The sequence below is a fragment of the Aythya marila genome (genome assembly GCF_965140915.1).
Source record: "Aythya marila genome assembly, chromosome: 5".
Taxonomy (NCBI): Eukaryota; Metazoa; Chordata; class Aves; order Anseriformes; family Anatidae; genus Aythya; species Aythya marila.
Window position 1 is genome coordinate 55,079,188 of NC_139046.1, and position 144,179 is coordinate 55,223,366.

Genomic DNA, 144,179 nt, shown 5'->3' on the forward strand with positions numbered 1-144,179 from the left:
ATGGAGGAAAATAGGCCATTGTAATCATCCTTGTTGACCTCGTGCTCCAGAATTTCATGTCTAGTTATCTAAATGTCAAGGTTTATAATGTGCAGCCAAGGTGGAGTAAAACTTCTGTAATTTTTGAATCCTGATTTGTGGTCCCAAAACATAATATAGTTTTTCACATCTTTGGATAGAATTTGCTGCATGTAAGCGGATTAGACACCTCTCTGTCTATCTCTACAGTCAAAATTATATCAGTGATGATGTGTGGAACCATTTTGTCCTAGTCATGGTAACGATTTTGCTCAGGTTTTCCCTGTGACTGTATGATTTCCAAACAAGCTCTACCTTCCTCAGTCTCTGTAAGTCTTCCTTCTCTTTCTTCTTTCCAAGTCTGTCTTCAAATCATTGTCTTCATGTGCACAGTCATCCTCATATCATATCAAAAGTATGGAGTGTCAGAAATATGATCAGAATGTATGGACGCTGGAAGTTGAAGGTGTGGGGAGAGAGGATTATTTATGTGGAAAAATAGTGAACGAAGTGCTAAGATTTCACAAGGAAACACTTGTGTATTTCCTCTACAAAGGTTAGCAAGAATGTTATTGAAATAACTTTATGTAAAAAATGTATTTCTGCTGCGGGGAGTTATGTCAAATTTGAAAGCCAAATTCAAATCTTAGAGCATGAAACAGAAAAGTTGTATTCCTGCTTCAAGTGTGAAGCTCAGTGCACTCGTAACTGTGGTGTCACTGGTGAAACGTCCGTAGCATTCATTTAATGTACATTGCAGATGCATACTTGGCACTGTGTTCCACTCAGTCTTGCGTGCATAAGATTTGATCTAAGTCACAGGTTTTTGTTCTTAACAGTTGTAATGGTGTTGCATTTGCTAGTCCGCTATTGATTCTTTGTGGAATGATAGTAAAAGAGAAATATGATCAAAATGATAATAAGGATAAAACGATTCACATAGATGATTCATTTGTCAATGTATGCTCTGCTACTATCAGCATCTGTTAGGTTATTCTTTGGGACAAGCTACCACATCAAGGAGTGCATAACCAATCTGGGCTTTGATATCTTACAACTGCCCTTTCAGTCCTTCTCACTGCTTCATGTGCAAATGTGTATACAAGGTTTATTGCTTGTGGTCCGGAAAAGCCTCATCTTAACTCCGTACGTGGAATTAACTTAATTCAGCTTAACTCCTTATATGAAATTCCTAAACTTGGTAGGAATCTTGTAACTTCCAGAGAACACATGAAGGCTTTCTTCTGAGGGCTTTCTTCTCTCGTTCTCTCCCTCTTTTTTTCTTTTTTTTTTTTCCTTGACTGAGGAATTGGACCAACCAAAGAAATCTGTCATGCTCAGGGCTGTCCACATTTTACTACCCAGAACAAAACTAGGATTCTGTGCAATTCTGTTACCCATCTACTACATGGCTAGAACTCTTGATAGTTAAATACATCAGCATGCTGATGAAATGCTCTCATTTAAGTAGCACTCATCGCAGCAGTTAATAGTCCATCAGACCAGCATAATACGAGTGTAGGAATACAACAAATAACGAAAGATGTGGCCATTCTGATTGGCCAGAATTGAACATCTGCTGCTCAGAGAAGAGGAATTTGCTTACAGTGCAATTATTGAGGAATAGCCCGGCATTAATTGTGCAAATCAAATTTTCCCAGCAGATCAGAGTACAAAAAAATGAATGCAAATGAAAAATAAGGGTCAGCTTGATGTGCTTTATAGCAATCGGGTTAAGACAATTCTTTCAGTATAATTATACGTAATGTGCTCTGGCTAGAACAATTTAATTAAGTGAATCTACGCTGTGAAAGAAAAAAAATAAGTGTGCTGGTTGACTAGAGCGCTCTTACGGAAAGCGATAACATGATACCATTAGGAAACTCAACAAGACAATCTACATCCATGCATTAAGAGAAACAGAAGTCTGAACATCTGTTTCCCGCTATTGAATTCACGAAAGGGGCTTCTCTGTGCAGGGAATAAGTGAATAAACAACAGTTGGAGAAGGTTATCTCTGACGTTTAACAAAATGTTGAAATGTCACAAAAATGAAATAAGGTGAGAAGGAAATAATGACTGCACTCAAGGTGTGCTAAGAGTTAGCTGGGGTTCAGCTGGGCAGACGAAGCCCAGACATACATGAACAAGCAAAACCTCTATCCATCACCCTTCTAGAAGTGTAATATAAGAATGATTAATTGAGGAACAGCATACAGTATTTGTTCAAAATGGACTGCAAGGTGGCACGGAATCGTTTGGGAGACATATGGAACAAAGCAGAGTTCCCAAGACACAAAGCTGAAATTCTGCTCCTTTAGCCAGAGGGGAAGAAGAAAAAAAAAGAAAAATTGAAACGTGACAATCAAAAGAGGTGCTCTTAAGTACTTAAAAGTTCCAGAAACAACTATCTGAATTAATGAAAAAGCGAGTTTTTACTTAGGTAGGATGACTTCCTTTCTCTCTCCCTCTCTCTCCTTTTTTCTTTTCCACAATCAAGAGTCTTGGAAACGGAGTAATAATAATAAAAGAGAAATGGACCCCGGCAGTGACTCGCTGCCAAGGGCTGTAATACAATATCTCAGCATTTCAAGGGTAAATCAGTGTCAACTGCCTTTGCCGTCCCTCTGAAAAAAAGTAAGTATTTAACTTCCGTTCAGGCTGCGCGGACTGCTGAAATATAGGAAATCGGGTTCTGAGGAGGGAAGAAAAAAAAAAAAAAAAAAGGAAAAAAAAAAATACGAAAAAGGCGGCTTTCCCCGAGAGAGGAAGGAGCCCGGGCGGAGCGGACAGGAGCATGAGGAGCGGCGGGCGGCTGCTGCCGGGCTGCGCAGGTCGGGGCACGGGGAGGGCTCCGGGGGGCTCCGGGGGCTGGGGGGAGCCGTGCCCGCCCCGCGGGGTCTCTGCCTCCACTCTGGTGCCCCGGGGGCGCTCCGGGAGCTTGGCCCCTGCCTCCGCGGTTAGAGAAAGGGGAGCGCCGCGGGAAGGTGAGCTGCGGGAGGGAGGGAAGGAAGGAGAGCGGCTGCTGCTGCTGCTGTTGCAGCCTCCTTCCCCGCGGCCAGCTGGGGGTTTAGGGGTCCTCCCCTCCCGCTCTCGGGGCTCCCGGGCTTGGCAAGCGGCTTGGGGGCGCGGCGGGGCTCGCCCGAAACCCCGCGGCCGGGGCTCGCTGCCGGGGCCGCCCCCGGGCACCCCGCGGCGGCCGCGCTTGGTCCTGCCCCCGAGGGGCAGAGCCGGGAGCGGCGCCGATGGCCAAGGCATTAGCTCAGCCGCGCCGCCGAGGGGCCCCGCCGAGGAACGATCGCAGCCCAGCGCCGAGCCGGGCTCCGCGGCGGGTGAGCGCGGGCGAGGGGTCGGGTCCCCCCCCCCGGGCTCTCGGGCTGCTGGGGAAGGGACGGGGACACGCGTCTGGCACGGTGGTGGAGCTGGGGGGAAGCGCATGGGAAGGGCTGCGGGAGCCGGCTGTGCCCGCCGCCTCCCTCGGGCTCCGGGGTCAGCTCTTAGGGCGACCCCAAAGCCTCGCCGGGAGGATGCTGCGGCAGCGGTGTGCCCCGCCGAGCCCCGTCTCTCCGGCGGGGGCACCAGGGCCGGCTCCCGGGGCACCGGGGAGGATGCGCCGCGGGCTCCCCGTGCAGCTCCTGCACGCCTGTGACGTGACTTGGAAATGAAAAGCAACCAACCCAGAGTCTGTCTGCGCTGCCGCGTGTGTTAAATCCCGACCGGTTGCTTCCCCGCGGGGTAGGTGCCGTGCCAGGTGTCGTGGGTTGGTGGCGGTTTTGTGGTGTGCGTTGCGATTTAATAGGAAAGGAGCCGGCGCTCCAGAATTGATATCGTGGGGTTCCATAGGCCACCTGATCGCCACTGGAGTGCGGTACCCTGGTTGGAACCACAGCCAACCCAAACCGTGAAGGAAGTGAGGTGAAGAAGACTCAGTGCTGTCCCCAAGCTCGCAGCTCTCACTGACTCACTTGGTTCCTTTATTTTTCTTTTTGCCCGTGGTCTTATTTCAAGCAGCATGCTTACTGCCTGAAGTACCTTTCTCGCTCCACTTGAAACCTCTCGGTGGAAGCCTGACACTAATTTCAGGACACAACGGGGAAATGGACCTTCATAATTAAATGCAATGTAGATGAGCGTTGGTTTGTAACTCCGTCTGCATAGTGTGCCTGTAGCAAGAGATGCGCTTCCACTCCCTGTGAGATGTGCTTATGCCAGGTGTGTGTGTATGTACCTGTCTGGAAATACTTCCTTTTCTAGTTGAGATCTCAGGTGGAGATGGAAACTTCTTTTGTACTAATTTTTAATGGCTATTTTGCTTAGATAAGCAGAAAAACATGTGGTAAGAGCCAGGCAAAGAGAAGTCAACTTGAAAGTTTTTGGACTGTGTTACAACCAGCTTGGTTTCCAGAAGTTGTAATTTTATGAGCAGGGAGATATTGAACATTCCTCAGGTTTTGTTTTGGTCTATGTGAGAAGGACTCGTTGCTTTCCTTTTGGAAGAGGAGACGTTATCAAGGCAACAAAATTGTTTCTACCAGGCATAGTCCTGGAAATGTCTAGGCTTTCAATGATTAGCTCAGATTTTTGTGTGGTTAACTTCATTTTGGTCTGGCCTCAGACCAAGGGCCTTACAGGTCTAAAGTATCAGCGCGCTGCTTCTGCCAGGTTCTGCATCCTCCGCGCCGAGCGCTGCGCGCGTTTGTAGCGAGTATATTCATAAAGGAAAGGACAAAGGCTTCTTGTGATTAAAGTTTACTTTATCAGTGTAGATCACATTTTGATGTAAGCCCTTAAAAATTCTAATTGATTAATGAGTTTCAGATGGTGGTTCCCCTCCGGTGCCCCTCCCCCCGAACACGTACAGTATGCTCCAAGTCAATCTGGGAAAGCTCCAGAAACTTTGGGCTAAATTGGTTGTGGTATAGTTTATAAGGATAATAAAATAACTAGAAAAATTGAATTTCCTTTTAAAAATACGCTTGCTGCATCTGTGAGCCTATGTTTTATCTTCTTGTTTATGGTACTGAGAAAACTAAGATTACATATATACACATTTAAGATGATGCAGATAAGAACGACCTGTCATGCCTTACAGAAGGGAAGGCTCTGTACTAGCTTTTGAAGAGGAGCTATGAGAGGTAGTGGCAGAATCATAACTTTAAAAGTGACTGTGTTTGTTTTTACACATGTAGAATGACAGAAGGAAAGAGATAACTGTTCTGCACTAAGCTGAAAACTGCAGGTGACAAAAATTGCCTGTTTCACATTGACCAGTGAGTGATGGGTCTCTGCTCATAGTCCTATGGCTTCGTTTAGTCTATTTGAAGTATTTCAAGTAGGGGAGCTTTCACAACTTGACTTCAAGTTATACCACTGTCTAGCAGATCTCACCATTAAGAAGTTTCCTGACACCAAAAACATAAATTACAGAAGTTGTTAGTTACCCTGTGGCTTTCTAAGGAAGGCATTCACATCTTCTCCCCCCACCCTCAGCTTCTGCATACACAAGTGTGTGCACACATATGTATATGGTTGAGGATGTGGAAAAAAACAAAAAGCAGTCTTTAGTTTGTGGATTTATATTATTCTGTCCAAATCTGAAAAATATGTCAACACCAAGGTAGGAAGATAAAAATCAGTGAGCGTGCTTATGCTTAGGCATGCTGTATGTGTGAGTGGCACTTGCTGCTGAGACAGGGGCGACTGCAAGTATGAATCCCACTTTGTGGGCAGCATCACTTCTGCTTACACAAAAGTGTGTTTTGTTGCTGCAACTTTATTTATGAATGTGGGATCTTTTATTTAAGCTTCTTTTGCACCCAGCTTACAGTAAGCGACTGCTTCACACAGTCCACTTAAACTCTAGTACAGTTTCAAAATTTCTGTTCTTTTCCATCTGCTTGAGGTGATTAGGACTAGCAGGGAGATCCAGCAGAGACCCTTGCCAGATACTCATGAGCTCTGTTCTGGCTTTTGATCCTCTGTCTCCTCTCTTTCCAGGATGGCTGCTTTCCAATAGCATTACCTTCTCTCTAAGACAGCAGGAGATTGTCTGCAGTTATAGCCGATACCCCTCTGTCAAAGCCAATGCGCAGTCTAGCGTTCAAGTTCCAGTTCCTTCAGAGAAAACTATTGCTGCTCTCGTCTAAGCTGCTGTCTGCTCTCTCTACCACTGACAGTGAAGCTATTGCACGGTTGAATGCATGGTATTTTCTCTTCTATGACTAGATAGCTAACACGCTTCCTCCTACCATAGTAGGGGAAACATCATTTCACAAGCTTAAAGCCTAAGTATTTACTTCTGTGAAAGCTTGAGGAAATTGCCTTGGACACTGGGTTCCAAGACTGAGTTATGCCATCTTCTGTTCCAGCTTTGTAGAGTGAGTAGGCCACTGAACTGGCATGTGCACAAATCTTCACTCCTGGCTAATTCTGTTCTGGCTGCCAACTGAAAGGAGCCAGTCCAATGTCCTGCCTGCTAGGCTAGAGAGCCCGAACACATCCCTGTTGTACACTCAAGCAACAGGTCTGTGATGCAGCTTAGATCAAGCTGGTGTAGTACAAAGGATACATCATACAGGACCTTTGCATAAGAGATGATCTGATAGATCTCAACACGTTTCTGTATTTGCTTTAGAATTTTTTCCTTCCTATCCAATTTTAACATCTTTTTATACTTTCCTAACTGAATACAAAGAAAAAGACTTGTTTTGCTAGATATTTCATTTCTATACTAGTTCTTAAAACAAAGTATAAAGAGGAAGTGACTCAGAAAGACTTTGTCCCTGACCCGGCAGGACAGTATCATGCAGCAAGTAAAAAGGAGTGGTTCAATCCTCCTTTTGTTTACTGAGACCTAAATGCACGTGTCGTAATTAGGGACAAGGCTGAAGCAACAGCGAAACTCATCTAACAGAGAGCACTGCAAAGCCAGCAGGTTCTCTGTATAAACCATTATGTATATGTGCTAGGTGGGTAGTTGGGAGTAACAAGTTACTGATTTGCCTGATGAATTCACAGGCTGGAGCATGTGTATTTTTTCATATGTGCATATATATGCATGCACCTACACTTGTACATGCTTCTTACAATGCAGAGTAAACAATCTTTTCATTCTTATAATGCTCCAATTTGTTAGAAGAGTAGTGTTATGAAAACTTGCTCGTAAAGGAAGGTGGTTGGAATCAGAAATGGAATTGAATCCAGGGATATGCAACTGTGGGCACTTAATTGTGTGGCCAGTCTTACTTTCTGGATTAAACAATTTTTGACTCCTGTGTGTTTTAAATACAGAGTGCATTATTCTTGAATCTTTTTATTCTACTGGTTAACCCCAACAAAAGCCAGTGGAATTACAGAAGATTACTTGTTTGATTCTCTTTGCTTTCATCTGATGATCACTAACAACAATCAGCAGATAGTGTAAGTTACACTGCTGGCAAAATACAAGCAGAGAGCTACAATACACAGAAAACTAAATGTACTACTGTAAAGCAAAATAAAAACTTCACTGTTTAGTAGAAGCAAGCAGAGAGAAATATAACCTTTCAGTGTGTTCAATCTGTTACAAGACACTGGGTGTACTGTAAACTATCCCACATAGAATTCTTCAGCTAGACAATAGGTCTGAGAATTTGAGATGTTTTCTTCTTATTGACAGAGGTTGGAAAAAAAAAAAAAAAAAAAGGAAAAAGAAAGAAAAAGGCTGTGCTGCATAAATATGACCTGTAACAAAACAGAATGAAAAGTAGTTTAAGACCTTTCCTACTTTGCCTTCAGAATAGGGGGAAGAAATTGCTTTTTGAGGAGCAAAGCATTTAGAGGTAAGTTTTAAAAATACTTAGGCATATCTCATGTCAGCTTCAACAGTTCATAGAAAAGTGTAACATACAAAATGAGATATTTGACATGTTTGTGTTGGCTAGTTTTAAAGAACTGTATATATGTTGATTTGATGTTGCTGTTAGGAAGTAGTGAGATAGGGAAAAACAATATTTTTTGGCTACTTTGTTCATACCTTGTGTCTGCCAAAAGGAAAGGATGAAATAGTTGTTGGAGCCAAAGCAGATTGCCTCCTCAGCTGTAGCCATGTATCCTTGAATGCTACTGTTTACCTCTGTGGCAAGTTAGGTAATCTCTCTTACTGATACTGTCAATGCTATATTGTCATGACAGTTTTCGCTGCCTCACCAAAAAGTAAATATCTTAATACGTCTTAAAGCAGTGAGATGATGGTGTAGAATCATAGAATTCTTTGGAAGAATTCTAGAAGCATTCTTTAGAATGCTTTGGGTTTCAAGGGATCAGAAAGACCACCTGGTTCCAACCCCCTTCCATGGGCAGGGACACCTCCCACCAGCTCAGGTTGCCCAAAGCCCTATCCAACCTGGCCTTGAACACCTCCAGGGATGGGGCAGCCACAGCTTCTCTGGGCAGCCTGTGCAAGTGCCTCACTGCTCTGAGAGTGAAGAATTTCTTTGTAACATCTAACCTAACATACCCTTAGTTTAAAGCCATTCTTCCTTCTCCTGTTGCTAAGCTTCCTGATAAAGAGTCTCTCCCCATCTTTCTTGTAGGCCCCTTTTAAGTACTGGTAGGTTACTGTAAGGTCTCCCCAGAATGTTTTCTTTTCTAGGCTGAAGTGTAGGTACTTCACTGATGGAGTGTAGGTGCTTCAGTACTGAAATATTGTGGAGGCTTGAGTTAAACTTAGAGGTTCAGTAGCAGTCAGTGTTCACATAAAGAATATTTAGGAGTTTATAGCTTCTGTCACAATTTGATAGCTGTACCACAGCTGTCTCTTGTAGAATTTGTGATAGGAGCTACAGGTGCTACAGGAGTAATTGTGCTCTGTTCCTTGAAGGCTGATTTTTATTTTAAACATCTGAGGTAGGACTTTCTTGCTTTGATTCTAGCAAGGAAATATTTTACTGAGGTGTAGTGCAGGCTTGCAGAGAAGTGGCAGTGGTGGGGAAGTAGTGGGGAAGAAGAAGAAATCTTCTCCGACATGAACTTAAACTTAGAGATAAAGTTGGATTCTACATGGTTCATCTGCGATTCTTCAGGGTTCTTTTCTGTGGAGAGTTTTCATAAGTACTGACTTTCTCTTTCTGCTGTCTGAACTTTATATGTCAGCTCTGCAAATTAACCCATATCCTTTCAGTAACTATGGTTAATTCAGGGCTACTATTTCAAGCAGACCTAATCCCAGTGTAGAGATGACCAAATCATTCAGTTTATAGCTCTTCTTGTCTTTCTTCATCTTTCCAACTTGTCCCATTCCGTGACCCTGTGTCCTGTTAAAACCACCTTAAACTCAGAGCACCATTCTTGTTCTGGATCTTGGCTCTTCTTACTAGTAAGGTTATTACCAGACTCAAATACCTATTTATCCTCCAAAGTCAGAGCTCTTTATTCTCCCATTTTCCTTCCTGCACTGAGGCCCAAGTTTCCTGAATTTCATTCAGCCTGGTTGCTGAGTTTTGTAAGACAAGAGAGGTCAGTATGAAGTGTATTTCGAGATTTTAGGCCTGAACTCAAATAACATCTCAGATCTGTCAATTCTGTGTTCTGCGTTTCCCCAGAGAACAAACTGAAGCATAAACAGACTGCAGCACTTGTTTCACAGACCGACAGGGAAACCCAAATTATCTCTGTGTAGCTGGTCCAGGAGACTTCACTCCCTTTTTTCTGTTCTTTAAACAAAGAAGCAGTAACAACAATTACAAAAAAAAAACAACAACTTTTCCACTTTAGAATTAGTCCTGCCTTGTTGGTGGAAGCCAACTACAGCATTCAGGCCATCTGTGAGGCATATTATAATGGTGGTTATCAATTAACTCCACATTTCACATACAAGGTCTTAGGAGTGAAAATGTAGGTGCAGCTTTCTTGAGGTGAAAGGACAGGGTTTTGTCTCCCTGGTTTTGCTGTTAGCACACCCCAGCTGTGTGCCATCTAATGGGTGCCCCATGAAATGTCTGTGTGCATCCTTGAAATATTAAAGAGCAGCGTACATGTAGTGTAGGTTGGAAGGGACATCCAAGGGTCATCGAGTCCAACCATCTCCTCAAAGCCTTTATGAAATTATTTCGAGTGACGAGGTGCAATGTGTAGTTTTTTCCTGTAGAACAATGGTACTTCTAAGTCCTGGATATGTGTTTTTCAGTATATTTATCAAAAGAAACAAATTGTAGGACTTTGTTTCCGAAATATTCAGCTACAGTGTATAACTGGGAAATAGATGAAAAAGATGCATTTTTCTTGTGTTTTATTTGTGTATTGTATATGAAACAAACTTTTTTTTTTTTTTTTTTTTTTTTTTTAATTATTTTAACTGGTGCAATTTCCAAGACAATTAAAGAGAGCAAACTAGTTTCTATTCTGCTTCTCACCTCATCAGTGGAGTTGATAGGCTCCAGAAATCATTCACAAATTATTTTAAAACTACTTTTTGTCTGCAAAGAAAGTAACAAGTACATGTATTTATCCCTGATTTTTCCCACATACTCTTTGAAGACAAGTGGTGTTAGTTTTCCGTCTTGCTTCCATTTCCATCTGTCCAAAGAGAAGCAGTGATTTGAAGCATCAATTGTGTGGTTCCAAGTCACTTCAAACAACTTTAAATACATTGTCATTACAAGTCCGAAGCTGTTCGCATCATTTAGTTAGAAGGAATCCATTTTGTGAGTGACATTCCTGATAACTTTTTGCACAGTCAACTGCCTAATTCTTTTTTTTTTTTTTTTTTTTTTTCCCCTTGAACAAAATGAACAGGTATAACTTGAATGTAATCAACCAGAAAAACACAAGTTCAGGCTGATGTTTGTAACAAGTCAGTTTACAGAACAGAGCTGTGCTTCGTTTACATTTTTAGTCTATCTTAAAATGCTTGGCTTCCAAAGGAATTTTGATACTTAAGGATTTTTCTTGTTAGAAAACTATCAAATATAATGATAATTCAGAAATAGGTATTTGTATGCAGGAATACAAGCTTTATTGCCATCTCTGTCTCCTTCTCCCTCCCCCCCCCCCCCAGGCCCTCCCACCTACCTCCCAGCTGAAAACCGGCTGATTTCAGTGAGAGGTAGAGTCATAGTCAAAGCTGTGTCCAACTACTTCAAGGGCAACTAAAGTTTCAGGGTTTAGAGTGGGAGGTTGGGTGCTCTCATCAAGAGCTACGCAGAAGCTTTTGTGAACAAGAAGTTTAGTTACCCAGGGTATGGTTTAAAAATGCTGGAGTATTTTAATGTAAATGTTAAAATATCCCAAATAGCTTTTCATGTATTTGGAAATGCAGGTTACAGCACAGTTTTATGGAAATGCAATTACTTTTTACATTCAGTAAACATTTTCCTTTTGGCAAAGAATTTATTTTAAGTATTCTTGCTATTCCAGACCACAGTGGAATAGTATAACAAATTGGACTTTTTTTTTTTAAGTCACTATTACCTCTTACCTGACTTGAAAGGTATGCAGTGCACAGAAAGAAACAGTGTTTGCAATGCTTCATAAGCTGAAGTCAGCTGCCACATATAACCACAGTTAGCACGGGTCACCTGGGACAACAGGCAAAGAACAATTTCTTAGGACTTTTACCCCCTAGCCCATTAATAATCTTTCAACCTCCATAAGGCCTTGTTGGTGCAACCAGGTTTTCAGTAGGCTACTGCCTGCCAGGCAAGAAAGCATCCCAGTCATTGCTGCAAGCATTAGGGTTCAGGTCTGATTTTCTTTTCAGGAAAAAAAAATAACCTTCTTTCTTAGCACACGAATGCCACAGATGGGAGAATTAGTCCTTCAGGAACAGGGATATAGGTCCTGTGGGCCTAACATCCCTGGCCACTGCAGGAGTCTGAACACTTGACTAATATTTAACACATGACGTATTGTCTTACCTGAAACGAAAGTTTCCAGAAGTTGTCACTGAAGCAGAGGAGTCTTTGTGCAAATGGTGGAAGTGGGAAGTGTGGGTGATCAGCACTGGCTGTCATGCTGCTTTCTGAAGAAACAATGTTATTCAGTAAATCCACGTGGTGTTTTTTCTTTGGTTATTCTAAAGCTGCGGAATACGTGGATCCCACCTGGTAACTGCATTTGTTAATTGTTAGTAAGTTTGCTGCGGTAGCGTAACTCAGTTGTTCACATGTTTTTTTTGGGTCTGGTCCAACAATCTTTGAAGCTTTCCATTTGTTTTGAATGGATATTGGATCAGGCACCGTAGTGAGTTGTGTGAAATGTTTATTTTCATTTGATTTTAATCATTCCTTGCAGAATATTTGGTTTTGTGATGGCAACGTGTAGCTTGGTGAGTACAAATGAAGTAGACGTTTATCTATGTGATTTAATCAGTGGCAACGCGAGCCATTAACAAAACAAGACTTCAGTTGAAGTGTTCATGTGTTAGATCCCCATCTGTTTGTCTGACATCTGATTTCTTACAATCATAGCTAACATTGTTGTCTACTACAATTCTAAAAAGAGAACCTGTCAAAGTTTATTTGGTATAATGGATTTTTTTTTTCTTCTTGACAATCCAACAGGTACAACAAGTGGATAAGCAATGTGCACTGCTCTGAGCCCGAAGGCACGTGGGCCTGGCCTCTCTGATATGCATCAGTACAGTCAGTGGCTTGCCAGTAGGCATGAGGCCAACTTGTTGCCGATGAAAGAGGATTTGGCCCTGTGGCTCACAAACCTACTGGGTAAGATACAATAAGAGTAATGTAATCACTGGGCAGTAAGAGAACTCTATGCGCTCTCAGCTGAAAATGCAGATCTTCAGACATCTTTGCATTTCAGAAATCAAGGTGGTTTTGATTAGCTAGCTATCTTCACCTTCTGCACTTGTTAGCATGGTCAGAAAAGCTAATAAGTAGTCGGAGAAACACTCCACAGTGTTTCTGACAGCAGCATGATTGAACTCTTACTCCCTCCATGTTTGTTCTTCCTCAAATTTCCCTTTCAATTTTCCTTTGCATGTGCTTTCTGCATCAATACTATTAAGCTGGACAGTGCTACTTACTACCATCAAGTGTATCTTATAATTTTATGGGGAGACCTTGTACAAACTATAGGTGTATTGGATGTCTTGAATGGAAGAACCTGTTAAATAGTTCTTTGCTGACCAAGTAGTCTAGTGATTGATAATTACTGCCCAGTGCAATGTGTGCAAAGTCTTCCAGAAGCTTCTGTGTAGAGGAGCTTGACCCCAGGTTATGGCTGGGACCTGGGGAGTTACTGGTTCTGGCTCTGCCTCCTGCTGTGTGAAGCAGAAGCATATTGCTCATGAATATACAGGGAATACATCAGGGAAATAGCTGATTTTTGTAATAAATTGCTTATCCTCAAGATGACAGTAAGAGAAACACAGCAACAGTTCCTCCCCTTGTTCAAAAATCAGGCAATACTGTTTTAGATGAGGTGTTTACCTGAAAACCTTGCTCATCTTATTTTGGAGGAAAATTTGGATGAGCTTTTTTAAATTGGGGATTTTCTGTGTGAGTCTCCTCTGGTGACAATATAGGCAATGTATTGTCTTGGCAGCTGCTGTAGCTGTACCCTTTCAGTGATATCCTACAATAACAAAGTGCCTTTCCTCTGCATGTTCTGCATTGCTGCAGTTTGTCTTTTTTGAGAGGAAGGGCAATACTGCTATGCTCTGAGAAGCATAGTAGAAAAATTAGGTGTCAGCAGAATGTACTCAGGACCACAATATTTTGTAGATAGTTGATAACTATTTTAGAGTTGGAATAGTTATGAACTCAAAACTGTAAAATTGGCACCTTAAATCACATCTTAGTGTGGTACTTCCATTTAAATTAATGAGTTTCAAATATTAAGTTGGTTAGGCAATGCCAGAGCAAAATCTAGAAATCCTGCCTTTTCGTTCCAATTACCACAAGACAGCAATCCAAAGGACTGCTTTTTGAATCAGTAGAAGCACGTTCTATCAAGGATTTAATGTATTGTTGAAATGTTTTAAACAATGAAGTTATAGTGAGCCACGCGAAAACAAATAGAAGTTTGTTAGCAGTTCCTAATAGAGCTTTTCCAGTGACAAGTTTAGGAATGAGGTCACTTTTTTTTAGTAGGAAAGTAGCAACCAGCAGGAGGCTCTGAAATGCCAACTGTAATTAAAAATCTGATTTTTCATATGGACACCAAACTCTGCACTGTATAACTAAATGGGCTCAGCCTTCTTTTAATTAAGCAGCATACACAGTTCATTTGCTTAATGCATTCCCCTACACCTTTTCACATCCAAGCTTTTTTTTTCTCAGAGATTGTTTTGAAGAACTAAGTTACAGTGATTTGTTCAAGTGCTTTGAATTCCTATGTAGACGTTGTTATTCAAATTAATAATTAAGTTAAAATTCACACTGAAAATAAATTAAGTGTAACTAAATTAAAGTAATTATATTCATGTAAAGATATTCACCCAGAATTCAAATTTGGTTTAATTACTATATAATTGTGGTTAACTTTCATGAGAGGAAGGACAAATGCACATATTGCTGTAGGATAAAATGTTCTGTATACTCATGCCCTAGTTTGGTATATGCTTTAACTTGTGTCATCTACATTTAAGTATCTTTATGTCACTTTATTATTAAAATGTCAGCACAATATGACTGCCCGGTTTATACTATAGTAAAAATTAGGATGTACTTAAATTAATTTTTGTCATGTTTGTTCACATTTTGTTTCATAATATTTTGTTCATTCATTTGTACTATGGATCAACAAGGACAAGTAATCTTTTCAAATAAATGTAGAATTTTTCAAAAATATTACAAAGTAATTTAGTAAAGAAGAGGGACGAACCTCTTAGATGTACTTTGATCAACTGACGGCATTTTTGGCATTCTGTGGAGCAGCAAATACGTCCTACACAGTGTACGTGGCAGTTAATTTTGCACCAGCGAAGCCTTGTGTGGGTTCAAAATTGCAAACTGGAAAAGATGAAAAGAATATTGACCTTTATAATACGAATTACATAAAAATTAGACATCACAGCTAGAATTTGACCTTATATGAGGGACAAACGGGAAGACTGGGATACATGATGAATCTGAAAAATAGCTTTCTAAGAATTTTAACCCTGAGACATTAGACATTTTACTGTAGTTTAGCATGGAGATTGTTTCTGGGTAGTATTTAGTACTTTTGCACACATTTCACTATTTATTTTTGGATTCGTGTTGGAGAAACTCAAAGCTTTTGAAAGAACAGTTTGTCGTTACAGCTACATTGCTGAATAGATGTTACCTGCCTGCATTCCAGGGACTAGGAGAGGGACATCTCAGATGAAATCCATGTTTCCAATGGGATTGATTTGTGATGTTTTACGTCATAGCCTTTGCAAAATGGGGTGCCTCAGGGTTGCAGCAGGAATGGGATTACATGCTGGATGTTCTATGGATGTTCTGTTTCATAGCCTCACTTTTCTCTGGTGGCTCAGCTGAGAGATTTTGCAGTGCCAAAGTTGAGGAGATGTATTGTCTTGCAAGGTGTGATCATCTCCTTAGCCATGTCCTTATTTTGTATAGAGCGAATGAAGCACAATAAGCACGATGCTTTCACTGCTGATGCACTTTGAATTGGATAGATAATACGTGTTTAGTTGAATCCTCTTGCTGACACTGAAATCTGTATCACCTTGAGCAAGCTTCACATGGGAATTACAGCCATTGGGCCACACTCATCTTCTAAGGGAGGCAAAATGACAATTTGAAGGCAACAGGGGTTTGCTGCCTTCTGTATTCTGCAATACTGTCTCATTTTATCTTAGGTATCTGGAGAGGGAAAAGGTTTCCATCAGAATGAGCAGGCCTCATGATGAGTTGATAGTGTAGGACAGATATAAAGTGCAAATTTCCCTGTTTCCCCTTTGGCTATTGTGTAAAGCCCTGATCTTTTTTTCCTGTTTCTGGGGCCAGGAGATTCCAATACCATTGTTTATTCCATCCTGCTTCATTTAGAACATGGAACTACAAAATAGGCCTTTAAGATATTCCCTGGTTATGGGAACATATCTGGGCTTCGGTGCTGAGACCCTAGCTATCAGAACTTCTGGGCTTCAGAAACTCATAGGTAAGGAGCTGGAGATTGTAAGATAATGAGGAACTGGACTTGTAGAAATTGCATGGTGTACGAGGCATGTAAAAGTTGCTTGCCTGGATAAGGAAATGGAGTAGACCTGGAGAAGAGCAATAGTAAGGTGAGGAAGGTCGGAGAGGCACTGAGTTGAGACCAGGTTTGGAATTTAAAGCTGTGTGGAAGGAGGCATAAAGTCTGGGGGATGAAGGCTTGTAAGTCTTCTGTAAGAAAATGGTATTTCTTAGATTCTGAGTTTTAAGCAAAACCTCTTTCAGCTCAGTTATCTTACAGTCTAAGAGGATTTTGTAACAGTACCTCTATTTTCAACATCTGTGTGTTCAGCTCAAGCCAGTGGGAAATACAGGGAAATAACGAATATCTCTGAACATCGAGATATTCATGGCACTGATACTTGTAGTGTTTTTGCTGGCACTGAGTAAATTATGTAGCTGAGAGACTTTATAATTTTCTTTAGTATCAGCATGCCACTGGGGTTGTTTATGTATCCCATTTCAAGTAAACAATAATGTCAAGGCTATCAACATTATTCCTCTTGCTCTCTGCTATTCTAGGATACACAACAGCCTTCTTGTCAGAAAAGAGGCAGTTTTTTTATGTGCATAAAATCATTGGCCATTGTTTTCCTCAATTTTTTGTTGTCTTGGGTATGAATGCCACACAAGTAGAGGGGTCAAGAGAAATACTTCCACTGTTACCTCAGTGCAGTACAAGAGCATCCTCCTACTGAGATGTTTCAGAGATGTTTCTGTTTCTAAACTATTACTTTTGACTTACCATTCCAATCTTCACTTCAAATAGTTTATCAGCTAGTTATTGGGCTGGAGCCAGTGTCTTGCATTGTGGGAATTAAACTGAGTGTGGAACAATTCAGGGATGGAATAGAGGAAGCAGCTAGACTTTGTTACCTCTGTTTTAATATTCGAGTCCCTCCACCTTTTTCTGAAGGTTCTGGTTGTCTGGGGAGGAAGGGGGGCAACAGGGAGTGCTTTACCCAGGGCATGTGCCCAAGAGGGTGAGGATACGGGCTCTTTGCAGTTCTTCTTTCACAGACCTCCCAGTCTGCTTGAATGAAGACCCCAGGGCTGGGTGGCCTTGCAGATAGCTGCCCGCAGATCCCAAGCAATAGGCATTCAGGAAAAAGAACAACTTTTTTAAGGGGTATCTGGTCAGTGTAGTGTAAGAGAGGGTAAGCAATGCTTGTAAGGTTTGAGAAAGACTTCATATTCCTGTTTTTTTTTTTTTCATACTTCTAGTGTTGTTTTTTATTATATTTAATGTTATTACCATTCTATAAAAACATTGCAACTGCTTTCTTGTAATTATAGGGGGAGTTATACATTTTTAATGGAGTTTAATGTTTTTTCCATACAAATACACAGAGCCGTTTTTTTCCTCAGGCTATGAACATTACTCTCATTTGAATCAATACATTTCAACTGTTAAATATGTCAGAGTGTCTGTTTTAGCAAAGAAATACCACCTCTTGGAGCCATAAAATACAGTGAATTGAAAGCTGACACCTAATATATTTTTCATTGGATACAGATGTTCAGTGCAAAACTCATTCTTTCAGCTTTCATAAAAGGGAACAGAACTAAAATACTCCAGCTTAGCATACAATATGCAGTGACCAAACTGCTAATACAATTCAGCATTAAAAATAGTGTAAACATATTGTTAAATATAAGCAGAAGATAGAAGATCTTTCCCGTGTCTGTTTAAAGAGAAAATAGCTTTAAATAGGTTTAAGTGTCATGGTTTTTGTTATGTTTTGTTTTGTTTTTTAAGGCTTGACCAGTAAAATCTATAAATTGCATCTATAAATTATAAAACAGAATAGATTGGTAGGATGTGATTTCTCTTTTACCCATGCAAGAGGTAATTGTGCATTTCAAAACAAAAGTAAAACCTTGCAGAGATTAAAAATGTTTGAAATAGATTTTTAAAAGAGAAAATGAGTCTATTAAAAAAAATCCAATACTTCATTAAAAATAAAGCAGTTCCTATAACATGGTAATATTTCAATTTCAGGTTTCTATTGGTTTATACCTTTTGCCGTAAATGTTGATGGCGCAAATGGGAATAAAACAGAAGCTAGAATGGCGGTGAAGTTTTTTGAGGTGCTGAAATGCTCAATTTTTGTATCTGTGGCCTGTTACAGTTTGAGACCCAGCTTCAGCTGAATTGGAGGCACTGCTAAAATCATGTCAGTTACGCATAAGCTACCACCATGATCAATATTTGCAGTGCTGCTACTGCTCTTCTGCCTGGAGAAGTAATTTCCGTGTATGGGAGCTATAAAGCAGGCTGTATGGCAGAGGGAATTAAGGGAGGGGAGAGGAAAAACAAACAAACAAATAGAACCAACTGACATTAAACAGATATTTCTGAGGAATGCATTTGAAAAAGCAGATTTAACTGTAACCAGAAATGTAAGTCTGTTGTATCTGAGAATGAATTGCTGCAAAGATCTTTGTCTTAATCTTTATTCTTTAACTGACCAAACTGAAAAGACTAGGCATTTTTTTGTCCAAAGGATGCTGAAGTATCTAACAGTTTTCAGGCAAGGGCCTAGACAAACAATCTTTCCTTTTTACTGATATTGCTTTATAATACTGCTCTCTTCAATGTTGTAAGTGAACACTGATTATCAGATTACAATGTACTCACAGTATGTTAGGGTATAACATTAGTTTTTAATTATCTATTTCATTTTTATTTTTGAGTATTTGGTTTCCCTTCTCAATGAAAAAGTATAGAAAAGCTTTATTTCTACTTAATCTTTTTCATAGCTTTCCTATTTTTTTCCTTTTTATTTATTTATATTTTTTTTTTTTGGCAAAAACATTGTGAACCAGCTCTAAGCAGACTAATGCTTTCAGTTTCCAGACATCTCATGGAAAATAATTTTTCCCACACTGACTGGAAAAGTATAAAACTGATTAACTGATTTGGTCAGGCAGCTGCTTCCTGGTCAAAAATCTGTGGCAAAAATAACCAGCAGTGGGCAGACTTCTACCTACTTTTTTTTTTTTTAAATCAGCTTTGAGTAGCAGAAGTGGATGTGAATGGGCTTGGGAACCAGTCTCACAACGTTATTTGGGATTGCTGTGTAATATCCTATGAAAAAAATGAGTTGATTGTGTTATTCCAGTTTCCAAATTACAGAGGAAGATATCACACACACACACAAAAAAAAAAAGTGCACCCAAACAAACAAACAAACAAACAAAAACTAAGTTCTGTCTTAATGGGAAAAGCAATAATTAGCAATAATTAGTCCTTGTTTCTCTCTTGGTATTGGTAGAAGTTAAGAATGCTGAACAAGACAGCTGCTGGTCAAAAGAGTCTCCAAAGAGAAGCCAATTTTTTCCAGTAAAAATATGAAAAGTTTCAACAAGAATTACAAATAATTTAATTTGAAAATGATGTCGTGATTCTGGGAGTTTAGTTTGAGGCAGCAAATAATTCCCTTTTCAACTGGCCTGTCCAGCCTCATCAGAAGGCAGGTCTCTCTGTGGGACACTCAGGATCTCCTCCTGCAGGAAGATGCAGTGGTAGAGTCATGGAAGGTAGTTGGCTTTGTTCCAGCCAGCATATTTTGATGTTATCAGCCAGAATGGCAATATCAAATCAGACTATTGGTTCTGTTCTTTTGGATGAAAGTTTTAATTTGTGTGGCAAGTAGATACATGACATGAAATTTTGTCATCTCTCTCTCTCTCTTTTTTTTTTTTTTTTAATGAATCTAACATTTCTTCTGAAAAATGTTTTTTCCAAGGGGCTTTGCAGTCACTAGTATTTGCTCACATTTTTGCAGGATCAAGTCTTGAAGGCTCGTTAAAGAAAACTGTCATTTCCTTCTTTGCACAGTTTGCTGCTTCTGTTGCAAAATAATCTGCAGTAATAGTGTTAGCAATTCTTATGCTATAGCTACCCACACATACTGGTGTAAATCATCTGCCTGCTGCACAGGTAAAAAAGACAGCTAAAAGCACTGGAATTTCTTATGTAAAATGCTGTATGTGATTTCTTATAGGCTGGAATTATTTTCTGGTAACATACCTTCCCCCCAAAAGCATGTTATTTTTGAATAATTTGCTGTATATGTACTGGTGAGGTAGTAGTGAGATTATTCACTAAGTATTGAATGTAATGCAAGTTATTCAGTTAAAGCATGTTTTTTCAAGTTGTTGTCTATGTATTTAGAATGTCCTTTTTTTTTTTTTTTTTTTTTTTTTTTTAAATAAGTGCAATTGATACTATTGCACACTTTTTGCCATGCTAACTTTCTGCTTGCTGTTCAGGTAGAGAAATAACAGCAGAAACCTTTATGGAGAAATTGGATAATGGTGCCTTACTTTGTCGGTTAGCTGAGACCCTGCAGGAGAAATTTAAAGAAAACAGCTTTGAGGCAAACAAGCCTGGTAAAGTAAGTGTCATTAAATGTTCTAGCATGTATTATCATTATCTGAGATATTTTGACTGTTTTGGTACTGAAATTTTCTGTGCAGTTAAGAATTTTTATTTATGGAGTTTCTGCAAATGGGCAGAGATATAATGGTTGGTAATGTAAAACTGGGGGAAACGAATGCTTCTTTGGTAATTAGTAAAGTAATTACAAGAGGAAGGTACTCAAAAATGACTTTTAACATGTGGAGAATAAGACATTGAATGGCATCTAGCAGTGTGATATGGTAGCTAATAGAGAAAACGTGATCCTTGTATGTATTTGCGAAGGGTATATTAAGTAGCCAAGGGAGGTGCTGTTTCCTCCATAAACAGCTCTAGGGAGGCCAATAATAAAATTCTATAGTTACTTTTGGTGTCTAGAATTTAAAGGTCCTGTGGCGTACTGGAAGGAGTTCAGTCAAGAGCTGCAGAGATAATGTGGAAAACATAAACCTTCAGAAGACACTGAAGAGCTGTGCAAAGATCAGGTTAAGATCTCGCTTGGTCCCAACCATAGGCTGACTATATTGGGAGAAATTAAAGAGTGCAGCAAGTGTCTTTTTGAAAGAAGTTAGATGAGATGGTTGACATATACATTAGTTCAGTTGCTCTGCAAGTGTTTTTATTTCTCTTTCTGGCAACAGATACATCTTTCTTTAAACCTAAAAAGGCAAATACACAGCAGGTTTAAAACAAACAAACAAACAAAAACAAAAAACACCCAAAAAGAGAAAGTAAAAAATGCATTTTCTCTTTTTGATGTTCTCATAACTTGTCTGGAGGAGAAATCCAGGCACACCGTAAGTTTTATCAGCAGTTTTGAGGACTGACAGTGTTGTCAACAGCAGCTGCTTAAGCTGTTTTTTTTGTTTGTTTGTTTGTTTGTTTGTTTTTGTTTTTTTTTGTTTGTTTTTTTTTTCTTTTTTTTTTTTTTTTCTAGTTTCCAAGCTTAGAATTGTTGTTGTAGAAAAAAAATGTCTACACTAAGGCAGGCTTCTTCTTTTTTTTTTTTTTTTTTTTTTTCCTCTAAAGAAAAAGGAGGAGATAGCTGTGAGGAGAAGTGATAAGAAGTAAATCAGAGAGGGAAGGAAAATTTCTCCCACAAGGACAAAAATACAGCTGGAACTCATATTTCATATTTGACCTGGCAGTCAAGATTTGGCTAGTAGAAATACTGGATGACTTCTGAATTGCTCTTTATAATACGGTCCAGCTTGTCTTCACCTAAGGAGTGGTCTATTAGTGTCACAATAATTCCCAAATTAAGGAAAAAAATAAGGCAGTATTTTTGGTTGAGTTTAGGAGCTATCTAGGCAGAAAGAGCTATTACTTTTTTAATTTATTTTTTTCTTAAAAATAAACAAATGAAAAGTTACTGTTGGTAACAAAAGCTACTAAAAGCTTCAGTGAATAACCCAAAGGTAAACTTGGCTACAAAGTTCTGAAATAATCCGTTTTCATATCTTGCCCAGCTGATATGCTAGAAAGTCAATTAAATCCTGAATGGCAAGCCATTTTATTTTCTTTTTTAAGACTGACATCTCTGAAAGCCATGTCCTTTTAATTTTAAATTGTCAGAAAAATAATAGGTGTAAATTAATCAACAACTACAACATTCCAGTGAATATTCAGAAACTCAAAATATTCATTTTAAAGATATATTATTTTTTGTTTGCTTTTCTGTCATCAGACCTTTATCTGATGCTGGGTCATTTTGATAGAGCAGCCATTTGGAAAGATAACCGAGAAATATATCAGTGTTACATCTGTGTTCTGCCACTGGAGTGGTAGTGCTCCACTCTTAGATTAACTTCTTCAGTGGACAATATGGCCTTCTTTATTTCAGATAGCTGATCCCCCTTTTTTTTTAACTGAATTACATTAGAAGCTGTTTAGACATTTGTAATTATGAAGACTTTTGGTCTTCATTATTTGTCACACTGGTATAATAGGCAATACAACAAAATGGAAAACATGCTCCACTGCTATTTTCTCAATGTATATTATTTCATATTTATTCTAGTAAGAATTGAAAGAAATGTCAGTGTAATAGCTTTGTGTCATTGTAGGTTATTAGGGAACTACTTATCATTTCAGATTGTAATTCCCTGTGAAGCAATCCCAGGCAATAGGACTTGTATACACGTTGGAAAATCTGACTTGTGGTGCCAAGGAAATTTATAAGAAGATTATACTGTATGATATTTAACATAGTAAGAATTCCACAGTCCTCCTCTGAATTATTATTATTATTATGCTCTCCAGTAACAATACATACGGAATTTTGAAACAATTTGGTCCTTTCTCTGTGCACAGGAAAACATAACCATTATGGTCTTTCAACCAGGTGCTTTGCAGCAGATGACTTCACTGGTAGCTGGAAGTTCTATAGAGACAACCTCTATCAAAACAGATACAATGTTTTTTTGCAACTGAGTGAGGGAGAGAGAGGATAAGGCTGAAGATAAAGATAATGGGGATGGAGGGAATCTTACCAACTCCCTCCACAAGCTTGAAGACTTGGTTTGTTTTCATAAGTCAAGTTTTTCCTCATTTATAAGCTACTTCCTAGATGGCAGAACTCCATAAAATACTTTGGTTTTAGTTTCATCTTAGAGGAAGATGACATATCCTGTCCTGTTTGATATATACTGCTGATCAGGAATTTGCTTTCACAGCTTTTTGGAGCTGTCTGGCTAGTTGAGCAGCTACAGCAACATGTGTAAGGATACAATAAAAAACTAATGCTGCATACACTGACTGGCCAGTTGTTTGCTATAATTTCTTAAGTTTGATCTACAGACTGACAGAGGTTAAATTGTATTGCCTCAGAATTTATTACTTGCACAGTAAGTTTCTATTCACTGTCAGTATTGCAGTTGGTTTCTTGATGTAACTGCATGACTTCCTCTCTCATGAGGGAGGACTGAATGCTCTTCATCTTTCAGGGCCCCCGTAGGTCAGCATCAGCCTTTTGAAGCGTAAAATAATTTGGGAAAGCATAAACCAAAAAGGCTGTGTCTCCCGTAATATCAGGTCTTCCAAATCTGGAAGGAAGAGGCTGGTATTGATATAAACCCTTCCTTGTTGTATCATGTGGAGAAGCTTTGGGATACTGGAAACATTTTCCAAAGAGTTAGGGAACTGCTGGTAAAGTCACTTGGGAATACAGCTTTAAGAAACTGAAAAGGAGATTAAGAAGTATAGAACAGATAAGTGAAGTCTTCCTTCCTTAAGAGTCATAGGAAGGCACCAAAGATCAAGAGAGTAGTTTTTTGTGAAAAGTGTTTATGTAGGTTAGGATTCTTCAATGTGGAAGGAAGCGGAATGGGTACAATGGATGGAACGTCTGAAATCGTGAAGGGTGTGGCAGATATTCCCAGTTTTTCCTATACAAAACTGACATCTAATGAAGCTGGTAGGAGCCAAACAAACAAAAGTGGATTCTTGTTGATGAAGTGGTTGGAAGTGTCTTGCCAATGAACGTTACCCACTCGTAATGTTGACCTGGGTTCAGGAAAACACCAAATAAGAAAGACCTTAAAAGTCCGAATATACAGAAAACCCACGAAACCCAGAAAGTCCCCATATCATCAAGTAGTTGGGGCCTGAGAAAATGTTGAGAGGTATAATGTGTTTGCTGTTGTCTTATTCTAGGTTGGAAGGTACCTACTTAAGGCTGGTCTAGTCTAGGTGGGCCTTTGGCTGATCCAGTAGGGTTGCTCTTATGTTTTGTGGGTTATCACTTTTGGAGGCTGAACGCCTTGCCGGTTGTGCAGGGTTGGGCACTGGCAAATCTGTCCTTACACAAGGATCACGCTTCTCAGAAATCAATTTAAATTAAATTGTACTTTTAGTTCTGCATACATATGGAATACCATTTTGCCTTTAGGACTGAAGTCTTACAGCTAAAAATAGCACCTGAGTCAGACTCTGCTTGGTATCTATTATCCAGAACAGTTATATGAGATTGAGAGCACTGGAGTTTGGCAGCCTCTGGTGCCTTTTATGCAGTTTCTGCTCAGCGCCCTCCTGAGCTTGATGTCTTAACAGGTGCTTGGGGATGTCAGAATAGATACTGAGTGTTTCTGTCACGAGTCAAACTCCCTGACCTCTGGCATTAGATTAGTTAATCATACAGTAACAGGCTATTAAAAACATTTCCATTGCTAATGATGAAAAAGGTAGCAATTGTTCATTTCAAAGGATGTTAGGTGCTAGATTCTTTTGCAAATCCCAGAAGACAGTGTTCTTCCTTGTTCAGCAGCTAAACCGTGCTTCAAAACCTAGTGTTTCAGAAAATGTTGATATTGTATCTGAACCTTTGCTTCAGACAACTTAGAGTTTTGAATAGGGAGTGTGGTGTTTGGGTAGTGTGACTATGTAATATCTGCTTAGAGAAATAATTTTTTTCAGTTCTTTGGAGATTTTATTGTCATAATAATGTCTTGTGTGCATTTACAAAATGACGTGGAGATAGATGACTGATATCCGTCTTAATAAATGCTGGACACTTAAATGGTAGTAAGTTGATGCAACTACGTGTATTGCTGCTAATGATCTGTGTCTAGAAACTACAGACTTATTATTATAGCAGAGGTTATTCTGTAAAAGTGATTCATGTCACAGGATGCCATTTTTTAATTTTCTCCCATTGGCTTGGATTTCATCTCCATGCTCTCCTGGCAGTCTTTTACTTTTCCTGACAGATAATTAATTTGAGAATCTCACAGCTGTACAAACAAATTTAAAGCATCAAGGCATGTGCACTATGCATAGAGCCTGCATTTGCTTGGGCTTAGTTTATTAAGCCCATTAATTAAGATTTTAAAATAAACATGGATAAACTGTGTTAATGGTTATCGCAGTTTTAATAGGCAGGGTGTAATAGTCTGCCCACCATCCTTGAAGCCATACATGTATTTATGAATATTCCATTGAAAACAATGGTTTCATGGAAAATGAATTAAAACAGTTCGAAGCTGAATCATTCCTTGTCTCAGAGTTCTCAGAGGTTAATCAGATAAATTTCAACTCAAATCTCCCCTAGAAATAATTTGGAAAAACAAATCAAAATCTAAAATTCAACCTCATTTTCAAGAAGCCATGATCTAGATGTGATTTGGCATATAAAAGAGGTAGAAGTATAAAATAAATCCAGATGCAAATATTTCTGAAGTCTTAAACTATTTAATTCAATTATGCATTAAATTTTATTCTTCCAGTGGGAGCTGAGATTATCCTGGTTTAATGTCATTAAACTGAATGTACGCTGAAAAAAAGCTGTTGTGTATAAAACACTAAATTTTGCCCTCATAGGTACATGTGTATTTCCATTGAAACTGTCTGGTAAAGCACCAATTTATTCACACACACGTTCCTGTATTTCCTAACATTAAGAAATAGTGCCCACCTCTTACCCATAGTCCTAGTAACCGAAGTGTATTCTGCAGTGGTTCCACATGCAAAGCTTTCCCTTGTGCCAGGAAATATACTTAGTGAATCTGAGACTTGGAGGGTGCAGATCACTGTTACAGCATTGGCTTCTCTGGAGTCATGCAGATTTGCCTACAGTGAAATTTTGACTGTATGTGTTTTGAGTTATAATTAAGAGATCTGTATTGAGATTTTGGGTGAAGATTTCTTGCCCTTAATATCTAATATTGAAGTTGGATCTCAGGTAAGAAACAGTTGTTCAGTTACACAAACAAAAACTTAAAGTTTGTTTGAAGTTTTCCAGATGCTTATGCTTCTAAAGAGAACTGTGCATCTGTGGAAGTAAAGACAGAATCCTGTAAAGCAAAGGACTCTAGAAGGCAGGGAAATGACTTGAATTCTGTCAATATTGAAAGAAGGGACTAATGGCAAAAGAACAAGATTATAAACTGGAGACCATATTCACTTTCAATTTCAGCTGTAAGCTTATTGTTTGCTCTTGGGAGAATACATTCAATGCTTTCATTTTCCACATCTGTTACCTGGGAATACTATTCACTGCATGTTATTGCTTTGATTTGTGAACATTGCAAAGTGCTTTGAGCTCATCTTGTGCCAAACTGTATTACTATCCCACTTGCTGAGCTGTGATCAGTACCTAAGTAATTTCCATTATGAAAACAAAAAATGTTATTTGACTCGTCTCATTCATAAGGAACATGGAAAGCTATGGTTCTGTAAACATTGATAGAAGACAGACCTTAGCTTGCAAATCTATTGCCTCAAAGAGTTTGCTTTTTGCTCTGCAACAAGGCCACAAGAATATCTACTAAATGTAATATTCCTGGAGAGGAGAATCTGGGTTAGGATTTGACTGATCTCCCAGACCATTGAGAGTCAGAATTGAGTAACAGCTTTAGGTTGCCCTAACAATTTACAAGAACAAAAGATATATATAGTCTTGTTTTATCTTTTCAATTATTATTTTTCATCAAGGGAATTAAGTGAATGGGGAACTTATCAGAATCCTGGAAGCTTGTGAGAAATAGCAAATGACATTTGAATCTCCAAGGAATGCATTGAAATGAGGAAAGGAAACAAAAAAAAGGAAAGGGGAAGAAGAAAGTGAAACCAGATAACTTTATTTTTCTTCTTGAAGAAGAAAAGATCCTGCCTTAATAAAGTCTTCCTCAAATGATTTAGGTGTTATGCAATGAAAATCAGTACATTTATAGTTTTCTTTCATTAGGTCTTTCTGAATTGTAATAATGCTTTTTGAACATTAAACAGCAAGGTATTTTTAATTAAGAACATGGCTACCAGATTCCTAAACAGAATCAGATTTGTGTGCTTGCTATGAGAACATCCATAGGTACAGCAGAGAGAATTGCATCAATTTTTTTTTATTATTATTTGGAAAGGTTCTAAGTTTTCCGTGCCTGAAGCTGTAATTTAAGTTCAAAGGGAAAGGGCTAAGAATAAACACTTTATTTGGGCAGTTTTTTCTCTATCTTTGCTTTGAAGTATCTTCCTCTGAAACGTGTGGATCTTGCTCCTCTCATACCCTGGATGGCCAAAATTGAAAGTGTGATCTGATCACCATTGCACACCTATTTTTACTGCAGGCTCCAGTTTTTCAAGGTTACCTGTGTCCTGTAGAGGGAATGGACTTGCAGCAAATATGGTATTCTGTAAGCTTGATGCCTCAAGCCTGTCAGTCCACAGTAAAGCCTCCCCAGCTACCACTTAGGCAACCACGTATGCACTGCATGGCACTGGAAAGCATTGCACGGCCTTAGCAGGTCTGGTGGTCTCATAGCCCCTGTTCAGGTGCTCTCTGTGAGCTGTAAACCTGATGCTCAAGCCAAGAATTGCATGGATGTGGTCAGGCTATGAACAGATTCTCTGTGGTCTGCGGCAGCAATTTGCTTGTCTGCACACTTGTACTTTCTGGAGACATTTGTTTTCAGCTAAAGCTTGCGGAGCCAATTTCTAATCATACACAGTATAGATATGGTTCTTAGTTATGCAGGAGGGACAAAAATCAAGTACAGTACTGTCTTTTTGTATATTAATCTTTATAGTGACACCCTGATGTGGCTAGAAGAGGAAAAGAGTAATCTTGTGAAATGACTCATGAGTCCTAATCCATCTGGAAGGAATCATTTCCACAAGACCATAAAGCTGTTTGTTAGCAAATTCCTTCTACCTTTCTCAGACATGTCAATAGCTTGCTGAGCTCGTGTTCATACACACAACTGGATTGCTACCAGGTTTCTTGCAGATACTGGAAGATTTGCCTGCAAATGGTCACGTGGACAAACCCTACGTGCTTGAGCAAATAATTCTTACAACTCAAGTTTTCCTGCCTGCAGGAAGATTGCATGGTAGCATAGGGTTCTGTTTCTTACCACATGGTAACAGGAGATCTTTCACCAAACTTAGGATATTTTGTGGTTGTCTGCCTGGTATTTTCCAGGTGAATGTGTTGAAGAGCATAGCGGCTTTTAAGTGCACTTTATGCACCATGTTGAAGACAGTGCTATGCAGCACTGGAAAGAGCTCTGAAGCATCCTGTATCTTCAAGGTCATTCTTCCTGCTGATGCTTTGCCCTGGGAAAAGAATTTTTTTTTTTTTTTCCCCCCCTCTTTTAGCTGGAGTAGATGTGGACATTTAATCACCATGTGAACCGTCCTTGCTCTTCTGGAAAGTGAACCTAAGACAGGGATTCTCTTGCATACCTCTTTCTCTGGCCCTTCCTGAACTTGCAGAAATACTCAAAATTTGCATCTTGTGATAACTATCATGGAAAAAGTAGTTCAGATTTAAGGAGCTAATGATCTGTTAGCTCCTGCTTTGGAAAATATGCTAATGATTCAGACTGAAAATAGGGTCAAGAGAACGGAATTTTGACTTCTAATAATACCATTTAGCTAGAAATCATGTTCCCTTCCCCCCCTGGATATTTAGTGAACACAGTTTTTAAATAAAATACCAATATTTAGATTCTTCACAAAATCTCTGTTCAAACTGGATTTTCTTCATAAAATTTTACCATTACTCCAGCCTCAGTATTGGAGGACATAGTTTTTGAAAGGAAAGTATAAACAGCCATTTGTAGGTTTGCTTGATTTGCTTCTTATGTTAAATGCATTCTGTTACTATTATTGTTTATTTTAAGTCTCTAAATTAATCTATAAACATTTTTGCAACTTTCCAACAGATATTTTATGGGGCTTTCTGATAGACTGTTAGGGAAATGTCTGGAACAGGAACATAAGATTAGGCACTTGAATGTACATTAGCATTATTATTATTTTTTTTTTTTTTTTTGAGAAAATATAACTTAGACAAACTGTCTTTGGCTCAATTGTCCATTTCTTAAGTCAGATTTAGTGTTAGCAGCTTGAAGGAAGTAATAAATGAGTAAGAACTACAGGATTTGATACCAATAGTGAGTCTTGAACTTATAAAAGGAGCAAACATTTCTGAAATGGTACTTGTGAATATACTGCCACACGTTAAGACTGCAAGGCAGGAGGGGAAAAACATTAGTCATTTTCAAGTTTAGACACTAATTTATAGATATCATAATTATGTTGAATTTGTTTATTTTTATAAGCATGTATTCCCACTTGGGCACGTGTATGTAGATTGGCCCCAAATGCTTCAGGAATAAAGCAAAGCTTTGTTCACAACCTTAGAGAGTGAGTTAAGGCTGGTTTGGAAATTTGGCTGTGTAGATTAACATTCCAACATGTTTTTCAAATCATGGACACTTTTAAATTCTACGCCAGTGTAGAATTCCCAGGGCTCCAGCAGTTTCCTTGTGGTTTCTAATTGAAGAACTCGCAGAAAAAAAGTCTTTATCATAAAGGCAAAGACCTAATTTTTTTAAAAAATGATCATGAAGGACTTTGGAGAGTCAGACTTACCTGCAGTGAGCTACGTGTAAAATTCTTTCTCAATGTTTTCAGCATTTGCATAAAAATTTTATTTTTGTTACGCATCTGGAAAGTGAACAGATAAAGCACCTGAAAAAAACCAACTGTCTTCCTTTAGACTGGGTGATCTTTATCATGTATTCCTTGACACTTGGCTCGTGTTAGGTAAAGCACCATTTGGAACTAATCTTACAGAAAGGGCTGGGAAACCTCCCCATGCCTCATCCCCACCTTGCACTTCAAAGGATCACAAAGCACGAGATTGATCGTGGAGAGAAAAGCTGCAGGAAAAAGAAGAAGAGGCATGACAGTATACCCAGCACTGTAATAATTACATCTAGGGATTTGAATGACTAGTTACATTTGTTATTCAGGCTGCCAGTGAGATGTTATCCTCTAATTCCACGGATCGAAGAAATATGTTGGTTGTTCAAACTGCATTACACCACACTCTAAGTGAAAGCATGGAAACATCTTTCAATATGAAAATTTTTTAAACCTATAATGTGTTCTGATGGACTCGAGCTATTCAGACTCAAATTTTCTAAGCATTGTCATGACCTTAGCTTGGATTCTTCTGCAATGATTAAGGGGAAAAAGTGACTTTGAAATTTCTGAGACTAAAATATGTTGTTTTTGCCAAAATTTAATATTTTTCATATTCAAGAGAATCATTTACGCTTCAAGAATGTGTTATTTGATAAGGGATGGTCATGGGTTAATAAGATGTCTTTTAAAATGTGTCCTGTCAAAGTGCATTCATATTTGACCAAGTTATATTCCACGGAAAAAATTCAGTTTATACATGCAGTTGCAGTTCATTCACAGGCCCTGTTGCATGGTAATGAAATAACCACAAACAGCTTACACAAATGTAGTCCTCCTACGCTTCTCATTAAATTACATATAAATGAAGGAAATTTAGAAGCTGGGATAGTTTAACTTGGTCAACTAACTGTGTGTTAATTCAGCTCTGGCTTTGGCGATTGCAGTAGGGAAAAAAGTTCCAAATTGTCTATCAAAGATAAGCTGTAGTTATCTTCTTAAAGAACAAGTGTGAAAATTGCCCCTTTTTGTTCTCATCAGATACCTAAGAAGCCTATTATGAAATGGCAATTTAAAAAACGCCAGTAAAAACATGAATTCTGGAAACCTAAAGGCAGTGTTCAGAACACTTAATGAATGGTGATGAACTCATGAAGCCAAGGCTTCTTTGACATGACATACCTTAGTCTCTGTCTTAATTTTGTTATAAAATGCTACTTTTTTTTTTTTTTTTTTTTTTTTTTTTTTTTTTTTTAGGTTGCAATTAGGTTGCTGTTTAGGTTGCAATCTCTAAGGAATTATTTTATAGCATAATAAAACCAAACAGTACCCTCCTTTTGTTTTTTGCTTCTGGCCTGCTGGCATTTTCAGAGCATAAATAGAAGTCATGTCTTTTAATTTGTGGTGCATGTATCCTTGAAGGTTGTCAGTTAATTCTAAATTATCTCTGAGAGATAATTGAGAAAAGTGAATTTGTCAGTAGGCTTAGGTACATTATACAGTTAGATGTCAGGAAACTGAAAGTCAATTTATAGACCTCCCTAAGCCATTGGACTCCGGTGACTTAATCCCTGCCTCAATTACACAAATAGAGAAGGCAGGAGCAGGGTCTGACATCTGTTTATGTGGGCTTTTTGTTGTTGGTTTTCATAAAGGTGGTCTCACCCGCTCTTCAAGGGAAGGGTTCAGGTTGTTGGTCTGTGTGTGTTATCCAGCCACCCAATAGCCATGCTGTGTATGGGACATGCTGGGAGAAGGCTATTTCCTCCTTCGGTTTCTGTTTCCTTTTTTTTTTTTTTTTTTTTTCCAGATAATTCAGTTGCTGAATAGCTCTTGAATTTTAACAGACACCTAATTCCATGCCATATTTTGCTTTCAATTAAATAGTGCTTTTTCTGGCACATGTCATGATTTTGCCTCATATGTTAAAACGGAAATGCCCCTTGACTAAACTTTAATCAAATCTAATTATATAACTAATTTTAACTGGTGAATGAAGCTTCTGCCATACTACTTCTTGGTATTATTTGTGTCTGGGTATACAAGTTAACTGGTTCATTATATATGGAGTTAGTCATCTCTTTTATTCTTTTGTTTTCTAAGACACTGCTAGAAGTAGGAGTTGCTGTGCATTTGTTAGATTAGATTTTCATAACTTTTTTTTAACCCCATCTTTTTTGGATAAAAATCAGTTTTCATCTCTTGCTACATGAACAGTGAGCTGTGTCTTGGACAGAGCTCTTGGAATAACAGAGCCATAAACAAAGTCTTAGCTTTTAAAAATATATTGTTGTTAGAGTAAGTTTATTCTTCATCTATGCTTTCTTCTTAAGAAGTTAAAGCTAATACTACATGGAAGAAATGAGAGAATATGCTTGACTAACACCATGGCTAAACTTAGATTTGAATTTATTTTAATGTCGTACTCTGTACCTTTATATAAAGCCCCAGTAATGTTAATTATTTCTGTTGTCATATCATAAACTGGTTGGGTATTCCAAAGCAATCCCAAATGTTTTAATAAAATCTAGGATGTGGATAAGGAGTGTTTTTTGGAATTTGATGACCTCTACATTGCTTGCACAGGGTAAGGATCTGGTTAATAGACAATATTTAAACTGTCAACTCTTTAAACTCCTAAGTCTTGAAAATTTATATGTTAAGCTTTAATTTCTACAATTTTCCTGTATTTTGACTTTATCTTGCATATTTGGAAGGGCTGGAGGATGTTGCTCTTTTTTTTTCCTAAGGTTTTGTTTTTGACATGGGAGAGGTTTCATTTTCTAATTTCAGGTATGTATTTCCATATTCAGAGTTACTTGTATCCAATTTGTGTATTTAGTAAGTTATTTTCATTTGTTGGTCCAATGGTTATGCTTTGAAAATGGTTTCTACCACAGTAAATGGAAGTAAACTTACTTTTCTTCCCCTTACTACCACAGTAAGGGGAAGAAAAAAATACAAAGGGTCCAGCTGAATAGCTACTTAAGGTTGCAGGAATTACTTTAGTTTATTCATCATTCAGTTCATACTTGCTCATCTTCTTCCTTGTACCCAAGTGGGAGTGACACTTCAAAAAGCTGTGAAATCCCTTATTCAAAAGGAGGTATGATTTTGAGTCTTCAAAATATGACTCAAATCTGCTATTAGAAATGTTGTTGTTTTTTTAACATGTATGTGTGGACCCTCATTTTGGAAAAATGGTTTAAAAATACATTTTTTTTTTCCATGTGGTTCCAGAGCATCAGTGTAAAGAGAGTCCCTTTTGGGTTTAGAAGTGAACCTGACGGCATTTTTCCAGGATTGCGTCATATATTTCACTCACACTTTCACATCCTGCATTAAACCACATGCATGCACATCAACAAGACAAGATTGTAAAAGGAGTGTAACTGGGGAACTGTTTTCATGATATCCGATAGGAGTAATTGCGGCCACTGCTGTTTCAAAGCAACTGTGGTTATACTATACTATGTCAACAAAAGTCACTTTTGCCATATGGAAAGCTAATTACTTCAGAATGATCTGCTAGAAAGCACTTCTGAGATATTCAGGCCATTTATACAAACCGGCAAAGAATACTTGAGCATGAAATCTTTCCTAAATAAGAGCTTTCACATGTTATAAGTTGAATGTTACAGTGAGAGTTTTGGAAATACTGAAAAAATAGACTTCTATTTAAAAGGTGGTAGGCAAATTTATTAGGTGATAAGAAAATATGAGTATTTCCCTATGATTTCTATGATCAACCTGATTGTGCTGTTGTTGAATACAGAGGAGGTTTTTGCTGTTCTATTCAGCAGGACCCTAATGCTGTGGGAAATGGGATGAAATATAGAATGCTATATGGTAGTGAGATCATGCAATGCCAGGGATATTTGTCTATGTAGTATTTATTCCAGAAATGACTGTTAGTTATGTGCATGTGGTTTTTTTTTGTTTGTGCATTTTCCCCCTTCAAAAATGCAGGTTTTTCCCTTCTGTAGTCAGTGTCAGTACGTTTTGTTTTTGCATTTGGGAAGTTTTCATCTCTGAGTTGTTCAGAGCACCTGTTAATCAACCATTTATCTGTTACTATGAAACTAAAGAATATCCCAGTTTCGTTAGGTATGATAGATCTGTGTCTAGACCCTTATTATTTGCTGTCAGTACCAATAACTACACAAAAATAGTGTCTAGAAGACACTGGAATCTTGATAATTGTAAAATGATTGTTTATAGTTCCAGGAATGTCTATGTTTCACAGTGAACTTAGGTTGATTGATATACTTAAAGGTCTGTCCTAGTTGTCAAGGTATGGATGTGTTATTGATGGATAGCCCATTATGTAAATGAGGTTTTAGGTGGTTTATTTACTGACTATAACTGCATAGATTTCTGATGCATAAACCATCTGTTCTGAAGTGCTTTTCTTGAAAGCATTTCTATAGACAGTCTTGTCATCTATCTAAATCAACAGATATAAAACATTTAGAAGCAAATTTCTTAATATGCTGTTAATACTGGTGAGCAGCAGCAGACCTGGAGAAGACTCCAGTTTTCTGCCTCCCATGTCAGGTATAGCAATGCCTTCCCCAACAGCTCCTTATAAGAACAGCAGTGTCAGCTCTCCTGGCAGTCTCCTTGGCTCCAGCTGCTTTTGTTCTGCTGAGGGCATCTGTTCCAGGGAGCAGCCTGGTCTATGGGGTCAGTGCTGCAGGTGGACTCGTGTCCTGTGTGCTCTGGGCTCAGCAGAGTGAGTTGGTAGGGTCCAGGTGTCCTCTGATTGCCAGCTGGCACCCACCAGCTATATAGCACAATAGTTTGATTTTGGTTTTTCTCTTCCTAGTTGAAATTTCCAGAAATAATATGAGGGCTTTAAGACAGGCTTGCAGAACAGTGTTTAATACCGTTAGCATGACATAAAAGAATATAGGTTACTTTTCAGGGGATGCAAGAGGGTGAAGGCTCTAAAGGCAAGGAATTGGTTGGGTTGGTGCTGGAGAACTGAGTGGAAGGAAACCCTCTATGATTTCACCCGTAAAATCATTCAGAGCTGTTCCAGGGCTTATGAGCAGTTTTTGACTTGAAGACTAGCTAGACTGGCTGCAAAGGAGAGTCAGAGAATAAAGTAACTTAGATGTGCTGTGGAAAAGCAGCCATGAGAACTGAGGTGTGAACTGAGAAATGACAGAGTTTCACAATGCAAGGATATTTTCAGAGGAAAATTAGGTGTAGCTTTATCTCCTTTCCATACTCTCTCGAGTAGCTTATACCTAAGTCTGCAAGTGCCAGGAACACTGGAGCTGGCTTCTGTCATCTTGTTCCTGTTATAGTGCTATGAATCTGTTACAAGGTCATCCAGGATTTGAGCTTTAAGTTGGATGTAGTCATTCAAAAAGTCCGACCGACATAGATTTCTTGGATGTAATCTGCTTGGTATCTTTACGTTGACCTGTTCACTCAGTTGGTTTAATGTCTGTGTATTGCATCATAAAGATGCTGTGGTCCAAGTGGAGGTATTGTGGTAAAAGAGTTTCCTTGTTTGATATTAATGGTGTAGCTTGGGTTTTTCTTTAAAAATTTATGTAAAACTGGTCAGTGGTTTTGATAATACCATGTAGAAAAATATCAATATCTCTTTATAAATGTTTTGGAACATAATCATTGTTGTAGAGCAAGTAGAAAAACGTAAAAAGATGCAGTTGGAATAAGAATCTTCAGGAGCTGAGGGCTAGATGCAGAGCTAACTAAGCAATAGGCCTAAATATTTATAAGGCATGCGTATATATTTAGGGCAACTTCTAGGCTCATACTGACATAATGACAAGTTAATTGGAATGCTGTTTATTCTGGTAGACATTCTATTTGTAGTTTACTTGGTTATCAGGTATGTGGAGAAGATTAGTTTCGTGTCTGCATATGTATTCTGCAATTACATTACTGCAATAAGACCTCAAACTGAAAATCATGTATCAACTCATTCTAAATAGTCTTTAAATACTAATATAAGTACGCTACCAGCAGCTCTTGTAAAGGGTAGCCTGCTCCCATGTCTGTCTTCCCTCCCTACATTTCTAAGAATTACTTGGGACCATTCAAACTAAGATTTGGACATAGATACAGGAACTACCAGATAAGCCATTTTCAGTTTGCTACCGATTTGCTCACTTGCCATTGTGTAACTACTGACTCCAGAACAGAATAAAGTATTTCATAAATTAGTGTAATAGAAAAGCAGCACGTTAAAATCAGCATGGAGTCTGAATTCCTCCATGGTTTGCTGATTTCTAAAGCTATGTAGTAATAATATATCATTCTTTCTTTGTTTCACTGTGGATGACATCTATTTTTCATTTTTTTGGAAAAGAAACCTTAAATGAGAACTAAATGCTGAAGTATTCTTTGTATGCATCTCAGTAAAATTACCAACGTGAGCAACAAGTTTGCTGTAATAATTACTGTTGGGTTCAGGTATTGATATGCTATACCAGTAGTGTCTCCTCTGCTGTGGTTATGTAGATAGTCCTGCTCTGGTACAATGAAAGTCTGGCCCTGTTAGACCTTAATATTGTAACTGCTAGGCTAGATTTCTGGGTTGCACACAGGGGGCTAGCGTGGGGTTGGGAACAGTAGCATTTCTTACTTATTTGCAGTCTTCAGTCCTCAAGACCTACAATTTCACACTCACCAAGCTATAGGGAAATCTTAAAAACTCTTCTAACGTGGAGATTTGAAACTAGACCTGAAGTTGCCCTTAATTTTGGGAAAGTTATCAGTAGAAAATCTCTCTTTAGAAAGTATTGGTTTTCTTCTTTTTTAATTGAGTGAACTGGACCAAACATCAGATCTCAAAGCTGTAGTTGCTAATGATAGCTTTTTCTTTAAAAAAAAAAAAAAAAAAAAAAAAGGTTGTTAATACTAATTGTGATCTGAACTTCACATCACATGTCCAATTACTATGCTTGTGAAGAGTCTCTGTGGTTGACCACTTTGTGCCATTAAATTCTCAACAAAGAATGAAATGGACAAAGAAAAATGGTGGCATATTGATTTCAGAATATTTGGGTATTATATTAGGTGGCAGATATTAATTATCTAAATGGAGAACTTGTGTTTTTCAGACCTTACCAGTACGGAAGATTCCATGCAAAGCCAATGCTGCTTCAGGGTCTTTTTTTGCACGAGACAACACAGCAAATTTCTTATCCTGGTGCAGAGATGTAGGGGTGGATGATACCTGCTTGTTTGAATCGGAAGGTTTGGGTATGTATTTATTTAAATAATAATTTTTAACTATAAAGCACTATTTTTTTATTATTATTTTTTTTTGCCTTGAGAAAATGGCTCTTCTAATTGATCCTGACTCTGAAACTGACCTCTGTCTGTGTAGATTCTGCCCCTTATCTGAAGCATAAACAAATGAAGTACACATAACTTGAAATTCATTTAAGTCAATTTTAAAAGGGGCTTGTATAAAACAAAAATCTTAAAATGATTTCTTGCATGCAAATGATTTTTCACGATACACACTTTTCTGTTCGTGGAATGTTGTTGCTTAGTTTGGCGAATAGGACAGTCCTGTTCTGTTCTGGGACAGTAGGATATGTGTGCATTCTCAGTTTTTGCTTCTGGTATTTAGCTCTTAGTGCAGATTCAGTGAGTTGTTCAGGATGCAAGAAAATATGATTTTATTCTTCGTGTCCTATACTGGATCTTTTTTCACCTGATTCACTTGGGCAGCTTTGGAAAAGAACTATCAGTGCTTCAGGGTGCTTTATCAAAAGAATTGGACCATTTAAAAAAACATTGTTATATCAGTATATATTCTTTATGTATTCTTTATGATTTTAACTCCTCTCTTCAAAGGGAAACTTAGGGCTTAGTTACCTCAATGTTTTGTTTCAGACACCTATCGCGAAATAGAGGGACAAATCTGTGCTTATTATCTGAACTCAGATAAAATTATAAAGCATTTGTGATGATAGACAACTCATTTTTTATGGAGGATAAATGAACACACTTTACTTTAACAAGAAGCTTTGTCTGGAGTTCTTACCTGTGTTGCAATTGATCTATTCCCCTTCTTTTACAGTCTTGGTCTTCTAGCACAACTATTTCTGAAACATTTTTTTTCATTTGTCCTTTTACCATGTGAGAGTTATTAAATGAAATGAAGTTGTTCGGCAGAGAAGAAACTAGTATCATTAAATTGACAAACAGTACTAAGATATATATTGTCTCTATTTTGTTAGATAAATCCTCAAGACGAATTTTTTCTTGCACACAGTAAATCGAGTATAAGATGAACAACAACCATATTTTCAAAGTTTTGAAATGAGGGGGAAGTTGAATATTTCCTAGAACAAAGAAAAGTGCAAAGTCAAGAAGAAGGGAAACACAGACCTCCAATAGCTTGAGATTAGCAGAGCCCCTCTGGTTAAGCCAATATCTAAACAAATATAGGTTTTCTTCTGCTATGGTAAACTCAACAGTTCAACATTGTTCCAATAACAGGTTAACTGTGTAGTTGAAAGTGTGTCTACAGTTTCCTCCTGTCTTGTTAAGAAATAAGATCTTATTTAGAGGTGAAATCAGCATAGCTTTGATAACATCATTCCTGTATAAATGAATTCTTACACATACTTTTAGACATATACAGTGCTTTGCTAGCCACAGTATAATATAGACTGCAAACATACCTGGAAATTTGGTGTTAAAGATGACTTCTGCTTTCAGAAAACCAAAGTGAACTGTGCTCAAATACATAAGCCAGACGTGGCTCTATTGGGTTTGTTTGATTACTGACTGACTTCACTCACTGATTGAAAATCAGGTTCTGTTCTCTGAGTGTTACTATGTATGCAAAGTATATGTTGAAAAGACTTATAGTGCTGTAAATAGGTTTAGAACTTGATAATAAGAACTTGACCTATTTTTCTAAAATTGACAGGGTAATGGTGACCATGCTGTTTCCAAACAAGATAAAAATAGAAGCTGCTATTGTTCCTCAGCTTGAGGTGCAATTAGGAAAAGTTTTGATTTTGCTTGAAGTTTTTCAGTACTACTACATTAGAAGTAATGATGATTCATAACAGTTATCAATTGAAAGGATTTATGTTTCTCTGTCACATAAATCACATTTTCCCTTGCACAGAAAATAAAAATTCAGCACAGGTAAGTAGCATAAAAGGTTCTATTCAAAGTGGTGAGGAATGTGTGAGATTGACGTGTAAGTGTTCACATTGCCTCATGAAAGTTTGCTATGTTCCTGAAAATAAATAACCCTGGTGAAATGGTGTTTACAAAGGTAACTAATTTTTGTTTTCTCCCTCCCCTCCATGGCTAATAAACTGTACTGAAACATAAAAGCTTGTGTAATAAAGGAAATATTTTCTGCCTATATTGAGGAACCTTACTGTTTTAATGTTCTTACTTGCCTTGATTTTTATTCTCCCTTTTTACTCTGCTCAGCCTGCCTTATGGTATGCAAATGCTTCTAGATGCACATAATGGTGTTTCCTTTATGTACCACAGGAAATATTCATGCAATCTTTGAAATCATGCAAGACTAGCCACACACACATGCATCCAACACTGCCATGTTTTTGGTACTTGAATGAAGGTTATACAAAGGTGTTCCTTCATATAGAGTTAGAACAGTGGGAAAGAGGCAGCATGGCAGATAGGTGTGGCCCACGCCTCTAAAGCTTGCAGGCAAGAGATGTTGATGGGAATCTTGAGTGTTCTTAGAGTTTAGGCTCTGCAATGTTTTAAAATTCTGGGGTGGATCCAGACAAGCAGGTGAGTAAACCTACCCGTGTCACTTTGTGTCTTTGTCCATTATTTGTGGACAAGTGCACAGATTTCCCTTCTGCCTGGGCACTACTAGCGCTGACTTTGGAAGCCAGTAGAAAATGGTGTCTTATTCAGATAAGAATAAATTTGCAGTAGTTTGGATTTTGTAGGTATACTCTGATTCAGTACATGGATATCTCTGGTACACAGTGGTGACTTACTCAATTACATGTTTCTGTATTTGCATTGAAGTTAGGATTTTGGTATTCAAAATCTGTGTGATAGGATTCTAATAATAATAAGTGGTAATAAATAGATCAATTCTGATAACCTGAATAAACCTGTCAAGAAAGGGAAATTTTGCATGCTCCCTGCATTCACTGATTAATTAACTGTTTTTAACAATTATTATTTTGTTGTTAGTGTATTTAAAGAAGGAATTATCTGTATTGGAAGGGCAAATGATTATCTGAAGTCAAACTTTGCATCTCACAATTTGATCAGATGATGATTGTCTTCAAATGGGGTTCTCAGTTACATCACAGGTCAAAATTTATCCTTTATCTAGTACTTGGAACATGATACACTCTTTGCAGTCTAAGAAATGTAATACTGTCTGTAACTCCTCTGTTTCCATGTGTCATGTATATTTTGTAAGTTCCCCTTTGTAGGTTTTTAGGGCAGCAGATCCACACAGCTATGATATTTGTTTATGGAAGCATTCTTGATGGAGATTCTTGTAATTATGGTGCTCAAGCCTGAAGAGTGTAATACTTGAAGAAATACTGTTGGCCAAATAGTAAGAATGGTAAGATTTTGTACGATTGCTTCAGTTAACTGAACTTAAAGATGAAGTTATGAACTCATCGTTGGTAATGTAGTGTTGTTGGATGATTATAGGATTTGGAACCAATGAATATTCTGCGTCTCTTCTGTGATAAAGAGTCTACCCAGCAAGAAAAGGGTTTGCCACTGAGTGTGCCAGCATGCTAACGTGTGTTGTTCATTTTGAGAGTTATTGGATATTGTTGTATTAATGTTTTGTGCTTGTATATTCTGTTACTGTGTGTGTGTGTGTGTACACAGTGTGTGACGTGGACTTGTTTTGATGCAATTTATTGGTTAGAGTTTACTTAACAGGTTCCATAAACAAAAGCATGTAGTGCTTTAGTGGAAATAATAGACAGAAACACAAACACCTCTGACCTCTATTCTAATACTGCTTTCCAATTAAAAACAAAATAAAAAACAAAAGCACACAATACTGAAATGACTGCTTAAAAATATTTAATGTGTAGTGGCAAATGGTTTCCTTTTTATGATTGATTTACTCTAATTTAATTTTTCTATTGAAAAACGGAAGCATATTTTGACCATTCTTTGAGTGACATATTGCCATCTTACAGTAGCACATGGAATTTTATGTGTAGTTGCATCAGAATAAGGCTACGTCCCATCTTTCACAGCATTTTACTAAACAACTCATTCTATTGTTGAATATGTTCTGTTTTGAGGACTATAGAAGCATCCAGGCAGTGTTATTAGCATTGGATTAGCATCATAATTCTAGTAAATTGTTACTGTTTAGATGTTATCTATATTAATTCTACATTAGTTCTGTGCTATTGATAGATCTATTGTGTGCAACTTTCATTGTTTTGAGACTTCTGTAACTGATAGAAGGATGGAAGGCTTCAGGCAGACCTCATTGTAGCCTTTCAGTACTTAAAGGAGGCTGATAAAAAAGATGAAGAGGAAATTTTTACTCGGGCAGGTAATGATAGGAGAAGGGGGGATGGTTTTAAACTAAAAGAGGAGAGATTTAGATGAGATGTTAAAAGGAAATTGTTCAGTCAGGGTGGTGAGACCCTGGAACAGGGAGAAGCTACGGATACGCTGTCCTTGGAGGTGTTCAAGGCCAGGTTGGATGAGGCCTTGGGCAACCTGATCTAGTGGGTAGCATGCACAGGTTTGGAACTAGATGATCTTTTAAGTCCCTCCCTGTGCAAGCCATTCTGTAGTTCTGCTATATAGTTCCATTGGGAGAACCCAACTCCTTAAGTAAGTACCTGTATGTCATAGCTTACTTCTTTTTGATGTACAAGAAAGGATATATTGGGATCAGTTGAACAGATGAGGTGTTGTCTAAGCAACATTAAAACACAAAACAAACTACTGTAGGATCTGAAGGAAAAAAAAAAAAGTGTTTAAGGAAGAAGTGGAAGACAATAGAAAGAAGGATGAACCTTCTCAAAAAATCTTCCCTAGGCTTGTGTGAATTATGATGGGAGTTGGAAGGGTATGATGACTAGTACTAAACCTCTATCTCTTTATGTCTAGTGAGCTAGGAAACGCTTTAGAAGAATAAATCACATACTTTTTTTTTTTTTTTGATTCATCTGTCTGAGATATAAAATATATAGCTATATATATGTGCGTACATATTATATATGAAAAAAAAAAAAAAAAGAACACCACCCTGACTCTGTTAAAAATGGCTTTTAAAATGTTAGGAGCCAAGACCTGAAATTTAGCAGGCAGTTTTAAGAAGATTGTTCCTGTATCATGGATGTACATTCTGCAAATTTTAATTAAAAATAAGTAATCATACCTCATGTTTCTTATTCTGAACACCCTTAGTTTAAGTGTGCTCAGCAGCCATATGCTGTCCATGTGCAGGGTGCATGCTGTCATCTCACAGCCCCCGGGGGTGACCAGCACTTCAAAGCAGTGGCTGTTCCTCCTCTGCTCTCTGGCTTTTCCTGCTAGGGTCTATCCACTGGGCAAGGGAGAGGTGGAAGATGTCGAAATATGATGAAAAGCAGGTAGGAAGGAAATGAAACATAAGGAAAGAGAAAAAGGAGTGAGTGAGTGAGTGAGTGAGTGGAAGAGGCAGAGAGCCTGTATTAAGAGACATGGGCAGCAAAAAGATGGGGGCAGTGTGGAGAAAGAAGATAGAACTAGGGAGTGGCAGGAATAGAGGTTTGTTAGGAGCTGAAAACAAGGTATTGTTGACAAAAAAAAAATGGCTGACAATAGCTGGAAAAGATGCAGGCAATGACAATAGATAAGAATTTTAAATAAATGAGATGAAAAGCAAAAGGCCTTGTAATTGTCAGGATATCTAAAATAAGGTGGACTTAATGCACTGTTGGTAAATCTTCACACTGCTTTCTTGTTGAGCAAACAACAGGAAGATTCTCTCGCAAGGCAGCCATTTCCCTTCTGCAGTAGATCTATGTAGCACGCGTGGCCTCTACATTTACATTCCTATTTACTTACAGTCATCTATGCAGAAGATTCACCTTCCTAATGTTTGTTAGGAGAGGACCGACCAGGGATTCTCCATGAATACTGTTCTCTTCTGTATGTGACAGCTTGAAAAACTATAGGAAATGGCATACAAAAATTGTGTTAATGATGCAAAGTGAAGTACTTAAGCTATAATTAAGGCTGGCTTTACCACTTTAATTATTTTAACTGTTTGATATATCTATCAACTCTTCATGTGGTCATGGTCTATCAAGAGCTGTGCTCTCTTCAGAATGGACCTTGCTCTGGCCATGTATTGGTAGTGATTGGTTCAGGAAGTGAAGGAAATCATTACTAGTAGGTCTTCTCCTCACATGCCTCACTTGATGCAAAAATCTGAAGATGTTGATTTTTGGAGAATAATATAAGATGTTGAAAGACCGTTTTTGGATGTTGCTACTGAATAGCATTTGACAAGTGACTATGGCAGTGGTATGAAACATACCAGACCTTGTAATGGGATTGCTGTGATGTGTTGGCTTTGCTTTCATAAAAAATGTAGTGCTAGAAAACATGAAAGTACCCTGCAGATAAGGGTGTATGTCTCTTTAAATAACACTTAAATTAGTGTGCATTTTTATTTGTAATGCATGTACGTTAATTCTGTGTATCAGATGGAGATAATTACACTTGCTTCGCAGGAATGTTAGAGAGATCTCCACAGTTGTTTTTTCTTCAGTTCTTCACACAATACAGTAGCACTGGTGGGGAAATGAGTCATGCTGTAGACTTTGAATGATGTGCAGTGAATTATGTATGTGGCTATACATAGAATGCAGATGGCTTCAAAACATCATTTCAGCTTTCAGCACTTACCGTGTGTAACTGTGTATCAATTGCTTCAGTTCAAAAAAAAAAAAAAAAAAAAAAAAGAAGCATAGCAAATGTATGTTTGCCATGCAAGATTTCTAGGATTGAGTAACTGGTCATATCAAAAGTAGATGTGGTGCCCATTTCCAATAAGTAAATACTAATGTAAATTCAAGTAATTCAGAAGATGGATGCCTTTCCCACAGGATATAACAGAATACCATAGGCACAGTTATTGCATTTCAACCTGTGCTTGTAACCAATCACCTCGGAATGAATTGCCTGCTGTCCACAAATGATATTGGCAATATATATGTCTGTACAAATATATGTTCAGAAAACTGTGTACATGTGAGGATACAGTTGTCCATGAACTGCAGTACAATTAGTGTAAGAACTTAAATATGAATTATGAGGAATCCTACACATTTTATTTTTAGTGCCATACTGATTCCAAATAATACAAAAAGTGAATTCCATGCTGTGTAGTGTCTTTGAAATAGTTTTTGCAATCCTATTCTATTAGATGTCTCAAACTGCTTTAAAAACATCAATGAATTTGCAACTGCCATATGTAAAACTAAAAAAGCAAGAGAAAGAAATAAGGTAGCTTTTTTTCACATAAAGCTGAGGAGGCAGCCTCTAGAAAGTGACTTTAAATATCAAGTTTTTTGTCACTGTGGAATAGCTCAAGATGTGAGTTACACTCGAGATGAGTACTCAGAAATTGAGACGCTTGGAAGTGCTTCTTGTTCCAAAAGGCAGTGGTCTTGTTTGCTTTTTCAAAGTTACTGAACATCTCAACCAAGATAGGTATAGAAATGCAGTCTTGTGTCTCTGTGGCATTCGCTAACTCCTGAACATTCACTAGTGAGGTGGTAGCCCATTATACAGCTGTATTTGGAAAATACCAAAAATTTTGTTTTGAGAATCTTTAATTATTTCCAGTGGGTATTGCAGTGTACAAAGAAACACTTGTTTGTCTCTCAAGTACTCAAATACATATGCTGGTATAGTCCTCAGGAATGCTAACATTGCCTTGTGAGAAGCAGTGTGTCACCCTGTTCTTATCGCGTGACCAGATGTTTGTTTTTATGCTTGGTTATTGCCTGCACAGCTTTTCATCCTCTAACAATGATTTCACTGTTTCACGTTGCTCAGTGTGAAATGCATGAAATGTGTCTAGACTATGTTGAGTCAAATTTGCTAAAGAACTTTGGGTTTTGTTTGGGTAGAAGAGCTTTAAGCATTGACATAAAAATACTTTACCTTTCTTATTCAAGTCTTTGTTGAGTAATATCTATGAATCCTTTTGGAAGTAATTTTACTTGAGGCTCTCTTTTCCTTCTCCCTTCCAAAAGTTATTCAGACGTGTATATGTGTGAATTGCAATTCAGAAACTCCCTTTGACTATTCCAAAAATGGTTTATTCCACTTGTAGTCTCAGAGATGTCTTGTTTCTTTAAAATCAAGTTTTATTTTGGAGTAGTACTAACTGCTTTAGAATGAAAGCAGCAGAATATCTTTCGAGAGTCATGAATATAACACTTAAAAAATATTGATTGCTAGTGAAGGTTAAATATTTCATAAAATTACTTTGTTGTGGCAAGAAAGAACATTGAGAATAGCTGGATGTCCAAGTCTCCATCTTTTATATTCTTAATAACAGATGTCTGAAGGATAAAAATACTTTTCCTAGTATATTGCCATTTTAGTTTTCATGCTCTGCAGTTTTACTTCTGGAAACATATTTGGATGAGATTAGAGGGGAAGAATGCATACATCTTGAATTGCTACATATACGCTAGTAAAAGACTTAAGGGCGAGCATTCAACTCACGTAATTTACCACAGATTTATTCAAGTCAGTGGAGCGAGAAGTTGAAGTTGCAGAAATTGAAGATCAGCCCCAGTAGGCATTAGTTATTTAGAGGTGCTTAACTCTGAATTCCAAGTCCAGGTCTTATGCATACATTATAGGACAAAGCAACAACTTTGAGTTTTAGCTAGACATTGAAATATGTTTTTCAGGTGTATATGTGTGTGTATATATATTTAATTATTTTTTTTTCCTCATGCATTTCAGTTAGGTGAGTCATTAGACAACCAAAACATTTATACTACAGATGTCTCAGCTTGAACTCATTGAAAACACATCAACTTCATTGCCTTTTTTTTTTTTTTCCTCATTGGTACAAATAGTCACACAATTATTTTTTTAGTGTCAGTTCAATCTGAAGTATAAGGTACATATCTTTCAGTTAGTATGGGAGTTTCTAAAACCTCAAGTTTATCCAAAATGTGAGGGTTATGCTGCAAGAGACAGTGACAATGGAGACATCTCTCTACTGGAGAGATGATGACGATGTACTCATAATTCTCATAGTTTATCTGTGTGTTTTTTTTTTTGTTTTTTTTTTTTTTTTGTTGTTGTTTGCTTTGTTTTTCTTCTCTTTTTTTTTTTTTTTTTTTTTTTTTGGTATTTCTTTGAGGATTTTGTGGGAGTTGATTCTACAAGAAGTCACAGGCTTTCCTTAAATCCTGATTTTGTTTTTTGCTTATGTATTTTACCAGACTTCTCTGCAAAACTCTACCTATCTGAGATAAAAAAAAAAAAAAAAAGAGAGAGAATCTTTTCAGATAATGGTGATATTTCTGAATTAGAAGTACAGAGATTCATAGTGTGTTACAGTTTCTTCTGAAGCTTAACAACTGCAGGTCATGAGGAATTCAGGCATAAAAACTTGCATATTTGCATGCGTGTATATATATATTACAGGAAGCAAGTGTTTGGTTTGGTTTTCTTATGATGAGCTTAATTCCTAGATTACTCACATTTTTTATTTGTTTTAAGAAGAAAGGTATGAGAAATTCAGGACTAAACTTACAGTGAGGTATATTAATGAAGTCTTGTAGTTTTTCTGATTTAAATTGGTTAAGAAAAACAGTGATGTAAAGGATATGAATTATTTTAGTTTATAGGGTTAAAAATAAAAAAACAAAAACCAACAAACAAACTTAATTTAAATGTTACTCATTTATTTTTGATCCTCTTCTAGTCTGAGAGTTCTGCCAGAGCTCTTTATTATTTTTAGGATATTACAAACTGATTGTAGGTTACCAAATAATTTTCCAATGATTTAGAATTTTATTATCAAAAGAATTAAAGGATAACTAAATGGGAATTTCCTAAATCATCTGCACTCTGAGAAACAGTCCTTGATCCCATCCTTTTTGTTGCAGTAAGTAAAATTCTAGCTAGCTAAAGAAAAATGCAAGTTTCATCTGCGTTGAGAGTTATAGATGTTGACGATTTAGTTCTGTCCGTCACAAAGACGTTTAAAATAGCTTTTATTTATATATGTTTTCCATCTTCACTTTTCTTTTCCAGTTCTCCACAAGCAGCCAAGAGAAGTGTGCCTTTGTTTGCTGGAACTTGGAAGGATTGCAGCAAGGTAGGTGGAAATATTTAAAGAATGAAGAAATATTTACATTCTTGACAGCACTGACTATTGAGAGACTTACTAAATCAGCACATCCCAAGCTAACTTCTGTGCTCATCAGGTTCAAGAAGAACATGATGTCACCCAGGACACATATAATAAAATATCTATACCTTCACATCAGTAAGCTTTTCTCTCGGCTGTCCTTATATTAGGAGGGGAGACAGTTGAGAATGATTTCTTAATAAAACTTTGATCTGTTTCTTTTTCTAATAGTCACGTCTGTCTATAAACAATTGAGATTTCATTAGTTTTGCTGTTAATAAATCAGTGTTCAAATAACTTAAATCTGATCTAAACAACACTGATTCTTACCTCATTTATTTAAATAAACTTAGCTCTGATTCTCACCAACAGAATCAGGACAAGAATGGAATTAACAGCCTGTGTTCCACCTCTGTCAGATGCTCCTAATCAGACAGGACCCTCAGTACCCTTTAGTGTTATTTTTGCCTGCAAGTCACCAGTGACTTTTTCTAGACAATCAAAATGATGGTAATTAAATGCAATTTTTCTGTTTTTGCAGATGCAGAAATAACCAGAGCAGTGCATAATATTTTCAACAAAATATCTGAACAGCAGTAGTGCTGCCCAGTCATACATGTAAATGGCAATTATACAAAGCCCTCTGTATTGCAGTGGATTGCCTTATTTAAATAGTTTCATTAATTTCAGTAAAATGCCTTGTGTTTACAATCAGTATGAAGGAGGCCTGCACTTATTCTTAGTAAAACAACTAGTATTTTCATGGCAAAATTTTATTGTAGGCATTCATATTTTATGAATGCAACTCATTTGGGAAGCTGCTTAATTCAACTTGTCTCTTGGTCAAGTTTCAGAAAAGCCTTTGTTGCCAGTGGAAGTTGGCATAGCAATGGTGGTAAGAAAAAGAACTGATTTCTACATGGCAGGAATTATTATACATCATTATTATGTTTTACAGATTATGTTACTGTATTCATTTTTTATTTACAGCTTAGAGGTCAAATAACATATGTCTATATACTTGTTTCTGCTCTAATATCTCTTACTTGAAAGCAAGCAAAAATATTTATAATCTCTTAAGTTTATGAGGGGCACAAAAACCGTTCAAGGGGAATATAATTGATGGTTCATAGGCTGATATAATGGAGAAGTACTTATTTGGCATCAATTTTGATTGATCTTTTGTAAACTAAAACTATTGTTGAAAAAGAATATGGACAGTTCCCTCCACTAAGCATAGGAAAGAAAATTTGCTGTTTTAAATGGGAATGAGGCCGGTTGTATGCTCACTTTGTAAAGCAAACTAGGTCTGTTAACAGCCTTTTGGGGTCTGCTTTCCAGAAGACTTGTCACAGAGATTTTTTGAAAAGGTGCCTCTACATGTATGTGCTTCTACAGAATGAGAAGAATAGAGACACTGAATAACTTCTTACTTTCCTCTTCTTTCTCTGTTCTAAAAGCAGAAAGATATGTTCAAAGCAGCCTATTCATCACAAGGATCCAGCTTCAAGAATGCTAATGTCCAGCTAGATTACTGTTAGTCTTCAGGGTCTTCTTGGGTTTGATCCATAAATGAAAGAGAATGGGGATTATTCCAGGCAGAGACAGAACTGAGTTTTGTTCTGCTCAGCTTGAAGTCATTCAACAGATTCTCTGTGGACAAGGGTAGATGGTTTCTAATTTACCTATGCTTTAATAGCATTTTAACTACTTTAACAACACATCTCTCACTGTGTCCTTTTAACCAAATTAGAGAGAGATGAACTGGATGGATAGACTACACAGAGAGTGGAAAACTGTAGTGACTGTTTAGCTCAGAGTGTCAGCCCCACTGGTTACTCATGGCATTTATTAGGGATTTATACTGGTGACAAAATTGCTTGAACGTTTTTATTAATGGTCTAGATGGTGTGATGGAAGGCAGCCTTAGCACATTAATAGATGAACAGGATATTTTGGGAACAAGTCCACACACTGGAGAGCAAAGTTGTCCAGAGGGACCTTGACATGTTGAAAGAATAGAAAAATTCTGGAGTTGGAAAAGAAAAAAAAAGAAAAGAAAACAAAAACAAAGAAGTGCAAAAGCATGCACCAGGAGCAGAATACTTGTGTACGGGTTAGGGACAGACCATCTCAGCAGCAGCATTGCAAGAGACGGCCTGAGAGTCTGCCAAGAAGTGGTCTGGAGTCATCAGGATACCCTTGTGGCAATGAAGATGACAAATGTGTGTAGGGCTGCATTAGTAAGAGCAAAACAAGCAGCTCGAGCGAAGTGCTTGTTAGTTGGAACATGTTCTGTGTGAGGAAAGGCTGATGGACATGGATTTCTTCAGACTATAGAAGACAACTTGGTGGATGCAGTTGGCATCTTGCTCTACCCAATGGGGGTTGGATGGAGGTGCCTAGCAAAGCCAACTCCTTCAGTTCAGTCCTCCTCTGAAAGCATGAGAGGCAGCAAGAGAAATTCTGATGGGAGATGCAGAAAAAAAGAATGAAGTTCTTATGTAACTGTTAAACTCTGGGGGCAAGACAACCCCCACAGATCTCTTGAAATTACTGTTGAGCAATTTTAACACTTCTGGTATTGTATTCAATTTTTCCTTGGTAAAAATGGGAAGTGGTGCTCTAAGAAGTCTGTTGGAGATCATGTTACAGTCCAACGCTGCTTCATTTGTCGTTATGAGAAAGCAGGCTAGAAAAGAGCAGGAAAGGAAATTCTCAGCATACCTTCCAGAACAGAATTTGCACCTCTGCTGCATGACAGAGCCCTCTCAGAAAAGATGTGGTTCTACCATTTCAGCTTCCCAGCAGTTTGATCCATTCAGTATCAATCCAGGTTGATTCCACGTGTGGAAAAAAATGTGTGTATGTTTGGGCTTTTTGTTTGTTTGCTTTTCAACTCAGCACCAGAAGAATTTAGAACATAACAAACACGTGGAACTTTAAAAGTCTGTTACAATGATAAAAAAAAGAAAATGGAGATTATGGAAAGCAGCAGAAGTTAAGAAGCAACATTGCTTAGAAGAGTGGAAGAGTTTTATTTGATGAGTAAGGCTGCATGCAGGTGTAGGCTTAGGGCCCAGCGGGAATTTAATGATTTACAGCCTGTCGGCATCTGCAGACAGACAGGAAGTAAATGGATTGTATATAAGTGCTTGCTTCAATGTTGGCTGACTTTTCATTAGGCCGACTGCACCAGTTATAAGCCAATACAAGCACAGATTTGGTTCTTAGATTTCTTTCTATTAATTTACTAGGCAGTAGTGTGACTAAATTAAAATTTATTTAAAAAAAAAAAAAAAAGAGACAGTATATGCATTTATGCCCTTTCTCTGTATGCATTTAACATTATTTTCGAGTATTTAGATTAAATGTTAATAATGTGTTTGTTTCCACTCAATATTTCAGTGTCCAGATCTTTACCTAGATAAGTCAGCATAGTTCTGCATCTGGTCTATGGACTTTTCTACTACAGAAGAAAATATGGTTTCATTTATGCAAGCCATTTGCTTGCTATGAGAAATCTACATGGCATGATAACTTTATCAAGTCGAAGCCCTTCTCTGAAAAAGGAAATCTTTTTTTTTTTTTTCCTTGTTTTTCTTGTTGTTCATCAATGTTGGCACAGAAAAACGCAGAGGGGAATTATCAGTGATTAGGAAAATAGGATGGGCCTTTGGACTCCTGACATATGTCCAAGTTCTGTTGCTTGCTGTGAGATACTGACTTAATCATTTGCCATAAAGCTTTCAAAAGCAGGCATTGTTTTAAAGAGCTTTGCTCTCCAAGTGCTGTGCTTCAGATGCTCCATGCCAAAGCTTCTTGTATTTGTTTTGGTTGGAGCTGCAAGTATTTTGCCACTGTAAGCAGAGGTCTGAAGATTGGCTGTGAAAAATAGGTTATAAGGAAAACACTAGCTGATTCTGAAAAATACTTGCTGTGTGTCCATTTATTGGCCTGTAAATTTGGTACAATATTAGAGACCAGGTACAATATTAGAGGCTTTAATTCCTTTTCAGCTGGAGTTCTATGAAAAATGCTAACAGAAAATCAAAGATATCAAGTAATTTGAAGGAAACAACAACCACAACAAAAACAAAAAAGACACCTCCTCCCTCCCCCCCCAACCCACACATACAAGCAACAGGGACAAAAACTGCTAGTGTGCTGAACTTCAATCAGTCCTCCACAGCAGAGCGATTTTTAAGGCCTACTGTTATTCATAAATTACTCAATCACCACCATACGTTATCAGACAGAGAAGCTGAAGAACTACACTGGCTGTAAATTTAATTAACTGAAAGATATCATTTAATTTCATTCCTGGTGTTGATTTGGAGTGATGGCATCAATGACAGATATATTTTGTACTTGTTTATAAACAATATATATTATATATATATAATATATATATAATATATATATTATATTATATATATATTATATATATATAATATATTTTGTACTTGTTTATAAACAAGTACAAAAAATAGGTTGCATGTGGCAACCTATTATTGCACGGTAGTGTGATATAAGAAGTATAAATACTTTCCACCATTTTTTTGTAAAACATTAAATACAGAAGGACAAGTAATTTGTTTGTGTGTTTCTAAAAGGTTTGGGGTGGAGCCTCCTGGATTAATAAAGTTGGAAAAAGAGATTGAACAAGAGGAAACGCTTTCAGCCCCCCTCCCGTCTCCTTCGCCCTCACCAACAAAGTCTCCAGGGAAAAAGAGCACAGGGAAGCTGTTGGATGATGCTGTAAGTTCTGGGGAAAAGCTTCCCATCTGGTCCACTCTTGTATGCACTTAACTTGCAAAACACACAGAAGCTTCATTTTTACATCTCACTGTATTTTAGAGATTTGCAGACTGATAGAGTTAATTTATTTTTGACCGCAATTATTTCTGCCAGAAGTTTGGAAAAAAATTAGCATTGTGTAGGAGATATGCAGTTTAGCCTAGCTTAGTGTTTAAGGCCAAGTTCCCTTCTTATTACTCTGTGTTTTTCTGTTCACTTCTTATTCATCAACTCCCACTTGATGTTTTGTCTGAGAAAGGACTGAGTCAGGACTATGAGATTTGGCCCATACTGACTTGTACAGACAGTTAAGAAACGCTTTGAAGTTATCTCAGCTTAATTTTTATTCTGCTGTTGTGCATGTTTCTCACGTGGTGGTGGTGGTGGGGGGGGGAAGATTTTTTCTTCATTGTTAGAAAGCATCTTGCTTTGAATTTTATTAAACTCTTCGCATTATACTGTAGTGTTCATATCTCTGTTGCAATCCCTAGAGGGGTTCATTTGAAACTACTGGAATCAGATGAAAAGGACACACTCTGAGACCAGGAAGAGGTTAAACTTGAAAAGTACAAATATATTCTATAGAAAGAAGCTGTTACTATAGTAACTGTTATATTACAAGGTAGATGTGCCACCTGGGAGTTACAAAGCACTTCTTGAAAAATCCATGTGCCACTTTTTTGTTAGAAAAAGCAGATGGAATATAATGTTTGTTCATTTTATTGAAATACTTTATACTATGTAATGAAAATAATTAAATTTAACTTTTTTTTTTTACCTTTTTTTTGTTTGTTTTATTATTTCTTCCACAACTTTACAAAAGCACTCACTTATATTTCAATAGAATTGAGGAAGAACAATTATGCGTAGGAGTGTGGTGACTGCATATCTTGTAGGAACACGAGAGAGTATGAAGGTTGTCTCCAACCACCTCCTTTAATTTAGAAACCAGTAGGGATAGAAACATAATGGAATTCATCCAGCTAGATTCTTGACCCTTACTGCCCCAGACACTCACACCATAAAATAGCAGCAGTGCTCGTAGAGTCCAGACACAAAATAAAATAGGATATAATTCTTCCCTCTGCTTCCTTATTTGATTTCCAAATTCCACTCAATAATACTGCTGTATCCTTTGGGATCGTAAGGTAATGGAAGCCTCAATAGGAGGATCAGCAGAGAAGGTCTCATTATCTGCTGTTTTACAATGGTATAAATCTGTTGGCTTTCATTCTTCACAGCTCTAATATGTCTCTATTTTGCTTACACAGCTCAAAACAATCTTGAACCTGTTAGGTCCAACTATGCTGTATTTTTGCTTGCATAGATTATCCCTGGTAGACGTAGTAATTAAGGCATATTCCACCTTACCCATTTTCAGATGGAAATTTCAAGACCATCTTCAGAGGTGATAACTGTGATAGGATATTGTGTTAGGAATCCCTGATTATCAAGCAGCATTCAGAGGGCCGTTGTCAAAAGGATGGGGATGGTGTTTAGAGGACTACCTACATTTCAAGAGATATAGGAATGCACCTTTTGCACGCTCAGAAACCTACCCTGGATTTCAGTCACCAACTCCTCGCTTCACTGACATTATTCCTATTGCAGCCGACTATCTAAATAATTTGATTCTCTAGAAAATGGAGGCTAACACTTAGCATTTGTTCACAAGAGTCACTTAAATAACTAGTCTTAAAATAATGCAGTGATTGTACATTGAAACTGAGGACAAAACATCTAATAGTTAAGAACACTTTCTGTGTCAAATACACAGAATCCCTTTCCTAAGTGTAATTTTTAAATGCAATATTTTTCACAAAAACATAATGCCCTATTTTTAAAGGCAAACAAATATTACTAATAAAAAAGTACTTAGTAAAACTATTCCACGAGGTAATGTAGTTATTCAGATAACTACACTGAAGAACTTCAGACATAATTAGATGGCCTTCATGTTGCTCATGAAGGCTGGTTTCAAAAGCATTTTTGTTCACCGGTCCAGTATAGAAAGAATAATTTTGGTTAATGTTTAATTTCTTTCCAGTGTGTTTAACAATCTATGACTTTCTCTTAAGAGCATATTTGAAAAACTTTGGTTTTGCTTCACAAGTATTTTTTTAATTTATTCAAGGTAACCAAAATACCTCTTGTATTTCCATAGCTTTACTAGTTTTTGTTTTTTTGTTTGTCTTCTAAGTTCAAAATGTTCATGTCTTAGCTGTTCTGAGCAGATTATTTCCCAGTCTTCAGACTGCTTTTACAAGGCCTTGATAGACAATCTGAATTTCAAAAGGACTTTGTAATGTTATTTGAAGTGGAGAAAACCTCCAGGAAGTTCCTCCAGCATTTTGCATTGTTTGACACCCACATACTAGGTCAGCTTCCATCAAAGAAAACTGCAGTGTATGAAAATGATGTTCCTGTGTACAATTGGAATGCCAAATAAATTTCTCAACCACATCTCTTTTAGCAATTGATGGCTGTTCTACTTTCAGATCACTGAAGAGTACAAAATAAACTTTCACTAAATATTAATGTCTCTGGTAGCATATGCAGGGCCGCATTTTCACAAGAGGCTGAAGTCAAGCAGATGTAGCTGACAAAAAGCAGGAAGGTTGTTTTAATCTGTCTTTTCTCAGCTCTTCTTGCTGGGGCTATGTAGTCATGTTTGGCATTGATAAAGTAGAGCAGCCTTGAGGCCCCTTTAAATTACCCTTGATTGCAATAATGCCCTAACTTGGTGATCATCAAAGAGTAGTTAGCAATACTGAGGAGCATCTTGGCATGACTGTGTCAGAATATTCTCTGCTCACCTTTAATTAAAGTACAAGTGTACTATTTGAAAGTGCAAAATGGAAGTATTGGATAACTTTTATCCAGAAGCCAAAATGCTTCTGTATTTATTGTATTTATTTAGAAGGCAAAATACATTATTATGACACCTTCATCTGTCAGCTGTACTGGTTCTTTGACAGTTGAGCTGATTCACCATAAAATATTGAGTATGCATCTACAAAATTTTGATGCTAAACTCAAATTGTCAAAGTGTTTGTAGACTTCAATTATACAGTACAAATTTTATGTTGAACTATGACACTTGTCTCTATTTTTACCCTTTCACAGCTGTAAAATCCTCCTTTACATTGGAAGCACCACAGTCTGGGATTATGGAAATAATTTAAAAAATCAGCATTCAAGATCTGCTTTAATATATAAGCCTTATAAGGAACCAGGCGTGCATGTGTATATATAATGTTAACATTTTATTTAATTGATTTCACATAGCTTGTATTTCAAGGCTAACGTGCAACTGATTCCTGATTCTTGAGTCTGGCTAAATTTGGTGCAGCTCCTGAAGGACATACGTGCACAATCTAAATGTGCACATGAATCTATGCAGTGCTTTCTATAGCCATCCTAAGGCTGAGTGTATTTAGAAGTGACCCTAGATCTTTTTGGTCAGTGAGTGATCTGAAAAGACAGGGAAGCATTCACAGATATTTTTCCTCAGTTTCCTAAGAAGTAAGCAACCTTTTTTAGGTTCTGAATATTTTAAACAATATTACAGTGGCATTCACATCAGTACAAGAAGGGCCTAATGCTGAATTCTCATTCAGGATTTTTTCATTCATAATTCACGTGAAATTCTCAATAACTTCGATAGAATTTAGATCTGAGTGAAGGGTTTACAATGTTCCCTTTAAAGAAGTGGTAGGTGAAATAGTATTTCTCAAAAACAAATAAATAAAATCAAGATGAAAGTATTTAAAAAAAAAAAAAAAAGTGAAAAGGAAATGAAGAAAAATGAGGAAAATACCAGCAATGAAGACTTAGATTAATGGTATCATGTAAATGTCCTCTTGAATGTTTTGCCACAGATACTATTTTAAACAGATTTTGTTAATAACTTCCTTCCTTTTTTTTTTTTTTTCTTTTTTTTTCTTTTTTTTTTATCAGGTTAAACACATTTCTGAAGATCCACCTTGTAAATGCCCTAATAAATTCTGTGTGGAGCGCCTTTCACAAGGAAGATACAGAGTTGGAGAAAAGATCCTCTTTATTAGGGTAAAAGTTTTATTTTATTTTATAGCAAGTTGCTAGTGTCTTCTACCTTCCCCTTTGGAAACATTTTCTTTTTAACCAGCATCAACTCAGTTTTATGATGCTGAATAAAGAAATACAGTGGGTTAACTGACTTACGGAATTATTAGCATTTGGTAGGTCCTTCTAATTCTAGGTCATTGAATTTGCTCCGTCTTTGATCAATGGCAATCAGAAGTCTTTACAGAGAAGATGATTTCCTCACAGTTCTGTCTGAAAGAAAATCTACTTCATCATCACAGCCTTTCCCCCACTTTGTATTGGCTGATAGTATTTGACAGGTCCGGAAAAGGATCAAAGACTTCATGATCCTTGAATTAACAAGTCACAGCTAAGACATATCCCTAAAGTAGGGGAGCAAAACATTAATGTCTGTATTACTACATGTGATGAGCAGGTATTTCTAAACCCAGTGTTGTATTTCAGACTTCATATGTAGTATATTAACTCCAATACCAGAAAGTAATTGTAAATGTAAATATTTCCTAGCATTAATGTTTAGCTGAATTTAGCACAAATATGGTAGCCAAAGTTAATTTTGATCGCCTTAATCTTCTGGATGCATGCTCATGCTAATAATGTGAAAATACTCATCATACGATTTTGTGATAGTGAGGAAAGAATCCGGTTCATATTATGCTTCTTTCCATTTTTCTGTTCACACGTGCTGTCCTTGGTAAAGACTGGTTCGAATGACACCTCTTGCTGTCGAAGAACTGTTATCCCTGTTTTGTTAAAGACGTGAAACTATGGCCTGATAAAACTGAGGATTTAGTACTTCTAAGAACAAAAGTCAGGAGGACTCCTTCCCATCTATAGAAGTCAAATTCCCGATTCAACAAAACAGAGTGCTTTCTATGTCATAAACGTATGCTTAATTTACACTGAAGTCAAATTTAGATAAGGGTTTAGGTTGTCCCATGTGTATAAAGTTGAGAACATGTTTAAGTACTTTGCTGAAAACGGAAACTCCCATTTAATTCAGTAATAGCTAAGAGTGAAGAAGAAATACAGGATTTGTAACAGATAGTTTGAGATTTAACATGCTAGCATAAAGGATTAATAGCTTTTCTGTTTCATAGCCAATGAGACTTTTTAATTCTGTGATATTTTAGGGTACTAACTTTACATGACTTTGAAGAAGGTAGTTTCATTAACAAACTAATCTGTAATCTGGAAGAGTTTAACCCCTCTGTTTTCTCCCTTTCAATTTTCATTTCAAATAACAATATCAAAGTATTTTAAATCTTCTAGATTTGATAAACTCATTTTTTTTCTGCCAGAATGGTGAACGTCAAATTCCCTTTCACTGGCTTCTTCATTGTGTAATCTAGTCCAAGTCAGATTTTGTTCCAAGTTTGCAAACAAAACACCCTTTTCATATCACGCTACCACATTCCAAAGTAGAATTGTGCCAAAAAATAACAGTAATATAGATTAGACATTAAAATACAGTATTAAAGATCATTCCTGCAACATTGATATCAATGGAAACTTGCCAGGAAGTTCAGTGGGAACAAGCTTATATTCATAGATTTTGGAAGTCATTTGTCCTGGGTTTTGGTTAGTTTGGATCTCGTTTTGGAACGCTCCACTGGATCACAGTAAGTTTTGATTCTTCATTCTACGTATTTTTATTGTGTACATGAGTAGATTTATTAGTATCTCTTTGGAATCCTTTGGACATTTCCTTATGAGAAAATATGTTAGAGATGCATAGCTGACTTCTAATTTTGTTGATATTTGGCACCTTGTTCTGGTGCTGCTGAGATAGTTCCTCCTACATTCTGTGTTCTGTATAGAGTGTAACACAACCAGATAGACGCCACTTGTTTATAATCCAGTGTGTATAATCAGTTGAACTGAGACAGTTTTTCTTAACTTCTGTAGATCGTTCTGTACCAACTGATGAACACGATCACTTCTGAGTGGTGTATATGGTCAGCTTCAGGCAGAACTGCAGTGTTCTTTATAACCAATATGATTTTGATGGAGCAGGTTTCTATAGAGGCTTATTCTAGTGCTGGATCATTCAGAGTTTCTGTGATCTGACAGTGCTGGAGAGCCAAGAGAAAAGTCAAGCGCTCTTTCTTTCATGGAGACTTTCAACCTGTGGTTTTTGTTCCAGGCCTTTGTTGTATGTAAGTACCTTTTTCTAGCACCGTTGATCACCAAGCACATTTTAAGCAACTGCCACATCTGCAGCCACAGCAAGTTCATGGTTTCCTTGGTTTTAGCAGCTGAAATCCAAATGCAATTGAGTAATATGCTTTACTGGTATGAAGACTTGAGTCTCACTGTTGCAGTTACCTTGACCATCTTATTGCAGGTGCTTAAAATTACAGAAAGAATTTCTTAAATGACTATCTGCCCAACCTTGTCCTAAATCATGCTTTTCATCAATTGTTTCAAGTACTAGTGTAAAATGTGCTCAAGTTGTAATTGTTCTCAAAAATAAGATGCTAAGTATCTGTATTGCTGAAGTCCATTTTCCCTTTTATGGGACACTTCTGTGCCTAGTAACTACGTTCTTGTATTTAAGGCTGTTGGTGCCCATATCTCTTTGGAAATGGCATCTAAGCTTCACAATCAATTATTTGTCTGTTCAATCTTTGATCCTACCATTATGCCACGAAGTGCTTTGGGGTACAAGTCTTAATCTTACCAAGTAGTATTGAGTTAATAAGCCTGTTTGTAAAAATAAAGAATAACAAGACATGAAAACTTCAGTTGCACAAAAGCATGTTTTTTTAACTTGGAAAACTGAGTCACAGATTTTCAACTCTTTATTTCTTGCAGAAGACAGCAAAGGAGTTATTTACATTAATACATAATTTTATATTAAGAAATATCAGTCAGGTCATAGGAAAAGGTTATTTTTTAACTATGACTTTCAGTGGCAAATATTTCAAGCTATCTTGTGGTATAAGGATAAGGATGTATGATTTCTGCAAACTAGCAAGCTTCTCTCATGAAGATGTATACTATTGTTCCACATCCATAATAAAATTGAAAACACTGGGTTCTGCAGAATGAAAAACTGTTTCTCTGCAACTGGAGTCCGATTAGGTGGTTTAATGGGTCCTCACTTTCAAGTCTGTCATGTTTCCTGACTTCTGATTGCTCTTGTACTTTTTGATCTGGTTCTTTTAATCATTAGTATCAGTTATTTGCTTGTGATAATAATGACACATTTAAATTGATACTAGTTCTATCTGAATTGAAATCTCAGTAAATGAAAGGCATTATTTTCCTGCTATAGCACTGATGTAGAAGCTTTCTTTTGGGACTCTCTTTCAATATGTGTGAATGCATATAAGATCACTGGTGGCTGCAAACAGCATGGCAGTGTTCTTCCCCTCTATTGCCCATTTTTAGTGAGAAAAATGCACTCATGTAAGCACGCTTGACATCCAGGTAGACATGATATACCACTTAACTATGTAAAAATGGAAAGCAGATGGATTATACAGTTGTCAAGACTCAGATGTCTTCTGCTTTTCCAGACCAAATAAGTAATTCATATTCACAGCTCTAACTGTGCTTTTTGGGTTTGGGTTTTTCTTCAACACTTGGCTCTTTTGTCTTGCTTATTTGAAGGATTCTAAGAGATTTTCTGCTTTGCCAAGGCCCTCTCACTTCTAATCTTCACAACAGTTTATCTTTCTAGCACATTAATTCCTTTCCTAGAGCTTTATCCATATCAGATAACTTTCAGTGGTGTTTAAGATGTCAAAAGCATTGGCTGATCAGGACTTCATCAGGATCACTGGACTTCAAGGACAGTGACAGTCATTCACCTCTTCTTTGAGCTTTGAATCCGAGTCTTCTACTGCTACTAGACAAACATTCTAATTGTCAGCTCAAGGTTAACTGCTAGAGATGATGTGAAAGTCATGTCTAAAGTCTCGCCCTAATTTATACCCAGATGTAACTTGTTTTGCTTGCTTGTTTGTTTGTTTTTCTGTTTTGTTTGGAGATGTTCTCACAGTGGATGATTGGACTTTTTTTGTTTGTTTGTTTTTAAACCATGTGCCAGTTCCTGTGCCACAGCTTGACCCTCTCTGAGTATTTGTTGTGTTTCATCCTTTCTTGCAAGTGAACACTGAATTCTTTCAACCTTCTCAGTTGTTAGTTAGTAATTAGTTACCAAATAATTATATAAGGAAATTCTCAATACTTTCAATAAAGGTGGGTAACTGAATATAAGTATGTGAAGAGTTATAGATCTCATTGTTTCTGTTTTTTTTTTTTCTTTTTTTTTTCTTTTTTTCTCTCCCTAGAATGCTGAGTATATAAAAATAGAACAAATTACATAAATCCTCTCATATTTTCTTTCCCTTTTTGAGAAGATGTTCTGCTGACTCAACTGTCCTTTTATAGAAAAGGTACTGGATCACCATCTGCATATCTGAGTGCACAGATAAACTGCTAATCCACTCAGCCATGAGTTTACAGACAAAAATTACTTTGCAACATGAAAAACTCTTTATAATTTGTTGTTAAGAATTACAGGTTGGGATCCATAGGTTTATATTGAAAGCAATAGGGGGAAGTATTTCCAGTTATTTCTTGTGCTTCTGCTTCATAGATTAATCTTTTTGTAAGATTCCATTTTGAACTTAACAGCTGTTAATACATTTTACATTAATGATGAGACAGCAGTTAGTGTTCACAGCTGGAAGCTAGTAATCCTGATGTATTGGAACTGGAGATGCAGCTATTTGTAATGTTACTCTTTAACGAGTTTAGCGCTGAGCTTTCTGTGCTCTTGTATAAACCTTTTGCTTTCCCTTGCTGAAGCAAAAAGGATCTTGTATTGCTGTAATGTGAGCACTATCAATGAAGTCAATGCAAGCACATCTATCTTTTATAGGACTATGCTGCAACGATTTACAAGATGAGTGAGAGTTACTATTCTTCACTATAGCTTTAGACAAGTAGTAGACAATGCTAATTAAAAATTTAATGGAATCTTTAAGGTGTCTATTGTGTACAGTATGCTTTTAAAGCATATTGTAACTTAACTTAGGCTACCATTTAGAGAAATGAAAATAAGTGAGGCTTATGTGATGTTAGTAAACCAAAGTTTCTGCACAGTTCATTAGAAATTCTCATTGAACATGTAGGATTCAGACATAAAAGTGCATTTTTTATCTCTTGCAGTATTCTTTAGCTTTAGGGTAATGTTTTTAAGGAACTTGAAGCTTTCATGGGGATTTCCACCTAGGCTTTATATCTTGAGTAGGGATGATGGTTTTAAATTGAATTGTACTGGCCATGGTTTAAGAAAACTGTTATGTAGGCTTTTAAATATTTAATACAACATGGTTTGGCCTTTGCATTCCTGAAATAACATGAAAATTTTAAATTGTTTTTTAAAAGGCCTTTCATTTCTTTTACTTTGCCATTCTCTTATCAGTGTGAAATGAATGTTTTTTCCTCCTGTTGTATCCAGTATCACTTTGTGTGGAGCTTAAATTATTCATTTAATGGCAAAGTTTTACTCACACAGGAAATGCAGTTGATTACAAAAGCTCGTTGCATTGCAATCGATTTCTTCTCATTTAAGTAAAAACTTTTTCCCCATGAGGATAGTCAAGCCAGTAAACAAGTTGACCAAAGGGGTTGTGCAGTCACCATCTATGGCGTTTTGTGTAAGTCAACTAGTTAAAGCCCTAAGCTACCTGATCTGACCTTATAGCTGACCCTGCTTTAAGCAGAGGGTTAGACTAGGTGACTTCCTGAGCTCCTGTCCAATCTGAATTGTTCTATCTCCTATCAGATAGGACTAGAGCGATGTCAGTATTTTAAATCAAGATCATGGGAACAGACTCAGGTATCCAAAATATAAATGTTAATAATTCTACTGGAAAATAGAAAAAATAGAGTTCACATTTTTTACTGCAGATGTAGGTAAAGCCTGTCTCGCTTGCGGTTTGTATTTACTGTGTTTTCTGTGTTTTATAAATGCCAAATCCTTATGAAATTTATAGTTTTAGTTTAAAGTTAAGTTCTGTCACACCTCAGTGGTAACATGCAAGATAAGTAGTGTTAAGTAGTTTTTATCATATGGGCAGCAGTATTTTATCCCGTGTGTTCAATGGATTTGTCCTCAATGCTGCTTCTAATTCTGACCAGTAGAAAAGTAGAAAATGATATTTGTCCAAATGCTCTTCACCACAGTGAAATATAAAACGTTATATTTTAATGAGAATATGGCTTGTGTACCAACTATTTTTTCGACCAGTATTCCATCAGAATGTGTTAATTTTTTTATTTTTTTTTGCTTTGGCAGTAGTTGTGAGATGTCCACTAAAGAGACTGTGATGACTATGCAGCTGTGCTGAGTGTTGTTTTTTTTTTTTTTTTCTTTTTTTCGTCCCCCTCTTCAAAAGTGAATATTGTTTTTAGAATCTGAGTGCTGTATTCATGTCACCTAGGTTTCATGCCTACAGCATTTTTTCTAATGGTGAGGAACACACAGTACTTCTCTCTTTCTATTACATTTATTAACTGGACTGTAAATCAATTTACAGAATTACGTGGCTTTTTATATTACATATTTCTTGGACTACAAATTTTAAAAATACATTGTTCGTTTCACATTTTTGTTTTATTTTAAATTTGGGGGCAAGTTTTTTGTCTTTAATGATGCTATTTACTAAGATTCTGTCTGAAGATGTGTTCAAACACTTGAAACTACTTGAGCTGCATATGCATGGATCAATAGGAATTGATTCTTGCTTCAAAAGCCAAAAAAAGTATTTATCAAGAGTAAACCTTTGTGGTGCAGTTCGTTTAGCCATAATAGTCACGTCCTTGAATTATTTATTAATCTGTCTAGAAGCCAAAGGCTATGAAAGTCTCATGATAAATATAGTATGTCTATTTTATATATGAAATTGTACAGTAATAATACTGTTTGCATAGAATGAACAATTCTCCTGAAGAACAGATTTTTAGATTTTATGTCATTAAAAATTAATATTTTCATTTGAAATGTAATTTGCAGTTAATAGTTTAGAACAGGGTTAATATTTACTAATTAATTTAATATATTAAAGTTAAATTAATATTTCAAAAAACTGTGGTAAATCTTGGTTACAGTAAAGGGAAATTAAGGAAAGAGACTTTGAGGGCATATGCATGCAAATTTGATTATAAATATATAAATATAATTATATGATTATAAATATACAATATTTATTTTTATATGATGATTAATTTCCTGTTCAAGCTGTTTGTGCTAAGCATAAAGTTTATGATCATAATACATTAACATATTAAAATGTAGGTCTTACTTCTCCCTGGGTAACTGTCAAACACTGGACTAAATCTTATCTCTTACTCTCTCTGCTTGAACGTGCAAACTCTTTTTATGTCAGAAATTGAAATAGTTGCAGCAAATGGCTATCCCAGTTCACACGGGACTGAAATTGTGCTTCTGTGGCTCCTGTTCAAATCAAGATAAACTGCAAGTGCTTAACCATGGCCAACATTTGAACCTGACTTTATTTTTCTGTGTTTTTGATTTTTTTTTCTTGATATTAGAAGTAGCATTTTTGACTCAAAATCCATTTCTATACTTTGTACATCAATTAACAAATTCTCACTGATGTTATTTTCTAAATAGTCTTTTTAATGTTCCATTGCTAAAAGAGTAAGAATATAATTACTGCCCTTTTATTGTTATGAAATCTTAATTAATTATTACCAATGCTACAAAGCTAAGTGACAACTGAAGGAGACAGACATAAACTGGTAGACAAACACTGAAGTCAGTCATAGCCCACAGAAGCCACAAAGAATAAAAATTCTCACTTCTCCAAAGGTGGAATTTGGAGCTAAATTTGGGTATGGATAATTTGGATATTAAAATATGTACCCAGTGCCATTATTTCACCTTTCCTGAAAACAACTTTATTTTTAAATATATATATTTTTTACATAGGTCCAGAAGTGCTTTCTCCAGACTGTCTTGTAAAAATGAACAATTATTTTGTTATATATGCATATGAAAACAAGTTTTCCAATATGTTATGATTGGGGGGTAAAAAGGTAAACACAAATTTCTTTAACTAATAACGGTTTTTTTTTTTTCAACTTCATCTTGTTTTGTGGTTTCATTGACACCTAGTCTGTGTAAAAATTATCTAAAATATATATTTTAAAAAAAATGTTGTAAACTCTTAATGGAAATTTGGGAGCATCTCTTCTATTTTTTTTTTTTTTTTTTGTCATTAATTTTTTGAAAGGCAGCAGCAAAACAAGCATCTGGGCAAATGTTTTCTTTGGCTAAGATTAGTAAACTCTGTAGAACTCTTATTAAATTAAAAAAAAAAAAAAAAAAAAAAAAAAAAAAAAAGGTACAGCTGTATCTGAAGACTTCCTCAAGTCAAGTCATAAATCAGCATCATTTGATTGACTGCTTTGAGGTGTGGTAGCCTGTCTTGTTTTCAGTAAACCAGAAATTAGTTTGAAGTTTGGACCTTACGATCTTGAAGGTGTTTTCCAACTTCAAAATGTTTTAAGATTCCATGATTTAACTTACAATAAATAAATTTAAAAAATCATTAAAATTGTAGTATTTGATTAAGTCAGTAATTCAAACATGACAACAGATGCTGAAATTTTTACTTAGACTACAGGAACACTCAATTTAGATAAACGCATGCTATTCCTTTGTTGAATGTCATGCTTTTGCCAATTGCCCAGTGCTTCGGTCTGTCTATATCCCATTTGCTATCAAAAGTAGGCCTTTTGTCTACACAACTAGATGAAACCCTATTTGTACTTCTTATAAAGCTGAGAGCCAGAGACATTGTCCTAAACATTGTCCTTTTATATATATGTATATATATATATATTTATATATTTATTTTCGCTTTGCGTGCAGAGCTTATTATATCACATTACAGTATAAAAAAAAAAAAAAGTAGGTGGGCGGAGGGTGCTGCTTCCTCTGATGTATTTACTACACAAAGCCTTTGACAGTCTGGCTTTTCTCATAGAACCTTAAACATGTGATCACCTTAAATATAAAAAACATTCATGTGAACTTAAGAGCAAGTATTTCCCTATAAAGAGACTCGTTTTTAACAATTTGTCAAATGCATAGCCATAACAAATGGCTATCTCATTTAAAGGAAGATTTAACAATCTCAAAGACTTTCTAAATATAAAGGAAGTAACTTTTTTTGTTCAACTGCCTGCGTAATGGAACTCTTTTTTACCTCACCGGTGTTCAATCCTAACAGGCCCCAGCCTGAAACCTTCCCTTTCCCTGATTTTTATTTTATTTTTATTTTTATTTATTTATTTTTTTTGTTCTGACAGAGGTACCAGAGGTGATCCAAAGCAAAGGCATTGATCTCTACACATCCAAATTTCAGCCTTGATCCCAGACACAGTTTGGAAACTTTCCATTAGAGCAGCAATATTTTTAAATAGATGTGTGTGGTGCGAGTGGCTTGGGTGTGCCACCGAGACCTACCATCTGCCTCTGCAAGCAGGCCAGAGTGTGGCTGGGGCCTTTCCTCTTAGTAACAGGCTGTTGCCCTATCCCCCTTTCATTCATGTTATTTTACATGTTGCACTAGAAGATGACCTAGTAAGAATTTCTGTTTAACATATATTTTTTTAGACACACGTTTTTATCATGCTGTTACCATTCTGCTGTAACATACTGCTTTCGGTGGAAGACATTGGAAGTCAACCTAACTGGTATTTCTCTTTTGGCAAGATGGAGGCCAATAAGATCTGCACATGGGAAGTAAAATAATTCCTGAAAGTAAACTCCAAGCCAGCAATCCCCCCTGTAGTGTCAAGCAACAGTTACTATTATGATTTCTTCTCTGTATATGTGTTAAAACACAGAGGTCTATTACAAAGAGTGTAAGGAGAATGCTGGCCTAAAAAGCCTTCTTTGCAAAAAGTATTTATTTTAAATATCATCAATATGCTGGTGTGTCTCAGGTCTAAAATTACAGTGGTGTTCAGAATTCTTCTAACCAAAGTCACATAAATCAGGTAAAATGACAGCCTGGCATTTTAGTGAAGCCAGTTTTTCAGAAATGACTATGCTGTTTGTGCTAATTTCTTGGTTCATGTTACTTAACTGCTTCCCTATGATTTACTGAGGGGCAAGAGGGAGAAGGAGTCATTTGGCATTTCATAAAGACACAAAGAACCCTGTTTCTGTTCCTGCCCCCTCCCCCCTAGCCCCCTCAGTCTCTCCAAGTATATATATTAGCAAGCCAAAGAATGATATCATGGCATTTTCATAGTGAAAGTGTACATTGTTCTTGAGTCTCCCTTCTTTTGCTCTTTGGTCTGTTCCTGGTGGTAGTGTTTTTTATTTGTTTGTTTATTTGTTTTTTCTCTTTAAATCAAATATAGTATTTGTAAAATATCCTGTAGGAAGTCCTACATAAGACAATTCTGAGTATAAACCCTTTTTTGTGAAGGAGTCAATGAAAGTTTGGTCTGCATGTATTGATATTTGTGTTTTATTATCTTAAAGATTCAGGTGTAGTGTAGATACCGTATATAGGAATATCCTGTTACTGGCCTAACTGTGGAACACATTTTCCAGTTAAGAAAAAGTAACAGAAAAGTGGGCTTAGGTGTCCATTTGATTTTTGTGTTGTTCTTAATCTGACGTAATTTAATCATTTAGTCATTACTTAGATATTTCCCTTGAAAACAGTGTTTTGAAAAAAAATTCTCTCTGGGGAGTTAAGATTTTCTCAACCTCTGAGAACCAACCTATCAGTATAGGAAGGCTAGAAACAATGAGTAAACTTTATGGTAGGTTAAGAGCACTCCAGTATGTGTAGAATAATAGGGAAAAGACTTTTCATTCAATGTGTTAAGCATCCAGATCCCTTGTTTCAGCTAGTGAAAAGCATTGCAAAATGTCCATAACGTACTGACTAGGCTTGAATATGCTTCTTCAACTCTGTCTTTTCTCTACTGTGGTTTCAATTTTGTCCAAAAAGCTGGCGTGAGGGTTAAGCCAGATGAGATACCTTCAAGCTCAAAGCTTTATACTGTGTAATAGGGTGTCAGTGGTATGAAATATTTGCTGTAGGAAATGTGGAGATCAAGTATTTGATCCAGGTCTGGCAATGTAGTTATATCTGCATAAGATGTTGGTCAGTGAATTCTTCTGTGAAGCCAACAGTCTGGCTCTATTTGGCTTAAAGCCATCGAGTAATTTTTTGCAGATTCTAGTGAATATTAATATATTGACATTTAATACTTCAGGAATTGTTACATAATATCCCCATTTTGCTAGTAATGAAGTAAAAAAATCCAATATAGAAATAAGACTATACTGATGATGAGAGATGATGTTGGTTTGAAATAATAGAAATCCTTAATCCTGAACAATTACTGCAGTTCAGATCAAAGTATAAGGCAGACACTGAGCTGGAATTGCATGTTAAACTGCAGCTTCATTTACAATGTGCATGCTTATATGTTCTTCCAGGTTTAATTCCTGTGTCAGCTGGGTGGTCATATGTTTCCATTCCATGCTTTGCTTTGGTGGTGGCAAAATCTGTAGGCCTACAGGTTCAGTTTTGACCTTTGTAAGATAAAGGAGACAAGTTCAAATCTAGAAATACTCCCCTGACTTTTCTTGATGCTTCAAATTCAACAGTCCTTTTCCAATGTTTACCATGGATTTATTTATTTTTTAGTCAATCCCACAGTCTACCAAGTTGATAGATATTTCCGTTTTGAGAAATGCTCTTTACCCATCCCAAAGGCATACTTACTGCCCTAAATGGTCCACAGAATGTGTGTGGCTTCAAGCAAGTTGAGTCCAGCTTTTACCACTCCACTTAGGGTGGTCAGCATCTTCTTTGGAGATGAAACCCAAGAATAAATTCAATATATTGACTGATCTGAGTATGATCAGTCAAATCCCCACCTTGAAAAGCAAGGTATGAAATCTCATATTTTGATTATTATTTTTCTCTATCACTTTGGTAATAGAGATATTTTTAGATATTTTTAAACTATTTGAGTTAGTGATATTCAATCTGCTTTTCATACCATGTTGGGGTGTGTATTATCAAAGTCTTTGTTAGATGCACAGGGAGAATTAAAAGGGATAGCTGTGCCTTTTAGATGTTGCAAATGTAAAAAGGGAAGTTGATTAATTATTCTGGGTTTTGGCACTGAATTGCAAATATTTATTGTCTGTGTGCTATTTCTAAATCTAGTCAAACTGTTTTGCAGAACATATAGATCATAGTGAAAAAAAAATCAATTAAAATAGTATGTGTGAGGGACACTGTGAAAACAAAGATCTGTACACAAGAATTTGGTAGAAATTCAGCTGTCCAGTGCCAATTTCAAAACTGACTTCCCACAAATAGCACCTTTGAAATATGACCTTATTATTATTATTATTATTATTTATTGTAAGATGCCAATGTGATGTGTTTTCAAGCAGATACAAGACAGAGCTTGAATGATATGAGTTCATTGCTACTACATGGATGCATGAAATTCCACAGTACACATGGAATGGTCTTAGCCACCATCTAAATTGTCACACGGTTGCACTGTATTTCTTTCAGGAATCTGGACATGAAGACTTTGGCTTTTAATATTTCATTTGAAAGGAAGCACTAATTTATTTGCAATGTTTAATTTTAACAAGTTACGTTTGTAGAATTTCAGTACATGCTTTCAAGAAGTCAAGAACAGTCACTCTTGATGCTTAGATTATATACAGTTTCAGTTAGTTTAAAACAGTTACATTTTACAGTTTGTAGTTAGCCTTACCTATGTTTAGAGTGTGAAATAATTTGGTTTTGGATGCACTTGGTTTTTCTGAAGTCCAGATTGCAGCTAGAGCTTTTTTTTTTTTAACCTGTGGAAACCAGAAAGCAAAAGGAGAAGTAACATGTAAGTCCTGCTTTCTCATGGATTAAGATGTGGCTGGAGTGCCACACAGACCTGGAGTGTAAGAACATAAAAAGTGCTTTTTACACTGCAGTTCAGATGTATGACAGAGAATATTTGGGAAAGCATTTCAGCCAAGAACGTTTCCACAGCTTTTGAGGCTTTACTGTAGCATCACCTGATGACCTAAAAATAAATAAATACAAATCCCGTGTGTTCATACAAACAAACATTACCATTGGGAAAGATCATCTTGTTCATTATATTTTCCATTAGAACATTATTTTAATAATAAATATCTATTATGCTGATTGATTTTTAAAAAAGTGCTTACCTGAAGGAAATTGAATGTCAGGATCAGGTATGCAAAAAAATAAGGGCATACTAGATTTTCCTGAAGGTATTTACTTTGTTTGGTAGAAAGATATGTTGCTACCCAGAGAAATCATGGTTAAAAAGCATGCATGCAATAGAATGCTGTTTGTTTCTCCCTCTGTTTGCCCGCTTTATCTCCTGCAACAGAGGAGTAAATGATGGGGGGAAAAAAACAAACAAACAAACAAACAAAAAACAAACAAACAAACTTGTGCTTCTGAGTACCTGAGAAGGGGCTTATGTACTGTAAAACAATGGAGTTGCTCAAAGTCAAGCTGTGCAAAAATTAGCACAGAGGAAAACACCTCTGTCAGGAGAGTCAGCTCTAAATCAGAATCAAGTTTATATATTAAAAGGAAAAGGATAGAAACTCCAGGCTACTCTGTTACAATAATCAGTGCTTTTTTGGCAACTAGTACATTTTCCCATTCCAAGATCTTTGCCAGAACCTAAAAAGATCTTTCTTCTGGTATTTGCGGAAAGATATAAAACCGATGAGTGCAAAGAGATCCAACATGCTAGAATATATACAACAGGGGATTTCCATGTGACTAAATATAAGTCCCGTCAGGTTACAGCTGGCGTCTATCAAAACTAAGCTAAATTATATTACTAATGCTAAATTTAGATAATTCATTCCTGTGTCAAGAGAGTTATCAGAGTCCTAAAATCGTTAAATATTCCAAAGAATAGTGCATTGCATGAAAAATATGTATGCCGTTTGTCTGATTGCTTCTTCCCTTGACCCCATTAGTTCTTTATCTTTACTTCTACACCAAGGAAGTGGCTTTTTTTTGGTAGCACTTTCAGCACTTAAATGGATATCAGGCTTGGCCCCTGGTCAGCCACTCACGAGTGCAACAAAAATATTGTACAGTAAACTGTCTTAGAACGCATTCCAAAGATAAACTTGGAATTCTGCAGAACAAAAGTGATAGTATTACCATGATTTTTCCTGGATCCTTCCCATGGAAAAGTGAGGGTTAGGCACAAAGTTAATATCAGATGTGCAAAGCAGGCATGAAAAGAACAGAAACATCAGAATTCTCTCTTTTATCACCCAAATTTACCAAACCTTGCCAGTTTCATATCCATGTAAACTGTATTATCTTGTGTCAAAACAATTTAAAAAAATGTTATACATCAAACTAGATGAGACTGATTGCAGCTCAGTTTGGCTTCTAGTTAGACAGTCAGCTGAAAAAATATGCCTGGTTAAAAGACAGAAACTCTGATTCAGACTTGTACAGGTTAGAACATGAGAACGATTTTTTCAGGTCCCTGAAAACTGAAATCATTGTACTTTTTGTGTTCATTTATGTTCTGTAGTGCTGGAGTGATAGTGTAACATTACGTACAGGGTGCTGGTAAGCAGGTCCAAAAATGGACATAATGACTGACAAAGTAGTTGTGTATGAAATGAAATAGTCAGCCTCCGTATGTAAAATCAATACCTTTTGTAAGTTGAAATGCAGATCCTTCACTTCTCTGCAGCACGGTAAGCCCATTCTCAGATCAAATGCTTTGGAACTTGGAATCAACATGAGTGCAAGTGCTAATCTGATCCTAGAAAGAAAATAAAAAAGAGCAAGAAAAGTCGGTACCAGCAAAAGATAATTCAGCCATGTTGCTATATGTTAACTTGTGCTCATCAATGGAAATAAATTACCCCTGACTTGTGTTTGGATTACTGTTTTTTAAAGATGAGAGAGTAACTAGATGAGGGTTTTCTGCTTTTATCTAGTATCAGGATAAGATTTTTTCCACATAACATTCAAGCTAACATTCTCCAAACATTTGTACTGTTCTCTAGTTTGTTGTACACAGTACATAATTTTCTGGGGTTACTTATGGTCCCACTAAATTTAGACCAAAGACTTCCAATGCAAGCTGGAATCACTTGAACTATGGTGGACTTGAATTTAAATATTATACTACAGATTGCACTTGACCAAATCTTCCCAGTGTCTTCAGTCAAGACTGATGATTGCAGTCTCAGATAATTCATTTCTGGTCCATAATATCTTAATTTTATTCTGAGTTATTTATTCAATTCAAACTGATTTAACGATTTTTTACACATTAGTATAGCTTCAGTTCGTTACTTACAATGTTGATTTCATAGATTTGAACTGACATAATTTCATTCCAACATTGTAACATCATACCTCATAGATTCACGCTGACATCATTTTGAAAACTTTGAGAGGATGCTTTGTACTATTTAAAGGAAATTAAGCCTAAATATAAACATTATTGAACTTAGGATACACTAGTTTTCCCCTCATTTTCCCCAGTTGTAAATTAGAAGGTATTTTAGTGAAACCCATGGAGTTAAATTTATTTCAGGCCTGTTCATTTAAAAGAATAATCTCTAGTTTTAGTTCAAGAAAGATCTGATAAACTAATCTGTTTCTAGATACTTTCCAAATGTAATTTTCTTGGTTGTGCATGCAGTTGCATTGATTTAAAAAACAGGAATGGAGGTGGGAGGCAGTTTCCACGTCTCTGCATTTTACTTGGTCACATCTGTGACTGGTTTCATACTTCTGGTGTTGCCCTAAACTGTTCTATATAAAGATGGAAAAGAAATCTTGCAACTTTTGTGTTCTTTGTCTGTTGAATCTTATCTAATAGCGCTAAGTTTTCTAGCATAACTAAAAATCATAAAACAGAAGGAATCTGAGGTACTCTATAGGCAGCCAACCAGTATCTTGGCTCCTTGGGCTTTGCACTGGTTTTCTTGAGCCTCTTACAGAGTTGTGATGGTTCTTCTAAATAATTAATCACTGATTAGTCAGTGACAATTGTGGAATGTTATCTTAATATTGTCAGCTTGCGCATATTTTAATTGTAAGCCTCTTGTCTCAGTTAGAGGTGCCAGTAACCAAAAGATTGTTCTTTGAGATAATTTTCCCACAAAAGCTATAGTTGTGACACTTCTAGTGATAGGTCAATGTAAACAGTTAGACTGCAGAATAAAGTTGGCAGTGCACTTACCACTGGGGATCTTAGCTTTCTCTCCTCTAGGTAATGCTATTCTCTTGTTGTGTTATTTAATTCCAACTTACATATAACTAGAAAATGTTTGTATTTTGACTGTACCGCATATGTAAAGGCCTATTGCAATCTGAAAAGAAATTGAGATGGAATTTGAAAACAGTGAGAACCCTGTGTTACTAAATGAGATAAGGATCCATTTTTATGAACTGGCATTAGGTTGAGGTACATCTGATAATTATAGTGCAGAGGTCCTCTGGCACTCAGGACTAAGAAGAAGAAATAGTGTGGAAAAAAAGTGGAAAAAATACAAATAGTGTATTTTTCTAAGATAATTGCTGCATGTGTAAAAAAAAAAAGAAAAAAAAAAAAAAGACTGAAATTAATTTAACAGCTGCTAAAGTAAGCGTAAATTACCCTGATATTCAGTATAATTAAGTACTGTTAAATATCAGTTGTTAACTGATCTGATCTGATCACTTGCAACATGACAAATAATAGAGGAAATACAGAATACAGATGTCTGCTTGTCATGACCTTTAATCTTAAATGTTGGTCAGCACATGTTCTTTGTTTAACCATACTCTGTCTAGCAGGTTTCTGAATATTGGAAGGAATGCTTTCAAAAGAGGAAAAGGATGCCTGGTTGAATGGAGCTGTAGAGGGGGAGCTGTACACATTTGAAGAAAAGAAATTATTTTCTTAGGTGTTCTGTCCATTCTTTGTTCTTCTGTTCATGTACTCTTCTTTATATGTGTGACATAGACTGAATGAGGCAAGAACGTGATCGGTCTGGAGCCCGGAGTAATTATGCAAAGTTTTCTTGTGATAATTATTGAGTGTAGGGTGCTTAATGCAATGTGGTGCATTCCTGCCACTCGTCGAAGGAAGGAGGCAGTGGAAATGTTCCCATGAGAGTGAGTGTGAGTGGGAGGAGATGGGATTACAGCTCCTGCTACACTACACCGGTGGGGGGAAGCAATCGGAGGCCAAGGCTTCTCTTTGTGAACCAGAACTTCTTGGAAGAGTGTCAGAATAGAAGATCTTTTTCAGTATATTAGGAATTATTTACATGTCTGTAGAGTGAGATTGTACCACCAAGACTTTTGCACAAATCATAGGATCATTTGTGTTGGGAAAGACTTCTAAGATTATTGAGTCTAACCTTTAACCTAGTACTTTTAGGGTGTGAGTTAGCTGCATGTCAGCTACTCCATGAGTATTCACACGCAGGCTTTCACCTTAGGGTAAATGTTAAGCAATTGTTCCTGCTGCACTGGTAATAAAATGATATTGCACCTGTATGAGGAATATTCTGGCATCACAGTGTGAAGGGACAAGAACTATTCCATGTATTCTTCTCCTTGTCCTTTTGGAGTACTGGATTGCCAGGGGCGCTCATAAAGAGAAGGCTTGCACCCTTCTCCATTTCTGTACTTGTTCCTCTGCATCTTCCATTATTTGGCAGCTTTCAATTTTTTCGTGCCTGTAATGCAGAGAACAGACTTTGCTAAAGCTATAGGTTATGGGAAGTGAAGAAAAAAAAGCACCCTATAGAGAAAAGATGGAGGAAAAATTGATGGGTTAAATAATTGCCATGTAACCCACCTTTAAACATGATGCAAGTACCTGATGGTGTTTATTAGTTCTTGTTGCCATTAGAAGAGATTTTGAAAGCAATATCTTCCATGTAGCTACACTTTAATGAGTCTTTTTCATAGAGAGGAGTCTAAAGGAATAGTTTCCTTCTAACAGATCATATTGTTAAGTGTATTTAATGATAGAACCAGACAATTACATGTAACCTTTTGAATTAGTTGGAATAAAGGCCCCATGAATTTCTTTACATCTCTTTTCTAGGGTCACTAAGCAACCAAGGACAAATGGCTTTATATCTGCATGGCATATTGTATTGCTTTTAAAAGCTTTTTAAATGAACATTAGTTCTTTGCCACAGGAATAAATGGATTGTAAGCATATTACAACTCTTCTTAAATCACTTCTGGTTTTTGACAAAATATCCCCAGGCCAGTGTAATGACATGGCTGAGGCTTCCCCAATTTTAGACCTCTTGCTTTAGTAAACTTCAGAACTGTCATCACTGCAAAGCATTGTTTTGTTGTTGTTCTGAGGCTATTTGTTGTTGTTACAGTTTTGTGGGGGTTTTGTTTGTGTGATTTTTTTTTTAATATTATAAGTAGCTGTCACAGAGAGACAGGGTCTGAGTGTATAATGAAATTGTGCTGCATCTTTGGAGACATGTGGGCAACTAAATATCTATAAGTACAGCCCAGTTTCATCTGAAAACTTTCAGTAAGGAGCCACTCTTTACTATGAGGATGGTGAGGCACTGATACAAGCTGCCCAGAGAAGCTGTGGATGCCCCATCCCTGGAGGTGTTCAAGGCCAGGTTGGATGTGGATGGGGCTCTACGCAACCTGGTCTGGTGGGAGGTGTCCCTGTCCATCCATGGCAGGGGGTTGGAATTAATTGATCCTAAGGTGTTCCTCCCAACCCAAGCCCTTATATTATTCTATAATAATGCATGTGTTACCTACAAATGTTGAAACTATTTTTAGTTTCTGTTATATCTTCCCTGTGTTGACTGGTTTACAGCAGTTATTAGAAACTCCAATTTCTGAGACATTTTATCTGTATATATTCAGATGCCCTATCTTTGAATAGCTTGCAATTTAGTACACAGAAGAAATAAGTTGTTACTCTCAGCCTAGGGACTCAAAGCATGGAATTCAAGTATATTTACTTGCTAAAGGTCATGCAAGAGATGTGTATGAGAACTTATAATAAATCCTAGGTCTGTCACATAAACTTGATGAAGTGAAATGGTATCATATCTGTTGTATATTACTTATTGCTATGATTTGTGTCAGATAGCCCATGCCTCTACCATCCCTGAAGGTAATCCCATGAAGAGTAAAGAAGTCTGAGTACTAAAAGTATTATTGAATTTTTCATTTCAAAAAAAAAAAAAAAAAAAAAAGGAAATTTTCCAGGAAAAAATGCATAGCTATCTTGGTATTCTTTATCTGGGGCCCTCATTGCAGAATGCTTTGTAGATTTTTTATTTTTTTGGTTGGCTGTTTTTGAGTGTTACCACTGCTTTCCTAAGAAATGATATAACAAAATAAGTTCCTATGTATATTTCTAATTCAATGTCACCTCAATACAGTGTCAGTACGTTTCCAAGGCAATGTCACCTCAATACCTCAAGACTGAATGTGATGCAGAGATATTGCTAGAGGCAGAAGCAAAGATTTGGGTTGTGAGAACATCCCTTGGTACAGCAGTCAGCTTCTCATGGTGGATGAAGCTAGATACACAGCAGGAGCTGTTGGCATCTATTTCATGTTCTAGTACAACGGTTCTGCTGTGGTGATTGGCACTTGAGAGATAATTCACATTGTGGATATAGGAAGATAAAAGTAAACTTTTTTTTTCCTTTTTTTTTTTTTCTTTTTTTCTCAAAAATCTCTTTGAGCTAAAGGTACACTTAATGGAAACTGAAAATAAGGGCATGGATATACTTTCAGATGCCTGTACTGGAAACAATAGCTCTGTATTCTGGTTTAAATCCAGAGACTAAGTTTTCCTGTGTTTCCAGTCACGAGACAGAAATGCTATCCTCTTTTCCATCCTGGGAGTATACAATCTTTGTGGTCTTTATTTCAGAGTCAAGATAGAGAGCATGTTGCCACCGCTTCCTTTCTTGAGTCTATCAAAACACCACAGGCTGTTGTCTTTCCTTTAGCTTACTTGATAGCATCATGCCAAACAAGGAGGCTACTACTAGCCAAGTGGGCTCATAGGCTGATGAAAATTATCTAAAGCCGAGGTGCCTGTTATGCTGATCAGTGCAGAAGACCGGTACTGTGTCAAATATTTTTAAGTTCTTTCCAAAGATCAGTCTACTAACATAAAATACATGGCTTTCGGTTTCTTTTAGTATTTCAAAGTGTCTGGAAATTATTTGTTTTCCTTTACTTTTCATTATGCAAGCAAGTGAAGAAGTTTTAACTGTCCTTTGTGAGATCCTCACTGGTTCTGAACGTGATTGTGGTATTTGTCTGCCTCCTTGTGATTTTCTTTATAATTGCAAACCTGATGTGTAGGTATTTTTATTTTAATAGGCCATGCCAAACAACTGATAACAATTGACTCTAGGAATCTAATTTTTTATTTATTACTCAGAAACACGTAAGAGTGATGCCTTTGAGAGACTCATTAACGAACAGATGAGTGTGATCCCATACTTAGTCATCATGTTTTTTCTTTGTGTAAGCGATAGCTAATGCTATCATACCTTCCCGTTGCTGACTAGGTTTTAAATCTTGTGACTAAGATGCTATCCTGAAGGTGACTTCATCTTGCGCATGGCTCCAGACAACAACAGTTTCTATTATAAGTCATGTTATTTTTGTAGCACAGGATGTACAGCTCTGAAAAGTAGCTCTTCCGTTATAAAAGAAAAGGGGATAAAAAGGTTAGAACTCAGATATAACTTAGAAATAAAATCTGAGTATTCTGAATAAATTGTTGTTATACATCTGCTTGTTTAAATGTTAGGAAGCAGTGGTGATGTTCTTACAAAACTTCTGTTTGCAATATAAGAAAATGGGACAGTTCTGTTTCCTAATTTTATTAACATTATGTGTTCTCATTTTATTCTGCAGTGGAGTCTGCAGGGCGAAAATCAGGTCTGTGATGCTAGCCACTGTAAAAACTGCTGGGCACTGTAAAAACTCATACTAAAAGCTGATTCTGTTCAGATTTTCAGATGATCAGATTGGATGAAGTAAATAGATATGTAGTAAGAGAAAAAAGCTTGTGTTTAGTGGACTTAATTTCTCAAGGTTGTGGAGAAGGTCAGTCATATAAACCTGAAAAATGGCCAATCACATACCCAGTCCTTGATCTGTACTGCCTTACTGAACTGTTTGCATATGAGGTCTGTAGCAGCTCAGAAAGTCACCAAGAAGAGATATTTAAAATCACCAGGTATTAGGATTTTGTTTTCATGTTGGGATTTGTGGTTTGGGTTTTTCCTTCCAAAATATTATGACTTCAGGCTTAACACATTAAAATGAAATACTAACAGCCAACTTGAGGACATCGGCATAACTATCTCAACTGAAATTATTATTGAATGCTGGGTAATACCTTAAACAGAATTTTAACATTTATGGGTCACGATTCTTACCACTAAGGAAGCTGGCAGCATCTTGTTTTCTTGAGGAAGTGAAAGATAGGCATATTATTTTTCAACACTGGATGGCTTCAACTGCAAGAAAATTCAGACATTCAAACAGGAAGGGAATTCGGGGACCAAATGTTATGGGGAGTTGTATGGACTTCTAGATGCTGGTGGCTGAAAATAGTCTCTAGCAAATCGAAGTCCATTTGAAATGCAACTCAACCTAGCATTGATTGAATTAAGATAACAGATTTCACCTCCTGGCTCTGAGCTGTTAGTGTTCATGAACGCTTTATATCAGTACTTCTGTATGATAGGAAAAATAGAATTACAGATACTGAAAGCTTTCTTTCAGCAAAAATAAAAATGTTCAGCTACTTTACTCAAATCTTGTCTGCTCAAGGAATTTCCAGTCTCCACAACAAATCTGATTGTCATATACCTTTGTGGAGCAAATGATTTATAATGAAATTTCCTTCTGTTTCCTCCACACCTGCGAGAAAACACCATCCATTTGGGTGTTTTTCAGTACTTAGCACATGATCCTGCTGCAATATTGCTTCTGAAAGGGTCCTTATAGGCTTACTATCTGTAGAAGACTGGGTTTCTGACCATGAATCTTGTCTTGTTCACTGAGGAAAGCAGTAGTTTGGGAAAAATAGCCCACGATCACTTCCATGACAAATATTACGAAGGTCACAGCTACAGGAAAGTTATTGCTGGGTGTGCTGTATTGATATCTCTGAGGATAGGGATGCCCATTGAAGGAATCATATCAAACATTTTACCTCCAGCTTATGCATTAATCTTGCATAAAGTACAGCAAAGCAGCTGTTTGAAGCAATGTGAAATGTTAAATGTTGCAAGCAGAGTTAGAGTACTGTAAAGGTTGCTGCAGTTGGATGTATGTGATAATTCAAATCAATCTTCTAGACTTGTAACGTCTCTGTGTCACTTATCATATACACGTCACTTGCATGGGCAGGCATTGAGAAGTCTGCAGAAGAAGCTTTTTAATTGTTATTATCAGCTTTCCGGAATTATTATATTTGGCTTTTTTGAGGCTGTTATTCAGAAATTAGGAGAGACAGAATGAATCTTGAGAAAATAGCTAGAAAACAGATGGCGCTTCAGGGTTCAAAAGAACATTTTCATGTACTTCTGCAATGCTATAACACGAGTGTGTTCACATGCTACCCACGCACATTTGCATGGTATAATCCTAGATTCACTGAATTCAGTGGCAAAATCTAAACTGATCATCACTGTGCATGAATGTGTATTCACACTGTGTAAATAACTTAATATACTGAATGGAATGTAAATTTGGAGAATCTTAATAGTCGGGGTAAAATTAATTCCTTTTGTATTTACAGAGGTTTCTGTTTTAAAATTCATGCACTGCTTATGAGCCTAGCTCATATTTTTATTTCTTATTAGAAATTCATTCTGAGTACTATCTCGCTGCTCCAATATGTGATTACAGTGGTATTCCTTGAGGGGTAAGAACTTACTTAGATTGAGTAAGTGAACACAAATTGTCCCCTTAGCTATTTGTTTTCAAGAGACTTTGCAAGACTCAAAATGCTTAGCTATCTGCATCTACAGAACAGAAACATCAGCTATCTACAAGTAAGAGGAATCAAAAGTATTTTTGATTCAAAGGTTAGAGTAAAGACTTCTTTTTAATCAGTCACTCATAGATTTATTTTGGCAGTGTCATGCTTATGTTTTTTAAATGTTTTTCTGACAGTCTTCCACTCCCCCCTTGTTTGATCTTAGTGCATCTGGTTTTCCATGTCTCCATCCAGAGACAGCATTTGCCAGTTTGTACTTTTTTTTTTTTTTCACTTAATCTCATAAACTCTGCCTGATTTCTTTTTCCATATTTAATGTTTGCCATATCGTCTCTTCTCCTGAACATTGCATAAAATAGTTGGAAGTAGCTAGATTTTTTTAAACGTCCCACATTTCAGTTGATAGGAAATAGGTCTGCTTTGTGGTTGGCCCCCACATAAAAGTCTGGAGGGGAAGCAGTAAGAAACTGACATCATTGCCTTCATAATCAACCAGGTGCAGGGGCTTGGAAGTGCACAGTCCCTTCACCTCCAAATGCCATTCTGAACATGACTACCGCATCTAATTAATTCTCCACAACGTTATTCCTCCTTGTCCAAGAAAGAAAAGCTTCCACTTGTCAGAAATTCACTTGACTTTTAATGAATAAACAAGTGTGTTTACTTCTATCTGCATCTGAGTCATTTCTCACACACAAAGTGCTCGCCTACGCAGGATACTTTTTCAAACAGTAGCCAAGGTCTAGTGTTAATTAGACACCATAGGCATACTATTCCCAAATTCTATAAAATTGTGTCATACAGAAATAAAAAGTGAAGTTTGAGGGAAAGTTTAATCAAGAATGAGAATCCCACATGTCCAAACCTGCATGTTACTTGTATCAGTACACATCCAAAAATGTATCTTGGTTTCAGTTAGTCAGGCATACTTGGAGTAAGTCTGTTATACTTTGAAAACAGAAATATGCTTCATTAAGTGCAACGTTTGTTCTGTACACAATACTTTAATTTGACCTCCACCAGCGTCATCAAAATTTTCCATTTTTTTTTTTTTTTTTTTTTGGAAAAAATGTTTTATGCGACTTTGCCTTTTTCTTAACCTCCAGAGCTCATTGGAGGCCATGCAACTTTAGCTGTCTATGCCATGCAGGATTTCCATGGTTGTGGTTTCAACTTCTAAACCAATTCCTGGCCTTTTCAAGTATATGAAAATTGGCGAAACTCTTGTTCTGTTACAATCTAGAGCTTTGCAAACAAGGCTGGCTCCCTGTGTGTATGTTCAATCCAGAGCTGAACCAGTGGAACAAGCAACTTGCTTCATTAGTTTCCAGCCACATGCAGTAGTGTTTTGTGCCATTATACCAAGCGTATCGGCTTAACTCCTTGCCAAGAATAAATAGAAGGGGAAAGCTGCATTTCCACAATGTGAAAGAGGAAAAATTCCAATTTTCTCACTCGATTATTTCTTTTGCAGAAGCTGAGATGCCATTTCATGGATTCCAAGTATCTTTTGTAATATAATGGCTGGGGAAATGCTACTCTATCAAGACTGGACCTCTTCAATAATCAACTGTTTGTTCCTCAATGCCTCAGGCCTAATGAGGTCTTTCTGTTCATTTCACAATGCAAGTGGACCCTTATTCTTCCCTATCTCATTCCGATAAAATTCCCTGTCCCTCTGACACCACCTTCCGTATACGTCTGTGTGTGTGCCTCAGGTTCTGATGCTAGGTATCATGTGGAATTCCCTTGATCTTGCTCCATAGTTTCAGTCTCTGATTTCTTTTCAAATCATAACATTAACTAAAAATCATCTTTTTGCTAGATCCCGTAATTATTGGTACAGCATTGTCAGTCACATTTCTAGTTTGTCCTCCGAGTCATTAAATTGTTGATCTATAACTTCAATAATTAATTGTAGTTACCCCTAAGTCTCCCTTTCTGTCTTTTAATATTCTATATCTAACATCAGTACAGTGCTTCATTGTGCTGCTTGATTCTTGGATTCTTGCTCATCATTAGATGCCTCTTAAAAATAACCTTTGTTTCCCCTGGCTCTTGCATATTACTGTCTGTAGTGTTACACTGGGTGTTTCTAGGTCGAGTGTTTGTTATTGGCTCAGTCATCCTTATGTCCTGGGCTTCAATGCTTCCTGTCCTCCTGTGCTGTCATGAGGCTGTCATTTGCCATTTTCTGCTTCAAGTGGAGGTCACAGTCCTAGCTGTTCCCCTCAGACTGTATGAAGATTTAGTCATGTAGCATCATATTAATTCTGTCTTCTTAGACACCCTACATATTTGTGCTCAAATACATGTTTCCTGGATTGTTTAAAGTCTTTATACAGAGTACGCTTTCAGCAGATGCATATTGTAAAACCAGTTTATAACTAAGAAGCTACTTCAGTGTTTCCACACATGTACCTCCACTAGGGAAAAGCTCTAGAAACAGACAGTGTATTAAATCTTTCCCTTTGGTATTGGATTTCTATCCCTACTACACTCCAGCTTGCTGAGCTGTGACTACATGTAAATGATTGTTTTCATTTCATATTGCTGTGGTGCTTGGTGAGGAGGATTTGCCTTCTGAATAAACCAAAACAAAGGAGCAACATTTAGCTCTATGTGAGGGCAAAAGTCAAGGAATTGAGATACAGGTTAACACTGTCCCCAGATTTTTAAAGGGTTATACATATTTCATTTACCTTCCCCTTAAGCAGCTAGGATAAAGAATTTACAGTCATGTACAAATTATATGTTACTTAAGCAGTGTTAGAATGTTTTAACTTTCTTGAGCAGGTGACCAGATAATATATGTTATACCTACAAGTTATGTTAATATGCAAAGACTTTGTATTTGAGCTACTGCAGTCTGATATGAGTTGAATCACTAGACACTTACTTCTGTTGTAGCAATCTGTCATAGCGGGATGCAGATGTGTTCAGTTCCCATCTGAATCATCAGCCCTGTGCTGAAAATGTGACATCTTATAACAGTGTTTCATAAGTCCCATAAAGAAACAGTTTTGACTGATAAGTTAGTTTAACAGCGTGTATAAGTATTGGAAAAATCAATTGAAAAGTGGTGAGGTGGAAATCTCAAGTGAGGTCCACAAATCCTCTAGCAGGAACTTGCAAATGAAATTAAAAAGGTTTTGAAAAGGAACTGAGCCCCTTGAGGAAAAGGTGTTCTTGTTTTAGTTCACCTGTAGTTGTGCTTCATTTGCTTATTTTTTAAAAATTTTTATTTTATTTATTTAGTTATTTATTTTTATGGAAAGGAGGTGTTTTTTGGCAGATGGAAGCGTTAGCCAAATGGACAGGTGATAAATGGGCAATAATGTCAGTCTAGAAAAAAGAGAAATCACCACAAAAGCAAAATGACTGTCTGATCAATTAAGTAAGGACAAGTTAGGTGAAAGCGGTTCAGTTTGTATTTTAAAAGAGGAGAAATCTCTGCAATGTGATTTAGTGAAGTAAGAAAGTTGATGCTATTATGCATCGCTTCATACAAATATCTGTGAGATGAAAAGGAGAATGAGAGGGCTCCTTTTTAAGGGAGTGGATTTAATTAGCAAAAGACATAGTGCACACAGTTTTAAAGCCCTTATCCTTAGGGCTTTTCAGAAAAGAAAAAAATCACTCATATTAACAAAAGGTTAAGGCTTAGATTTCAGAAGAACACAACCCAAAAGACATTTTGAGAAGTTGGCTAAATTCCCATTGTGTTCAGTAGGAACTGGATCAGTCACTTAATGAAAATGTTGTGTAACTGGTCTTATTCGGTTTTATTAGACTTCACTATGTTTCCCTTGAGACCTTTTGGTGCATATGTTAGTTAATCTGGTAGGAGACCAAGAGTTTACTTCGGTATCTCACATGGATCATTTTAATACCAGTGCTTAAGTATTTTGAAGCTTGCAAGCATTATGCTTTAAGTATTGTTCGTGAGCCTTCTGGCTTTGTGGCATGTTTCAAACATCTTTTCTTTTTCTACTTGCAGATTGGCATTTTCAGGTAGAGGTGGAACAATCTTAAGAATTCAACTTCTGTGATCCCAGAAAACTCTGTGAGCAAGGGAGGATACATAAAGAAGATAGTTAAATAATTTAATACCCCCCTTTTCTACACAATATTGAAAAAATCCGATAGAGCTCTGCCTTCCAAAACTTTTTCAGTCAGACTGACAAAGGCCAAATTGGCAGGATCATTTTGAGGAGTGAGCATAAATCATTGTTCAGGCTAGCCAAGCTCTGATCTTTTCTCTAAGCACCAAAAATAAAACAAGTGATTTACAATTAGACATTGGCTCTTAGCATTGACACCATCAGCCATTTTACGAAACCTGTGAAGAGCTACATGTTTCAGGTCAGTTCTGGAAAAGCGAAGTGTAAGTAAGAAAATCTCCACATACTGCTCACCCAGATTCATTGCGTTCTGTGACAGATTTTCATCTTATTAATTCCTGGTTCAATCCTTCCTAAAAATAATAATGAATGGCTAATTTTTTTCAATGACAAATGGAAAAAGATACAAAGCTGTACTAATTTTGAGAAGGAATAGACAAGGCTATATCTGTTATTGAGCCAGCTTTCAAAATGTGAACAGTCAATCTTCTTTATTTTTTTTGTACATTTAAATATTTCCTTTTCTACTTTATTGTAGAATCTGTTAATAGATTTAAGCATAAATAAAAAGTGTAAAATAATAATAATTCTTTCAAGCTACAATGCTGTCTGTGACAGAGGACATTAATAATTAACACTATCATCACATTCTTATTGCTGAAGAATAAATAACATGCTACTAATATGAACCTGGTATGTATATCTGTAGCAGTTTGGAGTTAAATATGGTAAATGGTACCAAAATATGTCACTGTGACCCAAATTCTTATTTGTTATGCGATACTGGACAATCAGCATATATAGTAAAAGATAGTGCTTGTCTTAAAAATGTTCCTGAATATCTCACTAACACTGAACCGCTAGCATTCCTTCTTCTGTCTTCAGCACTCTGATATAAAAACAGTTCTTGGCTAGGAGAATGTATGGAAATTAGTACTCAGCTTAGTTTTGGAGAAAGATTCACTTAGTAGATTATAACTTCTAAAGAGGTAAGGATAAGCTTAAAATCACTGTCTTGACTTTGGGTGACCTCCTGAATTAAGGTCCTGTCTTCAGAGAGAAAAGCCTGTAGTCTTCTCTGATAAATTTTGGTTGAGTGATGTTAGAGCCAAATTTTGAGAAGAAGAAAAGCAGATGCTTATGCATTTTCTGTTTTATACTACTGAAACATTTTCTGAAACATTTTCTGTTTAATGCTACTCACCGTTAGGTTGACTTTTGGATGTTTGCACATGTGAATGATTATTTAGATGCCTTCTGTATACAAACTTTGCTTGATCTTTTGATCTGAAACAAACTTTGTACAAATGACTCAGTGAATTACATGAGGCTTCTGATCTTTCATTGTAAGGCCTGGTCTATATGTACTGTAATGAAATGGTTAGAAGGCTTCATTTGTGCGAGCCTCTATGGCTGCCTCACCTGGAAAATCTATCAGGCTTCAGTGTATCAGCAGCCACTGAAAATCATTCCAGCTGGAACTACACTGATACAATTTTTGTATCACCTATTTAAGTCAATGCTTCTTTCATTCCCTGCCCCTGTATGTCAGTCAATAGCCATGGAGAAGTGTGGGTGTTGCTGAACTGGTTGGGAACTTTATTAGGTTCTACGTGAAAACTGAGATCTTTGCTCAGTGAGAAGTATCACTTGATGTAAAACAATAAATGTTAGTCTGCCCCAAACTGGAGACTAAAGGATTTTGAAGAATGCCTCAATGGTGGTTTATTTTCCACCAGGAGAAAAAAAAAAAAAAAAAAAAAAAGAAAAAAAAAAAAAAAGGAATGTTTGCATTTGATTTGTGTAGAGAATATAGACTTAAACCAGTGAGGCTTCTAACTCATTTGTAAAGTATCGTTCCACCGTGGTCTTTGTGTATACAACATAGCATAGGAAATCGCTTCACTTAACAGAGTGAATACCCGTCAATGTGTTTGATATCGCCCACGATGTAACATGAAAATACAATTCTTTCTAATTCAGAAGGAATGGTAATTTTAAAATCCAACTCCAGCACAGTTAGAAATATTGAGACAAGCAATTACTGTGAGCACTTGACAACTTTTTTTCAAGCTGAGCTTTTTTATAATGCTTTTTCCATCTAAGTGAGATTGATGTAGTGTGATTTACTACACATAAGTCCCTGAAAATGAGAGGGAAATGTTAATCCAGCGAGCTGCCTATTTTCCATGTCATTAGTGTGGTTTCTGCAGAGAGGGGAAGCGCGAGCTCCTTTATTGGGGCTTTAGAACTACGACACAAAAACTCAGAGGAGGTCCCTAAACAAATCCATATGTAATGACGGGAGCAATAGAAGTTGCATTATTTGAAACTTTTAAAAGTAGCAAACATAATCCAAACCAGTTTTGTATAATTCTATATTAAGAGGTGGTTAGACAAAACATGACCTAATGAGGGATGACAAAATAAAACAGAGAGTTCTGTTTTTCAGGTGGGGAAACATCTTTTTCCTTTATATAATCAGATCATAGTATAATTCAGGTTGGAAGGGACTAATCTACTTTTGTCTGCCAAAATGCACATTAATATACTCTAAGAAGATTACTTCAGTGTGGATGAATAATTAATATCTGGAATTGGCTACATAATTTGCACTTTTCCAGATTTGCAGAGTTGAGGTTCAATTTGAATTCCTCAGATGTGCACTTAGGCACACAAATGAGTTCTTAAACATTTAAAATCAGCCTTATATTTTGTCAGACTCCTGCTTTTCTCTGAGAAGACATTAACACCCACAAATTCAATGACAAAAGGAGAATGAGAGCCAAGAAAAATAATAGTTGCAGGGGAGCTGTTTTCCTTCCATATACCCTTGGGAATTGCGCCCATGATCCCTTTTGTCCATAAGGGTGAACTCTATGTATGCAGAGCAGTAATACCTCATATAAAATGTGTGTTGGAGTGGCTGGGAACTTTTAAAAATAGCAATGTATCTAAATCTAACCTGACTGGTGCTTAAATCTGATGGTATTGCAGAATTTTGCTATAAATTTTATGATGAACTCTAGAGATGAAGTTTCATAATCTCTGCTAACAAGGTAATTTTCAAGTCTGTAATTACGTGGCTTGCAGCAATTTATCAGGAGACTGTTACATATTCTCGATGGCATTTTCAGGTCACTGAATCCTCAGGGAAGTAGCAAAACTCCACAGAGCAACAATTACCTGCATATTTCTGAAAATTCACTTCCTCGTTTGAATGTATCTAGTAGACTTGGTGCAAATACTTATGTGACTGCATTTCCTGTACTGGCATGTACTGGAAACTAATACGCTGTCAGAGTGATAACATTAATGATCATGGAAATATGATGTTACTAAACATCACCATGAAGTACTGCTAATCCATGGGCCACAGGGCAGCTCTTTTTCTTTTGTCCATTGCCCTTGTACTGGCTTGCATCAGAACTTCTCAAAAACTCAATGGAAGAAGTATGAATCTAAACCCAAAATGCTTCTTGCTTGCCCCATCCCTAAATCTAAATCTGCATTTTGGGGCAGACAGCGACATGCCACTCTCAGCATGACATGCACATCTGTGTAGTTTCCCCCCATTTCTTTTTTTATCAAAGCTGTTTTCAATTTTTAGACCTTTCTCTGACCACTGGCCAGTGCCCACTCAGCTCTCCTCAATGTCATCTTCTCGGTCAGCCCCCAGTCATCACCTGTTTGAACACAGTATTAGCATTACTTTGTTCAAATGTTGGCATAGACTTCTCTGTACGTCTCAGTGACCGTCAGAGATGCTGAACTGATATTGTCACAGTTTCTTTTGGAGAGTCCATGAAAGCATACAGCTGGACAGGCTTCTCTGTATGTTGCCAGTATTTCTTGGAGTCTTTCTCTGGACCCTACCAGGCTGAGCTTCACGTGAAGTGACAGATGTGATAATTTTCAGTGGCAAGCTTCAAGAGGATGTAGGTTAACAGCCAAGCCTGTCATGAAAAATGCTTAGTGACTAATACTGAGACTTGAGAAAGCCATTTTTTGGCATAGACAGAAGGGTAGATCAGCAATGTAAATGGTACAGACAAGTTGCAGAGCAAAACGATTCCTAAAGAGCTTCAGCTGCATTTCCAGAAGAAAAAAAAAAAAAAAGTTAAAGTGGTTAAAGTGCCATGACTGAGTGCACAATACGGGTGTGCTGGTGCTGCTGTGACTGCTGCTGTGACTTAGCACTGGCCTCGAAGCCTGCCAAGTGATGGCAGGGAGGTGTTCCAGCTTGCTGCTGGTACTGTGCTGACAAAACAGTGTGTGTAAATCTTACCAACGCTAGGATCTCTCTCTCTCTCTCTCTCTCTCTCTCTCTCTCTCTCTTTCTTTCTCTTTTTTTCTATTTTTTTTTTCTCTTTTTTTTTTTGTGGCCTACAATATCTCTAGGGCCACTGTGAAAATATATTAATGTAGAAGCCCATTTAATTATGTGGTTCTGAACACCTGTCAAAAAAAGGTCCGCTAAATGCTAAGATACAAGAAACAAGAGTCTTATCTTCTGATGACAATAAATCTAAATGGCTTGTATTCAGGAAAATTTAATTGAAATACATTCAGCTCTTATCTTTCCCAATCTCATTAACTTCATACTTTCAGAGTGCAAAATTTTCTCTGTGCAGCCTCTGGTGTGATGTGCTGTGTTATTTTGCCAAACACCTTTGGATTTTATAGTCAATATACTCTCAGTATGTAGCCTACATCATTTCAGAAGTTGGCCTAAAATCACGCTGACTGACTCCAGACTGTGATTTGCTTTAGGTTGCTGAGTTTGGCTTCCAGAGCCCAGCCCCAGTGCCATTAAAGTCAGTAGGATTCTTTCCGTTGGCTTTTGCAGGATTTGGATGAGATCCATCGTGTGTAATTCCTCCCCCTGCTTCCCTTCCCCTCCCTGAAATATCCTTAAAAAAAAAGTTGTAATATAATCTGAAGAATAACATTTTTGGGCCAGATTTTCAGTTCCTATAAAACCAAATAGATTTTTTTTCAAGTCAGTAGAGCTATGCTTATTTACATGAGCTTAATATCTTCACGTACAGCCTAATATCTCTCCAATAGTCCACAAAGTTCCCTCAATTCCTTTATGTGAAAATCAAAACAGTTTAAACCATGTTTCACTTTGATGTCCAAGTCCTATGTAGTGACAGCATACTTTGAACTTCTCTCAATTGTTTTGTCTGTTATCCCTTTGGTATGCCTTAATGCATACCAAAACAATCTATAATTTCTTCTGCAAAGGTATTGTCTGGTAATTTGGTCATTTGGAAGGGTTTTCTCAGCTTTAATTAGCTGGATAGCAGCATCAAAATACATTAATGTTATGAATTTATTGGCCTTGATAACTGACTAATTAAATTTATTACTGTGGTATCCAGCTTTTTTCTCAGAGTTCTCATGGAAAAGCTGGATTGGGGGGATTATAGAATCTCAACCAAAAGTTTCATCTTCAGCTGAAGGGTGTTGCAGTGGAAATGGCTTTTTCAGTTAGAAATTAGAGCAATTATTTATAGATGCAGGAGAAATCCTTTATTCTTCTGTGAGGAGTCCAGAGCAATTTTGAAGCTAGCAGATTTATTCTGGATTTGTGCTGATGTTCCTGAAATCAAAATATGGCCATAGGAATAAAATTGTGCTTTTGTGGCACAGCACAGCATAAACAATGACCATATTTAGGATGCAGGAAAACCCTGTCTCTATAGAGAGCAAGCAATGAATTTTATAATATAAAAATAATATATTCAAAACGGAGGAGAAAGACAGAAGATGTATATTTAACCTGAGCATCAGGAAATAGCATACCACATAGGTTTTATTTGTCTGTGCAGCAGTCCCTAAGGGGAATTGAACCAAATATATTTTTTTACTAACTTTCCATTCCTAACTCTTAATCAGAAGTCCAGATACTAACTTCTTTTGGAACGTGAAGCCCCCTCTGACAATATGTGGAAGCTGAAATTCAGCAACACTTAACTCATTCCCACAGCAGCATCACATGTCGTGGTGGACTGATGTAGAGTTTAAAATGCTTTTACTTTACAAGTTCTGGGTACATTTCTCAAAATTATTTTTTTAAAGCATTCAAACAGGAGAAAGCAGCTAAATAGAAGTATGTATATTATTGTCGTAAGGCACTGTCACTGTTTGAACTTCAATTTTCAATTTGATGTAAAAACCATTTGCTTCTTTCATGATACATTGTCCAGACTGAAAATGTGATTTAAATTTCATGCCACTGAAGGCTTTTTATTTATTTATTTATTTTATTGGGCATTTTTATTTATTTATGTATTTATTTATTTGCTTTGCTGTCTGTACTCTGTGTAGTGATTGTGCACCACTGGGCTAGGTTACAAAAGGTCTGTATGCCATATAACTCTCAGAAGTGCAAATATTGTAAGCCCTCAAGGCAGTTTTGCATGTGTAGGACAATGTAGAGCTGTCTGAGGACAGTGGCCTGGAGGTGGAACTTTCACAAGGCAAATTTTTAATTTCTTGTGCTATGGCTAAATTATGTTTTGCAATTCATAAGATGCATTTAATCGAAGCATGTTTCAATGCATGAATTATGACTTGACTAGGTGCATAGACATTACTTTTGTAATTGGTGAAAAGCCTTATTTGAGTTTAGGCAGAAAATAAGTGTGGACCTTGAGGTCCACACTCTACAACAGAGATAGGCACCTAACTGGACAGTTGGATACCTCTGTCTTAACCTAAAATTTCTTTGTAGGTCAAGCACTAGTGTTGCTGGAATAAAGACAGCAAGCATAAGCACTACTGAGATCTTCTCCTAGGATGAGCGTAGGGACTTTTCTTGTAAATTCTTTTACAACTCAGCATAAATTGAGATATCTCAAAACAGCTACAGATATAGCAGTTGTGATGTCCCTCCTTATAGCATTTTATTTACAATATATGTCAGCAATACTGAAAAACAAAAAACAAAACAAAAAAACAAGCAAACAAACAAACAGTACTTCACTTCTTCATTTTCTTAAATAACTTTTTTTTTTTTTTTGATATTTTAGGAGATAAAGAAGATCTTTTTTCTTTTTTTTTTTTTTTTTTCCCCTCACTACTTCATTTATATAGTTCCTTCTCATGTAAACAAAAAACAGTCTCAAAACATGTATGATGGTATCAAAACATGTATGATGGTATCTATGTATTTAAAAAAAAATAATCCATGTGCCCTACCATGTTTACACTAACTACGTGAAGAACAGGATCACTCAGTGGCATCAGACTCGGAAAAGAAGTAGTAATGTTTACAGACAGTATGAAAATTTTTAGTTTTAAATACTATTTTATTTTATTAAAGTTTTAAATAAACTATTTTTATATTTTATATAAAGTTTTATTTAAAGTTTTTTTTTTTAAATATTCATAGTTACTGAGTTCAAATAAAAAACATTCTACAGTTTTGTTTCTTTCCCTTTTATTTTAAAGCAAAATACTAATATGTCTGTGACTTTTAATTAAATAAGCAGAGCTTTTTCCAGCAGGAAGAATGAAAACCCAGTGAATGGTTCACCTTGAAGATTTTTTGTTCCTTTATATGTAATTTCAGATGCTGCACAACAAACACGTGATGGTCCGTGTTGGAGGAGGATGGGAGACTTTTGCAGGTTACTTACTGAAGCATGACCCGTGCCGAATGCTGCAGATCTCTCGAGTGGATGGGAAAACTTCTCCAATCCAGAGCAAGTCTCCAACCCTCAGGGACATGAATCCAGACAATTATCTGGTTGTTTCTGCCCATTACAAAACCAAGAAGGAGATTAAGTGAAATAAGCTTCTCATGTGATTGGGACTCTATATATGTAGGTCCAAATTATTTTCTCAAGTGTAGCAAATTTAGTTTATGCTTTAAAAGGACTTCAGAAAATTTCAGACTGGAAATGGCAACCCATTTTGAAGATCTTTGAATTGTAGAAATATTTATTTCTAGTACTGTATCTTTTATAGCAAATTACCCTTGCTAGGCTAATTACTACAATCAGATAAGAAATAGACATATATTTTTAGCCAAATTATTACTCTTTAATACGTGAATGTATACTTAGAGTTACATAAAGGAGTGGATCCTGTTAAAGGAAGAAAATACATAATACAATATATTTGTATGAAAATCTTATGACATTGAATCCTTGACTGTTAGACTAGTTGAAATATATATATGCAGGTGGAAAATTAGTATTTGTGGAAATTATTTGGTAATGCCTCTTGAAATGAAATCAGAATTGACTATTTTTATGGGTTGCAAGATTTTCTTAAGCAATAGAATATAGAGACTTGTTGCATGCCAAACAACTTCCCAAAGTGATTACTTAAAAAAAAAACAAAACACAAAAACAAAACAACATAAAATAGCTCAAGAAGAAAGACCCACAACCCTTCTACTCTTTAAAACAAAAGGCAATACCAAGTGCTAGATCCGCACTTAGATCCTTCCTCTTTCTGACAGAGTTGCCCAATATAGAAGCAGAAGGAAGGTTGCCCCTTCCCCTGTCAGACAACAGAGACGGCCAGCTGTACTAGCAGGGTGATGTTTTGCAAGCCATGAAGGGAAGTAGTAAAAGATGCATGGCCCTTCTATCCAAGGAGGAGCTTCAGAACAGACTAGTCCCACTTCCATCACAAAACATTATCCTCTGCTTGAGCGTGAGCTTTTCCTTCCCCTTATTTTTCATTCTGTTGGTCATGCCAAATATAAAATATTCATTACCCTGTCAGTAGAGTGATTCACATTCTTGTAAATCATTCACACACCTCTAAAATAGCTAAAGACGTATTGGGGCTTAGTTCATAATTTTGGCTACTTTTCTTTGTTTATATTTGGTAATTTATGTGCCTTATAACTTCCTAGAAAAATCATTTTATAGGATTATTTCACTGACTGTATAAATTCGAGCAGAACTCAGTTGTTTCATTACAAATGAAATAAACTTTTTTAAAAATACTCATATGTTTTCAAAGTCTTGTTTGGTATTTGTAAACTGTATTCCTGTACTTTGGTGCCACTGAGGAGATGCCTACAATGTAGAACTGCTTACTAACCTAATAGTAAGGTAAACAGCAAATGGTGGTGTAAACATTTACTTACGACAGATAGCGCAGAAAATACTTGGATTATGTTTAATTTTCCTCCTTTGCAGGGAAAGAACAGAATCGAAAGTGTTCCTGAAGTGTTTTTTTTGTTTTGTTTTGTTTTGTTTTTTAAAGTATCAATTGCTATTTTTCTGTACTTTTTAGTTTTAATAAATACCCGTATGATCTGCTCCTGTGGTCTTAAAAATTAAAGGCAAGATTTCTACTGGCTACAGCAAGACAGGCTCAAGACCTTGTTCCCTCACGCTCAATGCCTTACTAAAACCACCACATTTTATCACATATCAGTAGAACTATCCTACCTTACTACCTATAAATACCTGCTAAATACTAGCAATTACACAGTTGCTTGGCACACAGTATTGAAAGATATTTATATGTTAATAGATTAAGAACAGACATTTACAATTTTATATATATGTTATACTTAGATTTATTTTAACATTAAACATCAACAAATAATCCCAGTAAATCCAAACCAAGATTTTAAATTTAATAAATAAATAAGTAATAAAATAGGGTATGCATTTGTACTCCAGCATCCTAAAATCACATTGAAATACTACTTGACTTAAAACTTCAGCCTATTTGATGGTATAATAGGAGCCCTTTAAAGGATTTTTTTTTTTTTGACATACTGCCTGCTACCACCTAACTGGAGTAAAACGTTTTCAGGTGGGGCTTCTGTCATTTGATGCACCTGGGATGGGTAAGGAGCAAGGAGAAGGAAGTTAAAGCAGGAGAATCAATAAAAAAAATCCTGCAGTAATTTAACTTCTTTTGGAAAGAGGGGCTGGAGATATCATATTTGGAAGGTAAGTGTAGTTCTTTAGTTAAGTGGTGTCTTGTTATTGTACTAAGCTCTGGAGCAACGTTGGGTATTTATTTATTTATTTTTCTGAGGAGTTAGGAGTCTGAAATTCATGTTACAAAGCTGAAGCTGAGCATTCACATCTTGCTGAAGGAGTTAGAGTGCTTCTTGTTGTTTGTTAGTATGGGAACAGAACAGGCTGTTTGAAAAATGTTGTCTGTGGAGGGGAAACGAAGTTGGTCATCAGTTATTCTGGATAGTACTTAAAATTTCTATGGCGTGGTGTGTGGCTAGTAAGGTATCTTGCATAGATTCCTAGGAGGCTGAACTGAATATCAGAGTACCAGTGGATGCTCTGGCCTTCAGTGTATCAGATCTGCAAACATTGTTTTGTATCCTAAGCAAGGTCTGTTGAGACTCTGAAATAGTTCCTTGTTACAACAGTGAATAATGAAAAGATGAAACATTGACGCATCAATGGAGGCTGACAGTGAGGAAGAGGACCATGTAGTGACTTTAGCTCAACTTGTCATTGTGTAACTCTGCAGTGTGAGTGTCAGGGAGGCTTACAAAGCTGAGCTACTCTGAACTGCACCAGAGTCTCTTCTTGAAGTGTGAGTTGGGTCATGTAGAAGCCAACACAGAACCACTTTTTAGCTGTGAATAAATAAATAATGCTGGTAAAACTCAAGATGGTAATTGGTATAAGATGGCTTTTAAAAACTATTATCATATAACGTTAAATAAACATCATAATTCTGGAAACAATTCAGAAATAATTTGGAAATGTTAATTGTAACACCTGTTAATACTTATTGTAGAACATACCTTATGTTACCTTGCTGTTCATATTCTATTTGTCTTTTTTTTTTTTTTTCCCCCAAGCAGATTTATTTATATAATTGAGTGGGAACATTACTTTACCTTATCTTTATTGTAGTGATAATTGAGCCTTCATTTGCATTACCAACCCCCCCCCCCCCTGCCCAACAGCAACTTAAGAGAGAGAAATTCTATGGTAACCAGCTCAAGGAGCTCAAGGGCTCTTGGTGGGGATGAGTGAAAGAGTGAGGTGTGAATATATGTGTGGGAAGGTATAGCAAGCTTCTTATAACTGAAGACGCAACACTGAATACATTATACGTGTTCATTTTAGATCAGTGAGATGAGCTGTTTGCCGCAGCACAGTGTTACAGCAGCATCTGCTAGAGATGCTTATGGGGGTTTGATTCTTCTGGGGCTTATATTGTGTACTGCCTTGTTGGCTGCTGACTGGGAAGGAAGCCAAGGGCCTTTTCTTTGCTTTGTCTCCTACTTTCTTAGCCTGTGGGTATACTGGAGTTTGAAGTAAGGTGAAACAGACCTTTAGGATCACGCAAAATTTTATGGGGCTGGAGAGGTTTTTCCATCCCAGTCCAGCTGCTGGCACCACTCGTACTTGATGAGCTTTGTCTCCATGATTGAATCTGTCAGGGTGCCCAAACCACATGCTGAAGCCATGTGTTTGGCTAAGGGCGCCCAGTGGTGCTACCTACCTACCCTTGGGGAGCCGTAGCTTCTGCATTCTCCCAAACCTCAGCAAGTCCTGCCTCAATCTCTGCCTGGAATCAGTGTATCTTGACAGTGCACAGTAGCAGATGGTTTCATTCTGTAACTATTGCTGCAATGACTATCCTGCCACTCAGTTTCAGCCCTTTGATGTCAGTTCAGGAGCATGGTTTTCTGGCTGCCAGAATTTTTTTTTTTCCCCAAGCGTTTTGCAAGAAACTAAAAATGCTTTCAGAAGGTAGGCGGAAGAGGTGTGGTCATAGTGCTGTAAATCAAACACAGTATCAACCACCTAACTCATTTGAATGTTTTTGAACAGTTTCTGAGGGGAAGTGAACTGATAGGAATGGAGGAAATAAGGACCAAATTCCTATTGAGTTTAATAGCTACTTAGTGCAGCACAAAGTGGTAACAAAGAGGGGTGGTATCTGTTTCTCCAAGTAGGGAGCAGCTTGAATCTATGTAGCTGTTGGCTTTACCACCTAATAGCACTCTGCAGGCAACGATAAATTGTATGCTGCTGAACTGCAGTATGTCTTGCTTTCATTCTGATCTGGTATTAACGTTATCAGAAAACTTAGGAAAACGAAGTGTTTTTATTCACCCAAGTCATTTCCCAGTTTAGGTTCAGGCTGTGATCGCCCAAACAATCAAGCCAGGATGGTACAGAAAGCTTTTTTAAAAATAGCTTTATCACTTGGTGACTTGTAATACAGAATAACAGCACCCCAAATCCTCTGAAGTCTTTCTTTGCTGTAGGAATATATTTCATGTTCAAAACCAGGTCACTTAAGAAGCATGGACGTATCTCCTATTTAGTGAAGGGTTGGACAAAGAAGCAAGATTTGCTTCTGTGGTAATTCTGGGTTGCAAAACCTCCTTTTAACACAAGGCCCACTCAATCAGAGGTGATCTGATTTTTGTTTATTCCCACCTTCCAGGAACATTGCCAGGCCAAGAGCCACAAGTAAGCCAGTTGTGTTGGCTGGACCAGGAATCAATGACAAGTGGTGTTTATGTTCAGCCAGCGTGGTAATCTTTAAAATAAATGTACAGCATTTTTGCTGGTCCAGATGATATTACCTGGAGCAGAAGAGGCTTACCTTGCCCTATCTATAGCAAGTGTGGGTAGCATGTCATGGCACACTAGCATGAGAACTTCACACTGCAAATACCTCTTGCTTTGTCAAAGAGGAAACTTCAGCAGGTGTCCAGGAATCACAACTTGCTTGATGAGGTTATTATGTTGGTTTCCATGAAAATCTTCGTGATCACTACTCAAGTACCGACTCTCTGTTAGGTCAGTTTGCTGATCTTCCCTTACAGTAAGATGGAGAGCGAGAAGTAAAATGTGTTAGTTAGAAATATCTAAGTACCATCTTAGATGGTACATCATAGAAATATGCTAAGTACCATCTATATAATCTCTGTAGGACGCCAAATGGGACGGATGTTGGATTGAAATTCACATTGCAAACTTTTTTTTATATACTTTATTACATCTCAATGCATTTTCATTAGAATTAATTGGTCATAGTAATGTTTTTTAAATACAGTGAAGAGAACAAGTGCAAACAATCAAAGGAAACTACATGTATTCATCATCTGCCAAGGACACAACTTCTTAGCCCTAACGCTATCATATTAAAATTGTAAGGTCTCCTTTCTTGAGTCAATTATGAAGGTTAAGCCAGGAAACTCCCTGTGTCAGGACTGAGCTCCTAAGACAATGTGAGACACAATTTGGGAAGGTAAAACAAGTATTTAGTTCAGGGAAGGCGAAAAGCCAATATAGGTCAAAACGGGGTCAATGACATGCTGAGCCAAACACAATGCTTTTCAGGGAAAAGAGTGGCCAGCTTTTTAGCATTGATCATGCTGCAACAAGCTTTCCTTGTCTATGAAAACAGGGGCTTGAGGTCACTAGTTATGCCATAGTTTAGGTAGCTCTAAATAATCCAAGGCAGCTTCACATTTGGGAAGGGAATTACAGACATTCCTGAATACAGAAGAAAAGCGACAGAGCTTCAGGCGTTTGGCCAATGTTAGTGCAGTGTAACAAACCCACCCAGATAGTACAGAAGTTTCAGCAAATGAACCAGCCAAGAGATGACATAATGGGTCTTCTGTTTTGTGTTTTTCAAAATCATCTGAAGTGCAGCACTGCCCTCTTGTGTTTAAAAGGAAAAAGCAACAAAACAATGAATTAACGGTATTTTTAATGTAGTGTTTATGCTCCAGTATTCCTTATAAATACGTATATGTTGAAGAGAAATTCACATCTGAAAGTGAGGAGAACGCTTATTAGACTCACAATAAAACAGCTTTCTTGCTGTAAGTATACAGGGTTTATAAAGGTGTATTATGCAGTGTCAAAAGGCTTCAGTCTGTGAGGGCCTATCATTGAAACTGCTTTAGTTGTTGTTGTTTTGTTTTTGTTTTTTTTTTAAAGGCACTAAATCCTTAAGCAATTCACAAGTTATTAGGAAACTGAAAAGAAATGTGGTAACCTACATATCCAGATACATATTTATGAACTCCATTCTATATAAGGAGTTGGATAAAAGTTTAATTGTAGAGCTCGAAGTGAGTGTTAAACATCACATGGGCATGTGAACTCTGCCTAAGCTGGCCATAAACATAGACATACCCACTGACCAGATAACATACACACAGACTGACTACAGGGTCAAGACATCACTTCTATGTGAGAAAACCCATCTCACTCCCTTGAGAGGGAACCAATAAAACATGCACATAAAACAAAAATTGGCCAAAACCTAGTGTTCAGAGGCTTGAGCTCTTAACTTTCTTAGTACACAATTCCACATCTGCCCTCCTGCAATGGCAAAGTACTGCTGAGTCTTCATACGCAAACAGCAAAAGCCACATGATGAGTAAGTGCCACTCGGCTGCAGAAACTGGCAAGTTATTGGCAGTAAACATCAATCGTCTCTCCAGAAGTCATACTTCTTTATCCAACCTGCCACTAAAGAAAAAAACAACAAAATGCACCACAGGTTTATATGAAGCTGGAGGGGTAAATATCCACACCACAGAGTTGTAGAAAGACCAACTCCCTTGTCTAATGCAGTTTATATCCAGTGAGTGGTGGACACAAAGCTCACCAGTGGTAGCAGATATGTGAACTCCCACCCACAGAGTTCCACTGCTATGAATGCCCTCATATCCAGCAACAGGGGGAAGAGATAATTGCTTACAAAACTTGTGTTTCAAGAAATGGATCCAGCTATTGCCCTGGAGAACACCTGCATTAAATTTTCACCCGTTTTTCTGTGACAGTTTATTTAGAAAAGTGGTAGCAATAGCAGCAACCAAGTTTATCAGTAAATAGGGCAGCATTTTGCATTTTTTTAGGAAGAGAAAAAGATGGTTGAAACCCCAAACATTTACGGTACTTAGTTGAATGATATTCTGTAAACTCTGAGCCAAGAAGAGCAAGTCTCAAGAGGTAATGAAATGGGACACTGAGGTCAGGGAGGAGGTTCCCCAGTGCTGAGAGTATCATAAAACTGAGGAGAATCAGATCATTGGTGCAGAAACTGAGAGCAAGATGGGAAAACTAAGCTCTCTGCCATCCTTGCATCCCAGAAATTAAATCTGCTTGAGAATACATGACACATGCTTCTATTTCTATTCCATCTCCCTTCCTCTTGTTTTTTTTTTTTTTCCTTGCATTATTCAATCTTGTAGACAACAACAAAACAAAATCGGATTTTCCTTAGTGAATATCAAGACAGTTGCATCATACTGTTTCATTTTTAAACTTACTCTCAGTCCTCCTCCTCCTCCAGAACCTGAAGCTGCAATTCTTTTTTCTATTTCTTCCTGTTTCTTTTTCTTCTGCTCTACGGAATAAGTGTTCTTAATACCTCGAGAGGAAGCCTGCGAGGAAATATTTGCATAAGGTCAGTCATTTTTATGGATAGAAGCCAAACTGCGAGTCCTGGTAATGGTACCTTGTGAACTCTGGTTTGCATGTAAAGATGTAAACAGTAATTAACGCTACCATGATGTCAAACCAGACTTTTCAGAGTACTTCTTTATATTAAGTGCTCTTGCAGCTATGTGAGGGAGTTCTAGTTTGATATTAATATATCCAGGTGAACATACTTTAATGCAATTAAGTGTACCCAGTTTGCATCCCTTAAGACACAAGGACAGAACTTAACTTTACCAAAAAAAAAAAAAAAAAAAAAAAAGCTCCGGGCTTTTGGTTTGTAGTTTTTTCCAGCATCAGGGCCTCTTCTTGCCCTCATGAACAGACTTAAGTGGGAAGAGACAATTTTGGCAGGTACAACTTCTAAGAACTTCAGCTGTTTAATCATCCATTCATGTTTTTCAGCTCTTCTCATCAAATGGAGATGCTATCCAAGTTCTTGGTACAAGTTTAACAATTTTTTTTTTTTTTAAAGAGAGAGAAACTGAGTGATACTTGTATTTTCTTTAATAGCCTAATAGCTACCATAGAACTTCAAAGCTATCTGCAACCCAAGTTGCTTCACTTCTCCTTCCTCCCAGGAAACCATTTTAGCCTTTTAAGAGCTGGATGAGGACTTCCTTCTCTTATACACTTCTCAAAAGTATATTTCAAGCTGCTATCCTCAAAAAAAAAAAAAAAAAAAAAAAAGAGAAAAAGTTTGAGACTACAGGAGGATTGCTTTTAATATGTAGTCTGAGACAAAAATGAAAAGTAACAATTTCTACAGAAAGGCTCTGAAGTGTTACTGTTGTTGGTTCAATTACTTAGCTAACTTCCTCAAGACCAGGTCAGTGTGGTTGTCACTAGTAATAGTCAATTCTTAATTCGATATATAATTTCAGTAACATGGAAGCAACACGTGACTCTCTTTATAGATCAGCTGTGGTATTCAGGATATACTTTTTCCTTACTGTCAGTTTTGTACGGTTCACTTCTTAACAACTTTCTTGAAAAGTAAGGATAGGAAGATGGGCTAGTGAGTTCTAGCCACTCTCATAGATCAGTGATGTTCTACCTTATGAAGCTTTAAGGCTATTGAAACTGCTAAAACCTACCAGCCTTAAAAAGATGGAAGACAAAGTACGTACTTTTACCTTACTAGAACTTAAGCTGAGAAATACTTTTGGTTGTTCCCACACTGATAAATCAAACTTGTGAGTGTCCATAATCTGCCTTTTTAAGAGATGGAAAATGTATTGTAACTTGAAATTGCCATTGCAGCAGTTGAATAACAACTCTAGTTCTCAGTATTTCTGTCTCTCGCTTTCAAGTCTTATCATGTGTGGAAAAAGTAACAGTGAACTTGCTCTTCAATTGCTAAATGGTTTTCAAACTCTGAAAGAACTTCTTCCATCCAAACAAGCTCAGTTACCTTGCAGTGGTCTTTGAGTACTTACCTAGCTGCACAATCTAGTATGTGTGTGTATATACTGAAGTATGGAGGTAAAATATCAGTACTCAGAAAACTTAGCGACAATGCCCATAATCCATGCACGATATCTGGTGTTCCTGCAGAAGTCCTAGCTACTTTCCCTGTAAACCAGCTCCCCAAATATATTCTGAATAAATAGCATTTAATCAGGCGTTACCTCCATCTGCCTCTTCTCGGCAGCTTCTGCTAGCTGTCTTCTTTTTATTTCCTAAATAAAATGTGAAAGACAGTGAAATTCTATTCCGATACAGTCTGTACCTTCTTTTAAAAGTCTGCATTTTTAAGTGACTCAAACCTGTACTGCAAACCGTCACAAAATGCCAACCTTATGTCAATTAGCATCGTTTTTACCTCCACCGCAAATGTGGGAGAACAAAGTGTGTTTAGTGACTAATGGGCTAGAGGAGCAGCTGCTGACAGAGCTGCAGTCCAACCCTCCCCCCCCTTAGAAACCTCTACGGTGCTTTTGCTCCCCGAAAAACAAGGAGAAGACAGTGATAAATGTCCTTGGGGAAGGTAAAGAAGGGGTTGTTGTACTCTGCCTGGCTAAAAGCCGCAGGTGGGGAGTGAAGGAGGGCGGGCAGGGGCAGCCAGCCCTGCAGCAGCTCCTGTCCCTGCAGCCTAAACCTGACCCCGTGCGGCTGCGGGGAGCCCCCAGCGCTGTGTCCAGGGCACCTTTCTCCCCTTCCCAGGGCAAAAGGAGGCGCGGGGCGGGGGGGGGGGGGACGGACACAGGCGGCGGGGCCAGGCCCAGGGCCTCGGGGCCTCACCGCGCTCGCAGGCGGCCGGGGGGAAGCGGCCGGGCCGCACTCACCGGGTCGGGCGTCTCCACCACGTCCTTGACGGCGCCCCCCAAGCAGGGCAGGCAGAGCCCCATGGCGGGGCCCCCCGCCGGCACGGCTGGCGGCGGCCGGGGAGGAAGGGAGGAGGAGGAAGGAGGAAAAGGAGGCGGCGGCCCCGCCTGCGGCCTCCGCCCGGCGCCGCGCTCGGGCAGGGCTCGCCCCGCCTCGGGGCCGTGCGGGGCGGCCGGGGGCGGGCATGGCCGGGGCCGGGGCCGGGCTCGGGCTGAGCGCTGCGAGCCCAGGCGGTGCCTGAGGCTTTATGGGGTCACCGGCGGAGGAGCCGAAGGGGCGGTGAAATCACAGCCCGAGGAACCACCCCAGGAACTGTCCCCGTGTAGCTCGGGTCCAGGCGGTGCTGGCGGGCCCGTAGCCAGCCCTCCCCAAAGGAGAGCAGTGCTCCAGTTCCCGTTTGTTCATGGCATTAGTGTCAATGTCTATTCACTTGAGGACACAATAAATCCTTCAAAAAGTAAACTGTGTTGCCTTCATTGTGTTAGGGCAAGAGGGGCAGTAGTCTAATTAATTTCCAGGTGGCTCTGGTAAACCTTAGGACTTGTAGTTTACTGGAAGTATGCTTAAATTAGAAGCAGCATTTCCATTCCCTGGTGTTATGCTGCCATCCGCTGGCCTTGAGCAGCGGCAGGCTGCTTCCACACATCGGGTACTTGTATTTTTGGCAAGAGGGTATCAATGATACCGATACTGAATGTCAGCAGGGGGCTTCCTGGGGTCAGTAGAAAGCTCCTGCGGCCCTAATTCACAAACAGACAAACCTTCCCTCTGACCAGACAAAATTGTATTTAGCTGTCAGTGATAAAGCAAAATTCAGATGGAAGCATTGAGCCACATTATCAGGAGTTACGCTGATAGAAGTTGGTGATATCTAGCAAATGCACAGTGCTCTTTCTGTCTGATTATGTTGGTTTGGCCCAGCTGTATGTGCCAATGCCTGGCAGCCCTTTGGTGCTATCACGCGTGCTATCGTGAAATGAGAACTTGAAAGTCTCTGGTTTCTGCAGACCATAGCACTTGTCCCCATCCCTCCCAACTGGCTTAGTTGGCACTCCAAGGTGAAGCAATTTCTGAGAGATTTCTGACATAACTTCTGAGAAATTAGCATAAACTGCTAAATGGGAAGGAACCAAGGCACCAGCATCTGCTAGATTTCTGGAAGTGTCAGAATAACTAAAGCTTGAGCCAGATTTAGTGCGGTCTAAAGATTGCTTTTGCTTCATGCTCCAATACGATGGTGGTGGTGGGGTGTCTCAAAGGTCCTGCTGAAAGCTGATAGTGACGTGCCTGTTGCCAAACCCTTAAATGCTCTGGCACAATTTCAGCTTGTAGCGATGTTGTCAGTGAGCACAGCAAGCACCTCCGTGCACTGCATTTTGGGCTTCAGCCTTTTGTCCCCTTTGAGATGGTTTGCTGTGCTTTCCTGTCAGCACTGAAGTGCCATGCAAACCTCTTCTCTCCATGCTGGCCTTGTTTCCCTGTGTTTACTGATACCGAATTTTCCAAAAGTCTTTTCCTCTTTCCTGTCTCTTATACTTTTTCTGTTCCTTTTTTTCTTAAAATGTTGCTACCTTCTCTTTTGTCCTAGTTATTTATAGTAGCTATGGCATTGCTCTATTCAACAACATTTCCTGAACTTGGTTTTGTCTATATAGCCCTTCTCAGGGGTTAGGTGAAGAGTGTTAGAAGTACTCTTCACAAACAATGCCACATCTGTGCAGTTTCTTTCCTGTCTCAGTGCTATTGAACCAAGTACTTATTTTTGTGCCCATGTTCTTGTCCTGCTATTTATTCCACGAGTACACGATGTCATATGTTACTGTAATTTTAGTTCTTGTGTCTGTTCCCTGCAGCTCTAATTAGCCATCAGAGAGGATTATCATTACTGCTAAACAAAGTACTTTGAGCCAGTCACAGCATGGCCCTGGGCTTTCTGAAGTGAGCATCAAAAGTGTGGCTGTAGTCCTGGGAGGCTTATTAAGCTGGAGGGAGGGAGAAAGAGATTTACCTGCCTCCCTCCATCATTCACAGCTAGAGGCTGTCTAAAGGAAGGCAAGAAGCTGCAGCAGCGTGGCAGGGCTGTGGTGCTCCAGGAGCTGCAGCATGTTCTGGGGTGTTATGATTTAAGTTGATGCTTTGTAATGGAAGCAGTTTTGTTATCATTTCTGAGCTTTCAAGGTGCTATGGTTTTATAGTTGGATGGATTAAGCGATTGAGTGATTAGTGCTTGTCAAGCTTCAGGTGAGACCCCAGGGGTTCATGGTTGCTGCAGTCCCCTGTATACTCCATCAGTACCGTGATAACACCTGAATACAGCAAAAAGGTGTCTGTCTTGCCTACCAGGTTTAGAGGAAGATGTAAGCGCTATTGAACAAGACTTCTCTGCAGAGAGAGACAGCGCAGCTTCCTGGTAGTGTGAGCGGGTAAGATATATAACTGAGAAGTGAGTGGTCCAACCAAAACCACACTTCTTTAAAACTGTGTGCATAAGGCACAGAGTGCTGGTTATTGAGAAGTAATTGGAAATATGGTACCAACTAGTTCTCTAACAAGACATTTAAGGAAGTTGCTGAAGTTAAAGAATAACCTTGCAGTAACTTTGCTTAGTCTGGGGTCCTTTAAGAACTGATTTCTTCTTGAGGCTTCCTGCAATAAGCTTAAAGAAACCCTGAGTATGTATAGCTTGACATGAAGTCAGCAGGATCTTTGAGTATTCGGATGTGCTGATGCTTGAAAATGACATACACGTTCAAAGGTTGGGAAATAAGGGCCTTATTCAGTTAGCTTCAGCACACGGGGCAGATGCTCCCTGGCCTGAAGCAGCAGGGCAGCTGGTTCCCCTGGCGAGGGGTGCAGCGTGACAGCACGAGTGAAACACGGAGCTGGCAGCAGGCTGAACTCATCTGCATCGCCTTCGGAAGCGTTTCTGAAAACAAGCAGTGGTGATCAGCCGTCATTCCCTTCCCTCTTAATCCTTCTCTCAGTCTCTTCAGACTAAGCAGACTCTTCTTTCTCTGGGGGAACCTTCCCCCGTGCTGGGGGTGAGCAGTGCAGAGCATTGCTCTGCTCCTTGCCTGGAAAAGGGGTGACGCTCATCATCTGTAAACAGCACAGCAGGGATTGCTCAACAGAGTGAAGAGTGCTCTTCCTGATTACAGATGGCAAAGCTCTTCGATTAATTGCACGCTGAGGATTTATTGCCAGTGTAAGATCAGTAATAATAACGCCTGGTAGCTCAACAGTAACAGAAAACAGGGGAGGGTTTGGTTCATTTTATTTTTTTTTTTGTCCCCTTTCCCCACCCTGCCAAATGGTAGTGCTATGTGTTATTGCATAATACATTTGTTATGCAGTCACCTTCAAACGAGCAAACAAACCACATACTTTTAACAGTGACATTAACAGGAGTATCGTGTTTCCTGCAGGGGCTTGCTAGACTGATCAATTGGAACTTTTTTTTTGTTAATGTGATGAATAGTGTGTAGTGTTTTGAGTATCTGATTTACCAAAAAATACACACTACAGATGTCTTTGACCTTTATGCAGATTATTTTGTGGCTCATTAGAAGATCTGGCAGTTCATTACATGTTCATTTGTAATAGTTACGATGGTGCTTGTGCAAGAATGACATTGATAAAAGTCAGATTAAGATGCAACTCAATGCAATTTAAGGCTTCATCTCTTTTGTCTTCTTTAATTCCAGCAGGTGGTACTATTGACACAAACATTTCCTGAATTTCCCAAATCTATACACACACTTTCGATTTGTTGTGGTTTGATATTGCAGGCAGTGTGGCTTTGAATAGGAATGAGGATCATACAATACTATCCATTAGAGTTCTGGAAGTGTCAGAAAACCTTTTTTGGAGGGGAAAAAAAAAAAAAAGGAAAACAAAAGTGAGTCCCAACAACATAAGCAAAAAGAGGAAAAACAACCGGAGGCATTTTTTATCCTCCACTATTGTGTATGCAATATAGGGCAGAGAAAAGGGAAGTGGCTTTAAGAACCCTGGCCAAATGATTTGAAGGTCGATAACGTACATTTACAGGGTGAAAATTATGGGGTAGTTAGTCTACCCCATAAATGCTTCTTTCTCTACAAAAGAGCACCTCTTGAAGAGCTGTTAACTGCCACAGTAATTGTAGTGCTGATCTTTTAATGTGGGAATTTACTAATAATGGAGAAGTAATGTTGTTAGTGGTGTGTGTAAATCTAGAGAAAACCCATTTCTGATTGAGAATTTAACAAGCTTTTGTGATCATTTTATTAAAAACAAACAAAAGAAACAAAAACACAAGGAAAACTGATTAGAGCCCGAATTCTAGTTATTGGGAGTAAACTTTGGAGTGCCTAGTTAAGGTATCATACCTCTCTTCCAGCTAATAACAATACTTATTTGACTTTTCTAAACTTCTTGATTTTTTTCCCCAAGAAAAATGCAAATGACTGTACGAGTAGCTGCCTCGGTCATAACTCTGATTTGTGCACTGGCAGTACTTGCTTTCACCGTGCAATGTTTTTACAACAACAGAAGCATAGACCCTTACGGGAAAGGCGTGGGTCAGCTTAGTGCCACGCTGTCTACTGGAAAAATAATTGCAGCCTCTGTGGACATTTATATAAGCCTTTATGGCCCTGATATGTTACTCTGTAGAAATTAGCCATCAGTTTAAATGCCACTTGGAAAGGACTGAAGCTAATCAATAAAAAGGCTGTCCCTGATTTCTGAGAGCATCCTGCTGGGGCCGTGATGTTGCATAGATGGTCGTGGGGCTCCAGGTCTGATGGCCTCCACAGCAGCTCCACCAGGTCAGTCCTGCTTGTGTCATCTTTTTTCTGGCTTTATTGTTGCATACTGCGATGCTCTGTAGTAAACAGAAAGGGGAAATGAATTTCTGGTTGTAGAATAATTGTCCCTGTGTAAACACCACCTCCAATATAGGGGTGATCTATTCCTATGAATATAGGAAAACCTACGCAGCTCTGTTAGTGAACAACAAGTCAGGCTAAACAGGACCATTCCCCCAGCCATTCTTCCCTGTTCAGGCCTATGTAACGGGTCTGTAAAATGTGTATAATCCAGCCAGTAAGCAGACTAGCCACAAGAACCAGGTGGTTCTTGTACCTTAGGCACACTGGATATATTCAAGTTGGCAGTGATGCTGGTTTAGATCCTTAGTTGCTTTGTTCTGGCTCTTCCATTCTCGTCTGGTTCAAGGACAGCCATGTGCAATGGTCCAATGCATGCCAGAGGTGCACTGTTTGTTAATTTATTACACCAGTAATTAGGGCCTGCAAATCGTGTGGTTTTTCACTCATAACATTTTACTTCTGTATGTAGATAGTGATTCCAACCACAGAGATCATGAAACTTTAAGACATCAACTTCATTCGCAACTCTGTTGGTAATTCCACCAAAGTCCTTGGTGTTTTAATAAATAAATAAGGATCTGTTCTTACTGTTGCCAGACCGAAGTCTTAATTATAATATTTGACTGTGGGGCAAGAGAAAAAATACAGTTGCATAGAATGAACATGTTTCAGTGACTTCGTGTTTTGCCTGTTTTTATAGGACTGTATCTCAAGAGTTACTTCAGATAATAACTCTAGGTTTATGCCTGTCTTGAAACCAAAAACAGGAAAGCTTCTAGCTACTGCCTAGTTTGGGACAATTCAGAAAACTAACTAGCTGTGAAATCACCAGCTTAACGTGAAACAAAATATTTTATGTACACATATTGCAGAATATTGGCAGTAAAGAAGTAATGATCTTTAAGTATTCACTCTACTTATGTCTTCACAAAACATAGGGAACCATATGTAAGGAGCATTTTAATGAAAATACTTGATGATACTTGATAACAGTTTCCACGACATTGAGAACTAGTACATTTAAAGTTTGAGTTTCTTCAAGAATGTGGCAAGGCAGACTTTGTGAAAAATTGTTTATGACTAACCAGAGGATGATGAATATGGTGTAGTGCTTGACTAGCTTGATAGAATACAGATGCAGATATTCAGTGATCGCTTCATGATTTTCTGCAAATTTCCTTTTATATTTTAGCTTAGGGATTATTGAAAATGTCAGACTGCTGTCCACGCTCTGGAAACTCTCTATTTTGGAAGTACAACTTCTGCTGAGGTCCAGGAAAACTGACCTTTTTTAAGCCATGGTTTAACTTCATAAGCTTTCAGTTAATCTCAGTGATTTTGCTTCATTAGCAGTGAATCCCTTGCCATTAATTTCCCATCTTTCCTAACAGATTGTCACAATCTGCTCTCTGGAAGCAAGGGAGGTGTATGGATGTCACTCGTGGGTGACTAAAACTTGCACACTGCATACAAACTTCCTGTCTATACGTTTTCCTTCTGAGCAGAATCCCATACATTGACATCTCTGGGAAACTCTGTAAAAATCAATGGCAGCATTTCCTTGAATAATGTCTGTAAACACCTGGAAGTCCTGCTTGATCGACTGTCCGGCACATAGGAATAAATCTTCGATGGAATCCTGATGAAGCTCCTTCACATGTACAAAGGAAGGCTTTTAGGTCCTGCACTGAGCACGTTCGCACGATGCACTTACCAGTCCGGAATGCCTTGGTTAGACAGCAATTAGGAGCTGCCAAAAAACCTTCTGCTTACAGTTGCCACTTATAATGAAAAATTTGCATTGTGAAATAGCTTGTGCCTGAGTACAAGGGCAATTAAAACCGAGAAGGAAGACTTTGCTGCTCTTTAAGGTCAATTTGCACTCTGCCTTTGTACGGCTGCACAGTTTGAAAAATCGCTATGCAATAAACTCATTTACATGACATACAGCACTGCATACACTTTCTCCCTCTAGCATGTTACCAGAGAGAAACATTGAATTATTGGGCAGAAAATAACTTTGAAAACAAAAAGCAGACTGTTTTCCTGCGATTGGATAAGAAGAGGAACAGCTGATTTTTGGATTGTGTATATTCTGCTTGGTTTCTGCATGCTCCTGATATTGTACGCTGCTGCCTTGGGCACCAGTTTCTTATCTTCAGTGCAGTGTGAGGTTCAGCTCTCTCATGGATGCCTTGTGCACGTGTAATAACCCCTGCAAATCCAAGGGGGGCTCGCAGTCTGCTCCCTGCCATAGTGCCCGTATTCCCGAGGACTGGTACGGCTTTAACATATCTTACTGAGAGGGGATGTTCTGACTCAAATTCTGTCCTTCTCAAAATTGTTTCCATGCAGGAACTCTCAGTGCTTTTCTGTTTGCACCTTTTACTGGTTTGCTGCTCACTAACGTGGGTCACATCATATAGCTGATGTCTCCTCAGAGGTGAGACATCTGTAGGCCCATGCCAAGCGTGGGGCATAAAAACAACAGAGCACTGAGAGCACGGGTATCTTACGGACTTGCCTACAAATGTGATTGTAAAATTTCATGTCTAAGTTCAGCTGCCCTGTTTGTGTGCATGCATGTGTTTTGATTTTGTTTGTTTTGCTTTTGTTTTTAAACCTCTTGTACCTCTTGCATCCACTCAGTGGGGAACATTTGTATTCAGTTACACATTTAAAATCAGTATTGCAAGGGCTAAGAACAAAACAACAGAGGAGGAAGGCCACAGGTGTGCATTTGTTTTTATTTATTTATTTCCCCTTATCCTGGAAGTATGACTTCAGCTACACCTTTATATTAAGAAGAAAACAATGCACACACCTATGTACCAAAACAAAAATTTTTGCAGTCAGCAGATGCTGGAGTGTCTGACAGTGTATGTGGCACAAAGCTTTTTTTTTTTTTCTTTTTTTTTTTTTTTTTTCCTTTTGAGTAGTGCATCAGACTATTCTTAGGGATAAAACTTGTAGTGATATGTAAATTATTCTGTCCCCAAAACCCATGGGTGCATGTTCTGGAATATATTTGCAATGTTAATGTTTCATGGTCTTTTCGGTCATTCTGTAACCTGCTTGTACAATTCCATGAACATAGCAGTATTATTTATTTATTTATTTATTTTTGCCTTAATGGTCTCCTTGGACCAAGAGAAGAGCGTACCTGAGCTTTACCTAGACACGTGGACCATACCTACTGATAAATTCCTTAGTGATGATTTTTTGACTTGGTACATTTACAGTGTAATGTAAATCATAGCCTAATAAATAGAAATCAGCAGTGCAATAGAGTTATAAGTTTCCAGGAAGTTCTAGTACTTCTCAGAGCCACATGAAAAACAAGAATATTCACTAAAACTGTAGAATAAATGTATGTAATTCCAGTATGCCACTTGAAGAGGGGAAAAAAACACACAAACACCTAAATTGCAATACTTCCTTACTCCATTTGAAATAGTGTGCTTGGTAGGAAATATATTTCCTATAGGAAATATTTATATATATATAAAAAAATCTTTCAAAATTATCTAAAATTCTGCTTTCAGTGTGGCTGAGTACATATATTGAAGCATTTAGGAAGACAAGTCCTTGAGCAGACTGGAGGTGCCATCCTGGTAGGTCAAGTGAAATTCAGGAAATGAGGAAATCAGGGTAAACTTCCAGATTTCACCTGGGTGTATTGTCACCAACAAATCTCATGGCAGTAATTTGTCATTATTCACTGGCATTTACGGAAATAGATGCAGTACCCATTTGATTTCTGTGGCTGTTAATGTTTTAATCCCATACTGAAGAGAATGGCAATGGGAAGAGGTTTCTATATCCCTAGCCCTTTACAGGTTTGCATTCATGGTGAGTCAATCAGATTCTTGCTAATTACCAGATAAAGAGCAAACAAGCAGACCAGGAGCTAAGTAGGCCTTTCCAGGGAAACAGGGAAAACTCAGACATAGCAGAAACTTGTATGTGAGTGAACACAGAAATATTTAAGGGTCACAACAGTAAAAAGTTTGCTTAAAGAATAACATGGGGATTTGTCATTGCTATAGAAAATTTGTGGTATTTTCCTCGGTCTTCTAGATAAGAAGCTTGCTGGGTTGAAGCAGGCTGGCAATAGCACTGCTAATTTGCTTTGGAAAGGACACCTTGTAGCTGTTCATTACCTGAAAGAGGAGTCCACTGCTTTAAAATGCTGGCCACGGAAGAGGCGTGGGTATGCCTTGTCAAAGGAAGCCGACACAATAGTGCTTAATAGCCTCATTCCTCCATCCTGTGACATCTCTGCACTTATACTCCCACGTGTTTCGTGTCTAGCTAGTGTTTCAACTTCTACATTCTTTCCCCTCAGCTGCTCCCTATCTTGTGATTTTGCAGCTGCTTTTGTCATTCGTGATCTTCCAAAGCCCCCTGTCCACTTTTCTGACCCTGTGGAGGATTGCTGTCTCAATTCTTCACTTCTTTATGTGCTTATTGTAGACAGAATTGTTTGTATCATTTCGTTGGTTTCCCGACACTTAGCATGAAAAGGTTTGGGTTTCATCTTTTTCTAACAGTGCCAGGCTCAAGCTGCTCAAACTTAAATTCCTCATGTGGGCGTTTGCCTCGGGCTGCTTCTCTTTCAGGAGCTTCAGCAAAAAGTTCAGTTACTATAGAAAGTGTATGGGGAGCACTGAGTCGTGTGTTCAATGCAAACATCCGCCCTGAGAAGATCTTGTGCACCAGAACCCTTGAGCAGAGGCATTTGGCTCTTACCCTTGTGCCAGGGGTGCAATGGGGTGCCAGCTGCTTAGGACACCTCTTAGTGGGCACACACGGGAGGTTTGATGACTGATTGTGGAGGAAAAGCTGTGCAGGTGAAAGAAGTGGAACAGTAAGTGGGAAACAACTGCTTCGTGCTGGCTCTCCTTTAAATATTCTCGAGTGCATCTTCAAAAGCAATGCTTGCTATTTTTAACTGGCTGCAGCAATTAAAAAGAAGTGCTGTCTTCTTTGTGAACCGTAGATCAGATCTGAATCTTCTCAGTGTAATGTTTCCATGGCAACATGTTGTATGTTTATTCTATATATTTGAGTTCAGATAAACTCTGTTCTGTGCAAGTAACAAGCTATCATTTTAAAAACTGAATTAAAAAGACATATATTATGCGCAGCTACTGTACAGTAATGCATCACTTCTTCGTAGGATATCAACCATATCACTGAACATTGGTCACTTATAATTCATTTTTGACTATAAATAAATTAAGATTATGAATTTCTCTTCAGGACTGCCCAGTTTATGAGTCAGACTTCATTGTCTTTATGAACAATTCTTCAGACTACAAAAAAAAAGAAAAATAATTTTTTCTCCCTGTATTACAGATTATGCATACTCTCCTATGAGTCACAGTAATACCATCCGTAGAAAAAGGTGATTTGTAGAACTACATGTAGGAGGCTTCTCCCCTTGATTCTTAAGGGCACGAGGAATCTGTGTAATCTATTCTGCAAATTAAAAATACATGTATTCCATGATTGCAAGTTGCAATTTATTCTAATATATTTTCAAACCATATATAAAATGCAAGTTGCACCAAGTGTAAATCTCAGGTGCAGCTGAAATATTGGCTGAGTTAGCCCAATCTCATATCATAATACAGGAGCCATTGAACTGCAACAGTATTGTGTATAGAGTTGGCATTATAGAACAATGAAGTGCTAATAGGCTACCATGGAAATTGTTAACGTTAAGGTCTTTCTACTAACTGCAGGGACTTGCTGAAAAGAAAACTGAAGAAAGGACATTAAAAAGCACATTACCGTAGATGCATGCACTGCATCTTTTAACTCACCTGCAAAATAGTTGTGCTTCTGGCTTAGTGTGTTTTCAATACTGCTGTTGTGTTTTTTATTTCTCTCCGTTTTAAGTTACTGACTTGATAGTTGACTGATTTCAGATGGTAGTGTATTAGCAGAAAAATCCAACTGGATTGCCAGGGGTTAGAGGTATAATTTGGAGCTCTGGCTAAGGAATTTATTAGACAAGACACTGACCTCAGAGGTATGAACCGTACTTGCATGATGGTTTGTGCATCACGTTAATGGGGAGGGTGTCCCCAAGACAGCATTATTAGTGTGCTGTGCAAACTGAAGATGGTTGTCCACAACATTTTCAACCTGGTGCATTTTAAAATGGTATTCTAAATTAGCCTTGGGAGTATACTATTTTTGGGGGACTTGCAACAGAAGTGTATCAACCTTGTAAAGGAATCTAAACATCCTACCACCTCTCTCTCCATATGCACATGCACAGGCAGTTTTCAAGTGTGATGTGGTGATGGGTGCTGTCACAGCAGCACATCTGCTCTTGGGTGCTGGTCAGAATGCAAAATAAAACCAACCAGAAGGGATGCCAGTGGGAAGACTGCAGAAAACCAAGACATGACTTAGAAAAATACTGATGAAAATTGAGATTCTACCATGAAAACATAAAATGTTATGTGAGAAACAGAAGAGGAACCGTACAGGACCACTAGAGATCTGATTATCTGCGATGGAATTTAATGGCGATCAAATAATCAGTATATTGGTTGAGCACAGATGTTTCTGACAGTCTTGGGAATGGCATCTAGATTTTGGGAGAACAACTCGTATCTCTGTTCTTAACATGTAATTGTAAAACAAGCACTTGATTGTTTGGGTAAAATAAGAGTTTGTAATGATTGAACAGGCATTTAGTTGACAAGTTCCTCTTTGTGACACTGGGCGGCTGCTTCATCTCAGGGTTCTTGATGCTAAAGAGTCAGAATAGCAAGTACTACACAAAGCTGGCAGTTTGGGGAAAATACATGAGTGTAACTGCTTTATTATGCCTGCACATCCTGCAGTTTTACATAATAATGCATTTAAGATGCATGGGGCTTTACTTGTCTTTTTAGAGCTCACGTTGTTTTTCTTCTCACTTGAGACATAAATGCAAAGCAAACCTCATTTATTGAATCTGTTAATCTCTGGATTAACAGGAGTTGTTAAACTGATTTGCAGAACTTGTTTTTAAGAGCTATTAAGTTTTGCCCTTTTCCTTATACTCAACTGAATAGTAATTTTAGGATTATTGAACAGTTTTAATTGTTTCCACTGTAGAAACCATCTTTCTTTTTTTCTTTCCTTATTTTTTTTTATTTATTTAATATTATCATGAATTGCGGTGGAACAATGCAGTTCATGGAGTATTTTTATTTTCTCCTCAGGGTTACAGAAGATAAAATTAAACTTAGAGTGAGTTACAGATATTGGATGCTGTAGAGTTTGTGTGAATGATATGGATCTGAGATGAAGTTCATGTCTAATGTTGTAGTTCTAATTAAACTGAGTGGAAAAAAATCTCCTAGGAGTTGTTTTCATTTTAAGGCTAGACCTCTCCTCTTTAATGTAGGTCAGAAAATGGCTTGTATTAATTCATGGGATTAAATAAACTTAAATGGCATTTTTTCTTCTGAAATTAATTCCATTATAGAGAGTCCTATGGCATTTAACAGGAATGAAACCAATAAGGTTTTCTACATAAATTACATTAGAAATGTGCATATTTTAAAGGAATTATCTGTTTCTTTTTTAAAGAGGATTTTTGAACCCTTCTCCAGAATTATATTGCAGGGATATAATTCTTTCTTCATGCCAGAAGATACTTTAGGACGAATCTTAGTTTTATAATATTTTAATAAACCCTTCCACAAGGGTTTGCATCATAAGCTGTTCTAGGAGAAGGGAATTTGTGACATTTTCATTTGGGTGAGTCAGGTGTTCTGCAGATTTGCATTTAAACATGATGGAAATAGGTTTCCTTTATTTTAGCAGGACCATAGCATAGTGGGTAAGGGAAGGAAGGATTTTTACCTTTCAGATGTTTGTGATGTGTGTGAGTCATGTCTTGGCTGACCGTGACCTGCTGTGAACCACACGGGGATAGGAGGAAAGTTACTGGCTTCAGACAGTCTTCCAAGCTTTTAAACATATTAGATGAGTGAAATGTAGCCCGACGTCCTCTTGCTCATGAAGAGGCTTATGCTAACAGAGAGCAAAAATGTCTTCTGTCTTTTTTATTAGTTTACGAGAAATGCATGCGTACATGGAAGTCAAAGTAAATTAATATTTTTATTCATGAGAGGAACTATTACTCATTTTCTGTTCATTGGCTGCCTTTCATTTTTGCCATGCCCAGTCAACTTGTGAAAACAGCTTTGCTATTTTGTCTGTTGGTGTTTCAGCCAAACTACAGCAGCTGTGATAACACCCTTGAAATACATACATAATCACAGGTTTTAAGGTTAGCTGACAGCTTGGACATTTCAGCAGAAAAGAGCTAAAGGTAAAGTGGGAGCCCTGTGAGTGTATGATCTGCTTCTACCCTGGGCTTGTGTCCACAGGAATGTCAGCTGTGGGGAGCAGAAAGTGTGTGATGCCTGTTGCGTGTAACAGAAAGGGGAGGTTTGGTTCTGCTTTTTTCCTTCCTGACTCCCTTTAGGAGACAAGTTGTCATTCAAACCTTCTAGGAGAGGGTTCCAGATATTGGATCTAAGGAAATGTTGAGACGTTGAAGCTCCAAGAGAGCAGAATTTCTCATATGCTTGAACCTTCTTTTCTTAGTTAAGTCCCTTGCCAGATAAGTGCCTAGCTTTCTCCTTGCCACAGTCTGCTGAGATGCCTAACTTTCTTCCCCTCTGCCTGGGAGCCTGGTGCCTAACACCAGGTTTGGCATCCTGTTTTGGGGTAGGCACATCCAAAAGAGGTTCTGCAGTGCCTTCTCTGATGTTCGAGTAGCTTTATAGCTATAGTCCTTATGTGACATGAAAACTGGTTACAGCCTAATGCATTGTTGCCTGATACGACTTCAGCATGCATGACAGCCTGCAGTCATGGGCCTCCACTGAATAATTTTCATCTAGTGGGTCTTTTCGCGACTTCCTCTGAGTACTTTCTTGTTACAAAGTTTGAAATGATAAACTGGAGATAAAAACAATTTTCTGAAGCAAGTCTATTATTAAATAGCCAGAAGCATCAGTAAGGGTTGATTATGCAGCTTGTGTGCAATTGAAATGACTGCAACATCATTGTGTCACAGCAGCACAACGTGCGTAGTTGCTCTGGTTGCTGCTCTTTCCTTGTTAGCGAGTGAAAATGCAGTGGATAAGAATAGTTTTTGACTAATGGCTCCCTTAAATATCTCTGAAAAGGTTCTAGGGTAAAGAGAACAAAGTTCTGAGCCCTGGGCAGTGACAGGGCTGGAATGAGGGAGGAGGGTGTTGTGGTGTTCTCATTGTCAGACGTCCAAGTGGCCTTACAGGGGAGGCTTTTGTATGCAGGGAGTTTTGCAGAGCTCAAGCTGTGGCTTGTGCCAGACTCCAATCAATACCCACAACATTTGATCTCAGGCTGTTCTCTCGCATTTGCTCCTTGCACAATAACACTATGGGGCTCATGCAGTACCTGTATTAAGATGCTGAAATTTATATTAATGAAAATGCGAACAGAACTTGGTGAAAGGGCAAACCCGGGTTATCACTTGGCCACTGGGCATTTCTCTGTGTGTTGGCTCCCCACTAACCCTTGTGAACCTGCTGAAAGGGGGTCTTCGTATGAGGACGTTTGTGGAGTTCAGTGTACACACCTAAGCCATCTATGCAGTTGCAGGATAGCTTGTTTCAGAGTAGACCTACATGTAATAGGGAAACTAATTAGTGTTGTACTTCAGGTCAGATAAACCTCGTGCTGTGTTAGCCAGTGTTATGTGGCACTAGAATGAGAAGGTGAGCTTGGATTTTTTTGCAGGTTCTCTGCATGTGGACTGTGGGAACACTGCATGTTCTTTTTGTGTGCTCTTGGCTGCTTCCTTCTGAGAGCCCTGCTGGCTGCTTCCCACATAGACCACAGCCCATCTCCATCATCCTAGCTGTGCTTTCAATGGGGAGACACCCGGGAAAATTGTTTTGCAAGCTAAATGCTTGTAATCTTTGTTCATAAATGCTCTGTCCTTGAGTTCCCTAACTGCTGCAGATGACATCTGGGACTCAGCTTTTTGTTCCCCATACAAAGCTCATTGTTTGAGACATTTTTCTCTAGCATGATTTAGCATTGTTTTAGATCCTTTTTAGGTATCTTTTGTGCATGAGGTGCTCTGACCTAACACAGAAAGAAAATACTGAGCCAGTTTGGTTGGAAATCAAGGTGGAAAATAGCGCATCCTGTTTTCCTTGAATATGAGAATATTCTTTGCAGTAGACCTGAGATGTAGTTAGCATGCTATGTAGTTTTGACTAGCAAAGTGAGAAATGATAGCAGTTCCACCAAAATATTAGCATTTAAAAAACAAAACACACACCATAACGAACAAACAAACCAAACCCCTAAGTTTAAAACTTTCAGATTAGTTTTACGTCTTTTTCTTCTCAGTCTAACTTCTGTTGTAAGTTTGAGTATGCCTAGTTCAAAATACTTCATCTGTACATGTGTGAACAATATTTTGAGTTCATTTTTCAAAGTAGCTGTGTATTAGCCTTTAATAAAAATTCATCTTCTGGTTTGAACATTGTGCCCTTAATATGGAATCCTGACCTCATACAATTGCCTTCTGTAATGTGCTCTGAGGGGTTATTTTGGGTGTTTGTTTTATCTTCTTCACATGCTTGCGCTAACCTTGCAGCTAATCTGATATTGATTTATTTCCCAGGGCTTTATTATTTGCAATTGGAAGTAGGTTTCAGATTGGATGCTGTACCAACTGTTCACTGCAAAGGACATGCTCTGTATGGGTTGCTAGCTGAGATGGTGAGGACAGAGGATCTATAAGTGTCCCAAGTCTGAGGTCCTCACATGAGGTGTGAGCAGTTCTTGAAATATATGGTCATCCTAGCCAGATTTCACAGGGATCTAAAATATAAAAATAACTATAAAATACCTCTAGTCAACAGCAGCATGTTCATTGCAATGGGACAGATTCTGAATTCTGTTACACTTTTCCTGCATTGGGATGATTGACTAAAGGCAATTCAATATCATGAAAGTAGAACTGCTTCTCTTCCCCTGGAAAGATTTAGGGGTTTGGTAGTAAGCTAGAGGCAAAGGAAAACTACATGGAGTCTTTCCCTCCACTGCAGCACTTGCTTTTCAGTCCCAGTATCTCTTGAGCATGTAATATAGCCTTTCTGACTTGAAACTATGTGTTTTATTTCCCTTTTCAATTACTTCTTAAAATATATCATCCATCAGAGTGTTTTTAGCATGTGAATAGCCCCAGTGATTGCAGATTGAAACAGATCAGAGTTTACAATAAGACATCTGTTGAGAAAATACACTTATCGACAATGTAAATATTGTATTCGGATACAAATGTGAATCTCCTTTAAATTATGCATTGATTTAGAACAAATGAAATGGCATCTATCTCTTTCCTTTCTCATAGTACTATATACTGCAATACAGGGATGCTGGCTACCTTCATTATGTGGTTCTCTCCTTGGTGCCTGTATCCTTTCAAACCCCTGTGTTTCAGGCAGGAAAAGCAGACTTGTTAGTTGATCTGAATACCATTCTTCATGGTGAAGAACACATTAGCTTTGAACAACTGTAAATCAACTTGTGAGTGAGTCTGTGCTGGAGCTAAGTGTGGTCCAGTTCACTGGAACCAGCTGTTAAAATATCAGCCGGTCCCTGGGCTAGCTGCTAAAGAAGAAACACTGCCTGCAGCAAGCTCTGCTTCTCCCTGCTGCTACCGTCACTTTCAAGAACTGCTGTCAGTGTTTGTTGGGGGCTGTTTTGTGAGCTTAGTGTCTAGCTTGTGTTCAGAAGGCCCTGAGTATGTAAGGTCCAGGTGGTTTCCCTGTCTTAGAATGTCTTTACTGCTTTGGCCTGGAATTATTTTGGGAATTCTACCACTGTGATGGAGGGGATGAACACATAGTCCTTTGTGTCTTTCCCCAGTTTTTCAAAAATGAGTTAAGAGCTGTGCTCCAGATGCCACAGCCGTGACACAGGGGGAGTGTTCCTACAAACATACAAGTAATCTGGCCAACAGTTGGAATAATTCAAAGCACTCTAAGTTTCCTTGAGCAAAGGTTTTGTCCTTTACAGAGTATCTAGTGTTTTGTTCCTGAACTTGCATGGAGGCAACCAAGAAAGAAGGCTACAGTTTCATAACGGAATATCCCCCCAGCCCAGGAAAAGACCAGAACAAATTTTTATTTTTATTTATTTATTTATTTATTTATTTTAATAAAAGACTGTCTCCTGTTCTCACTGTGCATGAGAATTCACTGAGTAGAGCATATCAGACTTATTTTTTTCTTCCCCTCCACCTGCCAAGCAGTGCTGCAGGATTGCATTGGGTATATATGTATTCAGGTGAAATTCAGCTGCAGTGTTTTTTTCCCCATGCAGATCCTCTAAAAGTACAGCCCCAGCAGGAGACCTGTCTACTGATTCATCCAACACACAACCAGTTTCTTGTCTATCTGTTTCTGCTGATATTCAACCCTCTACCATTTTAAGCTTTATTTTGATATGGGGAAAAAAAAAAAAAAAAAAAAGGTTCATTTTCCTCTGGCCAGCAGAAACACTTGGAATATTCTCTTTTGTATGAAGTCCTGTCTGCCAACTGCTTGGCTCCTGTCATCATGTCCTGGTGTGCAGGTAGTCAGTTTACAAAGCTGGTGCTTATGTGGTTTTAACAGAATGGAGGAGCTATGAGCTAAGCATGGCATTTCTGAAAGACTGCTGTAAGCCTCAGTGTGATAATTTCTTTCAGGAGCTCATTTCTTGCTTATTTTTGTGGATTTTTTTTTTCCAAGAGTGTTCGTCCCGAGCCAATCCTTTTTACAAGAAAGGTGACCCTTATGATCAATGTGAAAACTGGCTTTTCAAACAATAGTAGTAAAGCTCCTGCTGAAATTATTTTTCTGCACCTATGTATAGCTCCTTCTCCAACTTTTTGTCTGAAATCAGTGTAACATTTTGGCTAGTTCTGTCAAAAACTGAAACAACTGTGCCAGGTTTCTGCCTTGTGCTGATAAAGTTCACCTTCACGAAGTTACAGGTAACAGAAATTGGTTTTGCAACCACCAGTCAGAGAAAGCACATCCTCCATTATCAGAATCGTTTTTTATGTGCATAACAAAACAAAGGGACAAAAAGAAATCTACTCCAATAGAAACGCCTATAGTGCTGGAACTTGGGTGAGTGTAAAGCTACCACAACAAGGGTCACACACCTAAGCAGAAATGGTCCCTGCTTGGGCTTTCTTTTGCTTAAATTAGACAAGCACAAGCTGTGCCCACAACTGCTTCAGTCTGTGGAAGAAAGGTTTTTTTCAAGCATGAATTCCTCTTTGGACCCCTCTATGGCTTGAAAGACAAGGATGAAAGATGCTTATGAAAAGGTTTTGGACCAAAATCATTGAGCTTTGTGTTGCTCACTCGCTGCTCTAAATCCAGGACTTGCAAGGGCTTTCTGTGGGTTGTGGGTCACTGCAGGGTGGAGGAGCATGGAAATCTCCGTAAGTGTGGGGAGCCAAGGGAGGATTTGTCTGACCATTTTTCTCTTGGAAAGCAATGTGTTTGAACTGTTCTTCATCTTCAGCATTCTCTGTATTGGCTGATCTGTATAAATGGATTTATTATGAATAATATGTCATTAATAATGAAATAATCTATCCATCATATTGACTGTTTTGACTAAATGAGCCATTCACAGAGCTCTGCAGTATGTTGAGATATTTTGCAGCATGGCAAGATTTATGCCTATGTATTTTTTTATGATTAAAGATGCTGCTATTGCATTAGGCAATACAAGCTTGCAATAGCTGCTGGTCAGTGCAACAGTTCTGTGCAGGGAGAGTTACAGGTCGGGTGCCTTTTGTATTTGTGCAAAATTTCAGGCTTTTGCTGTTTTCAGGCGAGTAACCCCCACAAAATAGTCCTGCCCTTAAAGGGAAAGGCTGAATCCTAGAATCCTCTTCCACCTAAAATCTCTGCTAAAACCAATAAGGCCAGTCCTGTAGCCATTATTCAGTGAAAAGTTTGCTTACACGAGGCTGGATCCAGCCCTGCCTTAGTTATTTTCATTCAGTGAATGTTCATCCCCTCCTTTCTTTCTCCCAAAGGAAATCTGGCAGCTTGTCTGTTCCAGAGGCTGTGAAATATTGGCAGGTTTCAAAACCGAATGTGTCAGCCTCTCTGACAAGCAGTCATTCCGAGGGCAGGCAGCAATCCTGACGTTCACTCTGAAACCAGCCAGCTCTGTGCATGAGAGAGAGAGAAACCAGTGCCACGGAAGTGAGAGCTGCAAAAAAATCTTTTCCAAAGGGCTGCCTGAGAACGCGCTCTAACAGTGGACTGCAAGCTGCAGCCTCGAGCACACCCCACCGCTTCCAGAAATGCAAGGAACAGTGCAGATCTGTTCAGCTTCCAGCATTGTCCTATGCTGTGGAAGCCCATGCTGGTGGTCTGGCTCTGGGGTTGAGCAGTGCACCGCAGTGGGGAGGCTCCTGTGCAGCTCTGCTCTTGCCCTGGTCCTGGAGGAGCACGCTTGCCTATTCGCCCAATTCTAAATTTTTGAGTTTGCCAATGCTTAGCACGGGGTCTAAGCATGCCACACTTTTAACTCTTAGCTTTGGCCAGCTGCTGGTGCTTCAGCTTGGAGTGGTGTGGTGTGCTTGGGCAGCAGTTTCTGTTTTGTTTTTTAATTCTGACTAGAGTACCATGAACCCAGATGATTCACATGGTATAGTAGTGATAATTCTGGCATGACATCACTTAATCATGCAGCACCTGGCTTATCTGTTGCCTTTTTAAAGCTGTCCAATAACATCTTTTTGGAGATTTGCATGTTCTCGTACTTCATTCCCTTGCCCTGTCCTTGTTACCTCTAAAAGAGGAGTTCCAGTGTTTCCATTAGCGAGGGGATTTCTGCCAGCAATGATTTTAAGTGCTGTAGAATGAACAGTTCATTAAACTGGAAATGATTTTAAAGTGTTCAAGAGCCTGGGGCTATCATTACAATCACACTTGCAAATGGTCCCCACCTCTAAGGCATATTTCTTATTATTTAGGAGGATCGGGGATATGAGTACTTTGTGCGCCATCACAAAGTGTTTTAGTTCCGAAATCATCCTTCGTTGCTGATTTATTCCAGTAAACAAGTTTGTAGGTTTATTCAACTACACTTTTGAGGATGGGGAGGACCTCTATTCTTTTTTAAAACCAGCTGTCACGCACCTTAATATGTTATTGTAACATTCATGAGGCAGAGAGTAGAAATACTAAAATACCATATAGTATATTGTTTGTATTTCTGGTCCACTTGGAAGCAGGAAGGGGAAATATTTCAACAGATTTGGTTTTGTGAGACTGATAGCCAAATGGTACAGATTTTAGGAGATCTGCTTTAAATAAAAAGTGTTTTAATTGAAGGCTTTTTTTTTTTTTTTTTTTTTTTAACAACCACCCCCTAGAAGAATTTTAGAGTTGTTCCATCTGTAGGAGTGTTTGGATCAGGAAGGGTGTATATAGCATTTTGGGAGAGGATTGCAGTAAAAATACATTTATGAGGATGTATTATGTAGAAATAGATGTTAATGCATGCAAAGAATTGGAGTTCTAGAAATAACTGAGCTGTGGTATCATGATGGCCCCTTGAAGTAATATCTTCATGTCAGGAGGAAATACAATGAGTCATGTATATATGTGGGTAGACTGATGCTGTGTGCCATGCTGTGTATCACATTATGTTCTTTGCTGTTCTTTGGGGAAAAGAAAAAGAAAGGCAATCTCAAATTTATCTAAAGAATCTGATAAATATATGGCTAAAGCAAATTTGCCATAAGCCTGAAATAAGGTCCAGAAGGGCAGCAGGGATGTCATGAACAAATGTTGCTGACATTAACTCCTGTGATTGCAAAATGTCAAGAATGATTTTCAGGAAATTCCATGATGTGTATGGGATTTTCAAAAAGGTTGTCCAAGACTTGTATTTCTCAACAAAGAGGAAAGCATTTTAGTAGGGGTATGGTAGTATGTTGGGAAGGATGTTTTTTCTTTCACTGTTAAACTGCAGGAAGAAGAAATGAAAAGGGCTTTGTAATATATTTTCTAAGAGAGTAAGCTTGGCACTGGGGCTCACAATCAGGTTTTCAGACTACTTGAACCTCACTCCTGATGAGGCATGTGTTATATCTTTCATCTTTCACTTCAGGGGAAAACTTGCTAGTATTTTATGCATTGAGATGAGAATCAACATAGATTCATGTTCAGCAGATGATGAAAGGGCATTGAAATGATCTAGTTTCTTCCATTATTCTGGTACAAGATGTTTTGCTACTGACGAAATAATATTTTCATTTAAGATTCTTGAAGACATTGTGTTTAAATGTCAAGTTCCTTAAATCACAGAATGCTTTGTGTGCACCAGGAAGCTGAAAGACTTCTTTTTAATCTATTTTTTTTTTTTTTTTTTTAATATGGTCATTAACCTACAGCTTTGCGAACTTGCTTATTTGAGCTTTGGACTGTAAGGTATAAATGAAAGCAGTTGTGTTTATTTTCAGCATGTGTGAAGATAATCACTTTCTCCCATGAGTGTACAGAAGTTTATAATCTCAGTGTTCATATTACATTTCACTTTCTCTTCTTGCCATGACAAAAATATTCCCACCTTGGGAAGTAAAGATTATTTTATTTATCCTCTGTTTACAAATAGATCACTGTCCATATTTGTTATTTCTATTTGTTTTGTTTTGTTTTGTTTTGTTTTCCATGTTTTCTTAATGAAGCTGAAAGCCTTAGTTAGCGGGGTGCAGAGTAGAGAATGTATTGCAGTGATGGTGTGCATGCAGATAGCTGTTTTAATGCCAAGGCTCTATGTTTAAGGATCCTCCTCAAACCTCTGTCTGCACTTTGAGCAAAACCAGTTCCAAAAAAAATTATGTTTAACTGTGGTGTAGGTCCTGCACAAAATCTATGAGAAGCAGGGAACAGAGAGGAATGTATATTGATGTAGCATTTTCTGTAGTCCAATGAAAAAAAAAAAAAAAGGTGTCTCTGACTATGAATTGAGGAATGAAATTTATTTATTACGAAGCAGTACACTTAGTCTCCATCAAAGTGACACTGCAAATATAAATCATAGAAACCGTCTGCCAACTTCTTGTTCACTTGCTTTGGGGGAAATTTTACTACTGATCATTATCCTATATTTATCATGTCTTTCTGATACTTCATATATGCCTCTGGCTCCAATCTGTGATTATTATGCTGAAAATAAGCTGAAGTCCTGTCTGAGAATATTAGTTTGGTATAGTTGGACAAATACAAACATGTAATGGTCTAAAAAGTTAGTTTTGTATTTTTCCTTGTCATTTTGTGAGATGTGCAAGGGAAGGAAACGGTATGATTTTAATGGTTTCAATTGACATAAATCACATTTTAGGAGAAGTTGAATAAATAAAATGAAGTACTTTAATAATAATAATAATAATGTCAGCCAGCACATGAACGAATGCTATGAACAGCAATAAATAAAACGATTCACCAGCCAAAGGTCATCATAATGATTTTCAGTGCAGATGCTTGTTTGAAATACAGTACAAAGCCAAATTTAAGTCACAGTGAAGGTAAACAGTATTTGAAAATAACCCGTGTAAATCATTCTGGGCAGAAGAAATTGGACGCAGTATCCACAACATCTTTAAAATGGGACGATCTTACATGGCATTGCTTCTGCTCTGTCCCAAAATGCTAGTAATCGGAAAGAACTTAAGGGAGGGGGGGGAAATCCTCTGTAAGTAGGCTTCATGAAATCTGACTGCTGTTTTGATATACGGATAAAAACCTTCCACTTCCTGACAGCCCAAGGGAAATTTGGTATTCATCACCATACAGAATAATGAAGTATCTTTTCATGCTGGATTTCTTACTTTAGGAGACATTCTGTTTGCAGTAATGATATGGGAAGGGAAGCAAGTCCCAAGTGGAGGCACAGAGCGAGCAGAGGCAAGTTAACTCTGCTTGGGAGCATTTTTCAGATTATTAGAAATCATTTTGAAGTTCCAAAGGAAGAGGGGGGGAAAAAAAAAAAAAAAGGAAGGGAGGAAAAAATAAAGGCACTCTAAGATTAACACAGTATTAAGGCATTACATTAATTCCTTTGTTTTGTCTAATATAGGTAAATGTTCAATAAAACAAAACAGATTAAGTCAATTCAAATAAAATATGCTCTGTACAGGAGACTTCCTGCTCTATTTAGTTTCCTTTAACACTTGATTAACAAGCATTAATATTATCTCTTGTCACTTCAAAGCACTTAAATCCTTTACTGCTTTCTTTGTTTCCAAATGACTTTAAGAAAGGAATAATGTGTTTGGCAGGAGCAGGATGCTCAGAGTTGAGAGCTGAGCTTTTGTCTACCTGTGGATTTGCTGTACGAGATGGATCTGCAGAGCTTCTGCTGCTGTTTTTCCCAATGGGAAAATGCATATAGTCATCTGCACCATTTTCCAAGAGTCTTACTTTGCACAACATGGTGGTAGCCTCCAGTAGGCAGTTCTGTGATAGTGCCAATGACTTGGTAAGGTGCTGTGGTGATAGTTATAAATCACAGTGACTGAGCACTGTGTGGGGCAGATCAGGGGGAAAGGTAGAAAAACTGATCATCAGTGCTGGGCTGGCACCAGTTCCTGTCAGAATTAGGCTGCTGCCCTCCCTTGTGGGAGAGCACGAAGTGGATCACAGCCTAGCACAGAAGTCATCTTTTGCACTCACCTTGGCCCATTTCATGGTTGCCTCTGGTGACCAAGTGAGTCCCTCCAGCCTGAACTCAGGTTGAAGAAAGCTTCACGACACAAATGCTTCTTATCCTTCATGGCGTAAGGCTAGTGCTAGTGTGGCAATCGGGCTCCAGTGGGCCCTCTACTAGGCCTGGCTCATTCCCTGATCGCCTGGCCTTGCAAACCTCTGTGCGCCCATCCCCTCCTGTGTACTCCTGATTGCACAGCAGACAGCTCTCTTACTTCATTTTACAAAAATATTAACTGCTTGCTTTCTTTGGAAACTTGGAGACTGCTTTTTTTTTTTTTTTTTTTTTCCCCTGTCTCTGAACGTCCACCTGAGTAAATCCTAGAGAACAGGCTGCCTGCTGTAATTAGCGCACCTGTGGGTATGGCAGCAAGGCCTTTCTTTTTCCGCAATGGCTATAAGCTCCTTGTCTGATGGATGTTAGTAGTCCCCAGGAGTCCAGGATAGATTATACAGAATCATCCTACTAAAGTTACTGCAGCTCGGCTATACCATTTTGCAACAGTAACTATAAAATCAATATGGAGAAAATGTTTAGATAAATCAACGCATGAAAGACTGATAAATAGAGGTTCTCTGAAACAAACAGAAATAGGCTTTAAATACACCAATCGTAAAGTGATTCCTATAGAAATAAGGAATGTGAGCTTACTTTAAATGAGAAATTACCCTGGAAGGCAGCAACTGAAAGGACCGGGGAGTAGCAATATACAAGTGCCTGAACATATGTTCTCTGTGTGATTTCATAACCAAACAAGGCAACGTGCTCCGCAGGGGAATGCATAAGGGAACAGTAAATAGGAGCAAGGAAGTGACTCTTCACAGCACCAGCAAGGATGCTGATACAGGTAAATGGCACTGAATTTTCAGTAACTTGTTTTAATGCTGGGACATGCAATTGATTGTCTAAGAAGAAAGAAGTCTGATGCTTTTTTTTGAAGACAGAAGAAAATTCATTGTAATGTGAAAGAAAGATCGGTCTACTTAATATGTTAAAATAAAAGAAGAGAGGGAAAAGACAGTGAGAATTGACAAAGTATATGAAATTAACAGGAGGAAAAAACACTGAACAGGCACTGGTTACCAAAGTGCTTTACAGTCTGATGGTGCTCAGCAGCTGGAAGCTGAAGCCTGACAAATTAGTGTTGGAATTAGCCTCCTTTTTTCATTTTTTGCCCATACCCTTACATTGCAACGTTGGTAGTGAGCTGCTGGAGCTAACTAGCTGGGAAGTTTTAACCCTTTTCCTATGTTTTCCATTGTTTTAAATCAAGACTGACTGTAGCTGTGCTAGAGGTGGTGTAGCAAAAGCATACTTCTGGATTCAGTACAGGAGCAACTGTGTGAAACACTAAAATCTCTGGTCTTACAGGAGCTCAGGGTAAATGAACTGATGATCCCTTCTCAATTTGTGTGTGCTTTCAGGGCCTGCATGGCCTTCTCGCTCAAATATGCTACTCAGGGATCAGGACTGCTTTTCTGGGTATGGGCTGATTAAAAGAATCCATTAAGTCTCTAAAATTTGTTTGCTACCTACTAAGTGACAGGAGTGATAAAATATACATATATAAACATATATATATATACACACACACATACAACTACTTTCCTGATTTCCCTATTTGTTTACCTGGACAGGATCAGTTCTCATGATCTCATGATTAAATGGACTATGCTGCTTGCTATGGTGCATAATAACTTCACGTACTGGATGCTGCTTGAATCAGTGTACAGCTTGCACACCAACTTGTATATAAATATATAGGTAAAAATATGGGAATATGTTATATATATATATATATATATATATATATATATATATATATATATATATATATAAAAAATACACATTAGTAGACTCCAAGGGGAAGGACAAATGTTAAAATACTTGCCTCACTTTTAACTTGACTCCAAAGCTGAGTTTGATGATGTTATAACTAAAAGGACAGGTCTAAAACTTTGCTGTGGGTGCCATGTCTCTCAGAGGAGAAGCACCACTTCTGTATTCCTGCTGTGCTCTCCTCTGCTCGTTGAGGCCTGCTGATTCTTTGGACATCCACTATTGGCCATTTAATCTTTAAAATAATAATAATAATAATAATAATCTGGTGCTTTTATGCACCAGCAGCCCCTGTCACTGTTGTCCTTTCAGTTTGGGGATTATATGTTAATATCAAAGCAAAATTCATATTAAACCAGTAAATTTCAAGAACAACAGTGATTTATTTATATATTTATTTTAATCTGGGCAATGTCAAAACCTCTCATCTCTGTAGACTGCTCAGTGGCTATGAGCCAGGCATTGTAGACTAGATCCTTGGCTGGTGTAAATAGCTTTCATGGTTACTGCATGGTTGATCTGAATGAAAGTACCTTGTGTAGTAAGAGCTGAGAAGGATCCAGCCTCTCTCTGTTAATCCCACAGCATGAAAGATTTTGTACAGCTATCAGTCAAATAAATAAATAAATAGAAATTCTCTGTTGCTTCCCTACCTGTGCACTGTAGCTCTTCTGAAGTGCTTCTTCACTGAAGTGCTGCCATGAACTACTGATAACCTTTTTTACCCTACACTTAAAGCAAGAGGCCCAGTGATCTGATTGACGGCACCCAGATTTCTTCTGTAAAATGTGTGGAAGGAGGAGTACTTTGGCTGTGCCCCTCCAAACTGCTTTCCTCGCTTAACTATGTATTTCAATCTGTGCTACATAACAGTAGAGACAGAAACAACTGCAATAGTTTTGAGTCCTTAGTCACCATGGCTGAACTCCTGATACCATGGAGATGCACTGCAAAAAAGAGGTACGTAATGTATAGTTTATTAATTCTGTTCTGCTGGTATTATGTAGTTTGCTTGGCCATAGTTGACTTAAGTATGCAAACAGGGGGGCCTAAAAATGACATTTATTAGAAATGTGTTGACTGACTTGATAAAATTTGAATTCCAGTGCACTGGAACATTTTCTGGTTTGTGCACAAAGCTGATAGTTTGGCACAGGTTTTGCTGTTTTCTACCCAGAAAAAAAGCTTTGCTGATTCTTGTGTTTCCTATGGAAAATATTTCTAGAGAAATTAGTTACTGTAAACTTGGATAGCAAACTACTGTGTTTTTCTCAATAAACATGAAGTGAATATTTATGGGAAATCTCCTATCATTCAGCTGGTTATCTGTGAACAGCTTGCAAATACAGATAAGGGGAACTAATGCAACTCGAACATTTCATTCAGCAGTCTGCCTAGTGGCAAAACTTATTTTGTTGCAGGACTTAATTTTCATTGTATGCATCGCTAGAAATGATCCACACATTACTATTTTTTGAGCAAGTCCTTGGGGATCAAACCTACCAAATTCTACTGCCAAAACAGAAATAACAACCATCTGACAAAGTCACTGTACATTCATTACAGCAGGCTTTTTTTTTTTTTTTTTTTTTTTTTTTTCTTCTCTCTCTCCATTCAGCTAGGCCTAGGAAAATAATTACAGTGGCTTCTGGTTATAGCTGGTTCTGGTTATATAAGATCTTTTTCTTATCATTAGCCTAGTGAGGAAATTTAAATGTGACTTTCTTGCTATGAATGTGTAGTAGTGATTCATTGCCATGAGAAGGTGTTTTTCATTTGGATTGTTTCCCTAAAGTCATGTACATGTATAAGTGCACTGCTGCTAACATGAGGTTTGTATGGATTATTTTTTTTAGATTAGCAGGGATCAGGTATTTCTATATGCTGCCTCCCAAAAAGTTCTGTCAGTGTGTGTGTGTCATGAATTCATTATAAACATCATAATATGACAATAAATAAATCTTTTGTCAAAGTTGCAGACAATATTGGCTTTAAATTAGGGGTAATAAAAATAACTAGATACTTCACTACTAATTTGGATTGTGACCAGAAATGTCAGCTTTTCATGACTGAGCATACTCAGTTTATCTGCTATTACTTCTGCTTGCTTGGTTTTGTTTCTCCAATCTTCGTTTTTGATGGACATAAGTACAGCATACTCTGCAGCACTGATATACCCTCATGGAAAGAGCTCCAGTCTCCTTAAGCTGATGCCTGTTGTGCAGCAGGACTAAGTATTTGCTGGTGCAGCCAGTGGAGCCGTCACACGTCCAAAGCTCAGTGGCTCTGGTAGTTAGCTGGGAGATAAGGAGACATCCATCCCTGTGTCTGTGCTGTTGAACACTTTCTTTACGTTAAGCATTCAGCAGAGCAGTACAGAAAGCTGTGTTTCCCTGGCGAATAATCAGATACCCAAACCAGTGGTCTGTGAAGCCTTTCTCTCCTTTTCTTGGCTCAATGAATATTTAATTTATCCCTGTGAGGTTGTTTACCTTCAGTAGAAAACATTGATACCAAAGCCTTTCTTGCCTCAGACTGGCCTGTATTTGGAGGTTTCAATGTTTCCTGTGACGGGTGGCAGTTGAAGTAAGACAGAAGGTGGAACTGAGCTCCTCTGCCCTATCTTCTGTCACTAGTTTGGTGCTTGCAGTAAAAGGACTGAGATGGGTAGGCAGATCAGAACCATGACCACCTTTTTCTGGCACCTCATTCACCAGGCATCCTTGTAGATTGGGTACTAAATGTGGGTCCTGCAAAGGCAGTGGATGCACGAGAGCCCAGTTTGACGTGACTCTACTGTCAAGTAGTAGCTAAGGCAGGGAGAAAGCTCTGTGCTGATTCGGTTTTTGTTGTCTGAGCCTCATTTCTCTGTAGAGGGAGCTCCTGTCTCTGCCTGCTCTAGAGCAGGGAGGAAACAGGACACAAATACTGAGACTGGCATTGCTTCTGTAGCACGTGCCAAACTGGACTCCAGTTTTGGGTGATAAATAAGTGTATGATATTTTAATACCTGTCATCAACTGTGGGAGGAGAGTTTTTTTTTTTTTTTTTTTTTCTTTTAGTATCTCAGACTCTGGCTAGAAATTGTCAGCATCAGCTTGGATATCAGTTGGCCAGGGACATGGGTGTTAAGTTAATCTGGGCTAGGGTCGCTGTGGAGAGGAGACTGAAAGCAGCAGATACTTAGCAGGTCATTGGTGCTAGTTAAAATCAAAAGATCCAGAAAGGAGGAGCTGTATCTGTGCTCACCAGGAGTGCTCCTTAGACCGTGCTTTGCTTCCCCAGCATTCGTGCCTTGTGCACAATCATGTCATCTGCCTTATCTTGGCAAAACCCATTAATCTCCATGGGAATAGAAATCAGAATGTGATCACCCACTGTTTGCTTTGTAGTTGGACTGGTATTGCTCTCAAAACAGAGGAAGGAAGATGGCTTTCATTTACCCAAATGGGGAAGGACTGCCGCTCAGATTTTGTTTTTGTAGCCATAACTGTATAGGATGTACCACATCTACTTATACTCATTTGGGATATTAAACAGAAAAAAGGCTGCTCTGAGTATTGGAAAATTCTCCTGCTAACCATTGATCTTGTGATTATTTCATGAAACGCTTGTACACATTTCTCTTTAGGACAGGAGCTGTGTGCTTAGATATCTGTCATATGGTAACAGCTGTCGAGCTGGCAGGTGCTGTTTGGGTATGTAAGAGAAGGCTTAGAAATGTTAAAAAAAAAAAAAAAAAAAAAAAAAAAAGTGGATTTCCTCTTCTGAAACTTTTTTTTTTTCTAGGTAGGCTTAGGACCCAAATGGCTGGGACACAATGAGTTATTTTTAATCTTATGGAAAATAGATTGTAATTGCTGCTCTGTAATAAAGTGCTGTTAAGAAATTTGGAGTTCCAGGCTTTTGAATTATTCTTTGCCTGATCTCATGCCAGTCCATGTTTTTGCAGGCTTTCCTGCAGAAAATAATATGAAATGTATTCTTATTATTTTTTTCTTCCCTCTCTGTTCCAAAAAACGCTGCAAGAGGGCAGTGGCAGAGCAGGCGATTGCTGAGTAGTGTTACTTTCCCTATCCCTGTCTCCAGTCGCCTACAGGAGATGTCAAACTCCAGTGACTGCAATTAGCCATTTCTCTCTTCTAGCCTTCCTTTGACTGGCACTTAAATAGCTGCTTTAAGGTTTTTAAGGGTCAGTGTGGAGCATCATTGTTAATGAGATATGCAGGTGGACAACACAGACAAGAGAGAATGTACTGTATATAACTTGGATCTTGAAAAAGGAAGGAGAAGCCTTATCCCAAAACAGTGCCACAGCCAGTTCAGATAGCTCAGATTCCCATATATCTGTTTGTGTGCATGCAAGCCCTTTAAAAACATGACAGCTTGGATCTTCAGGTGGATGTCACCAGTTAAACCTGCTTCTTCAGGCTGGGTTGCAGGGAGCCGTGATTTAGCAGAGAGGCAGGCCAGAGATAAACATTCACTCTTAGTGCTAGCAGTGCTCTCATTTCCCTACCCTAGGCAAGAAATTAAATGGCACTAGAGCCCTGGAGCTTAACTGTGAGACATTAGCAAAAATCTCCCTGGAAGGTCTTTTATGTTTCCTTACACTTTGTTATGTTGACTTCTGTTACCAGCTCATTAGGCTTGCTGGGCTGCCTTTCTGCCTCTGCTCCTATCTCATGTGCTGTATTATATTACAGAGAGCTTAAAAAGCCTGAGGTGCAGTGTTCTTTATAATGAGCATTTATACATATGCCCCTATGAAATTAATATTCTGTAAATACACCAATATTTCTGTGAGGTTGGATTGATGGGATCCACACAGCCTTTCCTATAGGAGAATGCTACCTCTCAGGTCTCATGTAGGTACTTAACCAGGAAAACTCGGGGTGGTTTGGTCACCTGGAAAATATTTCATACGTATTTTGAATAGTGCCAGAGATGCACATACCAGCCGCGTGAAATTTCTATTAGGCACACATTGCTCTCAATTTGGAGGTGATCAAGGATTTTTAATTATTCTTTTAAATAATGGAAGCAGCTCAGTATTTTCTTGGAAACGTCCTGAAATCCAAGTTTTATTGCTTAGAAAAAAAAAATACTGAGGGCTACTTAGTCATGCAAATTCATGTATAATTAAATGAGACAGCACTTTCTTGAAAGTCAACTGACTCTGAAAGTGAATAATTACATAGGCTGGAGTCCACTGGCAAAACATCACAGCAAGTCACTCCTCTGTTTTCTGCAGGCTTGTGAAAATATTGATGACCCCCGCCAGATCCCCAGTCTTCCTTATATTTTATTTGCTTTGTTCTTGCAGACTACAAAACCCCTTGTTTTGCCACTGTGTTTTTGTGAAATTTCTTTCTGACCTTCTGAAGTTGGCAAATGACTCCTTCATGTAAATGAAATGTAATCACCAAACACTTGACTACTTAGCAAATGAGAGGCGCAGTTACGTCTAATAGTGAGTCAAGTCACGCTGGGTATTTAGAGCTTGTCTTTGTGTGTTTGCCTGTTGTAAAACAGTGTATGTCAGTGGAAGATGCTTCAAGGTTACATTAGAGTATTTCTGCCCTATCTGAGTTCTTTCATTCTGGGGTTTTTGTTTGTGTAATGACTCACCCCTGTAGTTTTCAGTGAACTTGGAAAACATGGCATCCTATTTTGCTGTGCTCACCAATTTGATGCATTACTCCATTACAGCCACAAAGAGATACAGTGCTGTCAAAATCTGCTTTGCTCTACAAAAACAGACCCTGACCCAGAGGTATCACAGTCATAAAGTGATTTTGAAACAGGCTGCGGTGCATTTATCTTTGTGGTTTGGCTCAGAAAGAACATGCAATTTTCCAGCATCTTCTTCCTTTTCACATGGCTTCCATCAGTGTCTGAAACAGGCTAGGTGCCCAACCAAGTCCAGCCCGCAGATATGTGCCACAATTCCTCTTCCATTTGGATCAGCTCGTACTAATTGACTGGGAATTTTGGTGTATTTTGTTACAGTGCCAAGCTTCCTTCTAAATAACAAGAATTGAAAGCAACTGCCAGAATGAGGAGAGTGGGGGAAAATACACTGTACAGAGAAATAATAATGAGACATCTGTTTAATGAGTTCTTACTCGCTTTCTCAGAATCTCTACCTAGTGCAAATACTGAACTGCAAGCTGAGAAATGGGTTTTGTGCTGTGTGTGTGGACTCCCAGATTCACTGATTGCTGTGCTAATGCCACAGCTGATTTCCATCTTTCCATCTAGGGAAACACTGGTGGATTTCATAAAAATAATGCTTTACATGGACACTGCCAGAATCATAAGCTCTCCAGTTCTCTTAATTTTTAAATCACGGTCCAGGGCACTTAAATAATAATATGCTTTCATTTAGTCAGGAATTACAGCAGGATGCCTAAATAAATAAATAAATATTGGCTGAAATTTCTAATTCATGTGTTTTGCTGGGGTGCAGAATGTCAAATACCTATTATTTCTAAGATAGTCTGTGCATGAAAGGCATAAATTAAGAAAACTCTGTATAGGCATGGTCAGAAAATACGTATTTCTGGGAAGAAGCCAGTCTGTATGAAGAGCAATGTGATTGGATTTGGGTGGACTAAATATTAAATTAATGATTGTGTGGGCAAGCCTGAAAGCTGGAGCAACTGAAATTGTTGTAGTTGCAATTGCACAGCTGTCCATTTGTAAATAATATCCTGGGATTTCTTTATCACAGTTATCGCTCTTGCTTTCAATTACTAGTCTGTTTATGCACATATGGGAAAAGCAGACTATTTTTTCCTAGCAAGAAATCTTCCCTTAAATTAGACCTTGCCAGCAATTTATGTGCACAGGTTACAGGAAAAAAAAATTAAATTAATATGAGTCTGTCGTGGGTTTGTGTCTTTTGTTTGTTTGTTTTATTTGCACTTTACAAGGACTTCATGGTTAAGTTACACAACGAAGTTGCTATTTTATGTAGAATTGCTTTCTCCACTTACCACAGTGAGTTTAGTAGATTCTGGCCTGACCTGATTTTTGGATGGACGTGTAACTTGTAAGAATCTTGGCATTTGGAAGGACAGTAGAGAAGAGGGGATATTTATTCCTATGCATTATTCAAAGCAGAAAAGAGCAATTGCAGCCAAACACTCCTATCCTCTAACTCATTGCTGCATTCAAATATTTTTAGAAGCAAAGTAGGTGTAAAATATTTTGATAGCACAGCACTGTCCACCTCTTCTGTGCTGCCACACTCTAAGAATTAGGTCTGGCTGATGATCTGGCTGCTTCTTCCTGAGGCGTGGTGGGAAAGGAAGAAGGAATTAAAGAAGCAAAAAGCAGGCTGTGGATATACCACTTCTGCGTAGTTACACAAATAGTCTTTTATGCTCTTGTTTTAGGACAACTTTGGACTGGAGAAACCTGAAATACAAATAATGGCAGGTCATCAGAGGAAAGCCCTAGCTTCAGAACAAGTCAGCTTACACCTCTCATGGGGATGATGCTGTAGAGACATGTGTTTGTGTGAGTGGATGTGTGTAACATAAATAGGTCTGCTGTGCACTTCTGAACTTCTGAATTTGTAAGTCGCTCAAGGTAATTCCCTGCAGTTACCAGATATCCCCATCAGTGTGTAGCTGCACCAGAGATGGGGTTGGGAACCTCACTGTTGTGTTCAAGTGTGGGATGAAAACACAACCAGTCATTCCTGAAGTGGGAAGAGGGGAAAATTATCAGGCGCTATGTTTTTCTGTAGCACGTTAAATTAGTATCATTATTTGTTTGCCTGAATATGCTAAATGGTAGTATCTTGTTTAGTATGAAGCATCTTCTTTCCCCATACCCTTTTAATGTCCTTTCTTGAACTAGCAAAAGATTTCTCAAAAGGCAGAATTGGGTTTGTGACACCAGTGCTGATGTCAGATTTGGTTATATTTGGAAATGAGGTATTTTAGTTTGAAGATGCTCTTGTGATGAGTACTCGGGGAACTTGGGTATCGTTTGTCTAAATCAATGAAGACGTGCATATTTTGTTACTAAAAATGTTTGAGCTGCAGGAAACTAAGCAAGGAAAGCTGACTTACAGATAAGCTTATAAAAAGCCTGGATACAAAAGCATATTTTTGGGGGTTGTAAAATTGCCAAAAACCTGAGAATGGCAAATATTGTGCTGCCTAATGGTGTTGGAATAAGGGCATGGAGCTGAGGAACCCATTTTCCTTGGCACTCCTGCAGTCTCCTTGTGTTTTGCTTAAGCTTTGTAGTATACCAATATTGTCATTCTCTCTGACAGATTATGTTTAAATGAGCCAAGATCTGCAGAAGTGATAACAGATATGGCTTTGGAAAAAAAAAAAAAAAAAGTCCAAGTTTTGCATGTATAAGGTTTGACAAAATGAGCAGGTAAAAGCTAGCCTTTCTTTCTCCATCTGTCAGTCAGCATAACAAAGGATCCAGCAAAATTCCCCATCTAATCAAGTTTCTGAGTCTATTAGAATTTTTTAATATAGTCTGAAAATGGAAACTAGATTAAATATGTACATAAGAGCCTGGGATATCCCTGTTCTGATCTCTGTGGGCTGTAGTAGTGTTGTACCACAGCTACCTTCAGATTACATGGCAGGTGTAGGCATTTTATTTATATGTTCCAACTTCAAGAAGGATGTTTAGGTATATTTTGGCATATTGTTATATTAGCATATTAGGCATATTGTTATTTCTTTGTGGGTATAGAATAGTGACTTGGGAAGGAGGTTAGAATAAACTTTGCCTTGATTTTTTTTTTTGATTTGAGATGCCTTGAATGCATTTGTGTGAAATGCATGGTTTATCTAAGCTGTGGTACTATCTCTTCAGCCAGGAGTGCTTGGAGCAGGAAGTCTGGGTTCTGATAGTATTTTGGTTGTAATAGAAAAGGGAGAAAATGTGTGAGTCCCTTTGAATAAGGTACATGCAAGGAGGAACCAAGCCTAACAAATGCAGAGGAACGCATACAAGCAGCATTATACACTGGGGACTCTGCTCAGTGGTATATGGCTTGTGGCGAGAGATTGGATTTTGCTGTTGTTTTTGTTGCTTTGCAAGTCAGTTTTGGCTCAATGAAAATTAAAAGGAGGGTATAATGAGTGAGAGAACAAAGCATTCACTAATCAGTACCATACTGCTTTCCACTCTACAGATGTTCATGAAAATACCTATGGTACAAAATGAGAAAGGGCCTGTCTTTTTAAATTGTTATTTTTCTTCTTTTTCTTTTAAGAACTTAATTAACTTAAGACAAGGGAAGAAAAATCATGAAACAGGAAATAATTCAAGAAATAAAATAAAATCCTGTTAAGATCGTTGATTGAAGAGAGTAAAGGAGGTAACACCTTCTCCCTCTCCCCACCTACACAAATTTCTCCATGATAGCCTTTTTATATAAGGCTAATATGAAAGAAGAAAGAATTTTTGTTTCTGTTTATAACTAGCAGTTAGCTGTCATAATTAGTCAATACAAACATCCCCTAATCAATCTAGTCCCTATATATGGGGAGAATTGAGTTTTCAATCTTTTCATATAGTCAAAAACAGCTAAAGCAATTGGATTTTGTGATGGCAGAAGATTGAATTTCTTATCAGGATCAGAGAAGATAGATTTCCTGCCATCCAGAGTGATGTAGAACCTATCATGTCCTGTTTTATAGATTATGATTATTTTAAAGGCTTATATGGTCTTCCTCTCTGTTTATTTCTACACATTATCTGAAAACAGAAGGATTATGCATCTCTGTATGGAGTTCCTCATATGAATAACTAACTCTCTGGCACTGCTGCTAATTTGACATGTAAAGTGCTTTTTCCCTATTATTAAGTGAAGAGCAAGTAAAGTAATTCTCTTAAAACTTTACTGCAAAATTAGGTGTAATCCCCCAAAGTATTGTCTTAAAAAGTGAACTGACATGCATGACTCATTCAGGTAATTTAGAGGTTACTGTGGGGTTTTCTTTTTCCCACGGCAACTTCTCTGAATCCCTCATTATACACTTGCTGTTTTAAAGCTGCAAAGGAAGTTAACGTTCAGCGTTAAAAAAAAAAAAAATCTCTTTGCTATGGGTACATGTTTTTAATTGGTACTTTTTTTTTTTTTCCAGACACGAAATTCTTGAATTACTTTCAGCATCAGTTTTCTCTGTAGGACTCAGATCAGCTGGAGGTGGAGATGTTGGCATAGAAAGCAAGTACAGCAATATTTTGTGAGGTGGGGGTAGAACTGCAGAACCTGATATATGAACTTCTTAATTAGTTTCCTCTTTGAATTGGAAACCAATGAGACTGTCTCAGTGGTTACATGGAAGTAAATTTGATTGAGTAACGTGTGTTTGAATCTTGCTCATTCTCATTGAATCTTGCTCATTGAATTCTCAGCAGCCCCAGTCTGTCGTGGAACCCTTCCTGTGGCTGGTGCCCATGGTGCAGGTGGCTCTGGGCAGTGTGCTGGGTCACTCACTCTCAAGAGACTCCTCCTTCCCCTGTTGTGGGTGGAAACCCCGAGGTGTGCTGCTGCTCTGTGCCTGAGGTCTTGGAGCAGAGACAGAGTGGAATAAAGACCTCCAGGCATGTGTTTCAATACCTATATCATTTATTCTGCAGGATGCTGAGGAGAAGGTTGCTCCTTCCATTAGGTAGCAAACTGATCTTTGGCACTCCTACTCTTATAGCCTTGCTTGCAACTTACCTTTAGCATTTTCACTCTGCCATACCCATCACTACATCGCCCTTCTCTGTCTGCTTGTCCTCTGCATCACCCCACTACCTCTGTTGCTCACCAACCTGAGCAGTGCAAGACGGTGCCTTTGGGATCCTCTGGCTTTCTTTGAATCCTTGTGCCAGCACTGTTCTCTGCCATCTCAGGAAGTATGCTTTTCAGCCTAGTCCTTCTTAACCTCTGCGTTTGCCTGTATTTATTGTACTCTTCATCTCTTTACGTGCTCAGTGATGCAAACCTATCTTGCAGCTTGCTTGAATTGTCACATATACATCATCTTGTCTCTTAAAACTCTACTCTGTAACTATTCAAATCCCTCCTGATGAGCTACTCTCCTGGTACTTGTGAAGCTGAAGAAACTCAGAGAGAATCCACAGACACAATTTTTGTTTTCTTTCTTTTTAATGTCTTAAGTGTGTGTTATCATTTTAGGGCCATATATGTATATAGATAGATATAGTTATTTTTTCCTACCCTGTTCTTTTTGTCTCTGTTTGTGACTTTGTTTAATGTTTTTTTAGGTCTTGGCCTCTGCTTGTCTTTGACATCCTTCTTTCCTTTGGAAGCAGTAACTCCTTCCAGTCAATTTACACTGACAATACAGCCGCCTTCTGTGTGCCTTCTTGAAAAGATAAAGATTTGGCAGTTGCCAGTCAGTACTAATTTGTAGTTCAAGGGTGAAGGATATCCCATAAGTACATCTAAACTTCCCTTTTTTTCCTCCAAGGACTGTGGTGAGAAGAAATGTGTTATAACTGGGGTTGAAGCTAAAAAAATTAAGTGCTTGGAGGAAATACTTGTAAATACTCCTCATTTCCAGTCTGCTTTGAAACTCTGATTTATTTAAGGAACCAGAAACACCTGATTTACTAATCTTTCTGGCCTTTTTCTCCAAATAATTTGAACTCTCCTAGCCTGGTTTCCTTGAAAATTGAGTTCTTAATGCTCCCTGTGGGATTATATGTAGTGCATATTCCTTATCTGCTGGAGATACTGCCTATGTACAACCTTTTTACTTGATGTGTCAGCTTGACTTTGTGTATTGTTTGTTTGTTTTATTATTTCTTTTTATTATTTTTCCTCCCATCTGTATTCTTGAAAGACCAAAAGCTTCTTTGTTGTTGTTTATTATTATTATTATTTGAAATTATTCATCCCTATTAATAATAATGATGTGACAGCATGTGATTATCTCAGCATTTGGTTTCTGCCTACACACATATCTTCATTTATTTTTAAAATGGACAACGTTTACCAGCAACAGCATACATAGCAGGAAAACAAGTCAAGCAGCTTGACTGCTTGCTGTCTGTCCCCACAGTGCTATTGCTACAGCAGTGCTTCCTTGGTTACATGGCACCAGGGCATCACATCACTCTGCAGTTTCTTGTCCTATGGAAACCAAAGGATGACCGTTGCCATTAAATAAACCTGGTGAGCAGAAATTCTTAAAGACATTGAAGTGTTTTGCTGTCACTGGAGAAAAATGGCTGAGCAAGGTAGAGTTGAGGAGTAAATGAGATCTTTGCTGCACAGTCAGGTATATCATTTTATTTGATTTAGCACATACTTTTTACAAATAAACCATGTTTTCCCATATCTGTTGAGCACTTGAAAGATCCTGCCCAATTCCTGTATATTCAAGATTTCTTTTCAGCAATCTGGACACCATTATTAGATGTACTTACAGGAATGTCAGTAAGGATATTTCATAGTGAAGTATTTTTTAGTTTGATACTGTGCTGTGAACTCACTCAAGGATTCCATTTGCTTCCATTTCTTTTGTTTTAGCATCTTATTTGCACTTGACTGTTCATTCTCTTGCTGTTTTTGATTCTTAAGCTTTCCTGTGATAGATATGCTTGGTTCCTGATAGCAGTTTGCACTGAATTGTATTCCACATCACTCTTTACCTAAGCTGAAAATACGATGCAGTATGAGATTTCGTGGGAAATAACTGCATACTTCATCACCTACAAAGCTTTCATCCAGTGCATTTCTAACTTTTTCCATAAGATTCATAAATGAAAGAACTCTTTCAAGAATAGACTTGAGAGGGACCTTCTTTAGAATAACCTTGATTCAGTTTTGCTTACGCAGTTTCAATTTCTTTGTTTGTTTTTGTTTTGTTTTTGTTAAACTGTTAGCTGTTTATGTTTAGCTGTCTATTAATAAATGGGATATTAACTTTGTCAGCAATTTTTACAGCTAAAATTGTTATTGTTAAGACAATTTACGTACACATTAAGAAATCTGTTTACTCAATAAACACTAATTCTGAATCAGAAAATCTCTGAAATTAAACCTGAATAGATACACTTGACTGATTAAAACAACCTTTGGGAGCAAAGTGATTTTCTTCATAGCTTATTTATTCTGGGATGAGAACACTGAAATTTCCACTGATTGACTCTGAAGGTATAATAAGTGTCCTACTCTGAATTTGCTTAGCTTGGAATCCAGTTTCATTCATGGCTTTAATTGCATGAATGTTAATTAGATAAAATAATGTTCTCCAGAATGTTTTCCTATTTAGGTTACTAACTCAGCAAAATAATTTTGTCAACCAAAGCTGCTTTTTAAAATTATTTTTTATTTTGGGAAAAAACAAACAAACAAAACCACAACACTTCATAAATGTGTATATATATATGTATATGTTTGTACTAAATGTATCACCAACTGTCTGCCTAGGTAGGAAGGATGGGACATTTCTGTCTGGAGACATTTCTTAATGTAAATCATAGGTGTAAAATATTTTTTAGCCTTCTATTTATAGAATCTTCTCTGCTGTGGGTAGAAAAAAAAAGATACCTGTAGTAAAAACTAGGTTAGGACACCTTCAGTTTAGTTTGTATATGGAAGTGTTTGGTTTAATTGCATCTTCTGGATGTTGGAGATGTTTTTAATTATGCTTCTTTACAGATTTCAAAAAAAAAAAAAGTTTGTTTAAAAATTCTAATAAATAAATATTTAAGTTTAAGATAAACAATAAAATAGTGATTGAAACTGTTCTTCCACTTGATTTTTTTGATGTTTTCTTCAGCTCCAGGTGATTTTATTTTTTTTATTCTATTTAATGGCAGAGGATTATAGCTGAATGGAAAAAATCATACAGGCAAATTGATCTGATGCCTTTTAAGCTTTCAGTGGAACTGCTTCTTCTGACATACCTGCCTAATAGCCTGGGGAGACTCTGATGAAAATTCATCTTACAAGAAGCATATCCACTTGGGTAGTTTGTATGTGTTAAGGCGCATTCTCTCTTTCTATTTTTCTCTCTCCTTCTCTGTCTCTCTCTCTTTTTTTTTTCTTTTTTTTTTTTTTTTTTCTCCTTACTTTGTGATGGTCTGGATGAATCAAAAGCAGGCAGGATTGAGTGGCAACTGTTGAGAGCTGTTGGATTTCGCTGGCAGCAGAGCCATTGGGTTCTGCTCCGTATGTCCTACTTACGGCCCCGGAATTTGGTTCAGGGTATTGATTGGGGATCAATTTCATTATGTGTCAGTAATAATATAACTTAAATATTATGTTTTCTTTAAAAATAGGGAGTCTGCTATCTGATTGACCTGTCTTACTCTGCAGGAATCCAAATGTATTCTGTTTTAAATGAAGAGTGTAACGCTTCAATATAGGATCATTACATGACAAGTAAAAATAAAAGTGTTATCAATCTGTCTTAGATGGCATCTTTTTCTTGAAAGATTAAAAAATAAACAAAAGAAAGCTTATACATACTTTCTCCCTATGCACGTACTCATAGACACTATTTGAAGTAGACTACTGGGCTATTCTTATGCTTTGCAATTAAAATACAGAACCCTTCACTGATTTCATGCATTACAGTATCTATCTTGTCATTAAATTGTAGCAAAACAATAAGAACGGGTGAACTTGTGATAGTATTGTAAGCTGAAACCTTTTAATAACTTTAGTTGGGTAATGCAAGTTTCATAAATAAAAGTATTAATACATTTTTGTTTGGAAAAAATCAGCAACGGCAAATAGGTGAATTCATAATTTTGTAAAAGCTACAGTAAACAGAATAATTTTTGAGTGAACCATATTGGGCTATGATAACCAGGTTTATGACAAACAGGCATTAGTGTTATGTTCTCTTAAAATGTTACTGCAGTGCAGCTGATGGAGAGATCCATACAGTCAACTAATCTTTATTCATGTTTTTGTGCTCAGCACAATCTGTTTCAGAAAAGGTCATCTTTATCTATTTTGAAATGATTGAAACTCAGTTAAATATGCTGTTATAACCAGAAGAACAACAAAATCTACATTCCTTATTCTGGAATTCTATCCCATTTCTAAAAAGCAGCATATTTTATGGCAGAAATAATGGAACAAATGATATTATTTCCCATTTAATCACAATTCTTGATACGTGATAATTCAAGAGGTTTTCCTTCTGAAACTTGCACAGCAAATGTAAGGTGATGGGGATCAGAGTCTATAAAGGTAGTTGGACTAGTCCTCATGAGCAATAGGACTGAGGAGCCTTGGCTTATAAGCAAACTTTTTCACCTCACTTATTTCTTACTGTTTTTACAGTAAAACAAAAGAGTTGTAAGCAAACCAAAGCAGTTCACCTAAGAAAGTGTCTTCATAATGAAACCCTCATGAAAGAAGTAGTTCAGAGCAGGTATATATTTCTTTTACACTTCTTGCTTAATCTCAAAGAATATTTTAGAAAGAAAAAGAGGTGCTTTCCCACAGAGAAATTGTGAGCATCCAGGCATTTCTGAAGAACCAGATAGGTAATTTTAAGATCAGAGATGAAATTTCTATCTAATGGAAGAAATACTTTTGCATATTTTGTTGATATTTTAATACTAATTAGGCACACACAATTCTGTTTAGACATTCTCAGAAAGCAAAACTTCTAAGTTTTTATTAATTGGAGCACTCTGAGAAATAGACACAAGTCAAGGTCAGCACTGCTTCCGGCAAAATATTGCAAAGTATTTCTGAATATTCAAAAGCACATATTAATTTCACTCATATTTGTGACCCGAGTGGCTTTTCTTTGTAAATCATGTTAAAACAAATTATCCAATGGAAGATTTGGTGTTTAAAGGACTCTTCAGACCTATCGGAGTAGACATGGAATTGTTTGCATATTATAGTGCATTACTTTATTCAGAAGATCAGAAATGAAAATAACAGGATTAAATTATATCTCCAGCTATTCAAAATGGTAAGAGAAGAGAAAGTTCTGGTCTTTGGAAAAATTACTAATAATTTTTATAACAATAATAATAATTTTTATAAGCGGGTTTAATTGGTACCTATTACTTCTCAGTTTGTGTTAATTTTTATTACTGAACACATAACAGGAAGCTAGCCACAGCTGAAGAAACACTGTAGAGATGGCTACCAAACACCAGACTTCAGACCTTTGTGCCTAATATTCATTTTCCTGCTTGGGGGCTCTATTTCATTGCTCAGCATTCAGCATTTAAGCATGACTTATGATTACGAAGTGAAACTAGTTTTAGAGGAAGACAATTGTTAATATTGAAAAGCTACAAACTCATGCTGAAAGATTTCTTGTCATGTTTACAAATAAGACTTTCCCTGGAATTTAATAACTTTGAAATTACCCTATGAGAAAGAATATTGTTTTGTTTACCAAGTACATATACAATTTTTCAATCTAATATCTGAATTTAGGAAAAGAGGTGGAAGAAGCAACAGACATGTAAAAACAATATCCTTGCGCTGTCTTGTTTTTAAAACAACAAAAATAATAATAATAAAAAAAAAAAAATTACTGTCTGGAACAAGGCAGCAGTACCAAACTACTTTTTGATGTCCAGTCCCATTATAAAGAAAAAGCAGCAGCTATGCAATTGACAAATCTTTGTAGTTCAGAGATGGTGAAGAAATTCAAGTGATGTTCACTGAGGAAGATGAATAATATTCAATAATTTATTTTTGTTTCTTTTGTCATTGATCTGTTCCACTGTTCTTTTACAAGAAACCATTTGTTGTAAACAAATGGAGTTACACTCATAAAAACGAAACAAAACAAAACAAATACAACAACATCAAAAACAACAACAACAACAACCACAAAAAAAAACAACCCTGGACTAAACATGGAAAAGAAACAGAAGGAAAAAGAATATAAAACCCCCAAAGCCATGGCAGGGAAGACTTTCAATCTTGAATAACTCCTGTAAACTTTATACTGAATAATTCAGCTGTGGGGTTTTGAAATGAAAGTGTTTGATGGATAAATTGGAGGGAAAGGGACTGCCTAAATGACTGAGAAATACCTATAACTGTTTTCTCAAATTTGACATTAGTACATTGATAGCAAGTATTTGGAATCTACTGTTTATAAATAGTCTGAAAAATGTGTTGAAATTGGTTGGCATCTTTTGAGAGACATTTACATGTATATTTATGTAATCTCTCAGACATGTAAGATGTGATTTCAGGGTACACTTCAATTTTCTCTGCATTTCTTACATTCATCCATCCACAGAAAACAGGCTCCCCACCCACCTCCGATGGCTGCTCTGAAATGTGAAAGATGCTTTTGTGCACCTCAGCCGTGTGACTGTTTGTGCTCCTCTGGCCACCGGGCGA

The 144,179-nt window shown here is 37.7% G+C and overlaps 2 protein-coding genes across 2 annotated transcripts; one reads left to right on the forward strand and one right to left on the reverse strand.

Moving 5' to 3' along the window:
- Nucleotides 1-3,281: 3,281 nt before the first annotated feature.
- On the forward strand, nt 3,282-91,318 carry GAS2 (growth arrest specific 2; the record flags this gene model as incomplete). The annotated part of the gene is made up of 8 exons (XM_082760824.1): nt 3,282-3,350; nt 12,558-12,719; nt 20,445-20,569; nt 37,119-37,260; nt 47,305-47,368; nt 52,018-52,162; nt 56,162-56,269; nt 91,100-91,318. The coding sequence occupies exons 2-8, from the start codon at nt 12,578-12,580 to the stop codon at nt 91,316-91,318; spliced, it is 945 nt and encodes a 314-aa protein (XP_082616950.1). The 5' UTR covers nt 3,282-3,350; nt 12,558-12,577.
- A 6,056-nt stretch (nt 91,319-97,374) lies between these two features.
- SVIP (small VCP interacting protein) lies at nt 97,375-101,365 on the reverse strand. The gene is made up of 4 exons (XM_082762734.1): nt 101,249-101,365; nt 100,592-100,642; nt 98,792-98,905; nt 97,375-97,988 (listed from the first exon to the last, which is right to left on the reverse strand). Exons 1-4 carry the CDS (start codon nt 101,309-101,311, stop codon nt 97,974-97,976), a joined length of 243 nt encoding a protein of 80 aa, XP_082618860.1. The 5' UTR covers nt 101,312-101,365; the 3' UTR covers nt 97,375-97,973.
- Between the last annotated feature and the right edge of the window lie 42,814 nt (nt 101,366-144,179).

Coding starts and splice junctions, on each gene's coding strand:
- SVIP (XM_082762734.1), bottom strand. CDS start 101,311: ATGGGGCTCTGCCTGCCCTGCTTGGGGGGCGCCGTCAAGGACGTGGTG. Junction 100,643..101,248: donor TGGTGGAGACGCCCGACCCG/GTGAGTGCGGCC, acceptor CATTTTATTTAG/GAAATAAAAAGAAGACAGCT. Junction 98,906..100,591: donor CCGAGAAGAGGCAGATGGAG/GTAACGCCTGAT, acceptor ATTTCCTCGCAG/GCTTCCTCTCGAGGTATTAA.